Below are 144,179 nucleotides of genomic sequence, written 5' to 3'. Positions count from 1 at the left end.
TACATCTGCCCCTCTGGGTGGGTCCCCACTGGGGATCCTTTTCGTGCTATGGTTTTAATTTTGGTTTCATTTTTATTCATTTATGTCTATTTGTTTATTGTTTCTTTTTAGCTTTTCGTAGCAATAACTGGGTTATTGGCATTTCATCTGTCTCATCAATATTGGCCGGAATGGACTTCCTCCTTTAACCTCATGAGAACGTCACCATCTCATCTTGAATATACAATCGATCTTATGAGCCCAGTGTGTATCGCGGCTTATACCGCTTTAATTGGACAAACTTTTGGACCACACTGCTGGGTTGCTATATATTATTTGAACTTGTTGTTATAGATTCTCTGTGGGTCGATATTCTGGTGCCGTATCCCATGCTGTGTTTTTCCCCTTCTCTCGTAAGGTCTGGTAATGGGGCTCACAACAGTGGGAGGTTTTAGATCTTTGAGCCGGCTTATTGCGGTGGCGCGCATGCGCTGTGTCTCTCCGCCCGCCCCCTGCCGCAGCGGCGTCTCTTCTGCATCGCGCGTGCGTCCTGGGTTTTCTCCCAGGCGCCCTCGCGATGTGTGACGCTTTCTGCGACGCGGCGCGTGGTGATTGGGACGCGCGCATGCGCCGAATACTCTGCTGCCATTGGCTGGGATGTAACAGGTGACGAGTCACATGGTGGCCGGCCGGCCTTATTTAATGACGCCATACCCAGACAACGCTATCTCCCCTTGATAAAGCTATCTGATTCGTGGGCGAAACGCGCGTTGGGGGTTGCGTTTGTGGATCGCACCCGGTGCGCCTGGCTTAGGGATCTTGCACTGGTAAGCATTGCTCTATATAATTTACTTTATCTCCATGCCACTGGGTTTTGGTGATTTAATGGGATATATCCTATATTATTCATAGTAGCACTTCTTTGCTAATTAGCTGAGTGTATTGGCCCCATAGTCAGTGCGCACCGGGGGGATACCCACTCATGGTTTTTATCATCCTTGTTTATTGTATTTTCTGATACTATTTTTATGATGATGTTTACACTTCTGTAATAATATATGTGATATAATAAAGTATTGTTACTCTTTTTGATAACCTATATGCTCCTGTTGTACTCCTTTCTTCACATGCTTTATGGAGTTGGTTCTTGTGTTCGGTGAGGGGTCTTTTTGCACTATTTAGTGCCTTTAATTCTCCTCGTGTTTATATTATGTTGCCTGGTTTTGTTACCAGCTGTTTAAAGCTATTGACGTGCGGGCCCGCACGTCAATAGTTAACAGCCGCGGCGCCGCCAGCCAATCTGAGGCTGGCAGGCGCTGACATCAGCCGCAGCGTGCGTGCATGTCGCCGGCGTCTGACATCATTGTCAGTCGCCGGCGAGTGCATGCACGCTGCAGCTGCGTGGAGACTTCGCCCGCCGCAGGAGCGCGGCAGGTAAGAAGAACTTCTTTTTTTTTTTTTTTTCTTGAGAGCGGCGATCTGGGGGCCCAGGGAAGAACGCTGGACACAGGGGCAAAACGCTGGACAGAGATGGGGCAGAGTGCTGGACAGAGATGGGGCAGAGTGCTGGGAAGAGATGGGGCAGAGTGCTGGGACAGAGATGGGGCAGAGTGCTGGACAGAGATGGGGCAGAGTGCTGGGAAGAGATGGGGCAGAGTGCTGGGACAGAGATGGGGCAGAGTGCTGGGACAGAGATGGGGCAGAGTGCTGGACAGAGATGGGGCAGAGTGCTGGACAGAGATGGGGCAGAGTGCTGGGAAGAGATGGGGCAGAGTGCTGGGAAGAGATGGGGCAGAGTGCTGGGAAGAGATGGGGCAGAGTGCTGGAAGAGATGGGGCAGAGTGCTGGGCAGAGTGCTGGACAGAGATGGGGCAGAGTGCTGGACAGAGATGGGGCAGAGTGCTGGACAGAGATGGGGCAGAGTGCTGGACAGAGATGGGGCAGAGTGCTGGACAGAGATGGGGCAGAGTGCTGGACAGAGATGGGGCAGAGGGCTGGACAGAGATGGGGCAGAGGGCTGGACAGAGATGGGGCAGAGCGCTGGACAGAGATGGGGCAGAGCGCTGGACAGAGATGGGGCAGAGCGCTGGACAGAGATGGGGCAGAGCGCTGGACAGAGATGGGGCAGAGCGCTGGGAAGAGATGGGGCAGAGCGCTGGACAGAGATGGGGCAGAGCGCTGGACAGAGATGGGGCAGAGCGCTGGACAGAGATGGGGCAGAGCGCTGGACAGAGATGGGGCAGAGCGCTGGACAGAGATGGGGCAGAGCGCTGGACAGAGATGGGGCAGAGCGCTGAACAGAGATGGGGCAGAGCGCTGGACAGAGATGGGGCAGAGCGCTGGGCAGAGATGGGGCACAGCGCTGGACAGAGATGGGGCAGAGCGCTGGACAGAGATGGGGCAGAGCGCTGGACAGAGATGGGGCAGAGCGCTGGACAGAGATGGGGCAGAGCGCTGGACAGAGATGGGGCAGAGCCCTGGACAGAGATGGGGCAGAGCGCTGGACAGAGATGGGGCAGAGCGCTGGACAGAGATGGGGCAGAGCGCTGGACAGAGATGGGGCAGAGCGCTGGGAAGAGATGGGGCAGAGCGCTGGGAAGAGATGGGGCAGAGCGCTGGACAGAGATGGGGCAGAGCGCTGGACAGAGATGGGGCAGAGCGCTGGACAGAGATGGGGCAGAGCGCTGGACAGAGATGGGGCAGAGCGCTGGACAGAGATGGGGCAGAGCGCTGGACAGAGATAGGGCAGAGCGCTGGACAGAGATAGGGCAGAGCGCTGGACAGAGATGGGGCAGAGCGCTGGACAGAGATGGGGCAGAGCGCTGGACAGAGATGGGTCAGAGCGCTTGACAGAGATGGGGCAGAGCGCTGGACAGAGATGGGGCAGATATGCTGGACACAGATGGGGCAGAGTGCTGGACACAGATGGGGCAGAGTGCTGGACACAGATGGGGCAGGATTGGACACAGATGGGGCAGAGTGCTGGACACAGATGGGGCAGGATTGGACACAGATGGGGCAGAGTGCTGGACACAGATGGGGCAGGATTGGACACAGATGGGGCAGAGTGCTGGACACAGATGGGGCAGGATTGGACACAGATGGGGCAGAGTGCTGGACACAGATGGGGCAGAGTGCTGGACACAGATGGGGCAGAGTGCTGGACACAGATGGGGCAGAGTGCTTGACACAGATGGGGCAGAGTGCTGGACACAGATGGGGCAGGATTGGAAACAGATGGGGCAGAATGGAGACAGATGGGGCAGGATTGGAGACAGATGGGGCAGGATGGATACGATGGAGACAGATGGGGCAGGATGGGGAGATCATATGGGGCAGAATGGATACTCATGAGGGCAGGATGGGAGAACATATGGCTGGAGCCTGCAATGAGACACACGGGGGCTAGGATGGCGAATATTACCATAGGGGCTAATTAAGGGATATTATTATTGCAGTGATGTATTTATTTTATTTTTTGAGTATACTGTTTTAAATGGGGGGAGGTCCTGTTACTGTGCAGAGTGATACTATGTCACCTTCTTTATGTGGTGTAATGTAGAGGCTGTGAAAATTAAGTAATGTGTTCTGCAAGTGGAACTCGATATAACTGTGTTATTTCCTGCAGAGACGAGTCCTGGCTGGAAGAAATGATGGCGGTCTGTGCTGGATGAAAGATGAAGGACTTCACCTAGAGACGTCACTGGTGAGTCAGTGTTAACTATACACTGACACTATACACTGTATACTATATACAGAGCTCCTGTATATGTCACCAGTGATCACTGTATTACCTGTACACAGACACTGCTTACTAATTACAGATCTCCTGTGTATAATGGCACTGATGGTGATAGTATTGTGTTTTTTTTTTATTACTGATCAGTATTGTAGTATTCAGTCACTATGTGGTGGTAATATGCGGTCTGGTCATGGTGTTGTGGTATTTGTTCCTTGTGTTTGATATTATTCAGTCACTGTGGTGGTAATATGTCATCTGGTCATAGTGCTGTGGTATTTGTTCCTTGTATGTAGTATTGTAGGTCATTTTAAAAATTGAAAAATAAATAAAAATATACCTAAATTGTATTGCATATTTTAACAAATATTTAGTAGGTTACAGTACAGTAGGGCCCGGCCAAAAGTGTCAACTGTGTTCTGGTGGCGGCTTAAAAAATCTTTTGGCCAAAACAAAAGCTGCCGGTTATATGTGTGATCTGGTGATGGGAACTGTTAATGTGTGATAGGTGAGAAGTGGAGATTTTCCAAGAGAGAGCGGTGGGACTGTGGACAGTTCGAGGGGTGGAGCCTGGAGGCGGGGCTGGGGTGGAGCCTGGGCGGAGTCTCAAGGGGGCCCCGAAAATTTTGCCAGTATGGGGCCCCGAAATTTCTAGTGGCAGCCCTGCTGTATGGTGACCTGTTAGTGATCTGTTAGTGATCGTTCTGTCCCATCATTATTCCTCAGCTGCTGGAAAGAGGCCAGGAAACAAGTGTTGAACAACTTCAGTATTGTTGATCAAACTCATTTAGCGGCCTGAACTCAGCACTTGTAAATACAACCAAAATGCTTTTGTGTGATGTGCAATATGTTAGCATTTGGGGCTCCATTTTAAACTTTGCCTAGGGCCCCACTTTGCCTAAAACCGGCCCTGTGGCAAGTGGGCCTGTGTAACTTCAAATGCCAGGGCTGAATTTTAGTCCCAGTCCGGCCCTGGTATATATACAAGAGAAATGGTACTATGCAGTTTATACAGTACAGACCAAAAGTTTGGACACACCTTCTTATTTCAAGATTTTTCTGTATTTTCATGACTATGAAAATTGTACATTCACACTGAAGGCATCAAAACTATGAATTAATAAATTTCGAATTATATACTTAACAAAAAAGTGTGAAACTACTGAAATTATGTCTTATATTCTAGGTTCTTCAAAGTAGCCACCTTTTGCTTTGATGACTGCTTTGCACACTCTTGGCATTCTCTTGAGGAGCTTCAAGAGGTAGTCACCGGGAATGGTTTTCAATTCACAGATGTGCCCTGTCAGATTTAATAAGTGGGATTTCTTGCTTTATAAATGGGGTTGGGACCATCAGTTGTGTTGTGCATAAGTCTGGTGGATACACAGCTCATAGTCCTACTGAACAGGCTGTTAGAATTTGTATTATGGCAAGAAAAAGCAGCTAATTAAAGAAAAATGAGTGGCCATTGTTACTTTAAGAAATGAAGGTCAGTCAGTCCAAAAAATTGGGCAAACTTTGAAAGTGTCCCCAAGTACAGTGGCAAAAACCATCAAGCGCTACAAAGAAACTGGCTCACATGAGGACCGCCCCAGGAAAGGAAGACCAAGAGTCACCTCTGCTTCTGAGGATAAGTTTATCTGAGTCATCAGCCTCAGAAATCGCAGGTTAACAGCAGCTCAGATTAGAGACCAGGTCAATGCCACACAGAGTTCTAGCAGCAGACACATCTCTACAACAACTGTTAAGAGGAGACTTTGCGCAGCAGGCCTTCATGGTAAAATAGCTGCTAGGAAACCACTACTAAGGACAGGCAACAAGCAGAAGAGACTTGTTTGGGCTAAAGAACACAAGGAATGGATATTAGACCAGTAGAAATCTGTGCTTTGGCCTGATGAGTCCAAATTTTAGATCTTTGTTTCCAACCACTGTGTCTTTGTGCGACACAGAAAAGGTGAACGGATGGACTCTACATGTCTGGTTCCCACCGTGAAGCATGGAGGAGGAGGTGTGATGGTGTGGGGGCGCTTTGCTGGTGACACTGTTGGGGATTTATTCAGAATTGAAGGCATACTGAACCAGCATGGCTACCACAGCATCTTGCAGCGGCATGCTATTCCATCCGGTTTGCGTTTAGTTGGACCATCATTTATTTTTCAACAGGACAATGACCCCAAACACACGTCCAGGCTGTGTAAGGGCTATTTGAACAAGAAGAAAAGTAATGGGGTGCTACGCCAGATGACCTGGCCTCCACAGTCACCAGACCTGAACTCAAACGAGATGGTTTGGGGTGAGCTGGACCGCAGAGTGAAGGCAAAAGGGCCAACAAGTGCTAAACATCTCTGGGAACTCCTTCAAGATTGTTGGAAGACCATTCCCGGTGACTACCTCTTGAAGATCATTAAGAGAATGCCAAGAGTGTGCAAAGCAGTCATCAAAGCAAAAGGTGGCTACTTTGAAGAACCTAGAATATAAGACATAATTTCAGTTGTTTCACACTTTTTTTTAAGTATATAATTCCACATGTGTTAATTCATAGTTTTGATGCCTTCAGTGTGAATGTACAATTTTCATAGTCATGAAAATACAGAAAAATCTTTAAATTAGAAGGTGTGTCCAAACTTTTGGTCTGTACTGTATATACAGGAGAAGTGGTATTCTTTTGAAAATACTAATTAAAATACTAAACAAAAATTAATTGTGTGAAAGGGGCTTAATACAGGTACGCAGAATTCGGGTGGAATCACAGTAGCATATGGCATCGGATGTGATATGCTAATGACCCTCGGCTCTTGCTCTGCTGCGAGTGTGATCCGAGTATCAGTGCTCCGATGCTCTCGCAATAGAGAATTGTGTAAGGGGGTGAAGCACAATGAGAGTCTGGGGGCGGTTACCTTCTCGGCTCTGTGCCTGGAACCATTGAGCTGTGCTGCAGGTTCCCCAGGGGACAGACTTAGAGACTGGGTCAGGAAGAAAGCCAGGCAGAGAGCGGGAAAGGCACGCACGCAAGACTCAGAGCAGCGTGAGCAGAGATCAGAGCAGGGTGCAGCTGCGCTGCGGGAGAGAGAGAAATCTCCCGGTCAGAGGACAAGAACAGGGAGATTGCCCAGAAAGACTGCATCTTGTGAGTACCTGAAAGCGGACTCTGCTGTGACTGGTGAGGGGCGCTTTGAGACCCATGTAGAGACATTGGCCCGTATAGAGACTGCAACCCCTGGTACCCGCGGTATCAGTACAGAGACTGTAATTCCTGGTGAGAGATTTAACAGTGCAGAGCCCCTGATTCCTGGTACAGAGACTTAACAGTGCAGAGCCCCTGATTCCTGCTGTGCTGTAAAGGCTAAAGACTCAGAACTTGTGCATAACACATTAACTCCCGAAACCCCAGGCAGCAGGCTCCTAGAGACTACTCAGCCCACGGACAACAGAGGAACGACAAGTGCCGCTGTTTCCCGGCGCCTACGTTGGAGAACACGACCCTTCAAGCAAATCCTGCTTAATTCTGTTACACTGTTTGGCTCCCATATTTTTGCACTGTTTTATTGCTAGTTATTTTCCATTTCTTCCTCCCTGCGAGGAGAACCTTATTACTGTTATTAAACCCCTCAACTGTTGGTCTGTCTGTTCCATGGTGACATACTCAGTACCTGCATGCTATTACATTTGCAACACAGGTGCAGAGGACACGGAGAAACTAATTTCTCCATCTCCTCAATGGTCTGACTCACCGTGTATCAGATTGCAACAACTGCTGAGAAAAAAAAAATGACTGCACATGGATGGCAAGTGAGAAGAAAACCGTACCACTTTTCTGGATGAAATTGGAACTGATTTTTTCATACTCTTTATTGGCCCATTTGGCAGCATTTCACTTCCATATCAGAGAAATGTTCTGTTATGGATCCGAAACGTTGCCACATGGGCCAATAAAGAATCCAACATTTTTTTCACAATTAATTGGGGTGATATAGACTCGTATATACTGTATATACAGTGGGGCAAAAAAGTATTTAGTCAGTCAGCAATAGTGCAAGTTCCACCACTTAAAAAGATGAGAGTCGTCTGTAATTTACATCATAGGTAGACCTCAACTATGGGAGACAAACTGAGAAAAAAAAATCCAGAAAATCACATTGTCTGTTTTTTTAACATTTTATTTGCATATTATGGTGGAAAATAAGTATTTGGTCAGAAACAAAATTTCATCTCAATACTTTGTAATATATCCTTTGTTGGCAATGACAAAGGTCAAACGTTTTCTGTAAGTCTTCACAAGGTTGCCACACACTGTTGTTGGTATGTTGGCCCATTCCTCCATGCAGATCTCCTCTAGAGCAGTGATGTTTTTGGCTTTTCGCTTGGCAGCACGGACTTTCAACTCCCTCCAAAGGTTTTCTATAGGGTTGAGATCTGGAGACTGGCTAGGCCACTCCAGGACCTTGAAATGCTTCTTACGAAGCCACTCCTTCGTTGCCCTGGCGGTGTGCTTTGGATCATTGTCATGTTGAAAGACCCAGCCACGTTTCATCTTCAATGCCCTTGCTGATGGAAGGAGGTTTGCACTCAAAATCTCACGATACATGGCCCCATTCATTCTTTCATGTACCCGAATCAGTCGTCCTGGCCCCTTTGCAGAGAAACAGCCCCAAAGCATGATGTTTCCACCGCCATGCTTTACAGTAGGTATGGTGTTTGATGGATGCAACTCAGTATTCTTTTTCCTCCAAACACGACAAGTTGTGTTTCTACCAAACAGTTCCAGTTTGGTTTCATCAGACCATAGGACATTCTCCCAAAACTCCTCTGGATCATCCAAATGCTCTCTAGCAAACTTCAGACGGGCCCGGACATGTACTGACTTAAGCAGTAGGACACGTCTGGCACTGCAGGATCTGAGTCCATGGTGGCGTAGTGTGTTACTTATGGTAGGCCTTGTTACATTGGTCCCAGCTCTCTGCAGTTCATTCACTAGGTCCCCCCGCGTGGTTCTGGGATTTTTGCTCACCGTTCTTGTGATCATTCTGACCCCACGGGGTGGGATTTTGCGCGGAGCCCCAGATCGAGGGAGATTATCAGTGGTCTTGTATGTCTTCCATTTTCTAATTATTGCTCCCACTGTTGATTTCTTCACTCCAAGCTGGTTGGCTATTGCAGATTCAGTCTTCCCAGCCTGGTGCAGGGCTATAATTTTGTTTCTGGTGTCCTTTGACAGCTCTTTGGTCTTCACCATAGTGGAGTTTGGAGTCAGACTGTTTGAGGGTGTGCACAGGTGTCTTTTTATACTGATAACAAGTTTAAACAGGTGCCATTACTACAGGTAATGACTGGAGGAAAGAGGAGACTCTTAAAGAAGAAGTTACAGGTCTGTGAGAGCCAGAAATCTTGATTGTTTGTTTCTGACTAAATACTTATTTTCCACCATAATATGCAAATAAAATGTTAAAAAAACAGACAATGTGATTTTCTGGAATTTTTTTTCTCAGTTTGTCTCCCATAGTTGAGGTCTACCTATGATGTAAATTACAGACGCCTCTCATCTTTTTAAGTGGTGGAACTTGCACTATTGCTGACTGACTAAATACTTTTTTGCCCCACTGTATATGTACACATACATAAGAATACGGTAGATACTGAGAATTACACCATTTATACAGGACAGAAGTATACACAGCTACACAAAATATTTTAGAATCAATTATAATAATAATAATAATTTTATTTACAGTACAGACAAAAAGTTTGGACACACCTTCTCATTTAAAGATTTTTCTGTATTTTCATGACTATGAAAATTGTACATTCACACTGAAGGCATCAAAACTATGAATTAACACATGTGGAATTATATACTTAACAAAAAAGTGTGAAACAACTGAAATTCTGTCTTATATTCTAGGTTCTTCAAAGTAGCCACCTTTTGCTTTGATGACTGCTTTGCACACTCTTGGCACTCTCTTGATGAGCTTCAAGAGGTAGTCACCGGAAATGGTCTTCCAACCATCTTGAAGGAGTTCCCTGAGATGCTTAGCACTTGCTGGTCCTTTTGCCTTAACTTTGCAGTCCAGCTCACCCCAAACCATCTCGATTGGGTTCAGGTCTGGTGACTGTGGAGGCCAGGTCATCTGGCATAGCACCCCATCACTCTCCTTCTTGGTCAAATAGCCCTTACACCGCCTGGAGATGTGTTTGGGGTCATTGTCCCATTGAAAAATAAATGATGGTCCATCTAAACGCAAACCGGATGGAATAGCATGCCGCTGCAAGATGCTGTGGTAGCCATGCTGGTTCAGTATGCCTTCAATTTTGAATAAATTCCCAACAGTGTCACCAGCAAAGCACCCCCACACCATCACACCTCCTCCTCCATGCTTCACGGTGGGAACCAGGCATGTAGAGTCCATCCGATCACCTTTTCTGCGTCGCTCAAAGACACGGTGGTTGGAATCAAAGATCTAAAATTTGGACTCATCAGACCAAAGCACAGATTTCCACTGGTCTAATGTCCATTCCTTGTGTTCTTTAGCCCAAATACGTCTCTTCTGCTTGTTGTCTGTTCTTAGCAGTGGTTTCCTAGCAGCTATTTTACCATGAAGGCCTGCTGCACAAAGTCTTCTCTTAACAGTTGTTGTAGAGATGTGTCTGCTGCTAGAACTCTGTGTGGCATTGACCTGGTCTCTAATCTGAGCTGCTGTTAAACTGCGATTTCTGAGGCTGGCGACTCGGATAAACTTCTCCTCAGAAGCAGAGGTGACTCTTGGTCTTCCTTTCCTGTGGCGGTCCTCATGTGAGCCAGTTTCTTTGTAGCGCTTGATGTTTTTTGCCACTGCACTTGGGGACACTTTCAAAGTTTTCCCAATTTTTTGGACTGACTGACCTTCATTTTTTAAAGTAATGATGATCGCAAAAGGTGGCTACTTTGAAGAACCTAGAATATAAGAGATAATTTCAGTTGTTTCACACTTTTTTGTTAAGTATATACTGTAATTCCACATGTGTTAATTCAAAGTTTTGATGCCTTCAGTGTGAATGTACAATTTTCATAGTCATGAAACTACAGAAAAATCTTTAAATGAGAAGGTGTGTCCAAACTTTTGGTCTGTACTGTAGGTGCAACTGCTGTATATACATAAAAAAAAAAAAGTTTTCATCTTGGGACTCATCAAGGTCCCTGAGATGGGGGAGGATGAACAGATGAATCCGGGCCTGATTCTATCCAGTCTGACAAAACATTCTGATCCTATTCTAAGGTTTTAAGACAGGTCTTGATAAAGGAGTTTTCTGGGCATTTAATCCCAATGATCTATCCTTAGGATAGGCTATCAATATTAAATGAGTAAGGGTCCAACACCCAGCACCCTTACGGACGAGCTGTTATTAGCTCCAGATGTGGCTGAATTTAAACACTGAATGGAGCAGAGCAGTATAGCTAATTTCACTATGTATCATCTGCTGGCAAAAATTGCAGATCAAATCAAATTCTCTTAAATATGAGCTAATATACTATACTCAGCATTGGAAGCTACAGGTACTTCTCACAAAATTAGAATATCATCAAAAAGTTTATTTATTTCAGTTCTTCAATACAAAAAGTGAAACTCATATATTATACTAGATGGTGGCCCCATTCTAACGCATCGGGTATTCTAGATTATGTATGTATGTACAGTTAGGGCCAGAAATATTTGGACAGTGACACAATTTTCGCGAGTTGGGCTCTGCATGCCACCACATTGGATTTGAAATGAAACCTCTACAACAGAATTCAAGTGCAGATTGTAACGTTTAATTTGAAGGGTTGAACAAAAATATCTGATAGAAAATGTAGGAATTGTACACATTTCTTTACAAACACTCCACATTTTAGGAGGTCAAAAGTAATTGGACAAATAAACATAACCCAAACAAAATATTTTTATTTTCAATATTTTGTTGCAAATCCTTTGGAGGCAATCACTGCCTTAAGTCTGGAACCCATGGACATCACCAAACGCTGGGTTTCCTCCTTCTTAATGCTTTGCCAGGCCTTTACAGGCCTTCAGGTCTTGCTTGTTTGTGGGTCTTTCCGTCTTAAGTCTGGATTTGAGCAAGTGAAATGCATGCTCAATTGGGTTTAGATCTGGAGATTGACTTGGCCATTGCAGAATGTTCCACTTTTTGGCACTCATGAACTCCTGGGTAGCTTTGGATGTATGCTTGGGGTCATTGTCCATCTGTACTATGAAGCGCCGTCCAATCAACTTTGCAGCATTTGGCTGAATCTGGGCTGAAAGTATATCCCGGTACACTTCAGAATTCATCCGGCTACTCTTGTCTGCTCTTATGTCATCAATAAACACAAGTGACCCAGTGCCATTGAAAGCCATGCATGCCCATGCCATCACGTTGCCTCCACCATGTTTTACAGAGGATGTGGTGTGCCTTGGATCATGTGCCGTTCCCTTTCTTCTCCAAACTTTTTTCTTCCCATCATTCTGATACAGGTTGATCTTTGTCTCATCTGTCCATAGAATACTTTTCCAGAACTGAGCTGGCTTCTTGAGGTGTTTTTCTGCAAATTTAACTCTGGCCTGTCTATTTTTGGTATTGATGAATGGTTTGCATCTAGATGTGAACCCTTTGTATCTACTGTCATGGAGTCTTCTCTTTACTGTTGACTTAGAGACAGATACACCTACTTCACTGAGAGTGTTCTGGACTTCAGTTGATGTTGTGAACGGGTTCTTCTTCACCAAATTAAGTATGCGGCGATCATCCACCACTGTTGTCATCCGTGGATGCCCAGGCCTTTTTGAGTTCCCAAGCTCACCAGTCAATTCCTTTTTTCTCAGAATGTACCCAACTGTTGATTTTGCTACTCCAAGCATGTCTGCTATCTCTCTGATGGATTTTTTCTTTTTTTTCAGCCTCAGGATGTTCTGCTTCACCTCAATTGAGAGTTCCTTTGACCGCATGTTGTCTGCTCACAGCAACAGCTTCCAAATGCAAAACCACACACCTGGAATCCACCCCTGACCTTTTAACTACTTCATTGATTACAGGTTAACGAGGGAGACGCCTTCAGAGTTAATTGCAGCCCTTAGAGTCCATTGTCCAATTACTTTTGGTCCCTTGAAAAAGAGGACGCTATGCATTACAGAGCTATGATTCCTAAACCCTTTCTCCGATTTGGATGTGGAAACTATCATATTGCAGCTGGGAGTGTGCACTTTCAGCCCATATTATATATATATAATTGTATTTCTGAACATGTTTTTGTAAACAGCTAAAATAACAAAACTTGTGTCACTGTCCAAATATTTCTGGCCCTAACTGTATATAGCAGCCACATAGTATATAGCACAGGCTACGACATATTGTAGAATACCCGATGCGTTAATACAGGCCATGCAGTATATAATATTGCCCACATAGTATATAACACTGCCCATGTAGTATATAGCAGCCATGTAGTATATAACACAGCCCACGCAGTATATAACACAGCCCACATAGTATACAACACTGCCCACGTAGTATATAGCAGCCATGTAGTATATAACGCAGCCCACGCAGTATATAACACAGCCCATGTAGTATTTAGCAGTGTGTGCACCATATCCCTGTTAAAAAAAATCATTAAAATAAAAAATAGTTCTATACTCACCCTCCTTCGTGCAGCGAAGCTCTGTCGATGCGCGCGCGGCTGCTGCCAGCTTCCGTTCCCAGGATGCATTGTGAAATTACCCAGATGACGTAGCAGTCTCGCGAGACAGCTAAGTCTTCTGGGTAATTTCGTAATGCATCTCTGGGAACGGAAGCTGGCGGCAGCCACGCTCCCCTCGGCGGACGACGGAAGGTGAGAATAGCAGGTTTTTTGTTTTCTCATTATTTTTAACATTAGATCTTTTTACTATTGATGCTGCATAGGCAGCATCAATAGTAAAAAGTTGGTCACACAGTGTTAATAGCAGCGTTAACGGAGTGCGTTACACACGGTATAACGCGGTCCGTTAACGCTGTCATTAACCCTGTGCACTGACTGGAGCGGGCGCCGGGCACTGACTAGATGGGAGTAGGGAGGGACTAATTCTTGGCCGGACTGTGGCCGTCGCTGATTGGTCGCGGCAGCCAGGACAGGCAGCTGGCCACACCAATCAGCGACACGGGATTTCCGTGACGGAAGTTGCAGACAGAGAGACGGAAGTACCCCTTAGACAATTATATAGTAGATACAGTCATTACAAACATAGTGATCTATTTCAAGTGTTTATTTCTGTCAATGTTGATGATTATGGCTTATAGGCAATGAAAATCCAAACGTCATTATCTCAGTAAATTAAAATACTTCTAACCCCTTAACCCCCAAAGCTTTTTTTGGTTTTGCGTTTTTGTTTTTCACTCCCCTTCTTCCCAGAGCCATAACTTTTTTATTTTTCCATCAATATGGCCCTGTGAGGGCTTGTTTCTTGCAGGACGAGTTGTACTTTTGAACAACACCATTGGTTTTACCATGTTGTGTACTAGATAATGGAAAAAAAATTCCAAGTGCGGTGAAGTTGCAAAAAAGTGCAATCCCACATTTGTTTTTTGTTTGCTTTTTTATTAGGTTCACTAAATGCTAAAACTGACCTCATAGACACCAAACATGTCTTTTTTATCTAAGGGGTGAAAAAAATTCCAAACTTGGCTAAAAAAATTTTTTTTGATACCCGTTGTGTCTCCATTTTTCGTGATCTCGGATAAGGTGAGAGCTTATTTTTGGCATACTGAGCTGACATTTTTAATGATACCATTTTGGTGCAGATACGATCTTTTGATCGCCCGTTATTGCATTTTAATCGGCTCTGCTACATAGAGACAATGTTCAGATGTAGTAGAATTGCTGACTTGCTATGAGCGCCGACCACTGGGTGGCACTCACAGCAATCTGGGACTGACAATCTTAGAGTTCTCCAGGAGACGTTGGGTTGTCATGCCGACACACCGGTGACCCGCGATCATGTGCGCAGGTCACCAGTGTGCGTATTTCCAGCGCTATAGTTGGAAACGTCATTTAAATGCTGCTGTCAGCGTTTAACAGCGGCATTTAACTATTGCAGGCACATGTCAGCTGTTCAAAACAGTTGACATGTCCCCGGAAAAATGTGGGCTCACTGCCAGAGCCCACATCAAAGGGAGGGGTACCGACATCGGCGTACTATTATGCCCGATGTTGGTAAGGGATTAAAATCTGAAATGTTGGTCTACTGAAATGTATGTTCAGTAAATGCACTCAATACTTGGTCGAGGCTCCTTTTGCATCAATTACTGCATCAATGCGGCGTGGAATGGAGGCTATTAGCCTGTGGCACTGCTGAGGTGTTATGGAAGCCCAGGCTGTTTTGATAGCAGCCTTCAGCCAGTCTGCATTGTTGGGTCTGATGTCTCATCTTCCTCTTGACAATACCCCATAGATTCTCTATGGGGTTAAGGTCAGGAGAGTTTGCTGGCCAATCAAGAGCAGTGATACTGTTGTTTTTAAACCAGGTATTGGTACTTATGGCAGTGTGGACAGATGCCAAGTCCTGCTGGAGAATGAAATTTCTATCTCCAAAAAGCTTGTCAGCAGAGGGAAGCATGAAGTGCTCTAAAATTTCCTGATAGAAGGCTGTGCTGACTTTGGTCTTGATAAAACACAGTGGACCTACACCAGCAGATGACATGGCTGCCCAAACCATCACTGATTCACACTAAAACTCAAACTTCACACTAGACCTCAAGCAGCTTGGACTGTGTGCATCTTCATTCTTCCTCCAGACTCTGGGACCTTGATTTCCAAATGAAATGCAAAATTTACTTTCATCTGAAAACAACACCTTGGACCACTGAGCAACAGTCCAGTTCTATTTCTCCTTGGCCCAGGTAAGACGTGTCTGGCATTGTCTATTGATCATGAGCAGCTTGACATAAGGATTGCGACACTTGTAGCCCATGTCCTGGATACGTCTGTGTGTGGTGGCTTTTGAAGCAATGACTCCAGCAGCAGTCCACTCCTTTTGAATCGCCCCCAAATTTTTGAATGGCCTTTTCTTAACAATCCTTTCAAGGCTGCGGTTATCCCGTTTGCTTGTGCACCTTTTTCTACCACACTTTTTCCTTTCACTCAACTTTCCATTACTATGCTTGGATACAGCACTCTGTGAACAGCCAGCTTCTATAGCAATGACCAATTGTGGCTTACCCTCCTTGTGGAGTGTGTCAATGACTGCCTACTGGACATCAGTCAAGTCAGCAGTCTTCCTCATGATTGTGGAGCCTACTAAAACAGACTAAGGGACCTTTTCAAACACTTAGGAAACCTTTGCAGGTGTTTTTTGTTAATTATTCTAATTTACTGAGATAATGACTTTTGGGTTTTCATTGGCAGTAAGCCATAATCATCAACATTAACAGAAATAAACACTTGAAATAAATCACTCTGTTTGTACTGACTCTATACACTGTGTGCAGAATTATTAGGCAAGTTGTATTTTGATCACATGATACTTTTTATACATGTTGTCCTACTCCAAGCTGTTCAGGCTTGAGAGCCAACTACCAATTAAGAAAATCAGGTGATGTGCATCTCTGTAATGAGGAGGGGTGTTGTCTAATGACATCAAAACCCTGTATAAGGTGTGCTTAATTACTAGGCAACTTCCTTTCCTTTGGCAAAATGGGTCAAAAGAGAGATTTGACGGGCTCTTAAAAGTCCAAAATTGTCAGATGTCTTGCAGAGGGATGCAACAGTCTTGAAATTGCCAAACTTTTGAAGCGTGATCACCGAACAATCAAGCGTTTCATGGCAAATAGCCAACAGGGTCGCAAGAAGCGTGTTGGGCAAAAAAGGCGCAAAATAACTGCCCATGAATTGAGGAAAATCAAGCGTGAAGCTGCCAAGATGCCATTTGCCACCAGTTTTGCCATATTTGAGAGCTGCAAAGTTACTGGAGTAACAAAAAGCACAAGGTGTGCGATACTCATGGACATTGGCAAGGCTGAAAAAGGACCACCTTTGAACAAGAAACTTAAGATAAAACGTCACGAAATATCTTAAGACTGACTTTTCAAAGGTTTTATGGACTGATGAAATGAGAATGACTCTTGATGGGCCAGATGGATGGACCAGAGGCTTGGTCAGTAAAGGGCAGAGAGCTCCACTCTGACTCAGACACCAGCAAGGTGGAGGTGGGGTACTGGTATGGACTGGTATCATCAAAGATGAACTTGTGGGACCTTTTTGGGTTGAGGATGGAGTGAAGCTCAACTCCCAGACCTACTGCCAGTTTCTGGAAGACAACTTCTTCAAACAGTGTTACAGAAAGAAATCGGTATCGTTCAAGAAAAACATGATTTTCATGCAGGACAATGCTCCATCATATGCCTCCAACTACTCAACAGCATGGATGGCTAGTAAAGGTCTCAAAGAAGAAAAAATAATGACATGGCCCCCTTGTTCACCTGATCTGAATCCCATAAAGAGCCTGTTGTCCCTCATAAAATGTGAGATCTACAGGGAGGGAAAACAGTCCATCTCTCGGAACAGTGTCTGGGAGGCTGTGGTGGCTGCTGCACGCAATGTTGATCGTAAACAGATCAAGCAACTGACAGAATCTATGGATGGAAGGCTGTTGAGTGTCATCATAAAGAAAGGTGGCTATATTGATCACTAATTTTACTTTTTGCTGATATTCTAATTTTGTGAGAAGCACCTGTATATATTCAACAGATCTGTGTTGTTCAGCTCAGCTCACTATTAACATCCAGCCACCACCTGAGTTAACAGCCGAGAGCTAGGGAAGCCAGGCCTCGAAACCACGCTGATTTGATATTGATGAACTATCTGAAGAATAGGTCATTAATATTATATGTCTGGGCAATCACTTTCAATTCAATAACAGGGCAGCATGGTGGCTCAGTGGTTAGCACAGCAGCCTTACCGCGCTGGGGTCCCACCAGGGACAACATCTGCAAAGAGTTTGTATGTTCTCCCCGTGTTTGCATGGGTTTTCTCCGGTTTTCTCCCACACTCCAAAGACATACTGATAGGGAATCTAGATTGTGAGCCCCATCAGGGACAGTGATGATAATGTATGTAAATCACTGTGGAATAATATAGTGCTATATAAGCAAAGCATAATAAATAAATTAATAACAAATCCATCTGTAGTTAGCTCCCTCTTGTGGAAGCATAAGGAATCTAATAGGGAACATAACCCTTGGCTGCATCCCACATACTGAACATCCCTGAGCAAGTTTGCCAGCTCTGATCCTATAGTTCTCTATGAGATTATTTCTGGGATGCTGGGTCAATACTTTGGGTGGCTTTGCAGTCACGTGATTGGATTATTAGTTATTTCAGATTACCAACAGTCATACAGGTCTACCTAATAAAATTGTCAGAGGGTATAATAGACTATGTATCTAATGTACTATCATGCACAGTTAATTTAATGTACTATTGTGGTTTTTAATACTTCCTTTCTTGTGGAAAAAAAAAACCACAAAACTAACAGATAATTGCACACATGGCCTCCTCACATATTGGTGAAATTTTACTTTATTCACCGATGCCTCTACCCTGTGCCAGTCATTACACTGGCTACCCATCCACTCCAGAATCCAGTACAAAACTACTACCCTCATCCACAAAGCGCTCCATGGCTCAGCACCACCCTACATCTCCTCCCTGGTATCAGTCTACCACCCTACCCGTGCCCTCCGCTCCGCTAATGACCTCAGGTTAGCATCCTCAATAATCAGAACCTCCCACTCCCGTCTCCAAGACTTTACACGTGCTGCGCCGATTCTTTGGAATTCACTACCTAGGTTAATACGATTAATCCCCAATCCCCACAGTTTTAAGCGTACCCTAAAAACTAATTTTTCAGACTGGCCTACCGCCTCAATGCAGTAACCTAACGATCCCTGTGTGGCCTATTTATAAAAAAAAAAAAAAAAAAGGTTCCTCGCATCATGTTCTCATACACTTTATGCAGTATTAGCCCTCTGTGTCTGTACTGCTACATACTTAGGCAGGTAACTGGTTCATGCAGCTTTACATGAACACCTGAGCCTTACACTATGGCTGGTCCGAATAACTAAAGCAATTGTTATCATCCACCTCTCGTGTCTCCCCTTTTCCTCATAGTTTGTAAGCTTGCGAGCAGGGCCCTCACTCCTCCTGGTATCTGTATTGAACTATATTTCTGTTATGCTGTAATGTCTATTGTCTGTACAATTCCCGTCTATAATTTGTAAAGCGCTGCGGAATATGTTGGCGCTATATAAATAAAAATTATTATTATTTATTTTTATTTTTTGCTTAGCCACGTGCATAATGCTCAGAGTAGCTGGCATTTAGAAAAATGTGACATTTATATCCTGGCAGTGGATCGGTGTTAGCAAACAGTGCAGGGTACAAATAGCGAGCTGCCCATGCATCGCATTATATAATAATGAGTCAGAAAGATAAATAGAATGTACTTGTGTGTGCGTTGAAAGACGTATATACAGATATGAAGTGTTCTGTGTACTGCATGTTAATGGGAAAGAGAAAGATTGCACAAGATGGTTCACTTTCAGCAAAGGCTCTGAAAGCAAATTGTTACTATAATAAAGCAAACATAAAGGAGTTATATGATCATCAATCCACACAACAGTCCTGAGTGCTAAAAGGAGGTAATCCACTCAGCAGAGCAGATCATATGCAGAAACACACTTAAGACAATAAAAGCATAGTAAGCACCATAGTATAAAATTGCAACATCGCGTCTTTCCTTTACAGGGATTTAATCCTGTGCAATAAACATAACAAAGGGATCACAGAACAAATATGAACCTTGAGAGAGTGAGGTGCAACCTGCAAGTCAAGGGTCACATCAGGCTCGGACTGGCCCACCGGGGAACCGGAGGATCCTCCGGTGGGCCCTGACACTGGCATCTGCTGGCAGGGCCTCCCCCCGCTCCAGGGCCCTCCCCCCGCTCCAGGGCCCCCTCCCCCGCCGCCGCCCGCCTTGAATACTCACCCTGCTCCAGCGATGGTCTCGGCGTCTGCACTGCAGCTCGTCCTGAACGAGCGGTCACGTGACACCGCTCATTAAGATCATGAATATGCACATATTCATGATCTTAATGAACGGTGTCACATGACCGCTCAAGCAGGAAGAAGGTGCTGCGCCGGCGCCGCCGCCTGGAGTCGGGAGAGAGCGCGAGGGATGTCGGCACGGCCGTGCAGTGGGACAGGTGAGTATGAGGGCCGGGGGGACGGGGGAACGAGGGGGGGGATGAAGGAGGACATAAGCCGGCGCACCAAGCAGGAGCAGGAGCGGAGAGATAAGCCTGCATACAGGGGGGAATATGAGCCATGCAGGGGGGGATATAAGCCATGCAGGGGGGAATATGAGCCATGCAGGGGGGAATATGAGCCATGCAGGGGGGGATATAAGCCATGCAGGGGGGAATATGAGCCATGCAGGGGGGAATATGAGCCATGCAGGGGGAATATGAGCCATGCAGGGGGGAATATGAGCCATGCAGGGGGAATATGAGCCATGCAGGGGGGAATATGAGCCATGCAGGGGGGAATATGAGCCATGCAGGGGGGGATATAAGCCATGCAGGGGGGAATATGAGCCATGCAGGGGGGAATATGAGCCATGCAGGGGGGAATATGAGCCATGCAGGGGGGAATATGAGCCATGCAGGGGGGAATATGAGCCATGCAGGGGGGAATATGAGCCATGCATACAGGAGGGGTAATATGAGCTATGTATATGGGATAGGAGGGAGATGAGCCATGCATACAGGAGGGGGGTCATTATACAGTGTGGAGCATCATGTGTGGCCGTTATACAGTATGGAGCATCATTTGTGGTCATTATACAGTATTGAGCATTATGTGGGATCATTATACAGTATGGAGCATCATGTGCGGCCGTTATACAGTATGGAGCATCATTTGTGGTCATTATACAGTATTGAGCATTATGTGTGGCCATTATACAGTATGGAGAACTGTGTGGCCGTTATACACTATGGAGCATCATGTGTGGTGGCCGTTATACAGTATTGAGCATCATGTGCGGTCATTATACAGTATGGAGCATCATGTGTGGCCGTTATACAGTATTGAGCATCATGTGTGGCCATTATACAGTATGGAGCATCATGTGTGGCCGTTATACAGTATGTAGCATCATGTGTGGCCATTATACAGTATTGAGCATTATGTGTGGCCATTATACAGTATGGAGCATCATGTGTGGCCATTATACAGTATGGAGCATCATGTGTGGCTGTTATACAGTATGGAGCATTATGTGTGGCCATTATACAGTATGGAGCATCATGTGTGGCCATTATACAGTATGGAGCATCATGTGTGGCTGTTATACAGTATGGAGCATCATGTGTGGCCATTATACAGTATGGAGCATCATGTGTGGCCATTATACAGTATGGAGCATCATGTGTGGCTGTTATACAGTATGGAGCATCATGTGCGGCCATTATACAGTATGGAGCATCATGTGAGGTCATTATACAATATGGAGCATCATGTGTGGCCGTTATACAGTATTGAGCATTATGTGAGGTCATTATACAGTATGGAGCATCATGTATGGCCGTTATACAGTATTGAGCATTATGTGCGGTCATTATACAGTATGGAGCACTGTGTGGCCATATTTTTTTGTTTATAATTATTGTATATAAAACAGTGTGATCAGCAGTGCTTAATGGCTGTGGTTGGGACGTGGATATGGGTGTGACTAGTTGTGAAATGGGTCTAGTCAGAGGCGTGGCCTAAAATTTGCCGCGCCGCACTACGCGCGCCGCAAACTTTATACCTCCTTCCCTTCTTCAAAAGTTGGGAGGTATGGTACCACATTTGCCAGATCACGGCAAGTGCCGCAAATCCCATAGAGAATGACTGAGGCCGAACGCAGTGTTGCCATAAGTGATCCGTTACGCGGCAGATGCAGAAAAACTGCCCGATCTGCTGCAAAAGGCGACTTTCACATCAGCGATTCTTGCCAAAGTCACTGCCGATAGTGTCATACTCACCAAAAGGGGAGGCAGCACTAAAAGTGCCTAGGGCAGCAGAAACACTAAATACGGCCCTGGGGGGCTACATTATATTCTGTGGGGGGACTGCATTATACTCAAGGTACTACATTATATTATGGGGGGCTACATCATACTATATGAGGGGTTACAGTATACTCTATGGGGGGCTGCATTATATTCTGTGGTGGGGCTGCATTATTCTCTCAGGGGACTACATAATATGGGGGCTACATCATACTATATGAGGGGGCTACAGTATACTCTATGGGGGGCTGCATTATATTCTGTGGTGGAACTGCATTCTCTCAGGGGACTACATTATATTCTGTGCTGGGTGGCATTATACTATATGAGGGGGCTGCATTATACCCTATGGGGGTGCTACATTATATTCTATGGTGGGGACTGTGTCATACCTGAGAGGGTTGCATTATATTTTGTGGGGTGCTGCATTATATTCTATGAGAGGGGACTGCATTATATTTTATGAAGGGGCTACATTATATTCTGTGAGGGGGCTACCCCAACCCTTGCTACATTATTAAGACGTGAACTACCTTATACTATACCCTGATATTAGCGCTTTTTACCGCACAATTGGTGGTCTTGTATCTATTTCTATGTAGCTACATAGTGGGCCCCAAGAATGATTTTCTCTGGTGGGCCCAAGGTGCTCCAGTCCGACGCTGGGTCACATTTACAGCCCCTAAAAATCACAGTAAGTGCAGAAGATTCTGATAAACTTATATGTTTCTTATGCACTAATATTCAAGCACAGTGATACTGTTGTTTTTAAACCAGGTATTGGTACATTTGGCAGCGTGGACAGGTGCCAAGTCCTGCTGGAGAATTATACTTCCATCTCCAAAAATCTTGTCAGCGGAGGGAAGCATGAAGTGCTCTAAAACTTCCTGGTAGACAACTATCAGTGATGGTTTGGGGAGCCATGTCATCTGCTGGTGTAGGTCCACTGTGTTTTCTCAAGACCAAAGTCAGCGCAGCCGTCTAGCAGGAAATTTTAGAGCACTTCATGCTTCCCTCTGCCGACAAGCTTTTTGAAGATGGAAATTTCATTCTCCAGCAGGACTTGGCACCTGTCCACACTGCGAAAAGTACCAATACCTGGTTTAAAAACAGCAGTATCACTGGGCATGATTGGCCAGCAAACTCGTGTGACCTTAACCCCATAGAGAATCTATGTGGTATTGTCAAGAGGAAAATAAGAGACACCATACCCATCAATGCAGATAAGCTGAAGGCTGCTATCAAAGCAACCTGGGCTTCCATAACACCTCAGCAATGCCACAGACTGATCGCCTCCAAGTCACTCCGCATTGATGCAGTGATTGATGCAAAAGGAGCCCCGACTAAGTATTGAGTGCCTTTACTGAACATACATTTCAGTAGGCTAACATTTCAGATTTTAAAATAATTTTTTCAAGCTGGTGTTATAAAGTATTCTTACTGAGATAACGATTTTTGGGTTTTCTTTGGCTGTAAGCCATAATCATCAACATTAGCAGAAATAAACAATTGAAACAGATCACTCTGTAATGACTCTATATATGAGTTTCACTTTTTGTATTGAAGAACTGACATAAATTTACTTTTTGACGATATTCTAATTTTTTGAGATGCACCTGTACACTTTACCTTTTCTGAAAGGCCATGAAGGCTGCAGCATCATTAAGCAAGAGGCACCACTACCAAACACCATGAAGACCGAGGAGATCTCCACACAAGTCAGGGACAAAGTTGTTCAGATGTACAAGTCAGGGTTGGGTTATAAAGAATATCCCAATCTCTGATCCCCCGGAGAACCAACAAATCCATTATCAGCAAATGGAAAGAACACGGTACCACAGCAAACCTGCCAAGAGAGAGCCGCCCACCAAATCTCTAAATCTGGACAAGATTGGCATTAATCAGAGAAGCAGCACAGATACCAAAGTAACCCTGAGGGAGCTGCAGAGTTCCCAAACAGACACTGGAGTATCTGTCCATATGACCACAATAAGCCATACACTTCATAAAGGTGTTTTTTATGGAAGAATAGGCAGAAAAAAACCTTTATACACACACATACAAAGTGTAAGGCTTATTTTGAGTTTGCCAAAACACGTATGGGAGTCTCCCCAAATGTATGGAGGAAGGTGCTGTGGTCATATGAGACCAAAATTGAACTTTTAGAGCACCAAGGCAAACACTATGTCTGGCACCAAACCAACACAGCTCATCATCCCAAGAACATCATCCCTACAGTGAAATGTGGTGCCAGCATCATGCTTTGAGGATGATCATTGGCAGCAGGGACAGGGAAAATGGTCTGAGTTGAGGGGAAGATGGATGGTGCAAAATACAGGGATATTCTTGTGTAAAACTGTATTTCATACTGTCAGTTATTTGAGACTGGGAAGGAGGTTCATCTTCTAACAAGACAATGACCCAAAGCATACTGCTAAAGCAACACTAGAGTGGTTTAACCCCTTAATGACCGCCAATACGTCTTTTAACTGACCTGAGATATATGAGAATAGCCTCCCCATACAGATGACAATCCAGCATCTGTCGGCTGTACACTATAGCTGACAACTTGCTGTACCAGCCACGATCAGTGTTTGCACCATCTAAATCTGTTTAACCCCTTAGATGCTGCTGTCAATAGTGACTACATCATTATAAATGGTTAACAGAGTGTGGGGGCTTCTTCTTTGTCCCAATTGGTGCCCTCAGATCATGATTTTGTTGTCCTGATGTTTGCCATGGCAATTCATGACCAAATAGTGGCCTTAGAGTCTGACGGCTGCAGTAATCTGTTTAGAAGTTAGAGACATTTAGGTGGTAAAAATACACATTTTCATTTCTGTCATGCCACTTTGCATTAATTCCTGTAAAGCACCTGAAGGGTTAATAAACTACCTGACAGCAGTTTTCAATATGTTTAGGGGTGCTGTTTTTAAAATGGTATCACGTTTGTGGGTTTCCCAATATATGGGACCCCTAAAGTCACTTCAAACATGGGTAAGTCCCTAAAAAAATAAATTTTGTAAATTTCTTTGAAAAAATGAAAAATTGCTGCTACATTTTTAAACCTCCTAAAATGCTAGCAAAATAAAATAACATTTTACAAATTGTCCTGATGTAAAGCAGACATGTGGGAAATGTTATTTATTAATGGTTTGCTGTTGTATGACTATCTGGTTTAAAGGGATAATCATTCAAATTTAGAAAATTGCTAATTTTTTTACATTTTTCTCAAATTTTTGATATTTTTTATAAATAAACACAAAAAATGTTGAACTAAATTTACCATTATCATAAAGTATAATGTGTCACGAAAAAACAATCTCAAAATCACTGGGATTTGTTGAAGCATCGCAGAGTTATTACCACATAAAGCGACACTGGTCAGATTTCAAAAATTTGGCTCGGTCACTAAGGGGTTAAGGGGAAACATGTAAATATTTTGGTGTGGCCTAGTCAAAGCCCAGACCTTAATCCAATGTAGAATCAGTGGTCAGACTTGAAGATTGTTGTTCACCAGAGGAAACCATCTGGAGCAGTTCTGTCATGAGGAATGGGCAAAAATCGCAGTGGCAAGATGTGGAAAGCTCATAGAGACTTAGCCAGAGCGACTTGCAGCTGTAATTGTAAAATGAGGCTCTACAAAGTACTGATTTTAATCAGGAGAAAAGCTATACACACTGAAGTTTTCAGTTTATTTTGTTCTATTTGTTGTTTGCGTCACAATAAAAAAAACTAAATGTTCACAGTTGTAGCCATGTTCTTTACATGAACTGATGTAAATCCTCGAAAAAAAAAAAAAAACTGTGAAATTCCAAGGTGTGAGGTAGCAATACACAAAAAATCCTAAGGGGGTCAATACTTTCACAAGACACTGTAGCTGGCAAAAAACCTAATCACAATAATGAAGTAAACATACAAAAAAAGCAGCACCGCGTAATACTATCCAAATGACAGCAGCCAAAGATCCATAATGGTGAGTGCACACCCTGTCAGGTTACATAATTGGCTGGCACTACGTGGTATTATACACTACTCAAAAAAATAAAGGCAACACTAAAATCCCACATCCTAGATATCACTGAATGAAATATTCCAGTTTTAAATCTTTATTCATTACATAGTGGAATGTGTTGAGAATGAAACCTAAAAATTATCCACGTAAATCACAACTAATATCCCACGGAGGTCTGGAGTTAGAATGATGCTCAAAATCAAAGTGGAAAATGAAGTTACAGGCTGATCCAACTTCAGTGGAAATGCCTCAAGACAAGGAAATGATACTCAGTACTGTGTGTGGCCTCAATGTGCCTGTATGACCTCCCTAAAATGCCTGGGCATGCTCCTGATGAGGCGGTGGATGGTCTCCTGAGGGATCTCCTCCCAGACCAGAACTAAACTCCAGGACAGTGGTGCAACGTGACTTTGGTGGATGGTGCGAGACATGATGTACTAGATGTGTTCAATCAGATTCAGGTCTGGGGAACGGGCGGGCCAGTCCATAGCTTCAATGCCTTCATCTTGCAGGAACTGCTTACACACTCCAGCCACATGAGGTCTGGCATTGTCCTGCATTAGGAGGAACCCAGGGCCAACCGCACCAGCATATGGTCTCACAAGGGGTCTGAGGATCTCATCTCGGTACCTACTGTCAGTCAGGCTACCTCTGGAGAGCACATGGAGGGCTGTGCAGCCCTCCAAAGAAATGCCACCCCACACCATTACTGACCCATTGCCAAACTGGTCATGCTGAAGGATGTTGCAGGCAGCAGATAGCTCTCCACGGCGTCTCCAGACTTTGTCACTTCTGTCACATGTGCGCAGTGTGAATCTGCTTTCATCTGTGAAGAGCACAGGGCGCCAATGGCGAATTTGCCAATCCTGGTGTTCTGTGACAAATGCCAAGCATCCTGCACAGTGTTGGGCTGTGAGCACAACCCCCATATGTGGACATCGGGCACTCAAACCATCCTGATGGAATCAGTTTTTAACCATTTGTGCAGACACATGCACATTTGTGGCCTGCTTTAGTTCATTTTGCAGGGCTCTGGCAGTTCTTCTCCTTGCACAAAGGCTGAGGTAGCGGTCTTGCTGCTGGGTTGTAGCCCTCCTATGGCCCCTTCACGTCTCCTGGTAGCACCTCCAGCCTCTGGACACTACGCTGACAGACACAACAAACCTTTTTGCCACAGCTCGCATTGATGTGCCATCCTGGATGAGCTGCACTACCTGAGCCACTTGTGTGGGTTGTAGAGTCCGTCTCATGCTACCACAAGTGTGAAAGCACAACCAACATTTAAAAGTGACCAAAACATCAGCCAAAAAGCATTGGTACTGAGATGTGGTCTGTGGTCCCCACCTGCAGAACCACTCCTTTATTGAGTGTGTCTTGATAATTGCCAATAATTTCCTTCTGTTGTCTATTCCATTTGCACAACAACATGTGAAATTGTCAAACAGTGTTGCTTCCCAAGTGGACAGTTTGATTTCACAGAAGTTTCATTTACTTGGAGTTATATTCTGTTGTTTATGTGTTCCCTTTATTTTTTTTTTGAGCAGTGTATATGTATGTTATTTCACTATGTATGTCAACTTGGGAAAGACTCATTTAGAGCCAAACGTTGCTGGCAATTTTCTTTTTTTTAGATGGAATACATCAGGTTTTTGCAGTCAGGCTCAATCTGGTGTTGCGTCGGATCCGGCGTAAATTGTGAAAAACTGATGAAACGGATCCGTTTTTCCGCTGGCTCCAACTAGCGGAACCGGTAAAAAACAAATCTGTTTCATCAGTATTTCATCCGTTTCATCCGATTTTTTAATCCATTTTACGACGGATCCGGTTTTCAAAAATGCCCATGGGAGGCTCCCAAACGTGATTGGCTACTGAAAACTTATATACACAGCAGTGTTCCCCAACTCCGGTCCTCAAGAGCTACCAATAGGCCATGTTTTCAGTATTTCCTTAGTATTTCACAGGTGATAATTGCATCACCTGCACAGGCAATAATTCCATCACCTGTGCAATACTAAGGAAATGCTGAAAACATGACCTGTTGGTGGCTCTTGAGGACCAGAGTTGGGGAACACTGATATAGTGTTCCAACAGCCCTTTCTTTGACACGTTGTAGAGCAAGTGGCTGGCGAAGATGGAAGGCGTGATGTCAAACATTATGAAGATTAATGTGGATTTTACCGTTGAGGCGAATCATTTGAAAGCGATTGTTCTGGAGAAGGAGCGAGAGAGACAGCACATCGTCTGCGCCGTTTGTGGATCCATCCCATCACAGCACAGATAATGACGCGTGGGGTGCATTCTACACTATACATGAAGCTAAGAGGAAACCCGGAGAAATTTTTCTCATATGTTCGGATGCAAATGGAGAACTTTGATTTATTGGTGGAACGAATTGGACACCTCATCAGAAGTGACCCATATTGCTGCTTCTTCATTTCCCCCGCGGAGCGTCGTCATGATGGGATAGTACGTCATAGTCGATCGGCCGCGCTCACGGGGGGAGCGCGGCCGATCGCCGCCGGGTGTCAGCTGATTATTACAGCTGACATCCGGCACCATGCGCCAGGAGTGGTCACGGACCACTCCCGACACATTAACCCTCGGCATACTGCGATCAAAGATGATCGCAGCGTTCCGGCAGCACTGGGAAGCATTGTGCAGGGAGGAGGCTCCCTGCGTGCTTCCCTGAGACCCTTGGAGCAAAGCGATGTGATTGCATTGCTCCGAGGGTCTCCTACCTCCTCCTCCCTGCGGGCCCCGGATCCAAAATAGCCGCGGGGGGCCTTCCGGGTCCTGCAGGGAGGTGGCTTTCAAGCGCCTGCTCAGAGCAGGCGTCGGGAAGCCTCCCTGCAGTGCCTGTGAGATCGCTGATCTGACACAGTGCACTGCAAAGTGTCAGATCAGCGATCTGTCACTATACAGTGATGTCCCCCGTTGGGGCAATATAAAAAAGATAAAAAAAAAAAATTACATGTGTAAAAAAAAAATTCCTAAATAAAGAAAAAATATATACCGTATATTGTTCCAATAAATACATTTCTTTATCTAAATAAAAAAACAATAAAAGTACACATATTTAGTATAGCCGCGTCCGTAATGACCCGGCCTTTAAAACTGTCCCACTAGTTAACCCCTTGAGTGAACACCGTAAAAAAAAAAAAAAAAACAAGGCAAAAAACAATGCTTTATTATCATACCGCCGAACAAAAAGTGGAATAACACGCGATCAAAAAGACGGATATAAATAACCATGGTACCGCTGAAAACGTCATCTTGTCCTGCAAAAAACGAGCCACCATACAGCATCATCAGCGAAAACAATAAAAAAAGTTATAGCCCTCAGAATGAAGCGATGCAAAAATAATTATTTTATACATAAAATAGTTTTTATCGTATAAAAGCGGCAAAACATGAAAAAAATATATTTGAGGAATCGTACTGACCCAAAGAATAACACTGCTTTATCAATTTTACCAAAGTGGAACAGTATAAAGGCCCCCCCCCCCCCCCAAAAAAAAAAAAAAAAAAAAGAAATTCATGAATAGCTGGTTTTTGGTCATTCTGCCTCACAAAAATCGGAATAAAAAGAGATCGAAAAATGTCACGTGCCCAAGAATGATACCAATAAAAACGTCATCTCGTCCCGCAAAAAAGAAGACCTCACATGACTCTGCGGACCAAAATATGGCAAAATTATAGCTCTCAAAATGTGGAGACGCAAAAACTAATTTTTTGCAATAAAAAGCGTCTTTTAGTGTGTGACGGATGCCAATCATAAAATCCGTTAGAAAACCCGCTATAAAAGCAAATCAAACCCCCCTTCATCACCCCCTTAGGGAAAAATAATAACATTTAAAAAAATGTATTTATTTCCATTTTCCCATTAGGGTTAGGGGGTAGGGGCTAAAGTTAGGGTTGGGGCTAAAGTTATGGTTGGGGCTAAAGTTAGGGTTAGAGCTACAGTTAGGGTTGGGGCTACAGTTAGGGTTGGGGCTACAGTTAGGGTTAGAGTTGGGGCTAAAGTTAGGGTTGGGGCTAAAATTAGGTTTAGGGTTGGGCTAAAAAGTTAGGGTTAGGGCTAAGGTTAGGGTTGGAGCTACAGTTAGGGTTAGGGTTGGAGCTAAAGTTAGGGTTAGGGTTGGAGCTAAAGTTAGGGGATAGGGTTGGGGCTAAAGTTAGGGTTGGGGCTAAAGTTAGTGTTAGGGTTGGGGCTAAAGTAAGGGTTTGGATTACACTGCGTGCAGAATTATTAGGCAAGTTGTTTTTTTGGATCACATGATACTTTTTATACATGTTGTCCTACTCCAAGCTGTTCAGGCTTGAGAGCAAACTACCAATTAAGTAAATCAGGTGATGTGCATCTCTGTAATGAGGAGGGGTGTTGTCTAATGAGATCAAAACCCTATATAAGGTGTGCTTAAGTATTAGGCAACTTTCTTTCCTTTGGCAAAATGGGTCAGAAGAGAGATTTGATGGGCTCTGAAAAGTCCAAAATTGTGAGACGTCTTGCAGAGGGATACAGCAGTGTTGAAATTGCCAAACTTTTGAAGCGTGATCACCGAACAATCAAGCGTTTCATGGCAAATAGCCAACAGGGTCGCAAGAAGCGTGTTGGGGGAAAAAGGCGCAAAATAACTGCCCATGAATTGAGGAAAATCAAGCGTGAAGCTGCCAAGATACCATTTGCCACCAGTTTTGCCATATTTCATAGCTGCAACATTACTTGAGTATCAAAAAGTACAAGGTGTGCGATAGTCAGGGATATGGCCAAGGTAAGAAAAGCTGAAAAACGATCACCTTTGAACAAGAAACATAAGATAAAACGTCAAGACTGGGCCAAGAAATATCTTAAGACTGACTTTTCAAAGGTTTTATGGACTGATGAAATGAGAGTGACTCTGGATGGGCCAGAGGCTGGATCAGTTAAAGGCAGAGAGCTCCACTCCGACTCACATAGCAAATAGATCAATGGCTGCACTCAATTTTACTGTGCTAAAGCAAGGAAATATGCGATACATGAAATGTGAATAGCATAATGGCTTGTGAAATCTATGAAGAAACACATGAGATGCTTAGCACAAGATTTGGCCAAAAATTGTGAGCCCATCCACCAAACGTCAAGGTAATCTCAGATCGGATGGGTACCTGACCTGTCTGCCTAGTGTGAACACTTACCTCTGGCTAATAACATGATAAAGCCTGCATTTATAGGAAGGTCGGAACCAACTGTGTTTGGATGTAATTAAAATCACAGCATGGTGAAGGGCAGGGCGTTCAAGTCAGAAAAAATAGTACATAGTAAATATTGGAAAACTGACTGAACAGCAATCTAGTCTGAACTGGTGCATAACCAAAAAAGGCTTACATAGCAAATAGATCAATGGCTGCACTCAATTTTACTGTACTAAAGCACGGAAATGTGTGATACATGAAAAGTGAATAGCATAATGGCTTCTGAAATCTATGAAAAAACACATGAGATGTTTAGCACAAGATTTGGCCAAAAATTGTGAGCCCATCCACCAAACGTCAAGGTAACCTCAGATCGGATGGGTACCTGACCTGGCTAATAACATGTTAAAGCCTGCATTTATAGTAAGGTCACATTAAAATCACAGCATGGTGAAGGGCGGGGCGTTCAAGTCAGAAAAAATAGTACACAGTAAATATAGGAAAACTGACTGAACAACAATCTAGTCACCATGCTGTGATTTTAATTACATCCAAACACAGTTGGTTCCGACCTTCCTATAAATGCAGGCTTTACCATGTTATTAGCCAGAGATTTCACAGGCCATTATGCCACTCCGACTCAGACGCCAGCAAGGTGGAGGTGGGGTACTGTTATGGGCTGGTATCATCAAAGATGAACTTGTTGGACCTTTTCAGGTTGAGGATGGAGTGAAGCTCAACTTCCAGACCTACTGCCAGTTTCTGGAAGACAACTTCTTCAAGCAGTGATACGGGAAGAAGTCGGTATCGTTCAAGAAAAACATGATTTTCATGCAGGACAATGCTCCATCACATGCCTCCAACTACTCCACAGCGTGGCTGGCCAGTAAAGGTCTCAAAGAAGAAAAAATAATGACATGGCCCCCTTGTTCACCTGATCTGAGCCCCATAGAGAACCTGTGGTCCCTCATAAAATGTGAGATCTACAGGGAGGGAAAACAGTCCACCTCTCGGAACAGTGTCTGGGAGGCTGAGGTGGCTGCTGCATGCAATGTTGATCGTAAACAGATCTAGCAACTGACAGAATCTATGGATGGAAGGATGTTGAGTGTCATCATAAAGAAAGGTGGCTATATTGGTCACTAATTTTTTTGTTTTTGCATGTCAGAAATGTTTATTTCTAAATTTTGTGCAGTTATAGTGGTTTACCTGGTGAAAATAAACAAGTGAGATGGGATTATATTTGGTTTTTATTAAGTTGCCTAATAATTCTGCACACTAATAGTAACCTGCACAAACAGATATCCTCCAAAGATAGCCAAATAAAAAAAAAAACACTCCAACTTCCAAAAATATTAATCTTTGATATTTATGAGTCTTTTGGGTTGATTGAGAACATAGTTGTTGATCAATAATAAAAATAATCCTCTAAAATACAACTTGCCTAATAATTCTGCACGCAGTGTACATTTACGGTTAGAATTAGGGTTGGGATTAGGGGTGTGGTTAAGGCTATGGTTGGGATTAGGGTTAGGGGTGTGTTGGAGTTAGGGATGTGGATAGGGTTGGGATTAGGGGTGTGTTGGGGTTAGGGGTGTGTTGGGGTTAGGGGTGTGGTTGGGATTAGGGCTAGGGGCATGTTCGGGTTAGGGCTGTGGTTAGGGTTATGGTTGGGATTAGGGGTGTGTTTGGGTTAGGGTTTCAGTTAGAATTCGGGGGTTTCCACTGTTTAGGCACATCAGGGCTCTCCAAAAGTGACATGGTGTCCGATCTCAATTCCAGCCAATTCTGCGTTGAAAAAGTAAAACAGTGCTCCTTCCCTTCCGAGCTCTCCCGTGCGCCCAAACAGGGCTTTACCACAACATATAGGGTATCAGCGTACTCAGGACAAATTGGACAACAACTTCTGTGGTCCAATTTCTCCTGTTACCCTTGGAAAAATACAAAACCGGGTGCTAAAAAATAATTTTTGTGGATAAAAAAGGATTTCTTATTTTCACGGCTCTGCGTTATAAACTGTAGTGAAACACTTGGGGGTTCAAAGTTCTCACAACACATCTAGATAAGTTCATTGAGGGGTCTAGTTTCCAATATGGGGTCACTTGTGGGGGGTTTCTACTGTTTAGGTACATCAGGGGTTCTGCAAATGCAATGTGACGCCTGTAGACCAATCCATCTAAGTCTTCATTCCAAACGGCGCTCCTTCCCTTCCGATCTCTGCCATGCACCCAAACGGTGGTTCCCCCCACATATGGAGTGTCAGCGTACTCAGGACAAATTGGACAACAACATTTGGGGTCCAATTTCTCTTGTTACCCTAGGGAAAATACAAATCTGGGGGCTAAAAAATAATTTTTGTGGAAAAAAAAGATTTTTTTATTTTCATGGCTCTGCTTTATAAACTGTACTGAAACACCTGGGGGTTCACAGTTCTCACAACACATCTAGATAAGTTCCTTAGGGGGTCTACTTTCCAAAATGGTGTAATTTGTGGGAGGTTTTTAATGTTTACGCACATCAGGGGCTCTCCAAACGCGACTTGGCATCCCATCTCAATTCCATTCAATTTTGCATTGAAAAGTCAAACAGGGCTTCTTCCCTTCTGAGCTCTGTCATGCGCCCAAACAGTGGTTTACCCCCACATATGGGGTATCGGCGCACTCAGGACAAATTGCACAACAACTTTTGGGGTCCAAATTCTTCTGGTACCTTTGGGAAAATAAAAAATTGGGGACGAAAATTCATTTTTGTGAAAAAATATGATTTTTTATTTTTACAGCTCTACACTATAAACTTCTGTGAAGAACTTGGTGGGTGAAAGTGCTCACCTTACATCTAGATAAGTTCCTTAGGGGGGGGTCTACTTTCCAAAATGGTGTCACTTGTGGGGGGTTTCAATATTTAGGCACATCAGGGGCTCTCCAAACGCGACATGGCATCCGATCTCAATTCCAGTCAATTTTGCATTGAAAAGTCAAATGGTGCTCCTTCCCTTCCGAGCTCTGCCATGAGCCCAAACAGTGGTTTATCCCCACATAAGGGGTATCCGTGTACTCAGGGCAAATTCTACAACTTTGGGGTCCAATTTCTCTTGTTACCCTTGGTAAAATCACACAAATTGGAGCTGAAGTACATTTTTTGTGAAAAAAAGTTAAATGTTCATTTTTTAAAATATTCCAAAATTTCCTGTGAAACACCTGAAGGGTTAATAATCTTCTTGAATGTGGTTTTGAGCACCTTGAGGGGTGCAGTTTTTAGAATGGTGTCACGCTTGGGTATTTTTTATCATATAGATCCCTCAAAGTTACGTCAAATGTAATGTAGTCCCTAAAACAAATGGTGCTGTAAACATGAGAAATTACTGGTCAACTTTTAACCCTTATAACTCCCTAACAAAAAAAAAAAAATTTGGTTCCAAAATTGTGCTGATGTAAAGTAGACATGTGGGAAATGTTACTTATTAAGTATTTTGTGTGACATATCTCTGTGATTTAATTGCATAAAAATTCAAAGTTGGAAAATTGCGAAATTTTCAAAATTTTCGCCAAACTTCCGTTTTTTTTTTCACAAATAAACGCAGGTAATATCAAACAAATTTTACCACTATCATGAAGTACAATACTGTATGTCACGAGAAAACAATGTCAGAATCACTGGGATCCGTTGAAGCGTTCCAGAGTTATAACCTCATAAAGGGACAGTTGTCAGAATTGTAAAAAATGGCCCGGTCATTAACGTGCAAACCACCCTTGGGGGGTAAAGGGGTTAACAACTAGAATGCTGCAATACGATGCACAACCTTTTTCTATATTAATGCCAATAACTTACTGTCACTGCAGTCTTCCAATATAAGATATCCTTTTGCATGACAAGATTTTACAAAAGAGTCATAGGCTAGGTTCACATTTGCGGTGCGTCGGGCGCAACCGCGGCGACACATGCGCCCCTATATTTAACATGGGGGGCGCATGGACATGCGTTGTTGCGTTTTGTGACGCATGCGTTTTTTGGGCGCAAGCGTCAGAGCGCAGAGGACGCTGCTTGTTGCATTTTTTTGCGCTATAAAAATGAACGTATGCGTCACAAAACGCATCGCCGACGCAGCACACAACATCGCAAATGTGAACGTAGCCTTAGTTCATTTATTGTAATTTAAGTAGTTTTTTTTGCCCATGTCCTTGTAACTAAAATGTCCTGCTTCTTGCCCCTTCAAAGGAGAGACTATGTATCTGCTTTCTGATCCACTCTATAGGTGAAGATCTCCCACAGAGTAACAATTCTAAAATGTCATTTACAAATTTGCTTTCAAATTATGAATCAAACTAATAAACATTTTAATATTTCCATGGCTAATTATAACTTTGTTTTTAGCTTTGAATCTTACTAATATTTCTAAATAAAATAAATCATTTATCCTCCAAGACGTTTCCATGAAGTAATTTGCTCAAAGATCAAGATTTGTAGGATCCTAACGAACATCTGTAATCAAACTATTCGGACATGTATGAAAGCAAAATAACACGGTGATAGGAAAAATGACAGTAGGTCCACAATGTCCACCAATCACTCCAGAGAGAAGTGGTGGACAACTTAGATGGATGTAGTGGTCTTCTAAATAAAGTAAACCCAACTTTGAATTTGCTATATTCTTTTAGCTCCAGTTAGCTACAACACACCCTATTTTTTGTGAGTTTTAGGCTAATAGAATAGACCTCTCTACACACTATGCTGTCTTTAATCATAGCTTGATGGCAGCTCCATCTTAATTTTGTAGTTGTGTCTTTTAGGCTATGTGCACACGTAGGAAATGTGGTGCAGAATTTTCTGCACAAAATCTGCATCTCCTGGCAGAATCCGCAGCTGCGGATTTGCCGCGGATTTTATGCAGTTTTTGCCACTGCGGATTTCGATCATGGAGGGGTGCAGAAACGCTGCAGATCTGCACAAAAGAAGTGACATGCACTTCTTTTAAATCCGTAGCAATTCCGCACTGATTTTTCTGCACCATGTGCACAATTTTTTTTTTACATTGATTTACATGGTACTGTGCGGATCTGCAGCATTTCTGCGTGAAAAATCCACTGCGGATCCGCAGCAAATCCGCATCATGTGAACATAGCCTTAAAACGTTTTCCCCTACACAGCATAACCAAACCTTTAAAATCTTAAATGTTAGTTTAAAATCTAAAATTTTTCAAAGTCCATTGTTAAATTATGCATAATTGCCCAAAGCTTGATCCATTTGATTCCAGCCTTATAGTCTTTCCATAGACTTAGTAGCAATATAACCCAGTGTTCTTTAACTCCAGTCCTCAAGGCCCATCAACAGGTAATGCGTTCAGGATTTCCTTAGTATTGCACAGGAGAGGAGATAATTCCGTCACCTGTGCAATACCAAGGAAATCCTGAAAACATGATCTGCTAGGGGGGTAGAGGTGGGTATGTGAGGACTGGAAATGAGGAACACTGATATAACCCATGTAGCCAATGTAACTTTGTATAGTCATTAAAGATTTGTCTGTGTATGGTAAGCACTAGTTAACTAATTCTAATGAAAACAAACCAATCCTTAACGAAAACTAATTAAAATTGTTGAGTTTATTTTAGCCTTGGTTACACAGAAGACAAGGGCCTGAACACACAAACATTTCTTTTTGCAAAAGTCCATAAAGTCTATCTTTGGGAAGTGATAAAAGTACTTGCAATGGTTTGTGCTTACACGATTACTGTTTTCATAAATTGGCTTTGGTTTGTAGAACAGTTGCCACGTGATAGCCTGACAAGCATTCAAATATAGGAAATATTTAAATCCTGCTTCATGGAGGAGAGAGATGGCCATTCCCTTTAAAACTTTTCAGATTTAGTCACAGGCGTAGCTAGGGGTTCAGCTCATGGTGGGTGGGGGAGGCAAAACTTCTCAGTAGACCCTAGTTAACAATACAGTGGCGCATCCTAATTGTGGATATTGTGCGACAATTTTGGGTATAGGGGAACCTCAACAGGTGACTAGGCTGAAAATACATCTCTATAAAAAGACCAGAACTGATATTACTGCTATACAGTGACCGTATAGTGGTAGAAACTAGTCCTGCTGAGCATATACGTGGTCACAGTACATATATATGGTGACATACAGCTGACGTTCTTTCTGATGGAGTCGGTCATTTTTTGTGTCTTTTCCATCAGGCCCAGACCGTAACGACAACTACTCCAGCCAGGACTTGTCTGCAGAGATTACAACAAAGAAACAAACATTTGATTTCTCACATTTTCCAGCCCAGTGCCCATCTATTCGCAACCTGTACAAACTCTTCATCCTGTCATATGTTGCCCTGTTACTGTACCTGCTGTGTGGTGCAATAACATTGCTCCTCTAATGCCCACCACTGTGCCCTTTCCAAAGTAAAATTCCTCTTTTGTGCCTTCTAGGTGGTAAATTTGCCCCCCCCTACAAAATACTAATATCCTCTGTAAGTGCCCCACAAAATAGTGGCCACATTGAGTCCCTAGAAAGTAATAGTGCCCCTTGAAGGTCACAATATCCTGAGTGCCCCTAAAGTAACAATGCTTCTTAAGTGCCCAATTAACATTTAATAATGTCTCCAGAGTTCCTCCATCTACAGTAAAAATGTCCTCTATACACAGTATAATGGGCTAACATCTTAGGCCTCTTTCACACTAGCGTCGGAATCTCCCCGTCGCAATGCGTCGGGGAGAGATTCCGACGCTAGCGTTTAACGCATTGCACAATGGAGGCAGCGGATGCATTTCTCCGGCGCATCCGCTGCCCCATTGTAAGGTGCGGGGAGGTGGGGGCGGAGTTTTTTTGCTCCTGACGGTCCGCCAAAGCACGACGCATCCGTCGCTCGACGGATGCGACGTGTGGCAATCCGTCGCAAATGCATCGTCAATACAAGTCTATGGGGAAAAAACGCATCCTGCAAGCACTTTTGCAGGATGCGTTTTTTCTGCAAAACGACGCATTGTGACGGATTGCAGAAAACGCTAGTGTGAAAGTAGCCTTACGCCTTTGAGCTCCCGTCGAAATCTGTCAATTTTTTTAAAAAACAGGATCCAGCAAATTTTTCTGCTGGATCCTGTTTTTTCTCATAGACTTGTATTAGCGACAGATTGTGACAGATGGCCTTGTTTCATCCGTCGTGCACTGGATCCGTCGGAAAATTGCTGTCCGTCGGGCGGGGACAACCAAGAGATGTTTTTTCTGTACGTCGGAAAATCGCTCAGTGACGGGTCCTGCGCTGCCCGTCATTGGCTATAATGGAAGCCTATGGATGCAGGATCCGTCACTGACCGTCAAAAGCAGGAATCCAGTGACTGTTTCTAACTTTTGAAACAGAGCATACGCGGAAGAATTTCCAGTCAGGGAAATTCTCTCTCACTCGCTCTCTCTTTTTACTATTGATGCTGTCTATGCAGCATCAATAGTAACAAGATATGTTAAAAATAAAAAAAAATAATAAAAATTGCAATATTCTCACCTTCCGGCGTCCACGCAGCATTACCGATGCTCCCGGCAGCTGCGGTTACCAGTAATGCCTTGCGAAATAACCAGATGACGTCGCGTTCTCACGAGACAGCGACATCAGGCATTACTGGCAACGGGAACATCGGTAACACTGCGCGGGATGCCGGAAGGTAAGAATATTGCGGGTTTTTTTTTAACCTGGGTTGTGTTGTGTATGCGTTTTCGCAGCGAAGACACATACACAACAGGTGCACATAGCCTCGACGGGTCCATCAGAAAAATGGGCCCAGTGCACCCGTTTTTTTACAATCTGCACAGGATCAGTCATTTCAACATTTTGACGGATCCTGTGCAGATTGTAAAAACGGAAGTGTGAAAGGCCTTAGAATCCTGACAAGTCCACTTGCAAAGCACTGAAGCACGCAGAGGTTGTCAGAGGCCCAGCGCAGCATGTTACCGCGCTGGGAAGGACTCTGTTCTGCGCGTGTTCAATCACCCCTGGAGAGCGGTAGTGCAGGAAGAACCTGTCTACCTCCACTACTGCAAACTTTGACTTTTGACATATATATAAATGCAGCATACAGTGGGGGAAATAAGTATTTGATCCCTTGCTGATTTTGTTACTTTGCCCACTGACAAAGACATGAACTGTCTATAATTTTAAGGGTGAGTTAATTCTAACATTGAGAGATAGAATATCAAAAATAAAATTCAGAAAATCACATTGTATAAATTATATAAATTTGCATTTTGCAGTGAGAAAAGTATTTGATCCATCTAGCAAACAAGACTTAATACTTGGTGGCAAAACCCTTGCTGGCAAGCACAGCAGTCAGATGTTTTTTGTAGTTGATGAGGTTTGCGCACATGTCAGGAGAAATTTTGGTCTTTGCAGATCATCTCTAAATCATTAACATTTTGAGGCTGTCGCTTGGCAACTTAGAACTTCAACTTCCTCCATAAGTTTTCTATGGGATTAAAGGGAACCTGTTACCTGAATTTGGCGGGACCGGTTTTCGGTCATATGGGCGGAGTTTTCGGGTGTTTGATTCACTCTTTCCTTACCCGCTGGCTGCATGCTGGCCGCAATATTGGATTGAAGTTCATTCTATGTCCTCCGTAGTACACGCCTGCGCAAGGCAAGATTGCCTTGATTTACAAAATCAGCAAAGGATCAAATATTTATTTCCCCCACTGTAGCTCCAAGTGCGGGCCAGGGCATACCAGTCTCCATCTGCAATTCCAGCTATAGCTGCACAGTTCTCACAGGCATCACATTAATACGGTAACTCATTTATAAATATACACTCATAAGTCACTCGAGGGATTATCCAAATTATGCATTTATTAAATCACAATTGTTTTAGTTAAAAAATATTCCAAATAACGTTTCAGTTAATTCGGTCAGTTAGTATTTAAAGTCAGCAACAAACAGTTATAAAACACGAAAAAAATTGATTAGATTATCAAAAGTATCTTTATAAGTCATATCTGTACCAAAAGGTATAAAAACGCAGACAGATTCTACAAAAGCTTCTCTGCGGAGCTTGTCGGAGTCTTGTTATTTACACCATACTGTGCCAACGTGGACATATACATTACTACAGAAGAACCAAACAGGTTGAAGGACTTGTGGTTGGATTGAGTGGTCATCTCCTGAGAGTCTCACACTGTTCTATCATTTAGATCTGCAATTGAGAGGTTGTTAGTGCTGTAAGATGTATTCTAATTAAAATTCACAAAATCTGATGCTCTCCAGCACTGTACAGCATGGGAGGATGAAAGCTTGCCGACTAATAACTGCAAATGTGTAATTGCTTTTGTCAAAAAATTAAAACGGAGACATTGCAGCCACATTTCAAGGGGAAGAGAGAGAAACACAAATGTGTGTGCTATATATACACTATATATCATATAATATATACACAGCAGCGGGACAGAAAAGGTTTGACACCTGTTTAAAGCTAAAACTATGCTATTCGGATGCAGAGGTCATTATCCTCCTTTGTGAATGTAAACTATGTTTTTCAAAAAGTTTCAATCTTAATCTGTCTCACTTAATTGATTCTGAGCCTTCTCTAATCCTGTTGGGTGGTCATGTGCGATACAGCCATTAACAGTAATGACAAGGAAATATATACGGTATTTCACATTGGTGATCCATACTGGAGTTTAAAGCATAACCATTATTTCATAAATCAATAGTAAACATAAAATTAAGCAACTCTGCAATATATTTTATCAGATAAATGTGCCTCTTTCTCCTCCTGGATTGATCATGCATTCTCTCTTCATGGGTACAATCTGTATTCAGTTACAACAATTTCTAAGATAGGATTTAAAAAATCCCAATTGTCATTTCCTATGGACGGAGGCGTTAGCGGCAGACACAGACATTCTGCTGCAAGATCTCTTGAAACGCCAGTCACAGTTCTCAACAGAACGTCATGAACACTAATTGCCATGTCCTATCTCAGTAATGGGACAGTCTGGATTCCCCGAAGACACATTGTGTCCGTGATCTGAGAATGAATGATCAGTCCAGGAGGAGAAAGAAGCAGATTTCTCGGAGTAGATTACCAAGTTCCTTATTTTCACATATACGGTGCTATTGATTCATAGGGGAAAAATGAAGATGACTTAGGCTGGGTTCACATTGCATTAGTGTGTGTCCACTGACGGAATCCGTTACATGGCGCAATTAACGCTATGTAACGGATCCGTTAGCGCACCCATTGACCGCAATGTATCTAACGCATCGCTAACGTATGCCATTTTTGGCATGCACTAGCGATGTCCCGTTATTTTCTGACGGACCACGGGCATCTGCGCTAGCGGGATCGCTAAACGCAATCCCTTTTTGAACTTTGCGTTAGCGTATTCCGTTAGCGTATGCGCTAAATGGATTGCACTAACGCAATGTGAACCTAGCCTTATTTTTTAGCTGCTCATGAAAGTGAATAATAATTAACAAAACAAGACACTTTATCTGCAGGGATTAAGGATGGCGAATCTTGGGTTTTTCAGGTCTCTATGTTTAATATATTGTAAGTAAACTTCAGCTTCACTATTTTTTCTAAGGATGGGCTTGCCTCCTTTTGGGGTGACACAGTGGAGAGATTCCCTACTTGAGAGCCCCCACTATTAGTTGGGAGCTGTTACGTAGCACCTCATTCCCCGTCTTGTAGGGAAAATTGTCAATAAGGCGATTTTATCTCCAACGGTGACATATGTACTCCCAGCAAAGTTTCAAGCACCCGAAAAGTGGTTTAACAAAACTGAAAAAAGATTTCATGGAAATATAACAAATCCAACTACTTTTGACGACATTAGTAAACATTTTCTCATACAAATCTAAAGTAGCTTTTCAATCTTTCAACATTACAGTGCTGAAGGTGTAACGTCCCATGAACAGCGGTAGTTCTCACTATCTCTAGCACATAACATACCTAAAATACAAGTCAAATAATGACAGTGTCATTTGTAATAACAGCAAGAGTTACATAAATCTGTCTGCTTGATGGAAGGAAAGCGATCATGGCACAACTATTTATGTACAAATATATACATACAAGTACATTATAGTGCATTCTTGTTGCTGAAGAGGTTTTTCCCACAAACAAAGTACATTTTAATCAATAGATCTTGGAATAATAATAAGTTCCACAATTGGAGGTGTTTAAATAAAATGTTCCTGTGCTGAGATAATCTTATAAATGTGTTCCTGCTGTGTACTGTACAATGGCTTATTCACATGTCAGTATTTTGTATCAGTATTTGCATCTCAAAACCAAGAATGGAACTTGCAAAGAAAAGGTATAATTGAAAGATTGACAATAGTCAATAGATTCTGTTTTTGAGACACTCCTGGTTTTGGCATACAAATACTTATGAAATACTGATCAAAAATATTGAAGTGTAATTGGGGCCTAATTGCTGAGTCAGACCGTACAGAAACACGGTCTGATCTCAGCACAGCTCCTGGCGAAGGGACGACGCAAAAGAGTATACAGACAGGACAGCATGGGATCACAGCTGCTGCTTTCTGTGAGGTAAAGCTTTCGCTGCATGTTTCTAAACATGTTTTATCTCACAGAAAGCAGCATCAATGATCCCGGGCTGTAATGTCTATAAACTCTTTTTCTCCCCCCCCCCCACCCAGGAGATGTGGTAAGATCAGACCATGTTTCTGCACGGTCAGACACAGTAATTACACAGCACAAAGCACGGGTACATTTAGAAGATTATCTTAACACAGGAACATTTTTTTTTACCACATCGAAATTGTGGAAACTATTTTTATTCCAGGATCTATTGATTGAAAGGTACTTTGCTGGTGGAAAAATCACTTTAAAAAAGGGCCTGTCAACATGTCAGATATGTTTATTTGTATTCCCTAGGAAATATTAATTCAGGAGCATCTGATTTTAAAACTCTGCTTTGTGCCGTTCCGCACGCCTCAATATGCATGAATAAATTAACACTTAGTTGAAAAAATAGCACAGTTTAGATTGAGGCAAAACTCCTCCAAAACTGGAGGCTTAGTGTTCAGCCTTCTAATGACAAAAATAATAAAGCAGTACATCCAATCCGGTGAAGAACGTGTAAAGGATCCTATAGCCACCAATAACTAGGGGGGTGTCCGTACACACTGACAGCACTGATTGGATAGTGTCAGACTGCGCAGGGACATCCCTTTTTTGAGAACCGAAATAAAACTCAGTTATTAGCTGTATTTATTCATTTTTAGGAGGAAAGGCACAACAAAGTACTAAGGAAAGATGATCGAGCATTATTATTTTATTTTTTTATTGGGAATACAAGTGATTTAACAGACATGTCAGACGAGCTGGCAGGTCCTTGTATAATGTGCAATAAAACGAGAAGACAATTTACAAGTTTATTCCTTATGTATCAAAATGTAACACATTCTGCTGTAGTTTATGGATCCTGAATCGCTCATCACTCAGATGATCCAGATGGGATCTATTACCCATAATCCCCTTTTCTGTAGGAGTCTGTAGTAGTTCCTATACTGGATAATGGAGATGGCGGGCTCACTCAGTCTGCATTTTTGAAGTTAATGTGCAGCTTGCAGGGCAGACCATAGGAGCTTTGAAAGGCAGAATAGGATAGATATTACATCACTGAGTCAGTCCTGTCTGATTTTCCTTTTTTACTTATCACGAGGTACAATTTAAGAACTACACGTCCAACACCAGAGATGAAGAGGCAGAAACATAATCATCTTATATAGTGCATAGATCTTTCAAATAAGGCACAATTAAATGGAATAATAAGTATCACAATCCTCCCTCAGATTCATATATAGTAATAATAAAAAAAAATAATCTAGAAAATACTTTAGATTACATTTTGCAATGGGAAAATATGGGAAAACAAACTGTAAAACCAAGCAGAAATATTTAATTTCCATATAAAATAGAACTGTGCACAGCGCAACGGTTATGTCATGGCTCTTCTTGTGCTTCGCCTCGTATAATGTTTTCTTCACTGACAGTGTTGTCCACTTGCTCCATTATCTATATTAAGCAGAAGAAAGAAGATTTTTTTTAATAGTAAAAGTCGTCAGTTAAAAAGAAATAACAGGCCAAAAAATAACATTATAGCATTCTAAAGAAGAAGATCTACTAAGGTCATCTGTGTTAAAGGGAACCTGCCAAGCAATTCATGCTGCCCTAACCGCAGACAGCATGGTAACATTGTAGATCTAGCCGGGAATGGCACTGGACTAGTCTGGTCTCCAGCTCTGGTCCCTGGCCAGCTCTTCCCTGTGCTGCTAGAGGTGATTGACAGGTCTCTTCCCATTTACTTACGAGGGACAGAGAAAGCGCTCAATCACTTCTAGCAGCCCTGAGAAGACTCGGTCAGGGGCAGAACTGGACTAGTCTGGTCTCCAGCTCTGGTCCCTGGCCAGCTCTTTCCTGTGCTGCTAGAGGTGATTAATAAGGTCTCTGCCCATTTACTTGTAAGGTTTTTTTGGACAAAACGTTGTCAATTTAAGGAGCGCTATGGCTATAGAGCACTCTGCAATAGATTAGTGGTAAACAAACCTTTTATTGAACCCATACGTGTTTCAGCAGCGGACTGCTACCTTCCTTGGGTGGATTCCATGTTGCGGATTGGAAAAACGCACCACAAGTCAGTTTACGCAGCATAAAAAAGAAATCCACTTTGCTCGCACTGTAAATGCGGCGTTTTTTGCAGAAGCGAAAATATGCGAAAACGCTTTAGAATAAAGCTCATCGTGTGTGCACAGGCTTAAGGTCCCAATATGGATTGGATGAAAGTCGGCCAATCAGACTGAAAGGAAAGGAACAGCCACTTGAAATTTCAATGCCCGATCCTTTCATTTTTTGTATGGAAGATCTTTCTCCTCTCTCCCGGGTGAAAACAAACGAATGCTCAGTCAAGCACTTGTGTATATGGGCAATCTGAGGGATGGTGTCTTCCGTATTAGATAGCTGGTTGGCCGTGAGCCATCTCGTGTGTAGGGCCAGCATTGCAGCCCAATGGAGATAACCCAAGGGAATCCAGCAGAATGATGAAATCAGCCATTTATATGAGCATAGAAATGACCAGAAACAACTCAAAGTTATCAAAACATAAAAATAGTGAACTGTATATAGTTAAGCAAAAGTAGCAAATGTGCATAGGTCAGCAAAAGTAGCAAATGTGCATAGGTCATAGAATTCTTCTTCCTATGTTTGATATGATGGAATAAATTATTTTTTTTATTCTTTGGGAACATCTTGGCACATTTGCAATGTGCAGTAAAAGCTATAATAGATAGAAACCATTGGGAACAGAACAGTATAGTCTGTGTGTTCTTCATACACAATATTGGCAGTGTGTGCTGCCATCTGATGGCTACCGATCATAGTGCTTCCTAATAGGGATCAGTAGATCTGTGAGAAGTAGCTTTCAGGTTGCACCGACACGTGATCATTGATATAATTGTGGATGAATGACTTTTAACCTAAGGCGGGAGTTGATCCAAAACAGAAGAAATGTATGTGGTTGCTCTATACTGTTTATTAGAGAGACACTCCTTGCCTTAATTGAAAAAAAAAAACAAAAAACTATCAAATGTCGATCCTAAGGGTATGTGCACGCAATGTCAAACATATGCACAAATTGGCCAATTCACGAGAGCCCATCATCCGTGGCAAGACGTTTCCCTATGATGGGACTCTGAAGCCTAGAATTGCAGGTCAGTGGGTGGGGAGAAGCCGCTTAGGACCTGCCTGTCCGACCAGTCTGCCATGTGGACAGTGGCTGCACGATTCCAGCCATAATATGGGTTTTATTCTGAAACGGTGTGGTGTTTCTGAGATAAGCATAGTTTAATAGCAGCTGGGGACAGAGCACTGTGGGCGACACGTCGGACAGACGGATTCCCGGCAGCTTCTCCCTGTCCGTTACTCTAGAATTGTAAGCTTTCAGTCTGAAAGAGGCATACAAGTTTAGGGTCCCATCAAGGAAGTACGCCATGTCGTAATTCGCGAGAGCCTATTTGTGCACCAAGTACCTTCATTTTTAACATATTTTCTATAGCAGCAACACAGGTCCAATTTCACATATTCAATGTTTGCATATTATAGCATTCAGAGCGAAGGTGTTTTCTTGGTTATGTCAATAGTCGTGACGGCTTGCACCTGTTCGCACTTGTCTTTGTTCTGTCTGGAGGTGCTGGTCAGCCTTTTGATACTTTTAGTACACGCCTTCTGATTGAGCACTTCTCCCATTAGCCTAAGGTATTTTTAATTAAAGCTGTATCCCGCCTGCCCCTAAAATTGTAGGCTTTCAGTCCGGAAGAGGCATGTAAAAGTTTAAAGTCCCATCAAAGTGGTACACCTTGCCGTGGCTGATGGGCTCTCATGAATTGGCCAATTTGTGAGCTTCATTTTTTTAACATTTTCTACAGCAGTAATACAGTTGCATTTTTATATATTCAATATTATGACATTTCAGAGCGCAGCTGTATTTTCTCGATTGTGCTGCCCCGGAGTGACAGGCCTGTCTTTGCGTACGTGAATAGGCAGAGGCCGATCACTGAAGGGGAGCAGGTGGGGAGAAGCCGCTGTGGACACTCCTGTCCTCCGAGTCTCCTGTGAGGCTCAGTCCCCGGAAGTTATTAAACTACTCTCTTCTCTGAAACACTAACGTTTCAGAGTTAAACATATGGCTGAAATTATACAACATTGTGTGGTTTTTCAAGTAACAGTGTCAGGGAAACACTAAGAATGGCGTGATCAAGGAAAAACATCCAGCAAAAGAGAATCCTGTGGACACCTTGTTGGCAAAAGGGATGTCAAGAATCATTCTGACAACTCCTCATTTATTTACATCATTGCTTAAGGAAACCAAGGAAAATCAATTTGATTATTTTGCAGTGTTATAACACTGCCTTGGTGGGTGCATCCAAATTTCTGTTGCACCATTTTGATGGGAGGACCAGAATTTGGCACAAGCAGTATGAATCGATGAACCCTTCCTACCAACTGTTCAGTTTTCTGTATTTGGAGTAATGGTGTAGGGGATAATTTCAGTGTTTTCATAGCACACCATGGGTCTTACGGTACGGCTTACCCAGGCATTGTGGCTGCAGGTGAACCCATGGCAGAGCACACATTCAGTAGGACAATGCACCATGTCACAGGGGTCATATACTCATGGATTAGCTCCAGGAACATGGCAGCGCGTTTTCATCACTTCCCAGTCTTTTCTCTGTCTGGGATAGGCTTTTCATAGCAGGTCAGTACCCATCTAATGTGCGGTAACTGCGAGATGCGGTCTTGGTCGCATGGAGGAAACTTCTTGCAAAACTATTTGAACTCGTAGTGGGATCTCTGGCTTTCAGTAGTTGTGGCACAGGAGGTCCAGCGTTCACTAGATGGATGTCCGCGAGTAAAGTGACCATTCAGTGTATAGAGCTGGAATACAGATACCACTGAATGTTCTCTCTACAAGTGCTGGCGTATAAGATTTGCTTTCCTCCCGACAGTGACTGGATGGGCTCTAGACACTAAAGGTACCTTCACACATAACGATATTGTTAACGATATCGTTGCTATTTGTGACGTAGCAACGATATCGTTAATGAAATCGTTATGTGTGACAGCGACCAACGATCAGGCCCCTGCTGGGAGATCGTTGGTCGCTGAATAAAGTCCAGAACTTTATTTCGTCGCTGGATCTCCCGCGGACATCGCTGGATCGGCGTGTGTGACACCGATCCAGCGATGTCTTCACTGGTAACCAGGGTAAACATCGGGTAACTAAGCGCAGGGCCGCGCTTAGTAACCTGATGTTTACCCTGGTTACCATGCTAAAAGTAAAAAAAAACAAACACTACATACTTACCTACAGCTGTCTGTCCTCCAGCGCTGCGCTCTGCACTCCTCCTGTACTGGCTGTGAGCCGGAAAGCAGAGCGGTGACGTCACCGCTCTGCTTTCCGGCTCCCAGACAGTACAGGAGGAGAGCAGAGAAGCAGAGCCCAGCGCTGGAGGACAGACAGCGGTAGGTAAGTATGTACTGTTTGTTTTTTTTTACTTTTAGCATGGTAACCAGGGTAAACATCGGGTTACTAAGCGCGGCCCTGCGCTTAGTTACCCGATGTTTACCCTGGTTACCGGCATCGTTGGTCGCTGGAGAGCGGTCTGTGTGACAGCTCTCCAGCGACCAAACAGCGACGCTGCAGCGATCCGGATCGTTGTCGGTATCGCTGCAGCGTCGCTAAATGTGAAGGGGCCTTAAGGGTAATAGTAGAAATATGTCTTTTTGAAGATCCAGGACAAAATCCCATCTTCCCTCAAGGACAGCAGACCATCATGGTGGGAGTTGTACAGGTTTGAGACCGCTGGTCACTGACAATATCACCGGGGTCTTACAATGTGATGGACTGCTTTCCATGAAGAATTTCTCCTAATGAAATATTAGGAACCTGAAAATCCCCTGGGTATTTACTGCCGCCATTAGGTACGGCTCATGAATAATGCACCACGGAGGCGGCACTGAACTATTAGGGCTAATACCTCATAGCAGCCGCCATTCCAGAACTTTTTCATTTCCTTTCTTCTCCAGGCAACGACAGAGCTGGTGAGAAGTGTGCAAGGCACTAGATACAGCAGGGCCGGCTGCCCCATACTGAGCACAATCAGGACAACTAACGTCAAAATCATCCCCACAGCGTAACCTGCAAGAGGATAGCAATGTTAGCAGGAGGCACACTAAAGGCAACATATACAGTACTGAAAATTACCAATTAAATGGACAAATTATCTAAATCCTACCACCCAGAACACAAGTGACATTATCTGACACATCAGGGGCCACACTGTACAATATGGTCCACACTCATCATTTCAATTTTTTGTCTTAGTATTAGTTGACGATTTTGGCGCCAAATTCATCTAAATGGCGCACAGCTAAAGGGGTATTCCCATCTCCTAGATCCTATCCCAATATGTAGAAGGTGTAATAATAATAATATTAGCAAATACCTCCAATTAGAAATGTAGTATATCTTTTCTGATTCGCTATGTCTTTTACCTCATGTGCAGGCATTGCAGGACTGCAGGTATCCATGGCTATGACCACTAAAATAGAGACAGTTAACTAGTTGCTTGTGGTCGTAACCATGGATACCTAATGTCCTGCAATGCCTGCACATGAGAAAAGCGAAGTGGCAAATCAGAAAAACTATAATACATTTCTAATAAGAGGTGGACAAGGAGAGCAAAGGAGTATATGGGTGTAAAATATACAATTTTATTAACAGCATACCAAAATTACTATAATATCAATAAAGTGCATAGGCTGACAATAATAAAAGATACCCAAGGATAGGAATGAGGCCTCCTCTTGAGAAAGCAAGTATACTACGAAGCGAAACGCGCGTCGGGGGTTTCTTTGGAACCCAGTAACTGTTGCCCGCTGTTTTTACTGGTAAGCGCTGTTCCTTACATGTTAACCGTGTTATGTGGGGACGTTCAACTTCAGTTTTGGTATTGGCATTATATGGAGCAGTTCTCTGCCTATGCATTTACCCGCACAGCCGGCAAGGCACACTGGGGTTTCTTCCCTCATTCCTATCCTTGGGTATCTTATTATTGTCAGCCTGTACACTTTATTGATATTATAGTAATTTTGATATGCTGTTAATAAAATTGTATATTTTACACCCATATACTCCTTTGTTCTCCTTGTCCACATGTAATATAGAGTTGGTGTTTTCCCAGGCTTTGCACTATTTAGTGCTATAGTCTTTGTGATTAACATGTTACCTGGTAATGTTATTATTTCTAATTGGAGGTATTTGCTAATACTATTACACCTACTACATATTGGCATTGGATCTTTGAGATGGGAATATCCTATTAATGAAGTTGATGCAAAGTCAACAATACACTTTCGTCTTTCTTAAAAAATTTTTGATGTACAATAACAAATTGTATTGCGGTGCTGTGTTAGCCAGAAAAAAACATGTGAATACTTTTGTGCCCAATGATGACAGAAGTATTCTAGGAGTGATACCTTTATTGGCTAACCTGAAAATATTTTCTGGTTAGCCAATAAAGGTATCACTCCTAGAATACTTCTGTCATCATTGGGCACAAAAGTATTCACATCGTTACATTTTTTTTTTGCAACTCTTCGTGACACAGTCGCATGAGGATGCCAAAAGATAATTGCGCCAAAATACTGCCAGTGTCAAAAATACACCAGGGAGGGCTGGACTGAAGTTGCACCAAAGTTTGTGACTTTTTTAAAGAGTCACAATTGATGAATCTGGAATTGCTAGACTCCAAACTGCACAGCGTAACAAAATAAATGATATATTTATTTGAAAGACATATAAAATTGATTTCAAAACAAAGAGCAAATAGGATAAGGAATTGGGTGCAAAAAAAAAAAAAAAAAAAAAGCACAAATCCAACAAAACTAGACAAAAAAAGGGGCAAAGGCAATAATGAATGGGAGCCAGTAGACCCACTAGTGGATGAATACACTGTGTAACCATACCAGTCATCAGGTCCCTTATAGGACGAGGTACCAGGTGCTACACGTACCTATAGTGCAGGATATGTAATATGTACTGGAGGAGGTAAAGCGCACGTCAAATCTTCTGCAGTATGCCACCAGCAGGCCTACAAAGCAAACACAAAGCCGGGCTTTAATTACAGTGTACATGGATTATCCATTGTCCTCTACGGTAAATCCTTCTACAAACATTGATTTACATGACTGTGTTAAAGAATAAGGAATTTTAATATTTCAGCACAAGCCCATGTCTACCTGCTCTGAGTTTCTATCCAGTAACTCAAAGACTACGTATACCTTTACACCCATTTTATTGCTCCAATGTATCATCTTCTTTTAAAAAATATCCCGTTTTGTGTCTACAGCTCCCAGGCAGATCTATGTGTCTCCATGGTAACAAACACAAATCCTGTGTAGTTAATGCTACAGTCACATCACCTGCCACCTTAATTCAAAGTTGTATATTGGTAAAAAGTAGAGGAACTTAAAGGGGTGTCTGCCATCTCCTGAATGCTTAGAGTGTGTGGACCGCGCACTGCCAGGATTCTCCAACTCTGGCAGCAAAAACAGGCGGCCACGTGACTAAAGGTATGTGGTTTTCATAATTTTGAGAACATTCTGACTAGATGTTACATTGTTCCATAGGTTGAAAAAAAGACACAGGTCCATCAAGATCAACCTTTTCCCACAAGTTATACATTCGCTATCGCAATTCATTATCACCCACAATGCCTTCTTGCTTTGTTGAGAGAATAGCACCCAGGCCTTTTTTTATATGCTGTTCTAGTGTCGGCCATTACTAGCTCTTGTGGTCGGCATTTCACAGTCTGACTGCTCTAACTGTAAAGAACCCTTTCCTATTTAGCAGCAGGAATCGCCGTCCCTCCACACATCATGGTTCTTTGTAAGATCTTTGTCATGTGCCAGTCCTTTGTATTGATCACACATGTATTCATACATATAAATGAGATCTATTCTCAGGCATTTTGTTTCTAAGATAAAGAAACCACACTTTCCAGTCTTTCATCATCGGAGAGGCCTTCAATTCCTTGTAATAATCTAGCTTAAGTGAACTGAGCAATGCCGAGCACGGCACGACTAGTCTGCAAGTGACCGCTTGTATGAAAGCACATATTTGTGGGATCGGGACCACTAATCTCGCCGCCTGACAGTAGTTTCATGCTGCCCGAACCACAAGCAGCCTAAATCAGACACGAACTTAGTTATTGCCGCCATGTATGTCTTACTCTAAAATGCGCTTACTTTTCAGACAACACAAACGTTGAAAAGCCAGCCAGGGATTTTGTGACTAGTCCAAGACAGGTCCTTGGTGGTTTATCCCCAGCCTGCTCTATAGGTGTGTGCATAGTGAGACACCGGTCCGCCGCAGGAAGAAGCCATCAGATCTATACGTTATATCAATATGTGCCACCAACATCTCAGGACAATGGACGTGATCAATTCAGATCTTTACAAAGGTGGCGATCTGTACGAGTTACTGCAAGCCGGCCATAACACAGAGGGCAAATGAAATGTGTTAGAAGACAATGGGGACTAAAAAAAAGTAATGGCACATGATTACGACATCAGTCGAAACGCGTCGGACAAACGCTGCTAAATGTGCGTAATGGTGTAAGATATTACTATTTTTAAGTGGTTTATCATAGAAAGTCAAAGAATTTTTTAAAATAGAGAAACAAATATACAAATTTTAATCTACATTCCTGCTGGATTGATCGTATTTTTATGTGGACTGATTGCTCAACCTTTCCGCGCAGGAACAGGTGAGCAATAGCCGATATTCAGGTGAGCTGACTATTCATATGTGTTTTTGGACTAAAAAAATAACTCCTAGGGAATGTTGGTTCTCCCAAGAATGTATTTTTATTAATACTAGAGAATGACACGTTTATGGCTTCTTATAACCTGAATTGGAATTCTATACATAGGAGGCGACAATGGGCACATAAGAGATTTACAAGCAACATAGGTGTGTAGTGTGGGACACTATCAAGTTTATTAGGAGAATGAGCAAACTTATTTTTGCAGCTGATTTCTCAAAAAAAAAAAAAAAACTCAAACATTATTATACATTGACTTTTTATTCTTTACTTACCGGGTACAATGATATCTCCAAAGCCCAACAATGAAAAAGGCATCACACATAATTTTACAGCAGAATACTCCAGCCTAGGCACCCTAATAACTACAGGTAACTGGAAGACAAGAAAAGGACAGGCATATTTCAAAGTGCGATATTAAAGCTGGCCAAAGACATAAAGATCGCCAACAGGTAATCAGAACACATCATTAGTGTGCATAAATCATCTTATAGGGGATCTGAGCTCCAGAAGATACTGAGAATAGTTATACACTATCCAGAACATTCAAATTGCAATTACAAGAAAAAGAAAGGAAATTATGGAAAACATAAGATTGATAAACATTTTCATGATATGCAAATGATTAAGAAATGGAAACAGAATAATGAATAAATCGAGATGTTTTGAAAATGAAGTATTAACGCCAAGCACAGAAATATGATTTTTGGTACTCTCCTTCTCAGTTGCTTCATTGGGGGACACAGGAACTATGGGATTATGTGCTGCCACCTGGAGGCGGACACCAAGAATACATTTTACAAAAAAGCTGACTCCTCCCTATCAGGCTACACCCGGGAAGCAGACACCCAGTTATTCAGTAGAGAAGCAAAATCAAGACCACACCCAAAAAGGTAGGGTGTTGTATCCCAAATGAAGCCTGTGAGAAAAAGATTTTATGGCAAGTGCTCAAAATCCTTATATCTTGTTTGCTTCATTGAGGAACATAGGAACCACGGGAGGTCCTGAACCTCTCCCTGGGGTGGGAACGCCAATACCAGTACTGCACAAGAAGGAATAGCAATCCCTCAGGTTACTACTCAAGCTGCAGCTTGTAGTATCCTTCTGATAAGGCTTGCATCCCTAGACGCAAAGATAAGAGCCTTATAAAGATGTGGACAGAAGACAAAGTAAGGGCTCAATGGACTAGAAGAGCAGAAGACTCAGGAGACTTCTACCCTGCGGGGGAATAAAGCCATGTCCTGGCTTCTGATGGGTCCTACTCTACTGTACATGCCACTTTTGGGCCACCAGCCTACAACTCTGGACAAAACATGTCACTCTGGGCTAAACCTACAATTTATGGGCAGGTAGAGTTGATTACCGCCACCTGCAAGGTCAATGGGAGGAGTGCAAGATCAGTCTGGATGCAGCCGCATCCATACATCAAATAGATCTCTAAGAATCTTCATTTCATCTATAACTAAGTTTTATGAAAAAAAAAAATTTTTGCAATTTTTTTTATGAAAAAATATTTTTGAGAAGTATAATTCGTATTGAATATTTGTCTGTGTTTTCACATGGCCTAGATTCATGTACATGTGCTGCTGTGTTCTTTATCTATATGATGCAGCTTGCACGTGTTCACATTAGGAGAGCTGGTTGTTTTTTTTCTTTCTCTATTTGATGTATGGATGCGGCTGCATCCATCCTGATCTTGCACTCCTCCCATTGACCTTGCAGGTGGCGGTAATCAACTCTACCTGCCCATATATTGTAGGTTTAGCCCAGAGTGACATGTTTTGTCCAGAGTTGTAGGCTGGTGGCCCAAAAGTGGCATGTATGGTAGAGTAGGACCCATCAGAAGGAGATCACCTTGCCGTGGTTGATGGGCACACATGAATTGGCCAATTTATGCGCTAAGAATCTTCATTTCATCTATAACTGTAAGTTTTATGAAAAAACATTTTTTGAAATTTTTTTTATGGAAAAATATTTTTGAGAAGTATAATTCGCATTGAATATTTGTCTGTGTTTTCACATGGCCTAGATTCATGTACATGTGCTGCTGTGTTCTTCTTATCTATATGATGCAGCTTGCACGGTTTCTCTCTCTCTCGCTATGCGTCGGGCCGACGCACCTTGTGCACGACGTGGGCAGCGGATGCAGTTTTTCAACGCACCCGCTGCCCAGTCTAAAGTCCGGGGATGAGGGGGCGGAGTTTCAACAGCGCATGCGCGGTAGAAAATGGCGGATGCAACGGACAAAAAAACGTTCACTTGAACGTTTTTTCGTGCCGACGGTCCGCCAAAACACGACGGATCCGTTGCAGGACGGACGTGACGTGTAGCCAAGCCATCCGTCGCTAATACAAGTCTATGGGAAAAAAAACGCATCCTGCGTGCACATTTGCAGGATCCGTTTTTTTCCCAAAACGACGGATAGGGACGGATTGCAAAAAACGCAAGTGTGAAAGTAGCCTATGTTCCTGTATGGATACAACTGCAAACTGTCTGTAAAAGCAAGCAACTTTGCAATTTAGTGGTTAATAAAAATCCTCTCCATTCCCCAGAACAGAAAGATTTTGAATTTAAATGTTTATGGCTTAATTATGCATAGAATCAGCCACCGCTGCAGTCACACCAGTGGTGGTCGAACATGTTCCCTATGCAGCTTGTAAGCACTACTCTGAAGCTGGTCAGGATAGTTAGAGCATGTTGTACAGCTCCTGATCTGGACAGCGTCAGTGCTTCTGCAGTCCTGCAGAGCTTCATGTAGCAGCAGCAGACAGCAGTTTGGGACACCCCCTTTAATGATAGAAAATGGACCAGAGTCAGGGAATCCAGAAAGTGACTCCAGGAACGAGTTATTCTTAGCTAACGCATTATTCCAGCCATAAAATTAGGTCTGTGTGAACTGACACATGAAAACATAATGGGGTTTATGTAGTAAAAAAGGGGGAAATAATCAGCACTATAGGTTATTCCATGCCGAGTGGTAACCGGAGCACGCTACAGCTGAACATTGTCCTCCACACGCAAAGGGAATGGTTTTTGCTAAGCAATCTCATACATAATGACATAGGGGCTGAGACCCTGATTCCAGCGGTGTCACTAACTGGTCTGCATACTGTCGTTTTGATGCAATCATTGTTTTCTCTGAAGTAGATCTAGCAGTGCTCAGAATGCTGGGCCCTGTATTACCCCACCCACATCACTGACTGGCAGCTTTCTGAGTGCACTGTGCATATACAGAATGCTTCCAATCAGTGGTGGGGGACGTGTTTATATAGCACAGAAGGACTACATGACAAGACTTCTAGTCCTCTAGTGATAATCTCCTGCTGATAAAACCCTGAATTTAACGAAACCACATTACACAGCCCGATAAGTGACACATCACGTATATTGGGTTCTCACCCCCTACATTATGCTGATCTCAGATTACATAGCAAAACCTGCTGACAGATTCCCTTTAATACATGAGCCCACTGCTACCTAGTCAAGGTTACAAATTACTAATATGTATAGCCCATAGCAGCTGATAAATCTCAGCACATAACCAATACATCATAGAAAACAGGTATATAATAAAAACTAGAATGACAATAAGTTGTTTTATGGTTTTGGTTATTATGTACACAATACGGAGAGATATTCTGTCTTAAGCCGTTATTGGGGAGATTTCTTAGGGGTAGATATGTATATATACACAGTGACAGTGGTCTCTTTCATTTTTTGGGGATTAAGTGCTTTGTGTCATATATGCTTTAGAATATTTCCCCTCATTACCTATGAGGAATCATAGATTTGGTGGATATTAGATAGTAATGTTATAATCAAGATGATTATTGTATGCTCCTTGATGTAAAAGGTGTCGTATCATAATCTAGGTTACTCTCCCCTCTTTGGGTGCAATGGTCAGTTCTGCAGCGGTATGTGGGCATGTCCCTCTGCTTCCCTGGGCGTGGTCTCGTGACGCTGCGGGTCTATAGCGGAGTCACATGCGCACTCGCATGTTTGAGCTGTCCGTTTGCATCAAGGTGGGTTGGGTTTGACGTACTGCTAGGGTTCCGATCACATGATATGTAGTTAGCTTGAGGTTGCCTTGACTACGCCTGTGGGTCTATCTTTTACTTCACTTATGGATGGGCTAATGGTAGTCCGTGATACTGATGGTGCTATTGTCACTTATACAGAGATTCAATAGGAGGCACTAATGTTCATTTTCCCTTGCCTTATTAAGTAACCATGGATTTGGTAGGTAAATCATATGTAATGGGGACACTATGGATTTTGAGCAGGATCAGGGTGATTATTGTATGATCTGTGGCTTATAAACTTTATACCATAGTTTTGGGACATTTTTTCCTCCGGTGAGACTATAACCAGCTTTGTTGCGATATGTGGGCGTGTCCTTTTGCTCTCCTGGGCGTGGCTTTGTGACACCGTGGGTTACAGCAGGGGGACATGCGCACTCGCTTATCTTAGGCTACTTTCACACTGGCGTTTTTTGCCAGACGTCGCAATGCGTCGTTTGTGGCAAAAAACGCATCCTGCAAAGTTGTTTGCAGGATGCGTTTTTGCCCCATAGATTAACATTGGCGACGCATTGCGACGCTTTGCCACACATCGCAACCGTCGTGCGACGGTTGCGCCGTGTTGTTGCGGACCGCCGGGAGCAAAAAACATTAAATGTAACGCTTTTTGCTCCTGACGGACCGCTTTTCCCGACCGCGCATGCGCGGCCGGAACTCCGCCCCCACCTCCCCGCACCTCACAATGGGGCAGCGGATGCGCCGGAGAAATGCATCCGCTGCACCCGTTGTGCAGTGCGTCAAACGCTAGCGTCGGAATCTCTGCCCGTCGCTAGTGTGAAAGTAGCCTTAGCTAGAGATGCATGTCGGAGTGTGTTTGTTTTGCATCGGATGTGACGTATCGCTGGGGCTCCGTTCAGGTGAGGTAAGATTAGCGCAGAGTTGCTTGATTTGCGCCTGCGTGTTCTACCTTTTGCTCTATCCTATGAGCCAATGACAGTCCGCTATGAGGACTGTGTGATTGTTATCTATGCAGTGACTCGTTGAGAGGCTGCGATGTGTAATAGGTGCGAACTGATCATGGGATCTCAGCTTACTACGAGATACCACATTGGTGGTGAGAAGGGGTTTGGAGAAAGAAACGAGATGATTGGGGCGGTCATGACAACGCGCCTTTATTTATTTACTTCTGATATCTACCATGTGCCAACATGAACACTTGCGGCTATTATTATAGGTATTTCTCTGTATAGATAGGAAATTATACACTTGTTTGGTGTGGTATGTTATATTTTGTGTTATAATTGTATAGCGGTTATTTTATTATATGTTTGTATGTTAATTTATGTGGGTGGATCACTATGTAGGGATTGGTGTGAACCATAGCCAATTCCTATTTAAAGCTGCCATTTTAACTGTTTTAACGTCGCATTTGGCACAATAAAAGAAGCGTATTTTCACCTGGATTGGATGGTGTCCTTCATTTCTTTTGGGCATAGCAGCTGATAAATCTCAGCACATAACCAATACATCATAGAAAACAGGAATATAATAAAATCTAGAATGACAATAAGCGCAGTAGGGTCTTATCCAGATTACAAAGGAAAAACTGGATTTGCTCACCTGGTGAGGTTGTGATAGAAGCTACCAAAAGGAGTTGTGACTATCAAAATGGCTGCTGCAGATCCACCAAAATTAGGGTACAAACTTGGAAGTACAATGGATGTAATCCACACTGCTGAGGACCCAGTATACGACAAGATACCAGACACGATATGGATGCGGTTTTATTGGTCAATGCATTTCAAGAGGACAAATCACAAAGATCATTGTAGTATGTCCTGATGAAGAGGCATGATTACCTGGAAACGCATTGACAAATAAATCCGCATCCATACTGGATCTGGTCTCCTACTGTATATTGGACCCTCGGCAGTACAGCTCTACATCCACTTTACCTCCAAATCATCGAAGACAGCATTATCATGGAAGCTTTGACTTTGGCACAAGGCTTGTGACCACTCTCCAGGATGTTATATGGTAATAAATAGCACCACAAGCATATCAGCGTGGACTAGATTGGCTAATTCCAGTTTAAAACACAATAATGAGCAAAAGGTTTTTCTTTATGGCTGTATCCTCAAATAGGGGGGTCCCGGATGCTAAATTCTTGGGTATCCTGTTGCCTGAGAGTAATTAACACCATGTACTGTTCTGCCAGGTGGAATTTCCTGTGACCTTTTCTGTGGCCAAATGCAATCAAACTGTAGTCACCCACAAGCGTTGCCAAGTGGCCCCTAGAGATACCAGAATTTACTCACAAGCGCGCCCAGAATAGAAACGGAGTCTGCAAATGTATGGCATAATAATGTCAAGAGTTGGAGGAAAATGAGGAGGCGACGATATATCATTAAATACAGAATTCTGGTTCCTGTGATAACCCCTTTATGTGAACACGCTTTACTCTCTTGATCCGTTTTGGCCCATAACTGGACTTCACATATGCACAGCCTGAATGTTGCATACTTTTATGAACTGCCTTAAGATGCTATGAATCAGGAACGGATATTACAAGAGAAATGTACAATTAATGCTTTCTTTAGGTATCTACAACTATGCCGTGCTCTAAATACCCAGTTCCCAGACATTGGAAATTCTCTCATATCCCCTGATTGGGATTCTGAGGAGCCAGTGACCCAGGGGGTGACCTTTTATTACACCCACGTACTAAGCAGGAGATGCTCCTCAGGGCTCGTTTCCATTTCCGAGAAACACGTCCGTGTCTCTCATGTGAGAACCAAGCTCTGGCGCTGGCACTTGGGAGCGGAGCGTGCAGCCGCATAGCAACACATGGAACTGCACGCTCCGCTCCCAAGTGCCGGCGCCAGAGCTTGGTTCTCACATGCGAGACACGGACGTGTTTCTCGCAAATGGAAACGAGCCCTCACAGTCATTGTTGGTTGAGGCCAAATGGAGGACAGTAATAACCTCCTTATCAATGGAGGATCAGAGCGAGGCCTTTACCTACCCACAATATATTTCACCGACAAAAAACAAACAAGCAAGCTAGACCCTCCTCACCAATTCTTTCCCCCGACCATAGAGTAATGACACTCCTGCAGGTCTCTCTGTTTTTGTTTACATATGGCCGGCAAGAGACCATGGAAACCAATCAGAAGCTGCCATTGTCATGTGACTGAATGGCGGTGTCAGTAGTACAGCATATGACTGCTGCGGACATAGATTGGCTGCAGCGGTTGCTTGCTGATCGCATGTAAACAAAGGGAGAATCACAAGTGGGTCCGAGCTGGATCATTAAGTAAAAAAATAGGGGAAAATAGCTTGGGTTCTATCTCTTTGCCAGCATATTTGAGGCCAATTTGGTACATAGGGAGGTGAATCACTAGAATTGGGTCCATCCATTAGGTACACCTTGTCATTGGTGGATGGCTTATACACTTTTTGATCAAAAACACATTTTTACATTTATATATTCATTAACTGAACTGTGCTGATACATTTTTGTAGTATATATGTTTGTACATTGGCCATGGCGTACATTCACCTGTGCATTAATTTGCTTTTTTTCTTATTGCATTGGCAGCTGTTTATAGAAAAAAGGTAAAAGCTGAATAATAAAATCACCATTTATATTTCATAAAAAATATCATTTGTTAATTTTTCTGATTAAATAGTGACTGAGAGTCATATAGCATGACAGCAACAGATTAGATGAAAATGCTATGTAAAAAAAAACAAAACACGAAGTCAACATGATAATGAGCATGTATCTCATGTAGGGAATAAACATTAAGATCTTAAAAGTGTGATTAAAAAAAAAAAAAAAAAAAGTCCATTGCAGACAATGGAAAGACAATCCTTACTTTCTCGAAGGTGGCTTGAGAGTCAGGAGGGACCTCCACATAGTTCTCACCATTCTAGGATCAAATCCAAGTCAAAGACATTTAATATCCAAAATGGATCAGCCAAACACAGGCCAGATTGTTATAGCTATGTATTTGTATCTCTTAAGTCTAAAGGTACCGTTACACTAAACGACTTACCAACGATCACGACCAGCGATACGACCTGGCCGTGATCGTTGGTAAGTCGTTGTGTGGTCGCAGGGGAGCTGTCACACAGACAGCTCTCTCCAGCGACCAACGATCAGGGGAAAGACTTCGGCATCGTTGAAACTGTCTTCAACGATGCCGAAGTTCCCCGGGTAACCAGGGTAAACATTGGGTTACTAAGTGCAGGGCCGCGCTTAGTAACCCGATATTTATCCTGGTTACCATTGTAAAAGTAAAAAAAAAAAAAAAAAAAACACTACATACTCACATTCCGATGTCTGTCACGTCCCCCGGCGTCAGCTTCCCGCACGGACTGTGTCAGCGCCGGCCGTAAAGCAGAGCACAGTGGTGACATCACCGCTGTGCTCTGCTTTACGGCCGGCGCTGGCAGTCAGAGCAGGGAAGCTGACGGCGGGGGACGTGACAGACATCGGAATGTGAGTATGTACTGTTTTTTTTTTTTTACTTCTACAATGGTAACCAGGGTAAATATCGGGTTACTAAGCGCGGCCCTGCGCTTAGTAACCCGATATTTACCCTGGTTACAAGTGAACACATCGCTGGATCGGCGTCACACACGCCAATCCAGTGATGACAGCGGGTGATCAGTGACCAAAAAAAAGGTCCTGATCATTCCTCAACGACCAACGATCTCCCAACAGGGGCCTGATCGTTGGTCGCTGTCACACATAACGAGATAGTTAGCGGGATCGTTGCTACGTCACAAAAAGCGTGACGTTGCAACGATATCGTTAACGATCTCGTTATGTGTGAAGGTACCTTAAAGCTTATGGTATAGAGCAATCACAGGATGGACCACTGACCACTTCATGTGTTCTGCCTTTAGGTCTTCTTATAAAAACATAAAGCACAATGAACATTTCTAAGCAAACCGATACAGGCCTGATCTCAATGTAACGTGATGCTCTGCTAAAATTATTTCTGGCAGTGGTCTCTTGTCTGTGGCGTTCCTTTGCTCAGAGCAGCAAATGCCGCAGATTTGGCAGTATTTGGTATGCGCTGCTGCAGGAAGTGGATTCACATGGTGGCTAATGTCTGCGTGGTGTCTGTATCATCCTGCCTGCACATGGATCAAAGTGGAATTTACTTTGCAGAAGAGTTGGGGATATAAAATGTGTATGCATTTTTTAGCGAAGCATGGCAGCCTTGTAATCGCGCTATGCCATCATGTCATCCCTGAATTAATAAACAATGTATGGGATTAGAAAAGCATAGTGGTAGTCCATCATCTGCAGTAGTTGCAGAATATTTGTTGTATAAACACAAATCTTCTACAAGAAAATCCCAAGAAAGCTTTTCAAGAGTAAAGATGAACATATATTTCATTTAGAAGGTGTTGGAAATCCTTTCTATCTAATTTAACTAACATCTAAGGCAGATAGAATATCAGAATTGCTATACTTATTCTGTACAGAGGGAATTCTACGTGAATTTTTCAGCTCTGAATTACTAGACCAAAACAAAAAGCTACTTTAAATATAAATATATTGACATATTTATTTATTTCTTTGGTTGAGCACATACCTTTTCTGTACTTCCTGATGGTCCAGCGGCCACTTCAATCATGATGCTCTGGCCATTCTAAAATGATCATAAAAACAGAAAAAAAACTCAGGAGAATAAAAAAATTATTATATATTTCATACATACAAGAATACTGACCAGTCTTTAGAAGGATATGTACACGCAACGTCTTTTTAAGACCAATTCTGCCTAAATCCCCCTCTGAAAAAGCGCTCAGTAAACGCTAAAAACAACAGACAGCAATCTCAAAACGACTGGGCCATTTGTTCCATCTTTTGTAACTTCTTCTAACCATGTCAGGCATCAAAAGTTGAAAAGCAGCTAAAATAGGTGACCGCTCCATTATTCTGGTGGCTTGGAAGCCACCACTGTTATATACAAAATATTGAAAAAAAAAGCAGCAGAAGAGACGTCAGAAACGCTTCCTCAGAAAAAACACCTCTGGAGTTTCCATTAAGTGACATTTGTTTAAAAAACAATTAAGGCACACTAGCGTCACAAGACGTTGTGTGCACGTACCCTGTTCACCAGAGTATAGCAGCCCCAGACTCCCCTGTCACCAGTATATAGCAGCACCAGACTCCCCTGTCACCAGTATATAGCAGCAGCCTCCCCTGTTCACCAGTATACAGCCCAGCCTCCCGTCACCAGTCTCCCCTGTTCACCAGTATACAGCACAGCCTCTCTCTTTCACCAGCCACCCGTCACCAGCCTCCCCTGTTCACCAGTATACAGCACAGCCTCCCTTGTCACCATCCTCCCCTGTTCACCAGTAGACAGCACAGCCTCTCCTGTCACCAGCCTCCCCTGTTCACCAGTATACAGCACCGCCTCCCGTGTCAGCAGCCTCCCCTGTTCACCAGTAGACAGCACAACCTCTCCTGCAACTAGCCTCCCCTGTTCACAAGTTTTCAGCACAGCCTCCCTTTTTCACCAGCCTCCCCTGTTCACCAGTATACAGCACAGCAGCCTCCCTTTTTCAGCAGCCTCCTCTGTTCACCAGCTTTCAGCACAGCCTCCCCTTTTCACCATCCTCCCCTGTTCACCAGTATACAGCACAGACTCTCCTGTCACCAGCCTCCCCTGTTCACCAGTATACAGCAACGCCTCCCGTGTCACCAGCCTCCCCTGTTCACCAGTAGACAGCACAGCCTCTCCTGCAACTAGCCTCCCCTGTTCACAAGTTTTCAGCACAGCCTCCCTTTTTCACCAGCCTCCCCTGTTCACCAGTATACAGCACAGCAGCCTCCCTTTTTCACCAGCCTCCTCTGTTCACCAGCTTTCAGCACAGCCTCCCCTTTTCACCATCCTCCCCTGTTCACCAGTATACAGCACAGCCTGCCCTGTCACCCTCCTCCCATGTTCACAAGTATACACCACAGCCTGCCCTGTCACCGTCCTCCCCTGTTCACCAGTATACACCACAGCCTGCCCTGTCACCAGTCTCCCCTGTTCAACAGCCTCCCCCCATCTTCAGCTCTATGAGCTCTAACCTGCTCGTGTCCTCCCATGTTCTCTTCTTCGTCAGCTGTGATGTCTGCAGTGACAGATGATCTCATCATCCTCACATGCACAGACGCTGCAGCAGCACCTCGGATTCAGGGACCTCTCTGACCCAGGAAGTTGTGGCGCCACTACTTCCTGGGTCAGTCAAGTCAACTCCCTGCATCGAGGTGAATATGGAGGAGCGCCCCAGACTGACCCACCTAAAAAGACAACGTATTTCCAGGATTGTCTAACGGAGGAGAGGGGAGGTTAAAAAAAAAAAAAAAAAATGTCTTCCCTGTCTTGGGGCTGCCCCCTGCAGCCCGGCGCCCCTAGGCACGTGCCCTCCAGTGCCTAGTGGCAAATACAGCCCTGTGTGTTGGGATAATTGAATAACATGAATCCAGCATTAACTGTTTCTACATACATTTCTGAAAGTCAACTTTAATATATCCATTTGTAAAGCAGTTTTATTACATACCTTTGTGATGAATGGAGTTATGAAGACAAAGAATACATCATAGAGAAGCAAGAGGCCGAGGAGAATGACACATGCCTGTAGTCAGAAAAAGAGGCACAATTGAAATAAATATGTTTTTTGAAAACTATAAAAGCAATATACAGGGTAGGAAGGCAGAAAAAATACAATCGGAATCCATAAAAACACAGATGATATTTATCAGTCCAATTACGGAAGAAAAAAAACAAACGTTGAACCCTTCCACGCCCCTCCTTAGCATAACAGGTATCTTTGTTGATACCCCCAGAAGAAGCCACAGGGTGAAACTCACATTGGGGTCTGAGGTGGAGACTTGTTCATGTTTGCTATTCTTTGGCCTGTAGCTCAGTACTGGTTACCAGATAACTTTTCTTTCCAGTGTTACTTTTCCCAATGTGGTATTACTGTTATATCTTTTCTATCTCTTGATTCTGAGACCGGTACATTATATACAGTTAGGTCCAGAAATATTTGGATAGTGACCGCATCTTGGTGGTTTAGGCTCTGCATGCCTCTAGGATTTGAAATGAAACAACTGAGATGCAATTGAAGTGTAGACTTTCAGGTTTAATAAAAAGGGGTAGAATAAGGCTACGTGCACACGTTCAGGAAAAAACGCGATAAAACTGATACATTAAGCATCCTATTATTAGAATGCATTCCGCAATTTTTGTGCACATGCTGCGTTTTTTTCCGCGGCGGAATCGCATTCCGGAAAAAACGCAGCATGTTCATTCTTTGTGCGGAATCGCGGGGATTCCGCACACATAGGAATGCATTGATCCGCTTACTTTCCGTATGTGGCTATGCCCACCATGCGGGAAGTAAGCGGATCATGTTCGGTTGGTGCCCAGGGTGGAGGAGAGGAGACTCTCCTCCAGGCCCTGGGAACCATATAATTGTTAAAAAAAAGAATTAAAATAAAAAATCATGATATTCTCAGCTTCCGGTGTCCCCGGCAGTCTTCCCGCTCCTCGCGATGCTTCCGTTACCAATAATAATTCTCGCCGAAAGATGAGAATATCATGATTTTTTATTTTTTTTTATTATTTTTAACGGTCTTTCCTTTTTCTATTGATGCTGCATAAGCAGCATCAATAGTAAAAAGTTGGTCACACTTGTCAAACACTATGTTTGACAAGTGTGACCAACCTGTCAATCAGTTTTCCAAGCGATGCTACAGATCGTTTGGAAAACGCTAGCATTCTGCAAGCTAATTACGCTTGTAAAACGCTAGTGTTTAGCGGGAAAACGCATGCCAATTCCCCATGCGTTTTACCACGGCACAGTTGCGGAATTGCTGCAGAAATTTCCGCAGCAATTCCGGACGTGTGCACATAGCCTAACTGTTTAGGAATTGCAACCATTTTTCTACAAAGCCTCCTCATTTCTGGGGCTCAAAAGTAATTGGACAAATAAAATCTACCGTAAATAAGATGTTCATTTTTAATACTTTGTAGAGAATACTTTGCAGACAGTGACTGAAGTATGGAAGCCATGGACGTAAGCAAACACTCGATTTCCTACTTTATGATACTTTGCCGGCCTTTACTGCAGCGGACTACAGTTGTTGCTTGTTTGTGGGTTACTCTGTTTTAAGTTTGGTCTTAAGCATGTGAAATGCTGCTCAATGGGGTTGAAGATCTGTGATTGACTCGGTCAGGGCAGAATATTCCACTTCTTTGCCTTAATCCCTTTCCGACATCGGGCGTAATAGTACGCGGATGTCAGACTTCCTCCCTTTGATGTGGGCTCCGGCGGTGAGCCCACATCTTTCCCGGCACATGTCAGCTATTTTGAACAGATGACAGGCTCCCGGAATAGCTGCGGGTGGAATCGCGATCCACCCGCAGCTATTAAGACGTTAAATGCCGCTGTCAAACGCTGGCAACGGCATTTAACTCACGGTTCCGGCCATCGGGCGGGAAACCTGTACACCGGTGATCGCGGGTCACCGGTTCATTGGCACGACAACCAGAGGTCTCCTGGAGACCTCTATGGTTATCACTGCCGGATTGCTATGAGCGTCACCCGGTGGTCGGCGCTCGTAGCAAGTCAGCAATTCTGCTACATACAGGCGATCTGATCTTCGCCTCCATATAGCAGAGCCGATCGGGCTGTGGCAGTTTCTAGTCTCCCAAGGACACTATTGAAGCATGTCGAAAGTTTAAAAAAAAAAAAAAAGTTTTTAAGAATATAAAAAAAATGTAAAAAATATAAAAGTTCAAATCACCCCCTTTCGCCCCATTCAAAATAAAACAATAATAATAATTGAAAAAAAACATACATACACATATCTGGTATCATCGCGTTCAGAATCGCCCAATCAATAAAAAAAATATTAACCTGATCATTAAACGGCGTAGTGAGAAAAAAGTCAAAACGTCAGAGTTACGTTTTTTTTTTGTCACCGAGACATTGCATTAAAATGCAATAATAGGCGATCGAAAGAACATATCTGCCAAAAAAATTGTATTGTTAAAACCATAAGCTCGGCACGCAAAAGATAAGCCCTCACCCAACCCGAGATCACGAAAAATGAAAACGCTACGGGCATTGGAAAATGGCACATTTTTTTTTTTAAACAAAGTTTGGAATTTTTTTTTCACCACTTAGATTAAAAAGAAACTAGACATGTTTGGTGTCTGAACTCGTAATGACCTGGAGAATGATAAGGGCAGGTCAGTTTTAGGATTAAGTGAACCTTGCAAAAAAGCAAAACATAAAACGAGTGTGGGAGTGCACTTTTTTTGCAATTTCACCGCAATTGGAATTTTTTTCCCCATTTTCTAGTACACGACATGGTAAAACCAATGGTGTTGTTCAAAAGTACAGCTCGTCCCGCAAAAAACAAGCCCTCACATGGCCATATTGACGGAAAAATAAAAAAGTTATGGCTCTGGAAAGAAGGGGAGCGAAAAACGAAAGCGCACAACCGAAGACACCTCCGGGGGTTAATGAACGCCCCTCGTATTTCCAATTACTTTTGGTCCCTTTAAAAAGAGGCAGCTACATATTAAAGAGCTATAATTTCTAAACACGTTCTCCAATTAGCATGTGAATACCCTCAAATTAAAGCGGAGAGTCTACACTTTTAGTCTATATTGATTATATAACTGTATCTTGAAAATGATTTGGTGAATAGCTAACATGCCCACTTGTGTCAATGTCCAAATATACCTGACCCTAACTGTACATTACGGTAAGCCATAGTAATAGCCTAGACTTGGTTTGAATAGTCATCCTGTGTTGAGAGATAGGAGGGGACACAAGTGACCAAGGGTGGATGGGGCATGGGGTACCAGGGAACACAGACAATTAGTGGACATGAGTGGGGGTTCGGATTACAAATACTTAGCATAACCTTTAAATGTTCTCTGCCATCAGTCTGATCTGACTGGATAAGTTTCAGGGGGAGGTAGCTGGTACAAACAGCCGTAAACCTGCTATTAGAGGGTTAAATGAGCGAGGCAGCTCAAGTGTGCAGCCTTGGCACATCTCCCCGTCCACATGGCAGCTCACCGCTTCTAGGTCAGGAGTTAGGTGCTGGTTACAAGCTCCCGTTTGCCGCTATATATTTGGTAGGAGAAGGTTCAAGCAACATTGTACATTCTGTCTGGTGCAGGTCGGTACAAGCCCCTAATTGGTGGTCGGTTCATGGCTCAGAGAGACCATCCAACCACAACTCTAAGCACATGGAATGATTGTTAATGTTATCGTTCTGTGAGAATAAAATGTCACGTTGTCCTCTTTACACAGGACGATGTGCTGCAAATAATGATGAATTTCTATACAAGCTTAAAAATCCTCGCACTTGACAGGTGAGAGTTTTGCTTGTCGAGTGTTTGCCGACCTCTTTAAATGGCCAGGAATGATCCTTTGTCACCATCTTCCGACAAATAATAATAAAAAATGAAAATGTATTCAGGTTTGTTTGTTTTTTTCTCACCTTGAAATTTGGCATTCTTAAAGTTTTAATAAAGTTAAGGCAGAATGCAATCCCCAGAATATCCTGAAGTATCCAAATCCACCTAAATGAACAAAAACAATTATAAAATATGAATCACAAGGGAGTTTAATTTCAACAGCAATAAATGTAAAGAGCACATTAACCCCTTCATGACCAGGCCTGAAAAGTAAGGCCTGCAAGACTGGCCGACTTCTTGTATTTTTGGACTCTCCACATTTCAGCTGTACAAGGTGTTTTATGCAGTGGAATTTTTTTTTTTGGCACTGTTTGGGGTTGTGTCATTTTATATAATTTTCTTTTTTCGTGACAACATAGAAAAAAGTTGTTTTTGACAATTTTTTTATGCTAAAGTATTTCACACTAAACAACCTATTGAATTGCAGGATTTTCCAGACTATAAGCATCTCGTAGCCGAGATGCAGCTTCCTCTGTGACTGAGAGGAGCGCCGATATAGCATCCTTCTGGATCACAGAGAACAATGCAGTGGCAGAGTGCTCACTCCTCCTGCCCCACACTGATCGATCTGATGATTGCAGGGCAGAAGAAAAACCATGGGACCTGCACAGTCCTCGCCATACTGCAAGTGCTGAAAAAACATCACAGGAAACTAGAGCTGAAGAGCCCCCAATGATCAGATATATACTACTCAAGATGAAAACTGATGTAGGACCCCAGCAGCTGAGGTGTGTGTCAGAGTTGAGTGGATGCATATATACAGCAGATATGGGTGCATTTGCTGCTTGCCCAGCAGAGCTGTGTGTGGCCATTTACCTTACCGGCTACTACCACCTGATAGCTTCCAATAGCGCTCCTAAGAACACTTTTTATCGATCCCTTGGAATATTGCCCCTCCCCCACTTATTTATTCACATTAGGAAGTTTTAATTAGTAGAAAATACATTTTTTTTATTTTCTGATGTCTAAAATAGGTATTTCTAGTAAAGTGCATCCTATAGTCCAAAACATATGGTAATTCTTAGGTTTATTAAAATCATGTGGATACTATATGTATACAGAGAGCCCTATAGAGACTTACTAGCAGAGTGGACCTGGGTGAACTCCGATCCAAAAGCTATGGAATGCTTGTTAAACATTGTTAATGCTTAAATTCACTACGTAGCAATCATTAAATGGAAATCTGTCAGCACATATTTTCTATGTAATCAGAGAGCAGCATAAAGTAGGGGAAGAGAGCCTGATTTCAGTGATGTATCACTTACTGGGCTGTGTGTTCATGTTTCAATATGTAATCAAAATCAGTGCTTTATTAGCAGGAAACTAGTATATTACGCCTCCTGCTCTGTGTACCCCACCTCCAGCACTGATTAGCAGCTTTCTGCCTATGCACAGTATACACAGAAAGCTGCCAATCAGTGGTGTGGGGGGAGTTATACAGAGCAAAGCATTCAACCACTGCTTAACACCTGGAAGGTCCAGAAGCCAAGTGTGGTGCACACCCTAATGGGGTCTGCCATTCCTATCCTAGCATGCATATGTCATTAATCTATCATTATTGAATAACTAATTCAATATGTATTTTTCTGATTATATATAATCGGGCAGCTTAGTAACACTACTAACCTACAGACTAACCCTATATCTGCAGGTTAATAGCATTTTTTCTCATGATCGGTTCCCTTTAAAGGGAACGTTCCGTCAAATAATTATCATTTTATTTATTCATATACCACTGTATCACTATTATTTGAATTTTCTAAATCTTGCCATTTTCATACTGGCCAATAGGCCTAATACTAAACTCATCCTTCATGTTCTATAAAGTTCATTAATTCAGTAGTCTCATTACTATCACAGAAACGATTACAAAGAAAAGTAGCAGTTTATGACACAGAGTTCACTATTCACAATCGGTGATGGCCACAGCTCGCCTCCTCCCCCTCTATGGCCAGAAATCTCTGCCGTAGAAGACAAGTCAGAGCCAGTCTATTGCAGCCTATGTCCATGTGGCTACTGTAAAAACAGGAGGCAGGTGTCTAGTAGAATGCACAGTGCCAGTGTGAAAAATTGCAAGGTTTCTGAATTTCATTTATAAATATAGATTGTGGTATGAAAAAGTAAAAAAATTACCTTTAAACAATAGGTCCCTTTCTGATGACACATTCCCTTTGTCTCGGGAGCACACTAACTATGCACAGTATGTGCCCACTTCACACAGGCATGCATTTACCCGCTTATCTCCACTGACAGCTGAACCCGCACCACTATTAATAGGATCAGTTTGTATCACACTCAGTACCTGTCTTCGTTCCGAAATACTGCCCAAGTCACAGACACGGCTGCACAAAAGACCGCCAGGAAGACCAGACGCACTTCTGCACTTTTACTAAAGCATGAAATTCTGGAAAATAAATATCAAACATGTGTTAAACATATATTATGTAAGAGAAGCCTTGATAAAAAAACAAAACAAATTATACAGACCTGCATCTTCCGTATGGGATGTATTGGATCAGAGCAGAGAGACAATTGAACGTGCTCATTGCAGACGCCAAGCAAAACACAGAGATGATAACATACACTGGAAACAAAGGAGAAACGTGCAGAATTAATAGATGCACTATGGGAAATCTAATATGGAATTATGAAGAGGGTTTTTTAAGTGTCATATTTCTTGGTGACTGTAAGAAAAATAATGCAAATGAACCCGCTAGACAAAAAAATAGGCCCTCCTAGGGTATGTGCCTACGATCAGGAACTGCTGCAGGTTTGACGCTACATATTTAGGCCAGATGTTACAGCATAGTGGATGGGATTTCAAGAAATCTCACAACCACTGTGGCTCCATAGTCGCGTGCGGATCACCTGCAGAGACTTTGGACGCAGCATGTGTTAAACTGCTGGGAGAGAGGAGGTAAAGAATAGGGCAGCATGGTGGCTCAGTGGTTAGCACAGCAGCCTTGCAGCGCTGGGGTCCAGGGTTCAAATCCCACCAAGGGCAAGATCTTCAAGGAGTTTTGTATGTTCTCCCCGTGTTTGCGTGGGTTTCCTCCCACATTCCAAAGACATACTGATGGGGAATCTAGATTGTGAGCCCCAATGGGGACAGTGATGATAATGTGTGTAAAGCGCTGTGGAATTAATATATATAAGTGAGTAAAATAAATAAATAAATAAATAGCCACACTAAGCCATATGGACAAATTAGCAAAGCGTTTCCGGCTGCTCTCCTGACATCGCATCACTATTGGAAAAGATGTCACCACGACCATATGGTATTAAGTTAGGGTGACAAATCACCGCGACCTAGTACTCTCTGGAGTGTTTTCAACTTTAAAGGTAAACTTGTTATTTCTAGCGAGTTGTAGGAGAGCTGTTCAGCCAATCCTTAAAGAGAACTCGGCAAGTTGGCAAACGCTATTAACCTGTAGATATAGGATCATTCTGCAGGCTAATAGCGGTAAAGCGGTGTGACCGTCATACTGAAAGCCCGGCTACCGGGAGAAAAAAAAAAACTTTATTCCTCCAGTTTCCAGCATTTAGTCATAGAAGTACGGCTTCAGTCACTGCTGAGTACATGGCGAGCGGTGGCTGTAACCACGACTCAATCCAAACTGAAGAAAAGGACAGTGCCACACCGGATAGTGAAAAGCAGCTCACATATTTATTCTGCCTCCTGCGGCAACGTTTCGGTCCGAAGACCTTTGTCAGGCTTGACAAAGGTCTTCGGACCGAAACGTTGCCGCAGGAGGCAGAATATGTGAGCTGCTTTTCACTATCCGGTGTGGTGCTGTCCTTTTCTTCACTTTGGATTTGGATGTTCTGTCTGGGATGGACCCCCTGGTGAGGACGTGCGCCCCGATGTCCACAGAGACTATATAATTATAGGGTGCGGCTTTACTGTTTTCTTTGAAACTTGTAAACACGACCCGGCACGGACTGACAGCCAGCTCTGTACTAATGCATTGCAGGGCGAGCTGTCAGTCAGTGTAGGGGCATGGTTACAGCTGCCACTCACTGTATACGGAGCAGTGACTGAAGCCACACTGACGGCACCTCTATGACAAAGCCTGAGGCTGCTGGGAAGAATAAAGTGAATTTTCTCCCTGCAGCCGATGTTTCAGTGCGACAGCTGCACAGTTTCAGAAAACTATTAACCTGAAGAACAACTCCATATCTGCAGTTTAATAGCATCTGGGAACATGACAGGTTCCTTTTAATACAGGATTTTAATAAAAAATGGAGGATGTGGGAGAATGGGATGGTGGTTGTGTTCCCTTGTTCACATCAAACTGAGGTATGATACAGGTATTTTCCATTGTAGTCTATGGGATATAAAGAAGTAGCCAAGCTCTCTTGAGAGTCCAGAAGGCCTTGCCACCAAGTTTTCAATATAATGGAAAAGGTAACAAAAAGTGTCCACAAATGGAGAACCTTTTTGTCCTACACCTCTTTAAATTAGACATGGAAAAACCAGAAGTCCTTTATATGTTCTACCTTTTCAAATGGAGGCTCTTGTTTTAGCAGATGTATTGGTGTAGTCAACATACATTTTGGCCCAGATTCAATTTTGAGCCTTTTTTGTTGTTGTTTGCGCCCAATTCATTATACTACTCGCACTCTTTTTGAAGTCTATTTTATTATGTGCCGATTCCAGATGATTTCGGCTAATTCATCAATTGCCTCCTTTTAAAAAGTTGCAAAACCTGGCGCAACTTTACTCTGGATTCCCTCACCACCCACGATGTGGTTTTATGCATTCCTTTTTCAAAAAGTCGCATGTTTTGCAACATTTGAAAAAGATACAACGCTTTGCTTAAAAAGACGCAAAGTAGTTAATGAAAGGAAAACAGACTATTTTTGACTTTGCGCCTAATGTATGAACCAAATGTACAACTTGGATGAATTTGGCAAAACAAACATCAGCGAATACCAGAAGACAAATTTCCTCTCCATGTTCAGCTTGTCCAAAGTCGGAGACAGGGACACCAGCGCTGATTGTGCGCCGGGCATCACGTGTCATTCCACTGCATCACAGCCCTAGGACCGGGAGAGCAGACATCGCTGGAATGGAGCCGGCATGGGAGGGGACTATAAGCTTTATTATTTTATCGGGGCCGAACGTTTACTTTAAGAAGAGGTTGTCCTAGTAGTGGACAACCCCTTTAAAGAAAAGGCAAATGATGAATTAAAGTAAAAAAACTAACATAAAAACCATGAGAACAAACCTGAGCTAAACAATACTTACCCAACCACTTATAGAAGAAGTAAAGCAGGAGTAACATGACGCAACATATAACTACAAACAGGATGACCGTGAAAGGGGTGAATGTCACATTATCATCTTTCTTCTTCCCGCCTTCATTTTCCCCTGTATTTTGGGAGGGTCTTAAGTCTTCCCTGAAATAAAAAGTTGATATTTGACCGATTTCTTTTTTGTCTGCATTGTAAAATTTTTGATTGAGTTTGATGTTTACTCACTACGATACATTTTCCTAAATTATCTACAAGAATTAGGCATTTTCTCTAAACTACCAACTAAATAACAAATACGTTCCTCTCTCATGATCTGTACATAAAATAGCTTTTGGGCAGCTGTACATGCACGTGTACCCCTGAAACGCTGGCCAACGTGTTTATGACACTGCAAGAGTTGATCTTTTGGGGGAACCAACGATCAGGCATGTTAACAACCCAACAGGCCCATCCTTTGTTGGCCACGCAAGCAAACATCATATTTGGAAAGCCGCATACACACTAGCTTATTGGCAGCTTTCTATTCCTAGCTTTACTCCTTTGTGAATGGGATTTCTCTTGCAATATGCACATTACTGGAGCAGAAGAGGAAAAGTAAAACCAAATGATTTTAAGCGATTGAGATACTGGGCTGTGGTTTCGGAAGTTGTTATGGCTATGTGGTGCAGCCATATAGTATATACCAGGAGTCTCAAACACATGGCCATCAAGAAGCATGTGGCCTGATGCTCCGTTGTGCAGCACTTGGGTCCCTGAGACAATCGTGTCCAGCGAGCCAGGGGTCCGCAAACATCATCGCTTCTTTTCAACTGAATGCAGCTCTCTGCACCAAATTACCAAGAGCAACCACTGGCCAAATTACAGGCCAGCAACGGACTTCGGCGTCCCGCCTGTGGAGGAGGAAGAGGACTCTGTGCGCCGAGGAAGCGAGGACAGGTTAAAATGTTCTTTTTATGTGTATGTAAGGAGCAACAGAATGGTAGGACATTGTTAATAGACTGGGACAAGGATGGGGACATTACTATTAGATGGGACCAGGATGGGGACATTATTACAGGACAGGAGACATCATTACAGAACAAAGGATATCATTACAGATCAGAGGGAATTATTACAGGACAGGGGACATTATTACAGGATGGGGCTAATTGTAAAACTATATTCTTGTATGCGGATGATTGGGGGTCAAAAAAAAGGAAAACATAAAAAAAAAATGGAATAATATTTGGCCACTCAAAATGACATTTTATGTAAAAAATGGTATCTCTGAAAACGTCATCTTCTCCAGCAAAGAATGCTATTCATATTCATTTTTTTTCTATGTGCGGACTATATACCCGGCTGAGTTTGAGACCCCTGATATATACAACCAGACTGCCAGTTGTTTAGTAGACTGTGTAGACAGGCTGACAAACGATGTATGCGCACAGAATGAATGCTGAGACAATGGTTTTGTGCCCATAGAATATTATGTTCGTGGAAGAGCATCACCTGATTATACAGGGAGATGTTGCTGCCAATAATAATTGTTTAAGACGACTTACAAGTCATTGCATTTTGCTTGTTCATCAGGCGGGTGCTGTCCTTTTTAAAAGGGACAATAGTCAGGAACTATGCTTCCTATGAATGCTCACTCCCAGATTATTGGCTTGTGTAGATGGGTTGTAAGAGGAGCGTGAGACTATATAGACACATTCCAGACATATGGCACTGTGCAGCGCTATAGACATACCCTAGACCAGGGGCAGAGACTACCACCTGCATGGCAGGAAGAACTGTGCATTATGAGGAGCTATTGGTCAGTAAAGGGCCCATCTACTATATAAAGCTGAATGTGTGTGTGTGTGTGTGTGTGTGTATGTCCGGGATTGGCATCTGCACCGTCGCAGCTACAGCCACAAAATTTTGCACAGTCACACGTCTGGACCTCGAGAGCGTCACAGGCTATATTGTGAGGCGAAATTTTAACCCCGCGCGTTCCAATTCACCAAACAATTTTGCCCCTATCTACATAATGGGGAAAAAAGTGAAAGGAAAAGTGTTGGAAGCGTCGCAGCTACAGCAACAAAATTTTGCACAGTCACACGTCTGGACCCTGAGAGCGTCATAGGCTATATTGTGAGGCGAAATTTTAACCCCGCGCGTTCCAATTCACCAAACAATTTTGCCCCTATCTACATAATGGTGAAAAAAGTGAAAGGAAAAGTGTTGGAAGCGTCGCAGCTACAGCAACAAAATTTTGCACAGTCACACGTCTGGACCCCGAGAGCGTCATAGGCTATGTTGTGAGGTGAAATTTTAACCCCGCGCGTTCCAATTCACCAAACAATTTTGCCCCTATCTACATAATGGGAAAAAATGAAAGGAAAAGTGTTGGAGGCAAATTGACAGCTGCCAGATGTGAACAAGGGGGACTTAAAGAATGAGAGCGATGGCGCCAAAGAGTATATACCGTACAGTTGCTAAGGTGGGGCCACGACATGGGATACTCACCACACACGGGGATATGAACACACACAAAATGCGCCACACACTACCACGTGCTTGAACACATATTACCCTCAGCACACATTTCACCACAAATACACCAACCTCGCCACATAAAAGTCAAAACACAAAAGTCGCCACTCAAAACTCGCCACGCGCAGAACTTGCCACATGCAAAAACTAGGCTCTTGCAAAACTCGCCACAAGTGCAAAATTCTCCTCATGAAAAACTCGCCACACGCAAAACTTGCACACGCGGAAAAATTGCCACATGCACAAAAGTTGCAACACATGCAAAAGTTGCCTCACACAAAACTTGCACATACTCAAAAGGCACCACACATAATACTCGCAACACGCAAAACTCGCCATGCGCAAAACTTGCTGCACACAACTTGCTACACTAACCTGTCACATGTAACTCGACACACAAAAAGTTGCTACACGCATGTTGCTACACAAAACTCATCTCACAAAAGTCGCTACATGCATGTCGCCACACGCAACTCAACACACACAACTTGACAAACGAAACTCGCCCTAAAACACACACAAGTCTGGTATTATCCTTCAAAAATAAAAATCTGATTAATAAGCAGACAAACTACAACAATTGCACCATATAGGAAATACGGCAGCTGTCAGTCACATGACCTGTCTATTATGTGTATGTGTGAGCTAATATATACTGCCAGGGGGAGGGCTTCCTGTTGGCTGGGGATTTATCAGGCTGCCAATTTAGCTTACAAATACTGAGGTAAAAATACTGAGCAAATAACGTGTGAACGAGGTCTAATACAGGAGGAGATGACACACAGGTATATACTATATACAGGGGAGATGACACACAGATATATACTATATACAGGAGAGATGACACACAGGTATATACTATATAGAGGAGGAGATGACATATAGGTACATATATATATACAGGAGGAGATGACATACAGGTATATACTATATACAGGAGGAGATGACATACAGGTATATGCTATATATAGAAGATGACATGCAGGTATATACTATATGCAGGAGGAGATGACACTCAGATATATACTATATACAGGGGAGATGACACACAGGTATATACTTTATACAGGAGGAGATGACATACAGGTATATGCTATATATAGAAGATGACATGCAGGTATATACTATATGCAGGAGGAGATGACACTCAGATATATACTATATACAGGGGAGATGACACACAGGTATATACTATATACAGGAGGAGATGACATACAGGTATATACTATATATAGAAGGAGATGACATTCATGTATATACTATATATAGGGGAGATGACACACAGCAGGTATATACTATATACAGGGGAGATGACATACAGGTATATACTATATACAGGAGATGACATACAGATGTATACTATATATAAGGGAGATGACAAACATGTATATACTGAGGTGATGAGGTGAAAATGAGAGGTGTGAGGTGAAAATGAAAAGGTGTGAGTGCAAAATGAGAGGAGTGAGGAAAAATAGTGGAGTGATCAGAAAATGACAGATGTGAGGTTGAAATGACAAGTGTTAGGGGGGAATGAGAGGAGTGAGGGAGAAAATGAGAGGTGTGAGGGAGAAAATGAGAGATGTGAGGGGGAAAATGAAAGATGTGATTGGGAAAATGAGAGGCGTGATGGGAAAATAAGAGAAGTGAGGTGCTATAACTAACCTCTGATATTTACTATGCCCAGGCAACGCCGGGCTCTTCAGCTAGTATATATATATATATATCTTACACGGGGGCCTCTTCTGTCTGTGTCAGTCAGTGCCCTGGATCTCTAGTGTTGTGTGAGGCCACATACAGATATTCTAAATATTCACACTCTCTCATCGAACCATCCCGAATCTCTTCCTATTCGATTTGCTTATGTCACATACAGGTGCTTCTCACTAAATTAGAATATCATCAAAAGTATATTCATTTCAGTTCTTCAATACAAAAAGTGAAACTCATATATTATATAGAGTCATTACAAACAGAGTGATCTATTTCAAGTGTTTATTTCTGTTAATGTTGATGATTATGGATTACAGCCAATGAAAACCCAAAAGTCATTATCTCAGTAAATTAGAATACTTTACAATACCAGCTTGAAAAATTATTTTAAAATCTGAAATGTTGGCCTACTGAAATGTATGTTCAGTAAGGCCGGCGTCACACTAGCGAGTTTTACGGACGTATGAGCGCATAAAATACGTCTGTAAAACACGCCTAACAAACGTCCCAATTATTCTCTATGCCCCTGCTCCTATCTGCCGTATTTTACTGATCAGTATTATACGGCTTTCTACGGCCATAGAAAATCGCAACATGCTGCGTTTGTCACCGTATTGCGCAAAAAAAAAGCCAATGAAAGTCTATGGAAGCCCCAAAAATTCGGATTACACACGGACCAGCAGTGTGACTTGCGAGAAATACGCAGCGGTGTTAGAGAGAAAAGCCGGCAATTCAGTGCGGTGTACAGTAAAATCACACTGACAGCTTACATTAGAATAGGTAGAATAAATGTGTACACATAGAATAGATAGAGATATATATATAGATGATATATATATATATATATATATATATATATATATGTGTCATTGAGACACATATATGTATATATATCATTACTTCATACAGCGCTAGATAGCTTTAAAGCCGGTAATTCAATTACCGGCTTTTGCTCTCTCCTTCCTAAACCCGACATGATATGAGACATGGTTTACATACAGTAAACCATGTCATATCCCCATTTTTTTTGGCATATTCCACACTACTAATGTTAGTAGTGTGTATATGCAAAATTTGGCCGTTCTAGCTATTAAAGGGTTAAATGGCGGAAAAAATTGGCGTGGGCTCCCGCGCAATTTTCTCCGCCAGAGTAGTAAAGCCAGTGACTGAGGGCAGATATTAATAGCCTGGAGAGGGTCCACGGTTATTGGCCCCCCCTGGCTAAAAACATCTGCCCCCAGCCACCCCAGAAAAGGCACATCTGGAAGATGCGCCTATTCTGGCACTTGGCCACTCTCTTCCCATTCCCGTGTAGCGGTGGGATATGAGGTAATGAAGGGTTAATGCCACCTTGCTATTGTAAGGTGACATTAAGCCAAATTAATAATGGAGAGGTGTCAATTATGACACCTATCCATTATTAATCCAATACTAGTAAAGGGTTAAAAAAAAACACAAACATTATTAAAAATTATTTTAATGAAATAAAAACAAAGGTTGTTGTAATAATTTATTCTACGCTCAATCCTTCTGAAGACCCTCGCTCTGTAACAAAGTAAAAATAATAAACCAACAATATACATACCTTCCGAAGATCTGTAAGGTCCCACGATGTAAATCCATCTGAAGGGGTTAAAATATTTTGCAGCCACGAGCTCTGCTAATGCAGCGTTGTTCGTGGCAGCAAAACCCCGGGGAATGAAGGTAAAGTAGGTCAATGACCTATATTTACCTTCATTTGCGGCGAGGCGCCCTCTGCTGGTTGTTCCTAGATCGTGGGAACTTTCGTAGAAAGCTCCCAGGCTCGAGTTCATAAGAGGCGCCCTCTGCTGGTTGTCCTCATATGAACTCGAGCCTGGGAGCTTTCTAGGAAAGTTCCCACGATCTAGGAACAACCAGCAGAGGGCGCCTCACCGCAAATGAAGGTAAATATAGGTCATTGACCTACTTTACCTTCATTCCCTGGGGTTTTGCTGCCACGAACAACTCTGCATTAGCAGAGCTCGTGGCTGCAAAATATTTTAACCCCTTCAGATGGATTTACATCGTGGGACTTTACAGATCTTCGGAAGATATGTATATTGTTGGTTTATTTTTTTATTTTTTGTTACAGATCGAGGGTCTTCAGTGAGTGGATTGAGCGTAGAATAAAATATTACAACAACCTTTGTGATTTTTTCATTAAAATACTTTTTAATAATGTGTTTGTGTATTTTTTAACCCTTTACTACTATTGGATTAATAATGGATAGGTGTCATAATTGACGCCTCTCCATTATTAATTTGGCTTAATGTCACCTTACAATAGCAAGGTGGCATTAACCCTTCATTACCCCATATCCCGCCGCTACACGGGAATGGGAAGAGAGTGGCCAAGTGCCAGAATAGGCGCATCTTCCAGATGTGCCTTTTCTGGGGTGGCTGGGGGCAGATGTTTTTAGCCAGGGGGGGCCAATAACCATGGACCCTCTCCAGGCTATTAATATCTGCCCTCAGTCACTGGCTTTACTACTCTGGCGGAGAAAATTGCGCGGGAGCCCACGCCAATTTTTTCCGCCATTTAACCCTTTAATTTAATAGCTAGAACGGCCAATTTTTGCATATACACACTACTAACATTAGTAGTGTGGAATATGCAAAAAAAATGGGGATATGACATGGTGTAAACCAGGTCTCATATCATGTCGGGTTTTAGGAAGGAGATAGCAAAAGCCGGCAATTGAATTACCGGCTTTAAAGCTATCTAGCGCTGTATGAAGCAATAATATATATACATATATGTGTCTACTGACATATATATAATATAATATATATATATATATATATATATATATATATATATATATATATATATATATATATATATATATATATATATATATATATATATATATATATATACATATATACACACACACAGTATATATGTTTTTTTGGTTATTTTTTTTTACACATGGATCCCTTGTATAGCGTATGTCGGTTTTGCAAGCCTGCGAGAAAAACACGCAGTACGGATGCCATACGGATTACATACGGAAGATGCCATGCGCAAAAAACGCTGAAACACCCTGCCTACGGAGGAGCTACGGACCACTATTTTGGGGACTTTTCAGCGTATTACGGCCGTAATATACGGACCGTATTGTCTTACGCTGAGTGTGACGCCGGCCTAAATGCTCTCATTACTTGGTCGAGGCTCCTTTTGCATCAATTACTGCATCAATGTGGCGTGGTATGAAGGCGATCAGAATGTGGCACTGCTGAGGTGTTATGGAAGCCCAGGTTGCTTTGATAGCAGCCTTCAGCTCGTCTGCATTGTTGGGTCTGATGTCTCATCTTCCTCTTGACAATACCCCATAGATTCTCAATGAACAAGAAGAAGAAATCCAGTGTATTCACAGGTAATTAATAAAAGTCCAGTATTTATTGAAAAAACAATTCTTAAAAAAAACATGTTGACATGCGGCTTTGGCCATGGCGTGAACAACTGATGCGTTTCAGCTCAACGAAGCATTAATCATGGTTGTGGTTCAATGTGAATGGAGCTGTATATACCCAGAAGTACTACTGAACCCCAATAACACGCTGCTCACAAGGGCCAATCGAATCATTCAAAGTGAAATCACTTGTTGAAGTGTTAATACACGGATTGCCCTGAGTGTATAAGCGGGAATACTAACAAACAAGCTGTGTGAATAAAAACAACAAGTACAATACGTGCAAAGGACAAAGAATAAACACACAAAAAAGCACCTAAACATGGAAATGTAAATATATTCAATGTTGAACATATGTAAAATCATGTCGAGATTATGGAAACCAAAAAAAGAAAAAAATTCAAAGAAATTTTTGAAAAAAAAAAAAAAAACTAATTACAGCAAGCTACGAATATTGCAAAATGAGATCATGTCTTATATTTAATACAAATGGTTGTCTTGTTGCTAAAATTAAAATCCAAAAGGACTCACGATTCTGAATTTTTCTCTTAGGGTATGTTTCCACGTTCAGGAAACGCTGCGTTTTTTACGCTGCGTTTTTCCGCAGCGTCCAGATGTTACAGCATAGTGGAGGGGATTTAATGAAATCCCGTCTCCACTATGCAGGAAAAAACGCATGCGTTTTTGCCGCGAAAACGCACATGCGGCACGTTTTTTCAGAACGCAGCATGTTGCTACAATGAGCAAAACACGCAAGAACACCGCAGGTGACCTGCCAGTGACCTCAGGTGCAGTTTTGGTCAGGATTTTACCTACATAAAATCCTGACCAAAGCCTGAAGCAAGCCTGAACGTGGACACATACCCTTAAAGTTACCCCCCTGACTGGGTTGTGAAAGCTCGAAGGCTTTGAATCTGAAAGATGCTCTGTCTCCTGCATGTACCAACAAAAAATGTCTGGATGCCGCTGATCTGTTCTCTGCTGTTGCGTTTGCCGCATCTGAAAGATGTCTATGTATGCGTCTTTTTAATTCTCCGGTCGTGCTGCCTACATATTGCATGCTATAAGGCGTGCAATCAATGAGGTACATCACACCTCCGCTATTGCAGTTTATCAAGCCTTTGATATTGTATGTTTTGCTTGTGACTGATGAGGTAAATGTTTTAGTTTTTATGTACGTATTTGCATGAAAGACATCTAGTATTGCCACATGTAAAAAAGCCTTGCAGTGTGATATGACATGTGTCTGCAATAGTGGCGGGTGGAATCGTGATCCACCCGCTGCTATTAACTAGTTAAATGCCGCTGTCAAATGCTAATGGTTGTTGATGCCGGCTTGCTGTGATCGCCACCCTGTGGTCGGCGCTCATAGCAAGCCTGTAATTCTGCTACATAGGAGCGATCTGAGCTTCGCTCCTACATAGCAGAGCCGATCAGGCTATGCCAGCTTCTAGCCTCCCATGGAGGCTATTGAAGCATGGCAAATGTAAAAAAAAAAAAACGTTTTGAAAAAATAAAAATAAAAAAATATAAAAGTATAAATCACCCCCCTTTCGCCCCATTCACAATAAAACAATTTAAAAAAATCAAATATACACATATTTGGTATCGCCACGTTCAGAATCGTCCGATCTATCATTAAAAAAAAAGGATTAACCCAATCGCTAAACGGCGTAGCGAGAAAAAAAATTACAAACCCCAGAATTACATTTTTTTGATTGCCACGACATTGCATTTAAATGCAATAACGGGCAATCAAAAGAACGCATCTGCACCAAAATGGTATAATTAAAAATGACGGCTTGGCACGCAAAAAATAAGCCCTCAACCAACCCCAGATCACAAAAAATGGAGACGCTGTGGGTATCGGAAAAATGCGCAAATTTTTTTTAATTTTTTTTTTTAGCAAAGTTTGGAATTTTTTTTTACCACTTAGATAAAAAAGAACGTAGACATGTTTGGTGTCTATGAACTCGTAATGGCCTGGAAAATCATAATGGCAGGCCAGTTTTAGCATTTAGTGAACCTAGCAAAAAAGTCAAACAAAAAACAAGGGTGGGATTGCACTTTTCTTTGCAATTTCACTGCACTTGGAATGTTTCCCGTTTTCTAGTACACAACATGCTAAAACCAATTATCACGTTCAAAAGTACAACTTGTCCAGCAAAAAATAAGCCCTCACATGGCCATATTGACAGAAAAATAAAGAAGTCATGGCTCTGGGAAGGTGGGGAGCAAAAAATGAAAACGCAAAACCGAAAAAAGCTCCAGTCATGAAGGGGTTAAGAAAAAATTCTGAATCGCGAGCTCTTTTGAATTTTCATTTTAGCAACAAGATAACCATTTGGATTAAATATAAGACATGATCTCATTTTGCAATAATAATTAATAGCTTGTTGTAATTAGTTGTTTTTTTATGGTTTCCATAATCTCTTCATGGTTTTACGTACGTTCAACATTGAATGCACTTACATTTCCATGTTTAAGTTCTTTTTTGTGTGTTTATTCTTTGTCCTTTGCATTTATCTATATATATAATTGTCTAAGGGTTTTTCCGTCTGTCTGTCCTGGAAATCTCACGTCTCTGATTGGCCGAGGCCGCCAGGCCTCGACCAATCAGCGACGGGCACAGCATGGCGACGATGATGTCATAAAGGTTGCCTCGACCAATCAGCGACGGGCACAGTCTGCCGCGAATTTGCCTCGACCAATCAGCGACAGGCATAGTATCGACGTAGATGTCATAATGGTTGCCATGGCGACGATGATGTCATAAAGGTTGCCTCGACCAATCAGCCACGGGCACAGTCTGCCACGAATTCTGGAATCATCATTGTCCATATACTATGGGGACATGCATATTATAGAATACCCGATGCGTTAGAATCGGGCCACAATCTAGTATATGATATTTGTTGTTTTTATTCACACACTTTGTTTTTTAGTATTCCCCTTTATATATACACAGGGCAATCCATGGGTTAACACTTCAACAAGTGATTTCACTTGGAATGATTTGATTGGCCTTTGTGAGCAGCGTGTCATTGTGGTTCAGTAGGATTTGTGCATTTGCCAAAGCTGCATGTCAACATGTTTTTTAAGAATTGTTTTTTCACTAAATACTGGACTTTTATTACTTACCTGTTAACACGCTGGATTTCTTCTCCCTGTGCATTCCTCCAGCTGGAACCTGGACTTTGCTGCAACAGGTGGTGAGCTGACTCTCCCTTCCCCGTCTTCCATTGTTTACCATAGATTCTCTATAGGATTAAGGTCAGGCGGGTTTGCTGCCAATCAAGCACAGTGATACTGCTGTTTATAAACCAGGTATTGATACTTTTGGCAGTGTGGACAGGTGCCAAGTCCTGCTGGAGAATGACATTTCCATCTCCAAAAAGCTTGTCGGCAGAGGGAAGCATGAAATGCTCTAAAATTTCCTGGTAGAAGGCTGCGCTGACTTTGGTCTTGATAAAACACAGTGGACCTACACCAGCAGATGACATGGCTCCCCAAACCATCACTGAGTGTGGAAACTTCACACTAGACATCAAGCAGCTTGGATTGTCTGTCTCTCCACTCTTCCTTCAGACTCTGGGACCTTGATTTCCAAATGAAATGCAAAATTTACTTTAATATAAAAACAACACCTTGGACCACTGAGCAACAATCCAGTTCTTTTTCTCCTTGGCCCAGGTAAGACGCTTCTGGCGTTGTCTATTGGTCATGAGTGGCTTGACACAAGGAATGCGACGCTTGTAGCCCATGTCCGGGATACATCTGTGTGTGGTGGCTCTTGAAGCAATGACTCCAGCAGCAGTCCACTCCTTGTGAATCTCCCCAAAAAATTTTAATGGCCTTTTCTTAACAATCCTTTCAAGGCTGCGGTTATCCGGGTTGCTTGTGCACCTTTTTCTACCACACTTTTTCCTTCCACTCAACTTTCCATTAATATGCTTGGATACAGCACTCTGTGAACAGCCAGCTTCTTTAGCAATGACAAAAGTAGCTTATCCTCCATGTGGATTGTGTCAATGACTGCCTTCTGGACATCGGTCAGGTCAGCAGTCTTCCCCATGATTGTGGAGCCTAATGAAACCGACTAAGGGACCTTTTTAAACACTAAGGAAGCATTTGCAGGTGGTTTTTGTTAATTATTCTAATTTACTGAGATAATGACTCTTTATATGAGTTTCACTTTTTGTATTGAAGAATTGAAATAAAAATTAACTTTTTGAAGATAATCTAATTTAGTAAGAAGCACCTGTGTATTCCACCATTACATAGTGGGAGACTTTGTTATTTGGGGAACTGTGTGAACTGAAGTCCTCTCTATAGTTCTAGATATCTGAGTGTTAGTCCTTGTACGATTAGTGAAAGCTAGAGCTTGTAATAGGTCAGATTCCAATAGCCGTCACATACAAAGCTATTGTTCTTTATGTCATGCCACAATAAATAGGTTTAGATAAGCTGAGCAGTTTACAAAGGTGACCGTACACTGCCAAGTGTGTGACACAGGCACTATAGGAGCAGGATCCCTTCCCTCCTCCAGATGTGACGTGGCATTTGAGCAGACAATCTCCATCCTTCACACTTACAGCTCTGATACTCCACTCCAGTAGCCACCGAGTGCCACAGTGAACACGGAGATAAGAAATATGACCAACATGCTGTAATCGAACAATGGAGGCGATGGGGAATACATTGTCACATTAATATGCTTTCCAACATCCTAAGAAGAGAAGAGAAAAATAAACAAGTTGTTGGTTACTCACCTTCTGGTTTTAGTTTTACCAAATGCACACATGGAAGCATAGTATATAAAGGGCACATACCTGCTCCATGCCACGGATATCTCCATATTTCACATACGCAATAGGTATTGTAAGGCTTTCATATCCACTTCTGTTGTCTGTTGGACGAGGCTGTAATAGATGGGACTGTATTAATAACATTAATGCTGTAATTATATAAATTCACAAGGCCTGGCGATCACACCGAGCTCCGGAAACATCGTGTCCTCCAGACTAATACAGCACATATGGGAAAACCGGCAATGCAATCCTAGGACTGTAAGAATTGCTGACCGTTACTACTTGGGCAAAATTTATAGATTTTGCCCAAATATTACTCTTGTTCTTTACACGGGCCATGGGCATCATTTACGAAAAAGGGAGAAACACCGTCCTTGTTGGACACCGCAACTGTCACTCCAGCATTCACGTATCCAGGGCTCATATAATAAAAGTCTATACACATTCATTGCCATACAGGGCCACATTGAGAGGGCTAGATGACAGAGGTACGTCACTTACAACAAGGCAGGTCTTGTGGTGTATTAATGGTATGCAGTGCTTAGTTCCGACCAAAAGTAGTCAGAGTAGGGACAACCTGTCAATAAGTGACCTTGGATGCCAAAGGCTCAATGATAGGGAGTGAAGGCTAGCCTGTCAGACCAGCTACCCAAAATGCTGAAGAAGTTAATGCCAACTATGACAGAAAGGTGTCAGAAGACACAGTGCATCACAGAGTACTGTCCACAGGGCTGTGTAACCACAGAACAGTCATTGATCCCAAGATGATTACTGTCCACCAATGAAAGTGTCTACAATGAACATATGAGGATCAGAACTAGGCTAAGAAGTAATGGAAGAAGGTGGCCTGAAAAAGCCAACCGTGCATCTGTTGCCAATTTCCTGGGCATCTTCAGAGGTCTTGTGGAGTCCATGCCTCAACAGGTCAGAACTGCTCTGTCAGCATAATGGGGCCTCCTGTTGTGGATTCTGTTTTTGGGCTCCCTCTGGTGGTTACAGATGGTACTGGGTGACTTGTGTTCTCTGCGGTCTCTGGTGTCCACCTGTTCTATCAGGATATGGGAGTTTCCTATTTAACCTGGCTTTCTTGTCATTTCTTCGCCGGCTATCAATGTAATCAGTGTGTCTTGTTACCTCTGCTTCCCGCTTCTGTATTCTTCAGGACAAGCTAAGTTTTTGATTTTCCTGTTCCACGTTTTGCTTAATTTTTGTCTTAGTCCAGCTTGCAGATATGTGATTCCTTTTTGCTGGTTGCTCTAGTGGGCTGATATTACTCCTCATGTTCCATGAGTTGGAACATGAGTTCAAGTAATTTCAGGATGGTTTTTTGTAGGGTTTTTCGCTGACCGCGCAGTTCACTTTTGTATCCTCTGCTATCTAGCTTTAGCGGGCCTCATTTTGCTGAATCTGTTTTCATAACTACGCATGTGCTTTCCTCTCATTTCACCGTCATTACATGTGGGGGGCTGCTATTTCTGTGGGGTGTTTCTCTGGAGGCAAGAGAGGTCTGTGTTTCTTCTAATAGGGAAAGTTAGTCCTTCGGCTGGCACGAGACGTCTAGGAATCATCGTAGGCACGTTCCCTGGCTACAGCTAGTTGTGTGTTTAGGTTCAGGATCGCGGTCAGCTCAGTTTCCATCACCCTAGAGCTTGTTTTGTTTTTTGTGCTTGTCCTTTTGTGATCCCCTGCCATTGGGATCATGACAGTCTCCACAATATTAGTGATGTTAATGTTATGGCTGATCAGTATATACTTTATTGGGTGACATTACTCTATGTTCCTTAAATTGAGAACAGTCCTTTACCTGTGCGACCTGAGTAGTATCACAGGGTGCTGAAAATGGTGCCAAAGGTGGCTCAGCACCCATTGTTTGTGGCCATCAACACTTTTTACATTTTTTGTACACTATTATTTAACCTCTGTAGATCACTACGAATGGCGCTGCTATCTGTTCACTATTTGGTGGGATTTACATGAGTGGCACTGCTACAATAGTGGCACTGTACATTGGATATTTTTTTCACTGTTTGGCAATGAAAAGCAGAGTTATTTATGACACCAACTACTGTTAAAAAAGTTGCCCCCATATTCACTTCTCCACTGATTACTTTCCCTTCTAATGGAGGAAATAAACTTTTAGAGCAGTTTCCAAGATACCAATAATGGAGAGCCTGATGTTTAGCTGGATGGCATCAGACTCACATACAGTAGCCCAGCCATGTTTTCCCTCACTGTCTTTATATATATCTACTTATTTAGTCATTGCTAACAGTTATCCATCCTGCAGTTTCTTCATGGGCATTAACCAAGTGGAATCGTACAGCGAATATAAAAAATAGTGAAGATTATTATTAGTGACTAGATGGTGGCTCGATTCTAACGCATCGGGTATTCTAGAATATGCATGTCCACGTAGTATTTTGCACAGCCCACGTAGTATATTGCCCAGTCACGTAGTATATTGCCAAGCCACGTAGTATATTGCCCAACCACATAGTATATTGCCCAGCCACGTAGTATATTGCCCAGCCACGTAGCATATTGCCCAGCCACGTAGCATATTGCCCAGCCACGTAGCATATTGCCCAGCCACGTAGTATATTGCCCAGCCACGTAGTATATTGCCCAGCCACGTAGTATATTGCCCAGCCACGTAGTATATTGCCAAGCCACGTAGTATATTGCCAAGCCACGTAGTATATTGCCAAGCCACGTAGTATATTGCCAAGCCACGTAGTATATTGCCAAGCCACGTAGTATATTGCCAAGCCACGTAGTATATTGCCAAGCCACGTAGTATATTGCCCAACCACGTAGTATATTGCCCAACCACGTAGTATATTGCCCAGGCACGTAGTATATTGGCCAGCCACGTAGTATATTGCCCAGCCACGTAGTATATTGCCCAGCCATGTAATATATTGCCCAGCCATGTAATATATTGCCCAGCCATGTAATATATTGCCCAGCCATGTAGTATATTGCCCAGTCATGTAGTATATTGTCCAGCCATGTAGTATATTGACCAGCCATGTAGTATATTGCCCAGTTACGTAGTATACAGCACAGAGCCATGTAGTATATTGCCCAGCCACGTAGTATATTGCCCAGTGACGTAGTATACAGCATAGAGCCACGTAGTATATTGCACAGCGACGTAGTATACAGCACAGAGCCATATAGTATATTGCCCAGCCACGTATTTCACAGGTTAAAAAATAAAAAATAAACATATACTCACCTTCCGAGGGAGCCCTTGTAGTCATGTCGCCTGTGTGCGGTGCACTCGGCAGCTTCCGGTCCCAGGGTTGGTAGCGTGGGACCCGTGATGACGTCGCAGTCACATGACCGTGATGTCATGGCAGGTCCTTCTTGCGCAGGAGCTGTGATGAGGTCACGGTCACATGACCGTGACGTCATAGCAGGTCCTTTTCGCATACCATCCTTGCCACCGGAACCTGCCGCTTGCATGGAGCGGTTACCGGAGCGTCGCGAGGAGCGGGAAAAGCAGCGCAAGGTGAGTATATGATTTTTTATTATTTTTAGCATTAGATCCTTTTACTATTGACGCTGTATAGGCAGCATCAATAGTAAAAAGTTGGGGACACAGAGTGAGTTACCCGCGGCATAATACGGTCCGTTACCGCTGGCATTAACCCTGTGTGAGCGGTGACTGCGGGCCAGGCACTGACTGCAGGGGAGTAGGGAGGGACTAATCGGACTGTGGCCGTCGCTGATTGGTCGCGGCAGCCATGACAGGCAGCTGGCGAGACCAATCAGCGACTTGGATTCCATGACAGACAGAGGCCGCGACCAATGAATATCCGTGACAGACAGAAGGACAGAAAGACGGAAGTGACCCTTAGACAATTATATAGTAGATGAGCGAGTATACTCGCTGTTCGGGTGATCTCCGAGTATTTGTTATTGCTCGGAGATGTAGTTTTCATCGCCTCAGTTGCATGATTTACGGCTTCCAGATACGCTGAATACATGTGAAAAATGCCTGTTTGTTAGGGAATTCCCACATGTATTCAACGTATCTGGAAGCAGGAAATCATGCAACTGAGGCGATGAAAACTACATCTCCGAGCAATAACAAATACTCGGCGATCACCCGAACAGCGAGTATACTCGCTCATCACTAATTATTATTATTATTATAATAATCTTTATTTTTTATAATAATCTTTATTTTTTATATAGCGCATACATATTCCGCAGTGCTTTACATTTTGCACACATTATCATCACTGTCCCCGATGGGGCTCACAATCTAAATTCCCTATCAGTATGTCTTTGGAATGTTAGAATATTACCGTATTATTATTAATCTGAATCAGTCTGACTGCAAATTAGGATTTTAACATGAAACTCTTTCAGCAGTGAAATCCAGACACCTACCAGACCATCCTTACTGGCCACAAGTAACATTTTTGCATGGCTTTTCTGAGCAATCCGAGCTTTGTCCAAAATGGAGCAATTGCCCACCATCACCACCACGGCTTTATCCTTCAGACTTGTGGTGGGTACTTCGGTCTCACTGCACAGCCAGACAGTAGTTATATTTTCTAGCGTGTAGTACATCTAAAAGAAAAGATAATCAATGTTATTTAATTAAAAAACTGTCACGTCATTCTTACTTAGCTTCTGCTATGGAACTTGTGCTGTGAGTAGTCCATGAGGATTACAGTGCTGTCTCTTCAAGGGGTTGCCTGACACTAAATGTATTAAGGGGATTTCTCAGAAAAAGTATACATATCTATTGTGTGATAACTTACCGCATTGGTGTAAGATGTTGGGAGTGTTGTCCATGTTGAATTGTACGTTATGCAGTAATCTTTTTCAGAATTCGGCCCCCTGTCACCGTCTGCATGTAAAATGCCGTGAGTGGCACGTATCTGTAAAGTAAATACAGCTTTGTTAGGGAACACATGGAGCAAATATACACTGGGTTATTTGACAATGGAAAGACAAATTCCGATACTTACTCTGTCACCAACAAATACACGGAAAAGCAAAGGATAATGACTCGCTCTCTACAACACATTCAAGTATTACCAGATATAAGGAGAAGGTGGCAATACATTTTCATAAAAACTAAAACCTACCGGAGTGCACAGCTCCTCTACCTAATGTGAAGGAAAGATGGAAGTCAGAAAAATGTTTCTGCTCCCAATGTAAATTATGTACTTGTCACATGCTTCTTTTATCCACCCGCATGAGAAATCGCTTCTCTACCTATTGGTTTATTAGTTAATGAGGGATTACCGTATTTTTCGGACTATAAGACGCACTTTTCAAATGTGGTAGGAAAATGGGGGGTGTGTCTTATAGTCTGAACACAGGCTTACTGGGGGATTGCGGCAGCAGTGTAGCAGCGTCCCTTTCTCAGGGAACCGACAGCGGCAGAAGTGTGGCGATGCTGAAGCTCGGTGTCGGCAGTGAGCAGTGCAGAGTGCATCATTTATTTCCATGTTCCTGAAGCCGTGGGCCGCCGGAGGCGGCGAGCGTGCTGATTGAGATCTCGGCTGACCTCTCTCACTCCATTTTCCTGAGGATGTGGGCTTGAGATCTCGACGGCCCTCGGCTTCAGGAAAATGGCCACCAAAGGCCGCGCGTGCGCAGATTGAGATCTGGGCGGCCATTTTCCTGAAGTCGAGAGCTGCAGAGATCTCAATCTGTGCACGTGCGGCCTCAGGAAAATGGCCGCCGAAAAACCAATGATGCATTCGGCTCTGTTCACCGTGGCCAACAGGCCGCAGCATCGCCACATTTCTGCCGGCGGCATCCTGAGGAAGGGAACCTGCTCCCCGCAACGCACTCTGCTCTGCCTCACCACCGACACCGGACCCACAGCATTGCACTGCTAGGATACCCCGGGACTGCATCACTGCCCCACTTCTGCTGCCGCCGGCTTCCTGTGGAAGGGACCCTGACTCCTGTGAACCCGCTCCACCACCACCGGCCCTCAGGCAAGATACCTTAAATAAGACAAACCTCCATCTAATAAAAATCTTTTTTTGTGCTATTTTCCACCCCAAAATTTGAGGTGCATCTTATAGTCCGAAAAATACAGTAGATACAAACCTCCCTGTCTGCTAATAGCGATCACCCAACAGTTATTCCACCCAACGTCCCTCATTAACATGCAGGGACAAACATGCTCATTTTTAGGGTATGTGCACACGTTCAGGATTTCTTGCAGAAATTTCCTGACCAAAACTGGACATTTCTGCCAGAAATAAGCATGCAGTTGTTTTGCGGTTTTTCCCCAATGCATTAAATAGTGGGAAAAACGCGAAAAATCCACAAAATTAATGAACATGCTGCGTTTTTACCGCGATGCATTTTTTTTTTCACGGAAAAAAAACGCATCATGTGCACAAAAATTGCAGAATGCATTATAACTGGCAGGATGCATATATATGCGGTTTTTTATGCGTTTTTATAGCGAAAAAACGCAACGTGTGCACACAGCCAAATTGCTTAACACTTTTTTTCTTCAATCTTTTTATTAATTTTAATAATAAAAGGGAAAATAGGAAAAGGGAAAAGAAAAATATGACACCAGGACTTCTCCCGTACCTGAATGACCAGAATACATTAAGATTACACAAACATTCCAATTTACATAGATAAGGCTACTTTCACACTAGCGTCGTGCACTGCATGTCGCAATGCGACGTTGCGGCGCACAGACGCATACTGCGGAAGCGCCGGACAACGGGGCCAGCGGATGCTGTTTTTCAACGCATCCGCTGCCCCATTGTGAGTTGCGGGGAGGTGGGGGCGGAGTTCCGGCCGCACATGCGCAGACAGAAATGGTGGACACAACGCAGCAAAAAACGTTACATGTAACGTTTTTTGCTGCCGACGGTCCACCACAACACAACCGTCGCACGACGGTTGCGACGTGTGGCAAGGCGTCGCAATGCGTCGCTAATGTTAGTCAATGGAGAAAAAACGCATCCTGCAAGCAATTTTGCAGGATGCGTTTTTTCTCCTAAACGACGCATTGCGAAGTGCAGTGCACGACGCAAGTGTGAAAGTAGCCTAAGATGGTCCTTCATAACAACTTTTAGGCTATGTGCCCACATTTAGGAATGTGTGCAGAATTTTCCTGAGCAAATTCAGACTACTTTTGCAGGAAATCAGCACCCGTATTTTTTTGCAGGTTTTTTTGCGTTTTTTTCCGGAGCTTCCCAATGCAATAATATAGCGGCAAAACCGTAAAAAATCTGCAAAATTAATGAGCATGCTGTCTTTTTTCCACGATGCGTTTTTATTGCGGAAAAAACGCAACATGTGCACAAAAATTGCAGCATGCATTAAAAATGATAGGATGCGTAATGTAAGAGGTTTTTAAGCGTTTTTGCAGTGGAAAACCACCGAACAAACGTGAAAAATCCGGATCGTGTGCACATAGCCTTACATAGGATTTTGTTTACCAATACTGGATTCGCTGAACATTATAAAAAAACTTTCCACACATGCATTGATTCCCCTTTAAATTTGGTATGGAAGGAATTACAATATCCTCTCTCGAACAGACTGTCTGCTAATACCATATCTTCTAAAGAACAAGATTTTGACCTTTTTAGTTACTTCTCTCTAAATGCTGTTATCCGAAGGATTACAATATCCCCCAAATGGAATGCAATTACAACAACGCTTAATTTTATATGACTAAAATCACCTCATGTATGAACTTTTAAATATGACTTTTAATTAACAATGTTTTTTTTAAATGAGGAAACAACAGTAAGTTACTACCACAGGATTGTGCCTACTGAAATACATGGCAAATTCTACTAGCCCTGACATCTTCTATGTAGGGAGTTAGAATACCCCACTTACGTTACATAGTTGGCCGAATGTGCAGAAACTGGTGGGTTTTTTTACAACAGTCATCCACAGTGTATAGCCATCTGTGAGATTTATGTTGTTTTCTTTCATTAGATACAAGTGCTTTTCACTAAATTAGAATATCAACAAAAAAGTTAATTTCAGCTCTTCAATTCAAAAGGTGAAACTCATTATATAGAGCCATTACACACAGATTGATCTATTTCAAGTGTTTATTTCTGTTGATGTTGAGGATTACGGCTTACAGCCAATGAAAACCCAACCCAAAAGTCATTGTCTCAGTAAATTAGAATAATTAACAAAAAATACCTGCAAAGGCTTCCTAAGGGTTTAAAAAGGTCCCTTAGTCTGTTTTAGTAGGCTCCATAATCATGGGGAAGACTGCTGACTTGACAGATGTCCAGAAGACAGTCATTGACACACTCCACAAAGAGGGTAAGCCACAAAAGGTCATTGCTAAAGAAGCTGGCTGTTCACAGAGTGCTGTATCCAAGCATATTAATGGAAAGTTGAGTGGAAGGAAAAAATGTGGTAGAAAAAGGTGCACAAGCAAATGGGATAACAGCAGCCTTGAAAGGATTGTTAAGAAAAGGCCATTCAAAAATTTGGGGGAGATTCACAAGAAGTGGACTGCTACTGCAGTCATTGCTTCAAGAGCCACCACACCCAGACATATCCAAGACATGGGCTACAAGTGTCGCATTCCTTGTGTCCAGCCACTCATGACCAAAAGACAACGCTAGAAGCATGTTACCTGGGCCAAAGAGAAAAAAAAGCTGGACTGTTGCTCAGTGGTCCAAGATGTTGATTTCCAAATGAAATTCAAAATTTACTTTCATCTGAAATCAAGGTCCCAGAGTCTGGCGGAAGAGTGGAGAGACAGACAATCCAAGCGGCTTGAGGTCTAGTGTGACGTTTCCACAATCCGTTATGGTTTGGGGAGCCATGTCATCTGCTGGTGTTGGTCCACTGTGTTTTATCAACACCAAAGTCAGCGCAGCCGTCTACCAGGAAAATTTTAGAGCACTTCATGCTTCCCTCTGCAGACAAGCTTTTTGGAGATGGAAATTTCATTCTCCAGCAGGACTTGGCACCTGTCCACACTGCCAAAAGTATCAATACCTGGTTTATAAACAGCAGTATCACTGTGCTTGATTGGCCAGCAAACTCTCCTGACCTTAACCCCATAAAGAATCTATGGGGTATTGTGAAGAGGAAGATGAGAGACACCAGACCCAACAATGCAGAAGAGCTGAAGGATGCTATCAAAGCAACCTGGGCTTCCATAACACCTCAGAAGGGCCACAGGCTGATCGCCTCCATGCCACGCCGCATTGATGCAATAATTGATGCAAAACGAGCCCTGACCAAGTATTGACTGCATTTACTGAACATACATTTCAGTAGGCCAACATTTCAGATTTTAAAATCATTTTTCAACCTGGTGTTATAAATAGCAAGCAAGCTATAGTGCTTACCGAAGAAACTGCATCGGGAACCTGGATACATGGAGCACTCCCAATCAGTTGTTCGGCGCCGCAGCTGCATGTGTCTCGGCTGTGTGACAGTGACAACACATGCATGGAGATATTTCCAAGATTTCTATTATATTTTAATATACACACATATATATACAGTACAGACCAAAAGTTTGGTCACACCTTCTCGTTTAAAGATTTTTCTGTATTTTCATGACTATGAAAATTGTACATTCACACTGAACGCATCAAAACTATGAATTAACACATGTGGAATTATATACCGTACTTAACAAAAAAAGTGTGAAACAACTCAAATTATGTCTTATCTTCTAGGTTCTTCAAAGTAGCCACCTTTTGCTTTGATCACTGCTTTGCACACTCTTGGCATTATCTTGATGAGCTTAGCATAGCAATACCTGCAGCCGAACACACCGCTGCTGAGTGACGGCGGCAATGCCGGGTATTAACATGCGAGACTCGGCCATATTTCTCGCATGTGTGATCCCGGCCTAACTCCAACCTACATATAAACATTCGGTCATGTGTTTTCGATAGGGAGAGAGGGGAAAGCTGCCCCCAGACACCACTGTCAGCATCTAACCTCCCTGAGAACAGAAGGATGGGGTGTTTATATCCTAACCGTCCAATCCTTCTCTCCCCCAACCTCAACTATCTGGTGGGAGTCAGGAGGCCCAATACACAGCAAATGACCGCCTTCTCCTACCCAAATTGCTATGTTTCAGAGACTTTAACCTGATGTGCCTACAGGTTTTGACTCTCAGGGTGCTTTGAAATTGCGCTCCGGTGCCCCAATCGGGGCTCACATCTGAACCCCCACAAAACGGTATTCAGACGGACACGCCGACGGGCCATAGACATAATGGTGACGGCAGTGTGAACGTGCAATGTGCAGTCACCGTGCATGATTTTCAGGCGTGCACGCCTCCTGGAAATTGTGCACACGTTGCAGATTTTGATACATTTCCGCAGCGTTTTTGGAAGCGCAGAATTGCATCAAATCCGCAGTGTAGTACAGTAACAATGATAGTCAATGGGAATTTGAGAATTGCTGTGCACATGCTGCGGAAAACTCCAAGCGGATTCGCTACGTTTTTTTTTCCACAGCATGTCAATTCTTTGTGTGGAAACGCAGCGTTTCTGCACCCATTGACTATACTTTCAGTAAGGCAAATCCGCACATCAAAAAACACATGACAATCCGCAACAAATCAGCAAGTAATCTGCAAGAAATTCGCATCAATTCCGCAACCATTCTGGCCGGTGTTGTCGGCCAAGAGATGCAGATTCTGTGCGAAAAATTCAGCAGGCCAATCCGCAACATGTGCACGTACCCTTACACCCAGATGCAGTCTACTACATCTGAGTATAAACATAAGGATGAACGACCTCGGAGAGATCAAAACATCCAACACCGCGGAGACACCATCACGTGTTTCTCAACGCAGTGATCTAGAACACTGCCCCCATCCCTTATGGGAAATATGCAAACATAAACAGCTGTCTGTGGATGGATACCATGTTTTGGCATAGGTGGTTTTCCTTTTTGGATGCTGCCCTTCCCGTGGTTGTTCCTTCCCGGTGAAAGACCTGGCTATTTATTGCTTGCGTTGAGAAACACGTGATGGTGTCTCCGCTGCTTTTCTACATACTACATCTGAGTGTCCGCCTCCAGTAGGTGTATACACCGGAAAATGATGCACGACAGAGAGCACGTTCGCTCTGCCAGAATCATAATAGTCTATTGCCCCCATCCATGTATGTGTCCAAACCCCCTTTTGCGGGGGTTTCAGACATAAGCCCCAACGAGGCAACCGAACAGATGCCAGAACCCAATGTGAGGGCACCCTTAGGCTACATTCAAACATCTTTTTGTCATGGTCCAAGCAAGAAACAAGATGCACAGAGCGACCAGGAGTGTCCTGACCCAAACTCAGCAGATTCATATATGGCTATAAGACTGCGGAGTTTGTGTCTGGAGATCTGCTGCCTCTCCAAGCATTATGGACGTGTGAATCTAGCCTTACTATGGAGAACTCTGTGTGACCATGTATGAAATTGAGCATTGTGGCTTCTTTTGGAAAGAGAGATAGTCCTCAATGAAAATCACCTCACCCCCCCCCCAAAAAAAAAAAAAAAAAATCAACTGCCCCTTTAAGTATTACTGAATGTTAGGACAAGGGATGTAATATCAGTACATAATCCAGTAATGGATGACTCTTGATGCCTGGACTTGTTAATTCTGACACTGCATAAATTAAACCCTCGTGTGTACATTGGTCCGTAGCTAAGCCAAAATCCTCTTACATGTAATACAGATGGCACGCCGGTGTTCCTATAATGACCAGTGCAGATTATCCAGGAGATCCGCCACGATACTACCAGAATAACCACATCAAAAATTGTAGCTTTCCATTTCATTCCGACAGAAACACAAAAAATCTGTACTTAGGTTAGGTTCACATTAGCGTTTGTGTGCAGCGTATGATCTCCATGCACAAACGCATGCCAAAACGCATGCAAAAGCATGCTTACGCCTGCGCATCATCTTGAGCATGACGCAAACAAAAATGCTGTGTGTGCATGCGTTTAAATGCGTTTTGCCATGCATTTGCATTTTTTTATGCGCATGGTGGGGGCGGTGACATTTTCTGGACATGCGCAGTGTAAAGTACTGTAGCATGGCTAAAGGGTGTGTAGTCGACGGGAGGTATGTGCCACATAAGTGCCTTGTTGCTGTAATGTAGCCCGGAATATTGCGTTGTTTTATATAACCATATATTTGTGTTTCAGGACCTGTGGTGATGTCAGACCACATGGCTAATCATGTGATAGATTACTGGGTGTGGTTAGTCCTATATAAGACAGGCTAATCCTTTACACAGCAGATATGTGTGGAGGTGGAACCCTCCTGAGTGTGTTCGGCTTCAGGACTGAGCCGGATGAACTGGACACTTGTTTCCCTTTGCCTGAACTAAAGGCTATTTTGCTTTCTGTTGTTTTGCCACATGGTTTATGAAGCAATAAACCCAGTGAACTTTAAAGGAACACGTCTCCTGAGTGTCAGCCGTCGCAGCTGAGTGAGTGAAATCGCTACAATTGGTGGAGACCTGCGAGCAGCGTTCCCAGCGGAGACGTGAGTTTATTTTTGAATGTCCTGGGTCAAGGCTGTTGCAAGCCAGCAAGCATTGCCGGAGAAAATGGAGGACCTGCTGAAACACTTGGTCCAGCAGGAGCAAAGGCAGCAAGAGACCAACAGGCTGTTGATGCAGCAGATACAACAGAGCCAGCAGCAGATACAACAGAGCCAGCAGGAGCAACGGCAGCAGTTACAACAGAGCCAGCAGCAGATGCAGCAAAGCCAGCAGGAGCAACGGCAGCAGTTACAACAGAGCCAGCAGGAGCATCAGCAGCAGATGCAGCTTCTGGCAACCGCCATCCAGGGCAAGGCGAGCGCCCCAACCCCAGGTTTGGCTGATGACACCCACGTCCGGAAGACGGTAAGACGCGCATTGCAGAAAATGACTCCCGGGGATGATGTTGAGGCCTTCCTGACGGTGTTTGAGAGGGTCGCTGAGAGGGAAAAACTTCCGCCAGAGCAGTGGGCAGAGGTACTTGCGCCATACCTGACGGGAGAACCCCAGAAGGCGTACTATGATTTGACCTTGCAGGATGCCAAAGAGTATCACAAATTGAAAGCCGAGATTCTCGCACGTCTGGGGGTGACACTGACTGTCAGGGCACAGCGAGTTCACTCCTGGGGCTATCACCGGGACAAACCACCTCGTTCCCAAATGTTTGATCTGTTGCACCTGGTCCAGAAATGGCTGCAGCCAGAGACCTCTGCGCCTGCACAGATGGTAGAACGGGTGATGATGGATCGGTTTGTCCATTCCCTCCCGAGGCCTATACAGTCTTGGGTTGCCCAGGGTGATCCCCAGAATGCCGACGAGCTGATCGGACTGGTTGAGAGATACCAAGGGTTGGAAGGCTCCTTCGGGAGGCAGCCCATGCCGTACTGGGGGTCCCAGAGGGCAGCTGTGTCCCAAAAAGGGGTGGTGCGTCCAAGGTCACAAAGGGCGGGGGAGGTGGTGCCCAAGGTCCCCACGGGTGATGTTATTTGTTGGAGGTGCCACAAGCCAGGACATATAGCTGCCCGTTGTTCCCAAGCCACTGAGCAGATGGACTGCAGCATGGGACGCCGTTGTTCATACTATGCGTATCCAGTCTGTAGTGTGAACTCTCCATCCAACGAGGGACCTCAAGCATGTCCCGTAAAGGTGAACGGTCAAGCAGTAACGGCACTGTTAGACTCGGGGAGCCTAGTGACCCTGGTGAGGGCCACTTTTCCTCTTCACCTGCTCCCAGGAAAGAAGGTCGGAGTGCGGTGCATACATGGTGATGCAAAGGACTACCCTATGGCCAGGGTGGACATTGAAACGGCATGTGGCACTGAATCCCACATGGTCGGCGTAGTTCAGGACTTGTTGCACCCTATAATCATTGGCCGGGATTTCTGTTTGTTTTGGGATTTGTGGGGAAAGGGTTCTGAGCTCCCTGGCAGGGAACCAGTGAACCCTGGAACGGTATCGCCACACCCAGAGGCAGACAGCTTTCCTTTTTGTGTTCTGGTTGGGGATGAGGAGGAAGTATCCCCTACATCTGACATTCTGGAGTTAGAGGTTACCGGTGAAAATTTTGGGACTGCCCAACATAGGGACCCCACTCTGAGGGAAGCCTTTAATAATGTCACAGTTATTGACGGGGTGGTACAGGAGCCGGGGGCAGACAAAAGATTTCCCCATTTTCTGTTGAGGGGGGAATTGTTGTACCGGGTCACGAAAATAAGGGAGGAGTTGGTAGAGCAGTTGATAGTGCCGGGTCCGTATAGACGGAAAGTGTTGGACATGGCCCATTCACACATCTTGGGTGGACACCTAGGGGTGGAAAAAACGCAGGAACGGGTTGTGCAGAGGTTCTATTGGCCTGGGTGTCACCGGGAAATAGTGAACTATTGCAGGTCCTGCCCTACATGTCAGCTAACTGCTCCTACTCCTCATTTCCGGAACCCCCTTGTGCCACTGCCCATTATTGAGGTACCGTTCGAGAGAATTGCCATGGACTTGGTCGGTCCCTTAGTTAAATCAGCTCGGGGCCATCAGTATATATTAGTCATCCTGGACTATGCCACACGCTATCCTGAGGCAATTCCCTTGAGGAATTCTTCCTCAAAGAGCATAGCCCGCGAGTTGGTCCATGTCTTTTCCCGGACAGGTCTGCCAAAGGAGATCCTGACTGACCAGGGTACACCTTTCATGAGCAAGGTGATGAGGGAGTTATGCAAAGCCCTGAAGATCTCCCAGTTGAGGACCTCGGTGTACCATCCCCAGTCAGATGGTCTTGTTGAGAGGTTTAACAAGACTCTAAAGAGCATGCTGAGAAAAGCTATAGAGAAAGACGGTAGAGACTGGGATTGTCTCTTACCCTATCTGATGTTTTCCATTCGTGAAGTTCCACAGGCCTCCACAGGGTTCTCACCGTTTGAGCTTCTATATGGCCGACATCCACGAGGACTCCTGGATATAGCCAAGGAAACCTGGGAAGCCGAAGTCACGCCCCACAGAAGCGTCATTGAGCATGTGGCCCTGATGCAGCAGAGGATTGCAAAGGTGATGCCTATCGTGAAAGAACACCTTCTCCAAGCACAAGAAGCTCAAGCCAGGGTCTACAACCGGTCTGCAAGAGTGAGGCAGTTCAATCCGGGAGACCGAGTTCTGGTGTTAGTTCCAACGGTGGAAAGCAAGTTCTTGGCCAAATGGCAAGGGCCATATGAGGTTGTCGAGAAACTTGGTGAGGTAAATTATAAAATTCACCAACCAGGAAGACGGAAACCATTCCAAGTTTACCATGTCAACCTCATCAAGCCATGGCAAGATAGAGAGCCGACAGTAACTCCGTCATTATTAAGCAACCCAGAAGGTGAGGTTGGAGCGGTTACTATAGCAGAGACGCTATCGAAAACCCAGAAACAGCAGTGCCGGGAGTTACTCCAGAAAAACAGGGACCTGTTTTCAGAATTGCCAGGATACACGAAGGTCATAGAGCACGAGGTCCTAACAGAGCCCCATGTGCGGGTGAATGTGAAACCTTATCGTATTCCTGAGGCTCGTCGAGAAGTTATCTCCAAGGAAGTGGAGCGTATGTTGAGGCTTGGAGTCATTGAGGAATCCAAGAGCGGTTGGTCAAGCCCAATTGTCCTGGTCCCAAAACCTGATGGAGAGTGGAGGTTTTGCAACGACTATCGGAAGTTGAATGAGGTCTCCAAGTTCGACGCTTATCCCATGCCCCGTGTTGATGAGCTCATCGAAAGGCTTGGGCACGCCAGATATATATCCACCTTGGATCTGACAAAGGGGTATTGGCAGATCCCCATGGCGCAGGAAGCCAAGGAGAAGACAGCCTTTTCGACACCTGATGGATGCTTCCAGTATGCCCGGATGCCGTTTGGCCTACAGGGAGCTCCGGCGACCTTCCAGAGGGCTATGGATAGAGTCCTTGCACCCCATAAGGCCTACGCTGCTGCGTACCTGGATGATATCGTCATCTTTAGCCCGGACTGGGAGAGTCATCTGGAGAAAGTCCAAGCGGTGTTGGATGCTATAAGAGAGGCCGGGTTTACTATAAACCCGAAGAAGTGTGCCTTGGGTAAAGAAGAAGCTAAGTACCTTGGATACATAGTGGGTCACGGAGAAATAAAACCCCAAATCAGTAAAGTGGAGGCAATTCAAACGTGGCCAAAACCAGTTTCCAAGAAGCAAGTTAAAGCCTTCCTGGGAATCGTGGGATATTACAGGAGGTTCATCCCAAACTTCGCCACGATGGCTGCGCCTCTGACTGACCTGCTAAAAGGGACAAAACCAGTAATGGTTAAGTGGTCCGAAGAAACAGAGTCAGCCTTCCAAGAAATGAAAAACGCTTTGTGTAAGCAACCCGTTCTGATGGCCCCAAACTTCAAGAAAGAGTTTATTCTTCAGACAGATGCCTCAGATGTTGGGGTGGGAGCAGTCCTTTCCCAAGAACTACATGGAGAGGAGCATCCTGTTCTCTATCTGAGTAGGAAGCTGTCCTCATCTGAAAAGAACTACTCAGTCGTTGAGAAGGAGTGCTTGGCCATAAAATGGGCAGTGGACACATTACGGTACTATCTGCTGGGACGTAAATTTAGACTGATATCCGACCATGCCCCACTTAGGTGGATGAGGGAAACGAAGGGTAGAAATGCTAGGGTCACCCGTTGGTTCTTATCCCTGCAGGACTTCAGTTTCCATGTGGAACATCGGGCCGGAAAGCTGCACGGTAATGCGGATGCCCTATCAAGAATCCCTTGTTTAGTGGGGGAAAGTGCCAAGCCCCACGGCTTTAGGCAGAGGGGGGAGGTATGTAGCATGGCTAAAGGGTGTGTAGTCGACGGGAGGTATGTGCCACATAAGTGCCTTGTTGCTGTAATGTAGCCCGGAATATTGCGTTGTTTTATATAACCATATATTTGTGTTTCAGGACCTGTGGTGATGTCAGACCACATGGCTAATCATGTGATAGATTACTGGGTGTGGTTAGTCCTATATAAGACAGGCTAATCCTTTACACAGCAGATATGTGTGGAGGTGGAACCCTCCTGAGTGTGTTCGGCTTCAGGACTGAGCCGGATGAACTGGACACTTGTTTCCCTTTGCCTGAACTAAAGGCTATTTTGCTTTCTGTTGTTTTGCCACATGGTTTATGAAGCAATAAACCCAGTGAACTTTAAAGGAACACGTCTCCTGAGTGTCAGCCGTCGCAGCTGAGTGAGTGAAATCGCTACAGTACGCATACTTATCGAACGCATGCGTACGCATGTCCTTGCGTACCAATGCGCTCCCATAGACAGTAATGCGTTTTTTTACGCCTCAAAAAAATGCAACATGTTGCGTTCGCCGGACATTGTGAAACAACGCATGTCTCTGCGTACACAATGTTAAAGATATGCACGCATGCGGATGTATGCGGATCATACGCTGCGCACAGAAACACTAATGTGAACCCGGCCTAAGTCCCCCCAGGAAACCTTACAGGGGATGTCCGAGATACATTTTCATTCCTTCATAGGCTCATAGATATATCAAATGACAAATGCAACGGATACTCCCTTTTGTTTACAGGCTGCAGCAGTGATGTCATAACTACAGAGCATGTGACCGCTGCAGCCAATCACTGACCTCAGCGGTGATGTTAGCATTTCAGTAGATAACTGCTGAGGCCAGTGGCTGCCTGCAACAGTGACATCCAAGTTGACACTACTATATCTACTCACCATTTTTGTTTTATTTTAGGTTTGCACAAGCTGTACATGGGTCTGCTGATTGGCCAGATTCATTTTTGCTTTGCATTATATCTGGCATCTGATATTTTTTGCCTATTTTTCATTTGGGCCTAATTCTTCCATTTCTTTGCACTTTTTTAATCTCTATTTTATCTGTGCACCATTCTAGGAGGAGTTTAGGGTTTTCAGAAGTTTTAGGTTGACTCAAGTTTCTCCTGGAGTTTTTTATTTTTTTTTTACGCCAGATACTTTGCACAATTTTTGCGTCATTTTTATAAACGTGCAACTTTTTTTGCCCTAAAAAAAGTAGCAAAACAGGTTGAAAAAAAAAAAAATAAGTAGCATTTTTTCTCTTTTTGAAAAATCTGAGAACTGTGTGCTCCATTTTTAAAAATTTGATGCAACCAATACAAGACGAAAAAGAAAAGTGACTTCATGAATGTAAATGCTGAATCGGGGCCATAGCGGTTAAGATTTTCTATACAGCCGAGCATCACTATTCACAACTACAGACGTCAGAACACATCTATTTCCAGTATAACAAGTCAAACCAGGAACAAAAGCAGCCAACGTATGACAATATTCCCATGTTAGCTATAGAATGAAACAATATGGCATAGCCTTCAGACCAACAACTCCTTATCTACACATCACCCCTACTCTGGAACTCTCTACCACAACATATCAGACTCTCACCTACCATCGAAACCTTCAAAAAGAACCTGAAGACCCACCTCCTCCGACAAGCCTACAACCTGCAGTAACCACCGATCGACCAAACCGCTGAACGACCAGCTCTACCCTCATCTACTGTATTCTCACCCATCCCTTGTAGATTGTGAGCCCTCGCGGGCAGGATCCTCTCTCCTCCTGTACCAGTTGTGACTTGTATTGTTCAAGATTATTGTACTTGTTTTTATTACGTATACCCCTCCTCACATGTAAAGCGCCATTGAATAAATGGCGATATAATAATAAATAATAATAATGTACGTATTGACAATTAACCAGGACATTTCATAATTGAAATTAGGCTATGTTCACACATGGCATTTTTGCAACTTTTTTTTCCTGAAAACTGCTTTTTACAGTACCAGCAAAAGCTGAGATTTCAGATATCTTATGCACACGCTTGTTTTTCTTCATGAGCAGTGCAGTGTTTTTGAAAATCTGCAGCAAAGCAATTCTTTTAGCGTTTTTAGCAGTATAAAAACAAAGCAAAATGTAGAAGCAAGAACAAAGCAAATAGATGTATTCTGTACACAGCGGTTTTTACTGCTAAGGCCGGGGTCACACTTGGGAGTGTGATGCGAGAAACTTGCGCGAGTCTCTCGCATCAATACCCGGCACTCGGACAGAAGCGTGCGGCTGCATAGAAATACAGTATTGATGCGAGTTTCTCACATAACACTCACAAGTGTGACCCCAGCCTACGAGTGAAAGATCTGGCTGCAGAAACAAACACCATGTTGATCCCTTAAGGCTCACAGCCTATTCTTCTCATAGCATTCGTTCTTCGATGTTGTACCCTAACTAATAATGGGGGGTCTCCAATAAACTGAAGACCCCCAAGAGCTACTTTTCAGGAGAATTGATCTTTGATCTAATTAGCGGTGAGCCAGAGAAAGCTTAAATGGGTGGTTTTCTTGTTAGAAATTAGGACACCATAAACCAAATACCGGAACAAGAAGAAAAAACAACTTGTGGTTGGCTGACAACACACACAGCATTCCCATGGCAGCTCAGCTGTATTTTCACATCACACCCACAACTAAGAAGTACGGTAAAACTAGGAAGATGAAATTCTTAGTGAGAAGTTAGGTCATTTCTTAAGGTACATTCACTGGTCTCCTTGGCTTGAGTTGGATTGAGGAGTATAGTCGTCGAGTTTCCTAAGACCTGGATGAGGATAAATTACACGAGGCAGAGAAGGCCTCAGTGGGGTGAAGATTGAGACTGAGCTGTCGTAGGGGGGAGGGGGGTAGTTGGGGTAATGTTGGGGTTTATTAAAACAAGAAAATGTGTATGTGATATAATGCAATGTAAATGGCATTCTGATATTCTTCTTTATATTGTTAATAAAAATCTATTTAAATAAAAAAAAAAAGGTACATTCACACATAACGCTTTTGGTGACGTAGCAACGATCCCGCTAACGATTTCGTTATGTGTGACAGCGACCAACGATCAGGCCCCTGCTGGGAGATCGTTGGTCGTTGGGGAATGATCAGGATCTTTTTTTGGTTGCTGATCACCCGCTGTCATCGTTGGATCAGCGTGTGTGACGCCGATCCAGCGATGTGTTCACTTGTAACCAGGGTAAATATCGGGTTACTAAGCGCAGGGCCGCGCTTAGTAACCCAATATTTACCCTGGTTACCATTGTAAAAGTTAAACAAAAAACAAAAAACAAAAAAAACACTACATACTCACATTCCAATGTCTGTCACGTCCCCCGCCGTCAGCTTCCCTGCACTGACTCTCAGCGCCGGCCGTAAAGCAGAGCACAGCAGGAACACTCTGCTTTACGGCCGGCGCTGACACAGTCAGTGCGGGAAGCTGACGGCAGAGGACGTGACAGACATCGGAATGTGAGTATGTAGTGGTTTTTTTTTTTTACTTTTACAATGGTAACCAGGATAACTAACGGGTTACTAAGGCCCTGCACTTAGTAACCCGATGTTTACCCTGGTTACCCGGGGACTTCGGCATCGTTGAAGACAGTTTCAACGATGCCGAAGTCGTTCCCCGGATCGTTGGTCGCTGGAGAGAGCTGTCTGTGTGACAGCTCCCCAGCGACCACACAACGACTTACCAATGATCACGGCCAGGTCGTATCGCTGGTCGTGATCGTTGGTAAGTCGTTTAGTGTAACGGTACCTTTAGTGTATTTAAGAAGTAGTAGGAACAGAATTCCCACCAGTGCACACATGGAGCTTGTTAGTAAATAGACCAACGCTGATAACAACCCATTTAAAGGGACTGTCAGCACAGAATGACTGTTCAAACCAAGTATAGGAACTTGGTGCTTCACAGCGGGGCCAATCATTTACATACACTTCCTTGCATCTCCAGTCCCCTCTTCTTTGATTGACAACACTGGCATCATTGCACCAGAGAAGGGTGGAAATAGATGGAAGACAAGCAATTAGGAAGGTGTATATATATGACTAGATTGTGGCCCGATTCTAACGCATCGGGTATTCTAGAATATGCATGTCCCTGTAATATATGGACAATGATGATTCCAGAATTCGCGGCAGACTGTGCCCGTCGCTGATTGGTCGAGGCAACCTTTATGACGTCATTGTCGCCATGGCAACCATTATGATATCTACGTCGATACTGTGCCCGTCGCTGAATCAGAAACGTGAGATGTCTACGTCCTTTATGACATCATCGTCGCTGTGCCCGTTGCTGATTGGTCGAGGCCTGGCGGCCTCGACCAATCAGACGCGGGATGTCTACGTCCTTTATGACATCATCGTCGCTGTGCCCGTTGCTGATTGGTCGAGGCCGCAATCAGAGACGCGGGATTTCTACGTCGATGCTGTGCCGGTCTCTGATTGGTCGAGGCCTGACGGCCTCGACCAATCAGAGAGCCGAGATTTCCAGGACAGACAGACAGACAGACAGACGGAAAAACCCTTAGACAATTATATATATAGATTGGTCCAGCTGTGAAGCACCGAGCGCCTGTACTTGGTTTGAACAGTCATTCTGTGCTCGAACCATACCGTTATATGGCCAGTCCATTGCTCCGTTACTGAGGAATCAATATTTGAATTGATATGCAAATGAGGTTGAAGAGCTATGGTAGATCTGACGCCTCTGTCACTCCTGCTCTATTCCCTGCCATCACCACCTCTTCCTGCTTGACTAGCAACTCCCAACACAGCATAGAGGTGGTCAGTCAAGCAGGAGGAGATGGTGCTCGCAGGAAATAGAACTGGGGTGACAGAGGCTTCAGATCTAGATTAGTTCTTCAAACTCATTTGCATATCAATTGAAACGTTGATTTCTCAATGACAGATGGATAGATTGGACATATAAAGGTATGGCTGGACTTGCCTTTGAAAGAGCTACTTGGGCACGCACATAGTGTGTGTGTGTGTGAGTGTGTTTGTGAGTGCACATAATTTGGGGGGTGAAGCTGACAGATTCCCATACAGGTAATTTAGAGTTAGGCACTTCCCTAACGGGTAAAATTGCAAAGTGCTTGTAAAAACAAGCAACTGCAATTTATTTGGTATTAAAAATCCCCCCCAAGAACAGATAGATTTTTACATTTTATTGTTCATGGCTTGTTGCCTAGGTAACAAGCCACCGCAATCTATTACAATGGCAGTAAATGCACAGGCTTACAAGCTGTTTTGGAAAACTTATGCTCTGAAACTGGCCAGGATTGCAGGATAGCCGGAGCTTTTGTTGAGCTCCCGATCCACGATCCAACCAGTTTCAATGCAACTGTGCCCCTCTGACACTGCAGCAGCAAAGTTGCCTCATAGCAGCATTGGCAGCCCACAGTTCTGGCAAGAGCTGCAACAATGTTGCTGCTCCAAACTGTCAATCAAGCAGAAATGCCCAACCCTCCAGCAAGTGGGAAACCTGGGGACCGCTGAAGTCCTGTGGAAGAGGAGACAATCCCTTTAAACAGATTTTTCATTAAGCATGTGCATCTTCCTGCATAATCTGTGAGCTAAAATGGAGAGAGGCTGAAGACAGTGGATCCCACCCCATCAGACAGACAGAGCCATATATCGCTAATACATCTGCAGAGAAATGAGCAATCACACAGCGTCCATTGGTGATTGTTGACAATCAGAGACGCTGGACCTGCGGCGTTTGAAGCAGCTTCATCCTGTAAATGGGATGCCAACACAAAACAACTCTGCTAACAGATGTGAAAACATACAATGCACTGTGATACGGGGACATGTAATTTAATAGGACATTACTAATGGCACGCAGGAATTCCAGACTCTCAGCAATCAGCAGTGAAATAAGCAATTTTCAGGCCCCTAGAAATGACAGGAGGATATTCTGGCTAGTAATTTATCCGGGGGTGTCCTTTCCTTACAAGTACCTTCTGTATACTTTAAGTTTATAGATATTTAACTCACTTTTGCATGTCCTTACTCAGAGAGATCACATAACTGTTTCAAAGCAGTTTATGATCCATGTAGACCTGGACATTTGTTTATCTGATCACTACATTTATTGTGTCCTGTTGTCTCAACTGAGTTAGATTGATTGCTAACGAGCTTTAACCCAAAAAAAAAAAAAAGAGAGAGATCTAAGGGCTAGCCTTCTATAAATGTAGACTTAGCTTGGGGATGCATTCGTGCAGGGGTGCATTCGTGCACTATTATTCTTGTTTTTTTTATTCAAAGTACTTTTTTTTTTCTAAGTACTCGGCAGTTATAACATGGCAGTAAGACAGGGCAGGAGACAGGTAAGACAATCTAAATCTATTCCCTGTTCATTTAGAACAGAACAAATATTCACCATATGTATTTGTATATTCTATATCCTGGCTGCTGCATTCACTCACATTCACCGCCCTTGCATTAACTCTTTACACTCCATCCATATCGGCCCCTCTGTCCTTGCCTCTCCTATGTATAGCACTCATGCTCTATTCACATTGCTTAACAGCACAGATCCATTCAGTCCCACCATCCAACACAAGAGACGCTCTCACAAATCACTTAACCATCTGCTCACTCTTTCGATCCTCCTTCTCCTAGTCGCTGGAGACATATCTCCAAACCCCGGCCCCCCATGTTATAGCCAGTCAAACCTCCCAATTGCTACACCCAGAAACCCCTCTAACCTTATTAATATTCCCTGCATGCCTTCTGTCTCTTTGAATTGTGCCCTTTGGAATTCTCGCTCTGTGTGTAATAAACTCTCCTTCATTCATGACTTCTTCCTTTCTAATTCTCTTAATCTCCTGGCTCTTACTGAAACCTGGATCCAGCAGTCAGACACCACCGCTGCTGCTGCTCTTTCATATGGTGGACTACACTTTTCTCATACCCCAAGATCAGACAACAGAGCAGGTGGAGGCGTTGGTCTGCTCCTTTCACCCAAATGTACTTTCCAAGTTATCCCCCAAGTACCCTCACTTGTCTTCCCTTCCTTTGAGGTCCATGTGGTCAGACTCTACGTCCCCTTCTCCATGCAAGTGGCGGTGGTGTATCGTCCTCTCGGCCCCTCTCATCAGTTTCTTGATCACTTTGCCACCTGGCTTCCACACTTTCTCTCCTGTGACACCCCCACCCTTATCATGGGTGATTTCAACATCCCCATTGCCTCTCCCCTCTCCCCATCTGCTTCTCACCTTTTATCGCTATCCTCCTCTTTCGGCCTCTCGCAGCATACTAACTCTCCAACACATGAAGATGGAAACTCCCTTGACTTGGTCTTCTCCCGGCTTTGCTCAGTGGATGATTTCACAAACTCCCCTCTCCCGCTCTCTGACCACAACCTTCTTTCATTCTCTATCAAGAACTGCCATCCCGCTCAGGTCACCCCCACTTTCCACACTTATAGAAACATACAGGCCATTAACACCCAGAAACTTATGAAGAACTTGCAGTCCTCATTGGCCCCAATCTTCTCCATCTCATGTCCTGATTCTGCTCTGAAGCATTACAATGAAACCCTGCAAAGTGCTCTGGATGAAGCTGCTCCTCCTATACATAAAACAACTCGGCACAGACGGCAACAACCATGGCACACGCTGCAAACACGTTTCCTGCAGCGGTGCTCCAGGTGCGCAGAACGTCTGTGGAGAAAATCTAATCTACCTGAAGATTTCATCCATTATAAGTTCATGCTAAAGACATACAATTCTGCCCTTCACCTCTCCAAACAAACCTACTTCAACACCCTCATCACCTCCCTGTCCAATAACCCTAAACGTCTCTTTGACACGTTCCAGTCCCTACTCAACCCAAGAGAGCAGGACCCAACCACGGATCTCCGTGCTGACGATCTGGCCAATTACTTCAAAGAAAAAATTGACCACATTCGACAGGAAATCATCTCCCAATCTCTTCATACCATGCACTGTCCTCCCTCCCCCACTGCATCTAGTTCACTCTCTGACTTTGAAGCAGTTACAGAAGAAGAAGTAAGCAGGCTCCTTGCATCTTCTCGCCCGACCACTTGCACCAGTGACCCCATTCCGTCACATCTCCTCCAGTCCCTTTCCCCGGCTGTCACCTCTCACCTAACAAAAATATTCAACCTTTCCCTCACTTCCGGTATATTTCCCTCCTCATTTAAGCATGCCATCATACATCCATTACTTAAAAAACCATCCCTCGATCAAAACTGTGCCGCTAATTATAGACCTGTCTCTAATCTTCCCTTCATCTCTAAACTCCTCGAACGCCTGGTCCACTCCCGTCTTACCCGCTATCTCTCAGATAACTCTTCTCGACCCTCTTCAATCTGGCTTCCGCTCTTTACACTCTACTGAAACTGCCCTCACTAAAGTCTCTAATGACCTACTAACAGCTAAATCTAATGGTCACTACTCCATGCTAATTCTCTTGGATCTCTCTGCAGCATTCGATACTGTGGATCATCAGCTCCTCCTCACTATGCTCCGCTCCATCGGCCTCAAGGACACCGTTCTCTCCTGGTTCTCCTCCTATCTCTCTGACCGATCCTTCACTGTATGTTTTGCTGGTTCCTCCTCCTCTCACCTTCCCCTTACTGTTGGGGTTCCTCAAGGATCAGTCCTAGGCCCCCTCCTCTTCTCGTTGTATACTGCCCCTATTGGACAAACAATCAGTAGATTTGGTTTCCAGTACCATCTCTATGCTGACGACACCCAATTATACACTTCTTCTCCTGATATCACACCGACCTTTTTAGAAAACACCAGTGATTGTCTTACCGCTGTCTCTAACATCATGTCCTCCCTCTATCTGAAACTTAACCTGTCAAAAACTGAACTCCTCGTGTTCTCTCCCTCTACTAACCTACCTTTGCCTGACATTGCCATCTCCGTGTGCGGTTCCACCATTACTCCAAAGCAACATGCCCGCTGCCTTGGGGTCATCCTTGATTCTGACCTTTCATTCACCCCCCACATCCGATCACTGGCTCGCTCTTCTTACCTGCATCTCAAAAACATTTCTAGAATTCGCCCTTTTCTTACTTTCGACTCTGCAAAAACTCTTACGGTTTCACTTATTCATTCTCGTCCGGACTATTGTAACTCTCTACTAATCGGCCTCCCTCTTTCCCCGCTCCAATCTGTCCTGAATGCTGCTGCCAGGATCATATTCCTCACCAACCGTTACACCGATGCCTCTACCTTGTGCCAGTCATTACACTGGCTACCCATCCACTCCAGAATCCAGTACAAAACTACTACCCTCATCCACAAAGCACTCCATGGCTCAGCACCACCCTACATCTCCTCCCTGGTATCAGTCTACCACCCTACCCGTGCCCTCCGCTCCGCTAATGACCTCAGGTTAGCATCCTCAATAATCAGAACCTCCCACTCCCGTCTCCAAGACTTTACACGTGTTGCGCCGATTCTTTGGAATGCACTACCTAGGTTAATACGATTAATCCCCAATCCCCACAGTTTTACGTGTACCCTAAAAACTCATTTGTTCAGACTGGCCTACCGCCTCAATGCATTAACCTAACGATCCCTGTGTGGCCTATTTATAAAAAAAAAAAAAACAATCAGGTTCCTCGCATCATGTTCTCATTCACTTTATGCAGTTAATAGCCCTCTGTGTCTATACTGCTACATACTTAGGCAGTTAACTGGTTCATGCAGCTTTACATGAACACCCGAGCCTTACACTATGGCCGGTCCGAATAACTAAAGCAATTGTTACCATCCACCTCTCGTGTCTCCCCTTTTCCTCATAGTTTGTAAGCTTGCGAGCAGGGTCCTCATTCCTCCTGGTATCTGTTTTGAACTGTATTTCTGTTATGCTGTAATGTCTATTGTCTGTACAAGTCCCCTCTATAATTTGTAAAGCGCTGCGGAATATGTTGGCGCTATATAAATAAAAATTATTATTATTATTATACTTTGGTACCACTATGTGGTAACCCACATTCAGTAATCCAGGATCTCTAGAGTTAAGGTACCGTCACACTGTGGGATAGTAATGTGAAGTGTGGCTTATACGAATGGTTGAGGGATTAGATACTCTATTGTTTTAATATGGCAGTAATTAACAAGATGAGCTGCTTTGTGGGGTGGGGGTGGGGGGCTTTGGGATCGAAGGGGGCTGTTTGAAGGGGGAGGGGGGGGAAATACTCTATATTGAAAATGTAAATGTAACATGTTAATTGCCTTGTTATTCTTAATAAAAATTTATTAAAAATTTATTTATTTATTGTACCGTCACACTGAACAACATTACAACGATAACGATAGCGATCCGTGACGTTGCAGCGTCCTGGATAGCGATATCGTGTTTGACACGCAGCAGCGATCTGGATCCTGCTGTGACATCGCTGGTCGGATGCTAGAAGGCCAGAACTCTATTTTGTCGCTGGATCACCCGCTGACATCGCTGAATTGGCGTGTGTGACGCCGATCAAGCGATGTGTTCACTGGTAACCAGGGTAAATATCGGTTTACTAAGGGCCGCGCTTAGTAACCCGATGTTTACCCTGGTTACCATTGTAAATGTTAAAAAAAAAAAAAAACACATACTTACATTCCGGTGCCTGTCACGTCCCCAGCGTCCGCTTCCCTGCACTCCTCCTGCATCCTGTGTCAGCGCCGGCCAGCTGTAAAGCAGAGCACAGCGGTGACGTCACCGCTTTGCTTTACGGCCGGCGCTTACACAGGATGCAGGAGGAGTGCAGGGAAGCGGACGCCGGGGACGTGACAGGCAACGGAATGTAAGTATGTGGTTTGTTTTTTTTACATTTACAATGGTAACCAGGGTAAACATCGGGTTACTAAGCGCGGCCCTGCGCTTAGTAACCCGATGTTTACCCTGGTTACCCGGGGACTTCGGCATCGTTGGTCGCTGGAGAGCTGCCTGTGTGACAGCTCCCCAGCGACCACTCAACGACTTTCCAACGATCACGGCCAGGTCGTATCGCTGGTCGTGATCGTTGGAAAGTTGCTGAGTGTGACGGTACCTTTACTTGTGGACCAGGAATCACATTACCTTCAGGAACGCAGCACTCATCAGGTGTGTAATCATCACACTGGGGAGGCCCAACCGGAACAGACAGAACATATGTCCATCAATGGTAATGACAGAGAAACTGGATGCTGATTGGTTCTGTCATCAATGCGGATCACACAAGGTTGTGGTCTATAGCTCTTCTCGTGTCTGTCAATAAAACATTTCATCCAAAATCCTTCCTCAGTTATAAACCTAGGTTTATCCCAGAGAGGACCTGGTGAGGGTTAAAAATGCATTTTAATTGACACAAAATTTTAAGAACATTAAACTCCAAACTTATTAGTCCACAACTGATGACAGAACTTCTCTGCTATTGCCCAAAATTTCTGCCTGCACGTGGTCTATACAATCCTGGTTCTGGTGGGGGAGGTCAGTGCCTTGGGACCGGCCAGAGACAGTGGATCAGGGCAGCGGTCCAGGCAGGCTGGTGAGCTGAGCAAGTTCAGAGTCCTGGGACTGGCAGGAGAAGTGGATGAGGGCAGTACCGTGGGATAGGCCAAAGGATTGAGTGAGGGCTGTGTTCTGGGTAAGGAGGACGGTATAGGACTGAATGGTGCACTGGGTGAGGGCAGTGCTGAGGGACAAAAAGCGAATAAAAGCTGCAAAATGGCCGGAAGTGGTGATTGAGGGCTATGTCCTGGGCAAAGGGGATGGTTTAGGACTGAAGGGAGCACTGGGCGAGGGTAGTGGCCTAGGACTGTAGGGAGCACTGGGCGAGGGTAGTGGCCTAGGACTGTAGGGAGCACTGGGCGAGGGCAGTGGCCTAGGACTGAAGGGAGAACTGGGCGATGGCAGTGGCCTAGGACTGAAGGGAGCACTGGGCGAGGGCAGTGGCCTAGGACTGAAGGGAGCACTATGCGAGGGCAGTGGCCTAGGACTGAAGGGAGCACTGGGCGAGGGCAGTGGCCTAGGACTGAAGGGAGCACTGGGCGAGGGCAGTGGCCTGCCTATGACTGGAAGGAGCATCGGGCGAGGCCGATGGCCTAGGACTGCAAAGAGAGCAGGGTGAGGGCGGTGGACTAAGACTGCAGAGAGCGCTGGGCGAGAGCGGTCGACTAGGACTGGATTGAGCACTGGGCGAGGGGGGTGGCCTAGGACTGCAGGGAGCACTGGGCGAGGGTGGTGGACTAGGACTGCAGGGAGCACTGGGCAAGGGTGGTGGACTAGGACTGCAGGGAGCACTGGGCGAGGGTGGTGGACTAGGACTGCAGGGAGCACTGGGCTAGGGAGGTGGACTAGGACTGGAGGGAGCACTTGGTGAGGGCAGTAGCCTAGAACTGGAGGGAGGCACTGGGCGAGGGCGGTGGCCTAGGACTGGAGGGAGGCACTGGGCGAGGGCGGTGGCCTAGGACTGGAGGGAGGCACTGGGTGAAAGCGGTGGCCTAGGACTGGAGGGAGGCACTGGGCGAAAGCGGTGGCCTAGGACTGGAGGGAGGCACTGGGCGAGAGCGGTGGCCTAGGACTGGAGGGAGGCACTGGGCGAGAGCGGTGGCCTAGGACTGGAGGGAGGCACTGGGCGAGAGCGGTGGCCTAGGACTGGAGGGAGGCACTGGGCGAGAGCGGTGGCCTAGGACTGGAGGGAGGCACTGGGCGAGAGCGGTGGCCTAGGACTGGAGGGAGGCACTAGGCGAGAGCGGTGGCCTAGGACTGGAGGGAGCATTGGGTGAGGGAAGAACTGTGGGACAAAAAAGTGAATGAGAGCTGCAAAATGGCCAGAAAGGTTTAGTAAGGGCATCACCCTGGAAAAAGTTAAAAGTGGTGATGGGGGCATCGCCATTAAACAGGCCAGAAGGTTTGAGTAGGGGGCATCACCCTCAGACAGGCCAGCAGGGGTGAGTGACGGCATCATCGCCCTGGGACAGGTCAGTGAGGTGGGTGAGGGCATCATCGCCCTGGGACAGGTCAGTGAGGTGGGTGAGGGCATTATCACCCTGGGACAGGTCAGTGAGGTGGGTGAGGGCATTATCGCCCTGGGACAGGTCAGTGAGGTGGGTGAGGGCATTATCGCCCTGGGACAGGTCAGTGAGGTGGGTGAGGGCATTATCGCCCTGGGACAGGTCAGTGAGGTGGGTGAGGGCATTATCGCCCTGGGACAGGTCAGTGAGGTGAGTGAGGGCATTATCGCCCTGGGACAGGTCAGTGAGGTGGGTGAGGGCATTATCGCCCTGGGACAGGTCAGTGAGGTGGGTGAGGGCATTATCGCCCTGGGACAGGTCAGTGAGGTGGGTGAGGGCATTATCGCCCTGGGACAGGTCAGTGAGGTGGGTGAGGGCATCGCCCTGGGACAGGTCAGTGAGGTGGGTGAGGGCATCGCCCTGGGACAGGTCAGTGAGGTGGGTGAGGGCATTATCGCCCTGGGACAGGTCAGTGAGGGCATCAGCGCCCTGGGACAGGTCAGTGCCAGGGACTGCCTTGAGGGTGACAGGGTTTGTGACACAGTTTTTGTTCTGTAAAACACCTTTAGTCAGATGTTGCAGCATACATAGTTCCCTAATTTGACCCCCGCTGCCCATTACTGCCATAGACGTGATTTATTATGTGGACTACAAGTTCCAGCACAGCTCTTACGCTCTGGTATTGTACACCCTACGTATAGAGTACACGGGTCAGTACGTTACCTGCGGTAGGTGCAGCAGCAGTATAAGGCCCAGCAGAGCGGACAGCTCCATTTCAGCTGTCAATCACGACAGTCAGACAGGCGGCCGGCCCGGGGTTTCATGTAGGCAAAGCCGCACTAATGTGTCAGCAATAAGAATGGCTTCTTTCCGGGAACTTCACTTCCTGTCTGTCGATGACTCCCCGTGAATAAGCGGAGGGCAGGCCGGCAGCTACCGGATCCCCGTATGACACCGATCTGCCCGGGGCAAGGAAAGCGCAGGAACCGGAGGAGTCAGACCTGTTCCCGGAGCCTCCTACCGGGATCTGCGTAGCAACAAGTGACGCTGCGCAGCGGACGCTGGGGTGGATTTCGGCGCTTGCGCAGATGTATGACATAGAATTCCCTGGTTTTGGCCGTTGCACTTTCGGTCACGAGATATTAATTTTCGCGTCGGTGATAAGTTGTGTCAGAGTAGGAGGACACATCATGAGGATATTAGTCCGAATTGACACAAGTTTTTTTTTCTATTCAAAGACCAGTTATATACGTAATATAAAATACATTTGTGTGGAGAGATTTTGAAGCTGTTCATCCAGCAGCTGGAGCCAGAATTACAGCTGAAAATGAAATGTCAAAAGTTTGTAGCAATGAGAAGGTGCGCAAAACATTTTCGATTTTTGGCCTATATAGGCCCTGTTCACACTATCCGTATTTGGTCAGTATTTTACCTCAGTATTTGTAAGCTAAAACCAGGAGTGGGTGATAAATACAAAGTGGCGACGTGTTTCTATTATACTTTTCCTCTCCCGGTTTTGGCTTACAAATACTGAGGTGAAATATTGACCGTGTGAATGAGGCCTTGCTCCAGTCCAGCTCCTACTGCTTTTTGAAAAGTGGGCAGCACTTAGGCAGCCTGGTTGTGGTAAATCTAGAGTTGTGCTCAAAAGTTTACATACCCCAGAAGAATTTTTGCTTTCCTGGCCTTTTTTCAGAGATTATAGATGTCACCAAAACTTTTTCTCCACTCATGGTTAGTGGTTGGGTGAAGCCATTTATTGCCAAACTACTATGTTTTGTCTTTTTAAATCATAATGACAACCCAAAACATCGAAATTACCCTGATCAAAAGTTCATATACCCCGTTTATTAATACCGTGTATTGCCTCCTCTAACATCAATGACAGCTTGAAGTCTTTTGTGGTAGTTATGGATGAGGTTCTTTATTTTCTCAGATGTGCAGCTGATTCGGCGGTCTGATCTTTAGTTGGGGTTACCACAGCAAACTTGGTGAAGTGGTCGAGCATCACCAGACAATGTCCGTAGCCAAGATGCGCTGGTCCTATGGTCAGGTAGTCAATCTTCAAGACTTCCAAAGGGGCGGAGGTCACAATGATCTGTGTTGGGGCCTGCTGTTCTGGGGACTTAGGCAGCTCACAGCTTCTGCATTGTTGGCACGCAGTCGTGGATGATACACCAATCTCTAGTCACTGGAATGTTTTCTCTTCACCAAAGTGAGCCCATCGCTCAGGAGTCTTGGTGGCCTCCATCTTGGTCGATTTTTCCAGGAGCACTACTTGCCAAGTGACTCCCTTTTCTCACAACAGCTGCACTTTCCGATAGAACAATCCATCTCTCAAGCAGAGTCTTTCACATTGTCTCAGAATCCGCTGGGCGCCAGAGGACAGCACATTCCTCTCCCTCGGACTAGGGAGTTGTTTCAATGCCACCCACTGTCGCAGCTGAGCAGTCTCTTTGTCCACCTGTTGGAGTTGGATCCAGTCATCTCGGGACTGCCCTAGGACCCGATCTTCAGTCTCCTCCTCGATCTGTCCATGCATTGCCACCGAGGTAGACGGGTTTTGGAATCCGGGATTCTCCTTCTGCCTCAAACTCCTCATCTCGATCACAGCCAGGACATAAGTGTGTTAACCTTGAGAGGGCATCTGCATGAGTATTCTCGGGCTTGGCCCGGTAGACAATCTTGTACCAATACTTCACCATGCGGGCCACCCATCGTTGCTCCAGGGCCCTTAGCTTTGCATTCTCGTGGTGGGCTAAGGGGTTGTTGTCTGGAATCACCCGAACCTCTGATCCGGATAAGTACTCTGCGAACTTCTCAGTCATGACCCATACCAGGACCAGAAGCTCCAACTTGAAAGCGCTATAATGTCCGGATTTTGCTCTGAATCATGCAGGGACTGGCTTGCATAAGCTATCACCCATTCTTTTTCTCCTTGTACCTGCGATAGGACTGCTCCCAGGCCATGTAGACTCCCGTCAATGTGAAGGATGAATGGCTGTGAAAAATCAGCACAAGAAAGTATGGGGGCCTCGGTGAGGGCCACTTTCAAGGCTCGAAAGGCTTCCTCTTGCCGGTCTCACCGCTGGATGGTTCGGTTCTTCGAGCCGGCTGATACTCCCTTCAGCAGTTCCAGCAAGTGGTTCGCTATACGGGTGAAGTTTTTCACAAATCGCCGGTAAGCCCTATGAAAGCCTATACATCTTTTACTGTCGTAGGAGTGGATGCAGTGAAGGACAAGAGACAGAGCAAGGGTTAACAAATTTACTGAACACAGGGATACTCCATGCAGGGAGGTGAACAGTTAAATGGGGGAAAAATAGACAGTTCAAATGTAAAGAGGATATAGTTGGGGTAATAGTTCTGATAGGGTTAACTTATCCAGTCCATATGTTTTCAGGCTGTGGAGGTTGTAAGGCAAGCAGCTGGCGCTGGGTTGGTCCAGTGATGTTCTGGAGATACGCTGATCCGTCTTCTGGCGGCAGCGGTTACTTTCTGTTACCCTGCGCTAAGCTCCTAGTCCATATACTGATGCGGTAGATAGGGTACGGGCCACAGTAGTGTTTGAGCTTAACATGGCTCGGCAAATATACACCGGGAGTTCAGGGCGCAGATAACAGTCACACATCCGGTCTCTGTCAGGCGGCCCATGTACAGTACTCGCGGGCACGAAGTGTTCGGCACTTTGTCTGGGTCGGTGGGCACACTGCACGTTTCTGTGCAGTGTCTCTGTGGAGGGCAGCGGAAATGCTCAGGCGCGGGCTTGCGTTGTGGCCGTGCTCGAGGGACAGACCACTCACTTCTCCCTGCTGCACGCTGTCTGTTCCCGCCAAGTCTGACCGCTTCCGCGCGCGCTGTGGTTTTTTTTTAGCTTCTGGATGCAAGTCTAGGTCCTGTCCCGTAAGCTTTCCCCCGGACAAAAGAGGTGACAGCCCCAACAGGTCCAGACCCGGTGCAAAGCAAGTACCTACGGCCCGGTGCTCCTTACACTCACCCTCTCCTTTTACTCGCCATTGCATGAGCGAAAGTTCTTGTAGCAAGTGTTGACACTCCTCCATCTCTTGAATAATTCGCTGCCAAATAAATTGGTCTTCTTCATATTGATTGGGTGGTATTCCATCTGTCATCCGTTCGGTGCGGCGTAAGCTAGATTGATGAAACCAAGGAGAACAAAAGGAGTATAACGGGTATGCAAATTTATTAAATATACAAGGTGTAAATACACATATGGTAAGAACAATACATAACTAGAATATAATAATAATAATAATAATAATAGAATAACTATATTCTAGTTATGTATTGTTCTTACCATATGTGTATTTCCACCTTGTATATTTAATAAATTTGCATACCCGTTATACTCCTTTTGTTCTCCTTGGTTTCATCACTAGTATGGAGTGGGTAGCCTCTGGTGCAGGCTTGGGGTCTCTCACCACTATTGCGTGTTAGTTAGTCCCCTCCTTTCTCTTCAAAACATGTGCTCTGGTTTTGTTGTAGTAAGCTAGATTGAGTAGTTGAATCAAGTTGGGTAGTGGAGTCAGGTTGAGTAGTGGAGTCAGGTTGAATGGGTGAGGGCAGGGACGTGCCCAAGTTCAATGGAGCAGCCATTTCGGGGGGATTCAAGCTCCTGTTCCTCTTCTGGATCAATGGGTGGCGAGTCAGAGAATTCTTCCTCGTCATATTTGCAGGCTGCAGGAGGGGGTGGCTCAGGAGAAACTTGTATCCTGTCTGGTTGATCGATGTCTCGTGACAAGCAAGGATGTAGCATGTTCCGATGTACTACTTGAGTGGGAGCGCCTTCTTCGCCTTCAGGTTGGATTTCGTAAACAGGACCTTTGGTTCTGATCTGGCATTTCATCCGATGCGGGGTCTTTTCCCACCCATACTCCCAACTTTCCTTGAGGTCATTTGACTCGGACCAACACGTGGTCCCCGGCCTTAAGAGCTGTTCCTCGCAGGGGAACTATCTCAGGATGTTCGAGCTCCCGGAACTTGGTCTGCACCAGTCAATGTAAGGTCTGCAACCAGTGTCGATGTTCACGGACCCAGGTGGACACCCCCGTCCGCGGGTAGTCCTCCTCTGGATCCAATTCCAGCTCAGTGATCTCTCGCTCCTGTCGGCCAAACAGCAGAGCTTATAGGGTGTATCCAGTGGTGCGATGTACTCAGTTATTGTACACCCAAACTAATTCAGCCACAAACTCAGGCCAGTGAACTTTCATGTCTTCCTCTAATGTCTTCAGCATCTTAATCAATGTTTGATTGAAATGTTCACAGGCCCCATTTCCTTGGGGACGGTAAGGTGTCATCCGGGATTTATAAATCTGATACAGGCGATACTGTTCTTCCATCACTCTTCCCTGAAAGTAGGTGCCTTGGTCAGACTGAATTCTCTTTGGACAGCCGTATACTTGAATGAAGTCTCTGCAAATGCCCTGCGCTACCGACTCATTACTCTGGTCCTGGGTCGGAGTCACCACAGTGATCGGTCATCACCGGACATTGTTCATATCCAAGGTGAGCCAGGCCTATAGTCAAGTAATCAATCATCAACAACTCTAGGGGAGCAGAAGTCACGATAGTCTGCGTAGGGGCCCTCTGTTCCGGAGGTTTAGCTAGCTCACAGCTTTTGCACTGTTGACAGGCTTCATCTACTGCAGCTTTCAGCCGAGGATTATAGACTAACTTCTGCAGCCACTGGAAAGTTTTCTCCGGGCCAAAGTGGGCCTCTCTTTCGTGAGCCTCTGTGGCCACCTTGAGAAACAGTGCTTTGGGGAGCACCACTTGCCAGGTGACTCCCAATTCTCGGGTATAATGGATTTTTTGATACAATAGACCATCTTTCAGTTGGATTTTTTTCCCACTGCTGAAAGATCTGCAGAGTTCCCAGAGACAGGGCGTCCCTCTCTCTTTCGGTGGGAAGTTATTTTAGAGCCACCCATTGCCTCATCCGAGCGAGTTCTCCATCTTCCTGCTGATGTCATACCCAGTCGTCTTGGGACCATCCCAGGGTGCATCCTGTAGGAACCTCCTCGATCTGTCCCTGCGTGGCACCCACTGTCCTGGCGGAATTACGAAATTCAGGGATCTCTTCAGTCTCCAGTTCTTCATCTCGATTAGGTCCCGGTCGCTCGTGCGTCACTCTGGATAAAGCGTCGGCGTGTGTGTTCTCTGTTCCTCTCTGATAGGTTATCTTATATTGGTACTTAGCCTTGCGGGCCACCCATCGCTGCTCCATAAAAGCTCGCTCTATCTGGATTTCGATTCCTTCGAGAGGGTACAGGCTCAGATAGGCAGAGTGAGCGCAGTTTGACCTGGTCTCTTGGCCCTGGGCCACCCGGATCAACTGCTGGAACACTTTCCTCTGGGGGTACGAAGACTCAATCGATTCAGAAACACATTGGCTGACTCGTTGACCAGGATGTTCCTGAGTTCTTTCAGTACGTTCATTCCTAAAGTCACAGTGGGGCCATTTCCAGGGTCCCCAGCGGCCAACATGACTCCTTTCTGGCCTACATTTTTGCCACACACAGTGATTTACATCTAGACCACCCCATGTGACTGGGACGGGCTACTGATTAGCAGCTGTCAACTTCATCTCGGGGCCCCATTCAGGTCGCATCGACGGAGGGAAATGAAGTCTGAAGTAGGTCTCAGGCATAGTGGTTACTTGAGAACAGGTATCAGCTAGGCAGCAGACAGCCCGACCATCCATTTTGAGCCAACCAAGAGGACTCAGGCAAATTACATTTCTGGGACTTCTGGCTGTCCTTCTTGAATGCTCAGGCTCCGGGTGGCATCCCCCAGCCACAAAGCCTCTTGTTTACCAAACGGTGGTGGATGAGTCTTCCTCGTCACCTCCCCGAGCAAAATGTCAGGTGTCCCCACAGTTATAACAGGTCGGCTGCTCTTCTATGCGAGGCGTTCTTGTTTCTCGGCAAGGCTCGGGGTCCGTTCTGCCTCCGGAGGGGTTCAGGAGTGCTGAAGATTTCTTCCTCAAATTGGACCATTGCTCTGGCATATCCTGGATCTCTTTCCGGAGCTGTCACACCCAACTTGGTTCGGCAGCCAGTGAAACATATACCTCCCCACTCCGGACCTTCCCGTCGGGACTGTCACCCCCTGCTTTTGCTCACATGCGTGCACTTTGGCCCTAACTTCTAAAAAGACGTGGATTTACCTGCAAGCGCTCTTGCAAGGCTTACTTAAACAGCGCATCTCTAAAGCCTGCCACTAGCTGATCTCAGAGAACTTTATCAGGTGGTCCTACACCTACGCCATCTCGTTTAGCAATCGCAGCATGGATCTCCTGCAGCGCATTCATGTATCGTATTTTCCAGTGTATAAGACGACTGGGCATATAAGACGACACCCCCAGCTTTTCCAGTTAAAATATAAAGTCTTCTTAAAAGTCGGGGGTCTTCTTATACGCCGTGTGATTAATAAAACACACTAATGTACATAGGGTAAAAATAGCTAAAACATATATATATTGATATTATTATATAAATTAGTAAATAAAATACCCTAAGGACACCCAGTGTGCAAGTGCTGTAGTATAACACTACATACAATGAAGGGGAAAATTCAAGCAACCCGCATAGAAAGAAATCCCATAAAAGCAATCAGAGCAAGGATATAATTATAAAAATGCTTTATTTATTAAATAACAAAATAGACTATACCATACAAACGAGCAACAAATTGCATATATATATTATACGCCGTGTGTCATCTTACAGGACGGGTGCAGACCAATCTGTATATTGTGGGGGGGAGTACTCCCGATGACGAAGGGAGGGGGCTTCTCACAGGGAAGGTGTAAGTGGAGTATCCCCCTATTACCTCATTGTGGCAGCGATGCTCTCTGCGGGTCTCTGTGCTGGGGGGCGCTGGCTCCTCTTTCAGCAGAGGGGGGCTCTGTGCTGGGGGGCCGCGATGGCTCTTTGTGCAGTGTCAGGGCTCTGCCAGCATTTCCTCAAAGTCCGGAGGTCCCAGCAGCTCCATTTTTGCGATGCGGTGGCCTCCGGGAAAATGGCCGCTGGGGGCGACGCATGCTCAGTTTCAGATCTTGTCTCCCGAGATGAGTTCTGAATCAGAGCATGCGCCTCCCCCAGCGGCCATTTTCCCAGAGGCCACCGCATTGCAGCAATGGAGCTGCTGGGGACTCCGGGCTTTGAGGAAATGCTGGCGGAGCCCCGACGCTGCCCAAAGAGTCGCCTCTGCCCCCCATCACAGAGCCCCCACGCTGCACAAAGATGAGCCGCCGCCCCCAGCACAGAGACCCGCAGAGAGCATCACTGCCACAATGAGGTAATAGGGGGATACTCCACTTACACCTTTCCTGTGAGACGCCCCCTCTCTTCGTCATCGGGACCACTCCCTTCCACCATATGCACATTGGTCCGCACCCGCCCTATAAGACGACACCCAACTTCTTTTAAGAAGATTTTCAAATGTTAAAAGCACGTCTTATACGCTGGAATATACGGTAGTGTGTCACTGACTCGCCCTCCCTTTGGACATGGCTAAACAAGCACACTGTTATGACTGCACATACTTACCTGTCTTCTTCTGTCCCTCGACGCGCTCCCGGCTCTGCTCCGTGCTACTCTGCATCTCCCTTCTCTCGGTCGCGGCGTTCTGTTCTTCCGCGCATGCGCAGTCGCGTCTCCTGCGCCGCACTGCCTTCTGGGAGGTCGCGACCCGATGGCTCTACCCCAATATGGCGGCGCCCATCGAGTATTTCTTCCCGGCGTCTTCTGTTATGGTCTGGTGATCAAGGAGCAACATGCGACTAGCTCTGAGCAGGTGGTAACTATACTGACCGCAGTCCCTAAGCTCGACACAACACTAGAAGTAGCCGTGGAATGCTCCTAACTCTGCTTAGGCATGTCGTCACAGCCTAAGAGCTAACTACCCCTAAAGATAGAAGCAGAAAAACTATCTTGCCTCAGATAAAATCCCCAAAGGATAGATTAGCCCCCTACAAGTAATGACTGTGAGAGGAGAAGGAAATGACATACGTAGTATGAAACAAGATTAAGCACAGGAGGCCACTTCTAGCTAGATAGAAATAGTACAGGACAGAACGCTGTGCGGTCAGTAATAAAAACTAGAAAAAGTCCACCGCAGAGCAATTACTCCAGGCAGGAACAATTGACAACTGGCATTGAATGAGGGATAAGGCCAGACTAATATAGCCGAGCCAGAAAGACGATCAGTGAAAACAGCTGCTGAAGCTAAATCCAAGAAGCAGCCATACCACTCAATTCCACAGGAGGGAGCCCAAGAGCAGAACTCACAAAAATGCTACTTACAACCACCGGAGGGAGCCCAAGAGCGGAATTCACAACAGTACCCCCCCTTTAAGGAGGGGTCACCGAACCCTCACCAGAGCCCCAGGCCGATCAGGACGAGCCAAATGAAAAGCACGAACCAAATCGGCGGCATGAACATCGGAGGCAACAACCCAAGAATTATCCTCCTAGTCATAACCCTTCCACTTGACAAGATACTGAAGCTTCCGCCTCGAAAAACGAGAATCCAAAATTTTCTCAACCACATATTCCAACTCCCCCTCAACCAACACCGGGGCAGGAGGATCAACAGATGGAACAACGGGCACCACATATCTCCGCAACAAAGATCTATGGAAAACATTGTGGATGGCAAAAGAGGCTGGAAGGGCCAAACGAAAAGACACAGGATTGATAATCTCAGAAATCTTATAAGGACCAATAAACCGAGGCTTGAACTTAGGGGAAGAAACCTTCATAGTAACATGACGAGAGGACAACCATACCAAATCCCCCACACGAAGCCGAGGACCAACACACCGACGGCGGTTAGCAAAACGCTGAGCCTTTTCCTGGGACAACGTCAAATTGTCCACCACATGAGTCCAAATCTGCTGCAACCTGTCCATCACAGAATCTACACCAGGACAATCAGAAGGCTCAACCTGCCCTGAAGAAAAACGAGGATGGAAACCAAAATTACAAAAGAAAGGCGAAACCAAAGTAGCCGAACTGGCCCGATTATTAAGGGCAAACTCGGCCAACGGCAAGAAAGTCACCCAAACATCCTGATCAGCAGACACAAAGCATCTCAAATAGGTCTCCAAGGTTTGATTAGTTCGCTCAGCTTGACCATTTGTCTGAAGATGGAACGCCGAAGAAAAAGACAAATCAAAACCCATCCTAGCACAAAAGACCCGCCAAAACCTGGAAACAAACTGGGAACCTCTGTCAGACACAAAATTCTCCGGAATGCCATGCAAACGAACCACATGTTGAAAAAACAATGGATCCAAATCAGAGGAGGAAGGCAATTTAGGCAAAGGTACCAAATGTACCATTTTAGAGAACCGGTCACAAACCACCCAGATAACAGACATCCTCTGGGACACAGGAAGATCCGAAATAAAATCCATGGAAATATGCGTCCAAGGCCTCTCCGGGACGGGCAAAGGCAAAAGCAACCCACTAGCGCGGGAACAGCAAGGCTTAGCCCGGGCACAAGTCCCACAGGACTGCACAAAAGAACGCACATCCCGCGACATGAAAGGCCACCAAAAGGACCTAGCAACCAAATCTCTGGTACCAAAAATCCCAGGATGACCGGCCAACACAGAACAATGGACCTCAGAAATTACCTTACTTGTCCATCTATCAGGAACAAACAGCTTCCCCACAGGACAGCGGTCAGGTTTATCAGCCTGAAACTCCCGAAGCGCCCGCCACAAATCAGGGTCAATGGCAGACAGAATCACCCCTTCCCTAAGAATGCCAACCGGCTCAAGGACTCCAGGAGAATCCGGCAAAAAACTCCTAGAGAGGGCATCCGCTTTAACATTCTTAGATCCTGGAAGATACGAGACCACAAAATCAAAATGGGAGAAAAACAGGGACCACCGAGCCTGTCTAGGGTTCAGCCGCTTGGCCGACTCAAGGTAAATCAGATTCTTATGATCGGTCAAGACCACAATGCGATGCTTGGCTCCCTCAAGCCAATGTCGCCACTCCTCAAATGCCCACTTCATAGCCAACAACTCCCGATTGCCAACATCATAATTGCGTTCCGCAGGCGAAAACTTTCAGGAAAAGAAGGCACGGAACCATCAGGATTCATCACGGAACCATCAGAATTCCTCTGTGACAAAACGGCCCCTGCCCCAATCTCAGAAGCGTCAACCTCAACCTGAAAGGGAAGAGAAACATCCGGCTGACGCAAGACAGGGGCAGAAGTAAATCGGCGTTTAAGCTCCTGAAAGGCCTCAACAGCCTCAGAGGACCAATTAGTCACATCAGCGCCTTTCTTCGTCAAATCGGTCAGGGGTTTAACCACACTAGAGAAGTTGGCAATGAAACGGCGATAAAAATTAGCAAAGCCCAAAAATTTCTGAAGGCTCTTCACAGATGTGGGTTGAATCCAGTCATGAATGGCTTGGACCTTAACAGGATGCATTTCTATAGACGAAGGGGAAAAAATAAACCCCAAAAAAGAGACCTTCTGAACTCAAAATAGGCACTTACACCCCTTCACAAATAGAGCATTATCACAAAGGATCTGGAATACATGGGCGGACATACCGCCGGTTCAACCGGTGCAGCTGCACCGGGGCCCGGAGGCTCTGGGGGGCCCCTGCAGGGCGGCCAGGGACGCTGCTACCATTAGGCGATTTGACTATCAGGCGGCAGAAGAGAGGGCGGCAGACTCTATAGTAAGTGAATTTGCGCTGCTAGTTTTTTTTTTTTTTTTTTCTAAAACTCCGGGGTCAAGTGCCCGCCCCCCCTCCTCCATCCCTCCTTCCCGCCCCCCTCCCTGAAGACGTAATACTCACCTTCCTCCAGCGGTGGCTGCAACTGCGTCCCAGCGCCGGCAGCGCGTCCTGTCTTCAGCGGTCACATGGTACCGCTAATTTAAGGTCATGAATATGCGCATATTCATGACCTTAATTAGCGCTATCATGTGACCGCTGAAGACAGGAAGGAAGACGCTGCAGAAGAGATGCCAGGAAGGAAGTTCTGTTCTGTGCTGCGCGGTGAGAGGTAAGTATGACAGGGAAAAAGGATTTGGAGCCATGCACGCAGGGAAAAAGGATGTGGAGCCATGCACGCAGGGAAAAAGGATGTGGAGCCATGCACGCAGGGAAAAAGGATGTGGAGCCATGCACGCAGGGAAAAAGGATGTGGAGCCATGCACGCAGGGAAAAAGGATGTGGAGCCATGCACGCAGGGAAAAAGGATGTGGAGCCATGCACGCAGGGAAAAAGGATGTGGAGCCATGCACGCAGGGAAAAAGGATGGGGAGCCATGCACGCAGGGAAAAAGGATGGGGAGCCATGCACGCAGGGAAAAAGGATGTGGAGCCATGCACGCAGGGAAAAAGGATGTGGAGCCATGCACGCAGGGAAAAAGGATGTGGAGCCATGCACGCAGGGAAAAAGGATGTGGAGCCATGCACGCAGGGAAAAAGGATGTGGAGCCATGCACACAGGGGAGAAGAATGGGGGAGCCATGCACGCAGGGTGGGAGGATAGGGGAGGCATGCACGCAGGGGAGAAGGATGGGGGAGCCGTGAACGCAGGGGAGAAGAATGGGGGAGCCGTGAACGCAGGGGAGAAGGATGGGGGAGCTGTGAACACAGGGGAGAAGGATGGGGGAGCCCAGCACGCAGGGGAGAAGGATGGGGGAGCCGTGAACGCAGGGGAGAAGGATGGGGGAGCCCAGCACGCAGGGGAGAAGGATGGGGGAGCCGTGAACGCAGGGGAGAAGGATGGGGGAGCCGTGAACGCAGGGGAGAAGGATGGCGGAGCCGTGAACGCAGGGGAGAAGGAATTACGGGAGCCGTGAACGCAGGGGAGAAGGATGGGGGAGCCGTGAACGCAGGGGAGAAGGATGGGGGAGCCCAGCACGCAGGGGAGAAGGATGGGGGAGCCGTGAACGCAGGGGAGAAGGATGGGGGAGCCGTGAACGCAGGGGAGAAGGATGGCGGAGCCGTGAACGCAGGGGAGAAGGAATTACGGGAGCCCAGCACGCAGGGGAGAAGGATGGGGGAGCCGTGAACGCAGGGGAGAAGGATGGGGGAGCCCAGCACGCAGGGGAGAAGGATGGGGGAGCCGTGAACACAGGGGAGAAGGATGGGGGAGCCGTGAACGCAGGGGAGAAGGATGGCGGAGCCGTGAACGCAGGGGAGAAGGAATTACGGGAGCCGTGAACGCAGGGGAGAAGGATGGGGGAGCCGTGAACGCAGGGGAGAAGGATAGCGGAGCCGTGAACGCAGGGGAGAAGGAATTACGGGAGCCGTGAACGCAGGGGAGAAGGATGGGGGAGCCATGCACACAGGGTGGGAGGATGGAGTATAAATATGGAGTATAAATATTGGGCCCTATAGGGGGGACACAGTGTGAGTGGACAGTGTGAAGAGGGGGCCGGTATAGAAAGGAGAGGTCAGTGTGAAGAGCATGTACCATAAGAGGGACAGTGTGGGGGTCATATTTTGTGTAGACAATATAGTGAGGGGCAATTTTTTATTCCAGAGCATTATAATGACACTTGTATCTTTAAGGGCATCTTGTGGAGACTTTTTGCAAAAGAGCGGAAAAGATGGAAGTCTGCAGAGACGGCTGTGGATGAGAAAACTCATCATGGGATCTGGACAAGATGAAGAAAAGAAGAACAGCTCCAGAGACGACGTTATCTATAAGGTACCTGGATGTAAATGTTATTTGTGATACTAACTAATTCTCATGTTTTTATTTATGTTAGGAGCCATTTTTCCGTTCGCCTCAGGCAGCAGAGAGGCTAGGTTCACCCCTGAGGGCGGCTAATATAGAGGGCAATCTGGCCAGTCTATCCGGCCCCGAGGCTCCGGGGGCCCCCTGGCCAGATTGCCCTCATGTGCGGCAGGCATGGAGCAATCCCTGCAGCTCCGCTGCCTGCAAGAGAAAATGGCAACGGATCTGCAGGGAATGGATGCTTCCTGCTTCCTTTCTCACACAGACAGCAGCGGCTCAGCTGAATGACATCATCATTCCGCGCTGCGGCTGTGCGAGACAGGAAGCTGCCGCACACTGGCTTCTGCACACTCATGCCTGGAAGGAAGCTGCAGCTGTGCAGGACCTCAATCACCCCCTGAACAGGAGGTAAAGAACGGCCTGAATGTGACGGATTGTTTGCAGAGTAAAGAGGGGAGACAGGGGCAGCAGTCAGAGACTAGAAGCAGTGATTTACTGACTGTGACCCCCGGAGCTTTGTGTTCTCTGGTCAGTGCAGGATTTTCATCCACACACAGCAGGGACCAGAGAGTTCAGAGCTCAGGAACACAGTCACTAAATCACTGGGTCTATTCTCTGACGGGACTCCAGTCATCACTGCAGTATCAGATCCAGGCTGGGACTGACCCCTGAGCCCATCCCCCAGTGAAGACTTTTTCACATATACTGTATCTGTTGCATTAAACACACATATAAGGGTATGTTTCCACTGTCAGTAAACTCTGCGGATTGGACGCTGTGTACATCCGCAGCATCCAGTCCGCAGCTCCTGATGTTACAGCATAGTGCATGAGATTTCAAGGAATCCAATGTCCACTATGTATGCAGCGGCACCCGCAGCTTCCCTGCAGAGACGGACATGCGGCACATCTTTCTAGACCGTAGCATGTCTATTTATCTTGCGGAGACGCTCAGTCTCCACAAGATAAATATCACAGTCCAATGTATAGGATGCGGTGATTCCGCATGTGTTCAATGAACACATGCGGAAGCATCACTCGTACAAAAGCCGGCAGCGCTTTGGACCGAGCGGACATGTGCTGCATCCAAAGCGCTGCCGATTCCTGACCGTGGAACCATACCCTTATACATTAATGTATACTATGTCACATATGCAGTAGACACAGGTGTTTATTATACATGGGCATATTCTACAGTATATATATATATATATATATATAATTTATTAGCTTTGTCGCCTTTAAAGAAGGGGGGGGCCCAAACACATTTCCTGCACAGGGGCCCCAAGCTGTCTGTGTCCGCCCCTGCTGGAATACCATCCTGACCTGCTTCACATGAGACTCCCAATCATTGGAAAAAATCAAAATATCATCCAAATACACAATCAAGAATTTGTCAAGATAATTGCGGAAAATATCATGCATAAAGGACTGAAATACAGAAGGAGCATTAAAAAGCCCGAAAGGCATCACCAGGTATTCAAAATGGCCTTCGGGCGTATTAAATGCAGTTTTCCATTTGTCACCCTGTTTAATACGAACAAGATTATATGCCCCTCGAAGGTCAATCTTGGTAAACCAACTAGCCCCCTTAATCCTAGCAAACAAATCAGAGAGCAAAGGTAAAGGGTATTGGAATTTGACCGTGATCTTATTAAGAAGGCGATAATCAATACAGGGTCTTAAAGGGAACCTGTCACCCCGTTTTTTCAGTAGGAGATAAAAATACCGTTAAATAGGGCCTGAGCTGTGCTTTACAATAGGGTATTTTTTGTCCCCTGATTCCCTATCTATGCTGCCGAAATACCTTACAAAAGTGTCCTTTTTCGCCTGTCAATCATGCTGGTCAGAGCGCTGTTTCTCCACCACATCTTGCTTATGTTCCCGTTGGTGGCGTAGTGCTTCTTGCATGCGCAAGTGCCGAATGCACTGCGCAGCTGTAGAAAAAGAGCGCACTCGCCGCTATTCAGCGGTTTCTCGGTGGGCGCAGCCATCTTCCTGAGGCCGCGCGTGCGCAGATGGAGTCTCCTGCATCCCGGGGCTTCAGGAAAATGGCCGCGGGATGCCGCGCGTGCGCAGATGGACATTGCGGCGGCCATTTTCCTGAAGCCGAGATTCGAACTCTGCTTCAGGAAAATGGCCGCCGCGATGTCCATCTGCGCACGCGCGGCATCCCGCGGCCATTTTCCTGAAGCCCCGGGAAGCAGGAGACTCCATCTGCGCATGCGCGGCCTCAGGAAGATGGCCGCGCCCACTGAGAAACCGCTGAATAGCGGCGAGCACGCTCTTTTTCTACAGCTGCGCAGTGCATTCGGCACTTGCGCATGCGAGAAGCACTACGCCACCAATGGGAACATAAGCAAGATGTGGGGGAGAAACAGCGCTGTGACCACGCCCATCTGACCTGACCAGCCTGATTGACAGGCGAAAAAGGCCACTTTTGTAAGGTATTTCGGCAGCATAGGTAGGGAATCAGGGGACAAAAAATACCCTATTGTAAAGCACAGCTCAGGCCCTATTTAACGGTATTTTTATCTCCTACTGAAAAAACGGGGTGACAGGTTACCTTTAAGGAGCCATCCTTCTTGGCAACAAAAAATAATCCCACTCCCAATGGTGACGAAGACGGCCGAATATGCCCCTTCTCTAAAGACTCCTTAACATAGCTCCGCATGGCGGCATGCTCTGGCACAGACAGATTGAAAAGTCGGCCCTTAGGGAACCTACAGCCAGGAATCAAGTCAATAGCACAATCACAGTCCCTATGTGGAGGAAGGGAACTGGACTTGGGCTCATCGAATACATCCTGGAAATCTGACAAAAATTCAGGAACATCAGAAGAGGGGGAAGAGGAAATTGACATCAAAGGAACGTCACTATGTACCCCTTGACAACCCCAACTAGTCACAGACATAGATTTCCAATCCAGCACTGGATTGTGTACTTGTAACCATGAAAAACCCAGTACAACAACATCATGTAAATTATGCAACACCAGAAAACGGCAATCTTCCTGATGTGCAGGAGCCATGCACATAGTCAGCTGAGTCCAATACTGAGGTTTATTCTTGGCCAATGGTGTAGCATCAATACCCCTCAAGGGTATGGGACTCTGCAAAGGCTGCAAAGAAAAACCACAGCGCCTAGCGAATTCTAAGTCCATTAAGTTCAGAGCAGCGCCCGAATCCACAAATGCCATGACAGAAAAAGATGACAATGAGCAAATCAGGGTCACAGACAGGAGAAACTTAGGCTGCACAGTACTAATGGTAACAGATCTAGCGACCCTCTTAATACGCTTAGGGCAATCAGAAATAGCATGAGCAGAATCACCACAGTAAAAACACAGCCCATTCTGACGTCTGTATCCCCTCTGTTCTGCTCTAGTCAAAATCCTATCACATTGCATGGCCTCAGGACTCTGCTCAGAGGACACTGCCATATGGTGCACCACTTTGCGTTCGTGCAGGCGCCGATCAATCTGAATGGCCAGAGACATAGATTCGCTCAAACCAACAGGCGTGGGAAAACCCACCATAACATCTTTAAGGGCTTCAGAAAGACCCTTTCTGAAAATTGCTGCCAGAGCGTCCTCATTCCATTTAGTGAGCACAGACCATTTTCTAAATTTCTGGCAGTATAATTCTGCCGCTTCCTGACCCTGACACAGGGCCAATAGTGTTTTCTCAGCATGCTCTACAGAGTTAGGTTCGTCATACAATAATCCGAGCGATTGAAAGAATGCATCTATATTGAGCAATGCCGGATCCCCTGACTCAAGAGAGAATGCCCAGTCCTGAGGGTCACCACGCAGCAGAGAAATAACTATCTTTACTTGCTGAACGGGGTCACCAGAGGAACGGGGTTTGAGAGCAAAAAACAATTTGCAGTTATTTTTAAAGTTTAAAAACTTAGATCTATCCCCGTAAAACAAATCCGGAGTAGGAATTCTAGGCTCTAAGGCCGGAGTCTGAACAACATAATCTTGAATACTCTGTACTCTTGCAGCAAGCTGATCCACACGAGAAAACAACCCCTGAACATCCATGCCTGCATCCAAATCCTGAATCACCCAGAGATAAGAGGAAGGAAAAAGACAAAACAAACTAAAGAAAAAAAAAAATGGCTCAGAACTCTTTTTCTTTTCCTTCTTTTGAGATGCATTCAGCTCATTTGTGGCCAGTTGTACTGTTATGGTCTGGTGATTAAGGAACGACAAAATGCGACTAGCTCTGAGCAGGTGTTAACTATACTGACCGCAGTCCCTAAGCTCGACACAACACTAGAAGTAGCCGTGGAATGCTCCTAACTCTGCCTAGGCATCTCGTCACAGCCTAAGAGCTAACTACCCCTAAAGATAGAAGCATACGTAGTATGAAACAAGATTAAGCACAGGAGGCCACTTCTAGCTAGATAGAAATAGTACAGGACAGAACGCTGTGCGGTCAGTAATAAAAACTAGAAAAAGTCCACCGCAGAGGAATGCAAAAATCTCCACACCTGACTAAAGGTGTGGAGGGCAAACTCTGCTGCCCAGAGCTTCCAGCCTAGCTGAATAGATCTATACTGATAAGCTGGACAAATGAACAAAACATAAATAGTGCTGAACAACAAAGTCCACAACAAGTGAACTGCAAAAGGACAAGCAAGGACTTAGCTTTTGCTGAACTGGTCAGAGTGTCAGGAAAATCCTAAGAGCAATGACTCCAGGCAGGAACAATTGACAACTGGCATTGAATGAGGGATAAGGCCAGACTAATATAGCCGAGCCAGAAAGACGATCAGTGAAAACAGCTGCTGAAGCTAAATCCAAGAAGCAGCCATACCACTCAAAACCACAGGAGGGAGCCCAAGAGCAGAACTCACAAAAATGCTACTTACAACCACCGGAGCCCAAGAGCGGAATTCACAACAGTCTTCCTAGGTAAGACGCCTTTACTTTGTAGGTTTCACTGTACTTCCTGTCAGTGTACCTATGTCCTAGGCTCTCCGGTCTCTGTACCTTTGTCTCCGCTGTGCCTGCTGTTGTGAATTCTGTGGTCAATGTTATGATAAGGTAATTCAGTACCACAATGGACATAGAGGTCAGAGCACATACAGTGACCTGACAATAACCCAAAAACATAGAACGAGCTCTGAGACGTGGGAACTCTGCTGACCGCAATCCCTAATCCTCTCCAACCACACTAGAGGCAGCCGTGGATTGCGCCTAACGCTCCCTATGCAGCTCGGCACAGCCTGAGAAACTAGCTAGCCTGAAGATAGAAAATAAGCCTACCTTGCCTCAGAGAAATACCCCAAAGGAAAAGGCAGCCCCCACATGTAATGACTGTGAGTTAAGATGAAATGACAAACGTAGAGATGAAATAGATTTAGCAAAGTGAGGCCCGACTTTCTGAACAGAGCGAGGATAGGAAAGGTAACTTTGCGGCCAACACAAAACCCTACAAAAACCACAAAAAGGGGGCAAAAAGACCCTCCGTACCGAACTAACGGCACGGAGGTACACCCTCTGCGTCCCAGAGCTTCCAGCAAGCAGAAAAAAACAAATAGACAAGCTGGACAGAAAAAAACAGCAAACAAAATAGCAAAGCAGAACTTAGCTATGCAGAGCAGCAGGCCACAGGAACGATCCAGGAGGAAACTGGTCCAATACTAGAACATTGACTGGAGGCCAGGATCAAGGCACTAGGTGGAGTTAAATAGAGCAGCACCTAACGACTTCACCACATCACCTGAGGAAGGAAACTCAGAAGCCGCAGTACCACTTTCCTCCACCAACGGAAGCTCACAGAGAGAATCAGCCGAAGTACCACTTGTGACCACAGGAGGGAGCTCTGCCACAGAATTCACAACAGTACCCCCCCCCCTTGAGTAGGGGTCACCGAACCCTCACCAGAGCCCCCAGGACGACCAGGATGAGCCACATGAAAGGCACGAACAAGATCAGGGGCATGGACATCAGAGGCAAAGACCCAGGAATTATCTTCCTGAACATAACCCTTCCACTTAACCAGATACTGGAGTTTCCGTCTTGAAACACGAGAATCCAAAATCTTCTCCACAATATACTCCAACTCCCCCTCCACCAAAACCGGGGCAGGAGGATCAGCAGATGGAACCATAGGTGCCACGTATCTCCGCAACAATGACCTATGGAATACGTTATGTATGGAAAAAGAATCTGGAAGGGTCAGACGAAAAGACACAGGATTAAGAACCTCAGAAATCCTATACGGACCAATGAAACGAGGTTTAAACTTAGGAGAGGAAACCTTCATAGGAATATGACGAGAAGATAACCAAACCAAATCCCCAACACGAAGTCGGGGACCCACACAGCGTCTGCAATTAGCGAAACGTTGTGCCTTCTCCTGGGACAAGGTCAAATTGTCCACTACATGAGTCCAAATCTGCTGCAACCTGTCCACCACAGTATCCACACCAGGACATTCCGAATACTCAACCTGCCCTGAAGAGAAACGAGGATGGAACCCAGAGTTGCAGAAAAACGGCGAAACCAAGGCCCGATTATTAAGGGCGAACTCAGCCAAAGGCAAAAAGGACACCCAGTCATCCTGATCAGCAGAAACAAAGCATCTCAGATATGTTTCCAAGGTCTGATTGGTTCGTTCGGTCTGGCCATTAGTCTGAGGATGGAAAGCCGAGGAAAAAGACAAGTCAATGCCCATCCTACCACAAAAGGCTCGCCAAAACCTCGAAACAAACTGGGAACCTCTGTCAGAAACGATATTCTCTGGAATGCCATGCAAACGAACCACATGCTGGAAGAACAATGGCACCAAATCAGAGGAGGAAGGTAACTTAGACAAGGGCACCAAATGGACCATCTTAGAGAAGCGATCACAGACCACCCAAATGACTGACATCTTTTGAGAGACGGGAAGATCTGAAATAAAATCCATAGAGATATGTGTCCAAGGCCTCTTCGGGACCGGCAAGGGCAAAAGCAACCCACTGGCACGAGAACAGCAGGGCTTAGCCCGAGCACAAATCCCACAGGACTGCACAAAAGAACGCACATCCCGCGACAGAGATGGCCACCAAAAGGATCTAGCCACTAACTCTCTGGTACCAAAGATTCCAGGATGACCAGCCAACACCGAACAATGAGCCTCAGAGATAACTTTATTCGTCCACCTATCAGGGACAAACAGCTTCTCTGCTGGGCAACGATCAGGTTTATTAAACTGAAATTTTTGCAGCACCCGCCGCAAATCAGGGGAGATGGCAGACACAATTACTCCCTCTTTGAGGATACCCGCCGGCTCAGATAAACCCGGAGAGTCGGGCACAAAACTCCTAGACAGAGCATCCGCCTTCACATTTTTAGAGCCCGGAAGGTACGAAATCACAAAGTCAAAACGGGCAAAAAACAGCGACCAACGAGCCTGTCTAGGATTTAACCGCTTGGCAGACTCGAGATAAGTCAAGTTCTTATGATCAGTCAAGACCACCACGCGATGCTTAGCTCCTTCAAGCCAATGACGCCACTCCTCGAATGCCCACTTCATGGCCAGCAATTCTCGATTGCCCACATCATAATTTCGCTCAGCAGGCGAAAACTTCCTGGAAAAGAAGGCGCATGGTTTCATCACCGAGCAATCAGAACTTCTCTGCGACAAAACAGCCCATGCTCCAATCTCAGAAGCATCAACCTCGACCTGGAATGGAAGCGAAACATCTGGTTGACACAAAACAGGGGCAGAAGAAAAACGACGCTTCAACTCTTGAAAAGCTTCCACAGCAGCAGAAGACCAATTGACCACATCAGCACCCTTCTTGGTCAAATCGGTCAATGGTTTAGCAATACTAGAAAAATTGCAGATGAAGCAACGATAAAAATTAGCAAAGCCCAGGAACTTTTGCAGACTTTTCAGAGATGTCGGCTGAGTCCAATCATGGATGGCTTGGACCTTAACAGGGTCCATCTCGATAGTAGAAGGGGAAAAGATGAACCCCAAAAATGAAACCTTCTGAACACCAAAGAGACACTTTGATCCCTTCACAAACAAAGAATTAGCACGCAGGACCTGAAACACCGTTCTGACCTGCTTCACATGAGACTCCCAATCATCCGAGAAGATCAAAATGTCATCCAAGTACACAATCGGGAATTTATCCAGGTACTCTCGGAAGATGTCATGCATAAAGGACTGAAACACTGATGGAGCATTGGCAAGTCCGAATGGCATTACTAGATACTCAAAATGGCCCTCGGGCGTATTAAATGCAGTTTTCCATTCATCGCCTCGCTTAATACGCACAAGATTATACGCACCACGAAGATCTATCTTGGTGAACCAACTAGCCTCCTTAATCCGAGCAAACAAATCAGATAACAACGGCAAGGGGTACTGAAATTTAACCGTGATCTTATTTAGAAGGCGGTAATCTATACAAGGCCTCAGCGAACCATCTTTCTTGGCTACAAAAAAGAACCCTGCTCCCAATGGCGACGATGACGGGCGAATATGCCCCTTCTCCAAGGACTCCTTCACATAACTCCGCATAGCGGCGTGCTCAGGCACAGACAAATTAAACAGTCGACCTTTTGGGAATTTACTACCAGGAATCAAATCGATAGCACAATCACAATCCCTATGCGGAGGTAGGGTATCGGACTTGGGCTCATCAAATACATCCCGGTAATCAGACAAGAACTCTGGAACCTCAGAAGGGGTGGATGACGAAATAGTCAGAAATGGGACATCACCATGTACCCCCTGACAACCCCAGCTTGACACAGACATGGATTTCCAATCTAATACTGGATTATGGACTTGTAGCCATGGCAACCCCAACACGACCACATCATGCAGATTATGCAACACCAGAAAGCGAATAACCTCCTGATGTGCAGGAGCCATGCACATGGTCAGCTGGGTCCAGTACTGAGGCTTATTCTTGGCCAAAGGCGTAGCATCAATTCCTCTCAATGGAATAGGACACTGCAAGGGCTCCAAGAAAAACCCACAACGCCTAGCATACTCCAAGTCCATCAAATTCAGGGCAGCGCCTGAATCCACAAATGCCATGACAGAATACGATGACAAAGAGCAGATCAAGGTAACGGACAGAAGAAATTTTGACTGTACCGTACCAATGGTGGCAGACCTAGCGAACCGCTTAGTGCGCTTAGGACAGTCAGAGATAGCATGAGTGGAATCACCACAGTAGAAACACAGCCCATTCAGACGTCTGTGTTCTTGCCGTTCAACTCTGGTCAAAGTCCTATTGCACTGCATAGGCTCAGGTTTAAGCTCAGGTAATACCGCCAAATGGTGCACAGATTTACGCTCACGCAAGCGTCGACCGATCTGAATGGCCAAAGACATAGACTCATTCAGACCAGCAGGCATAGGAAATCCCACCATAATAATAATAATAATTTTATTTATATAGCGCCAACATATTCCGCAGCGCTTTACAAATTATAGAGGGGACTTGTACAGACAATAGACATTACAGCATAACAGAAATACAGTTCAAAACAGATACCAGGAGGAGTGAGGGCCCTGCTCGCAAGCTTACAAACTATGGGGAAAAGGGGAGACACGAGAGGTGGATGGTAACAATTGCTTTAGTTATTCGGACCAGCTATAGTGTAAGGCTCAGGTGTTCATGTAAAGCTGCATGAACCAGTTACCTGCCTAAGTATGTAGCAGTACAGACACAGAGGGCTAATACACTTTATGCAGTATGAGAACATGATGCGAGGAACTTTTTTTTTTTTTTTTTTATTATAAATAGGCCACACAGGGATCGTTAGGTTAATGCATTGAGGCGGTAGGCCAGTCTGACACCATGACATCCTTAAGGGCTTCAGAGAGACCCTTTCTGAAAATAGCTGCGAGCGCACCTTCATTCCATTGAGTGAGTACTGACCACTTTCTAAATTTCTGACAATATACCTCTATCTCATCCTGACCCTGACACAGAGCCAGCAAATTTTTCTCTGCCTGATCCACTGAATTAGGTTCATCGTACAGCAATCCGAGAGCCAGGAAAAACGCATCGATATTACTTAATACAGGATCTCCTGACGCAAGAGAAAATGCCCAGTCCTGAGGGTCGCCACGTAAAAAAGAAATAATGATCCTAACTTGTTGAACTGGGTCACCAGAGGAGCGAGGTTTCAAAGCTAGAAATAGTTTACAATTATTTTTGAAACTCAGAAATTTAGTTCTATCTCCAAAAAACAAATCAGGAATAGGAATTCTCGGTTCTAACATAGAATTCTGAACCACAAAGTCTTGAATATTTTGTACTCTTGCCATGAGCTGATCCACACATGAAGACAGACCTTTAATGTCCATCGCTACATCTGTGTCCTGAACCACCTAAATGTCTAGGGGAAAAAAAAGGCAAAACACAGTGCAGAGAAAAAAAAATGGTCTCAGAACTTCTTTTTTCCCTCTATTGAGAATCATTAGCACTTTTGGCCTCCAGTACTGTTATGATAAGGTAATTCAGTACCACAATGGACATAGAGGTCAGAGCACATACAGTGACCTGACAATAACCCAAAAACATAGAACGAGCTCTGACATGTGGGAACTCTGCTGACCGCAATCCCTAATCCTCTCCAACCACACTAGAGGCAGCCGTGGATTGCGCCTAACGCTCCCTATGCAACTCGGCACAGCCTGAGAAACTAGCTAGCCTGAAGATAGAAAATAAGCCTACCTTGCCTCAGAGAAATACCCCAAAGGAAAAGGCAGCCCCCACATGTAATGACTGTGAGTTAAGATGAAAAGACAAACGTAGAGATGAAATAGATTTAGCAAAGTGAGGCCTGACTTTCTGAACAGAGCGAGGATAGGAAAGGTAACTTTGCGGTCAACACAAAACCCTACAAAAACCACGCAAAGGGGGCAAAAAGACCCTCCGTACCGAACTAATGGCACGGAGGTACACCCTCTGCGTCCCAGAGCTTCCAGCAAGCAGAAAAAAACAATTAGACAAGCTGGACAGAAAAAAACAGCAATCAAAATAGCAAAGCAGAACTTAGCTATGCAGAGCAGCAGGCCACAGGAACGATCCAGGAGGAAACTGGTCCAATACTAGAACATTGACTGGAGGCCAGGATCAAGGCACTAGGTGGAGTTAAATAGAGCAGCACCTAACGACTTCACCACATCACCTGAGGAAGGAAACTCAGAAGCCGCAGTACCACTTTCCTCCACCAACGGAAGCTCACAGAGAGAATCAGCCGAAGTACCACTTGTGACCACAGGAGGGAGCTCTGCCACAGAATTCACAACAGGTCAAGCTCCCTCCTGTGGTCATGAGTGGTACTTCGGCTGGTTCTGTCCTTGAGCTTCCTCTGGTGGATGTGAGTGGGGCTGCGGCTTCTGAGTTTCCTTCCTCAGGTGACGAGGTTAAGTCGTTAGGTGCTGCTCTATTTAACTCCACCTAGTTCTTTGTTCCTGGCCTCCAGTCAATGTTCCAGTATTGGTCTTGCTCTCTCCTGGATCGTTCCTGTGGCCTGTCTGCCCTGCATAAGCTAAGTTCTGCTTGTGTTACTTTTGTTTGCTATTTTTTCTGTCCAGCTTGCTATATTGGTTTGTCTTGCTTGCTGGAAGCTCTGGGACGCAGAGGGAGCACCTCCATACCGTTAGTCGGTGCGGAGGGTCTTTTTGCGCCCTCTGCGTGGTTGTTTGTAGGTTTTTGTGCTGACCGCAAAGCTATCTTCCCTATCCTCGGTCTATTCAGTAAGTCGGGCCTCACTTTGCTAAAATCTATTTCATCTCTCTGTTTGTATTTTCATCTTTACTCACAGTCATTATATGTGGGGGCTGCCTTTTCCTTTGGGGAATTTCTCTGAGGCAAGGTAGGCTTATTTTTCTACCTTCAGGGCTAGCTAGTTTCTCAGGCTGTGCCCGAGGCGCCTAGGTCTGGTCAGGAGCGTTCCACGGCTACCTCTCGTGTGGTGTGATAGGATTAGGGATTGCGGTCAGCAGAGTTCCCACGTCTCAGAGCTCGTCCTATGTTATTAGTAACTATCAGGTCACTTTGGGTGCTCTTAACCACCAGGTCCATTGTGATTCTGAATCACCAGTTCATAACAGTACTGGAGGCCCAAAGTACTAATGCTTCTCAATAGAGGGAAAAGAGAAGTTCTGAGACCATTTTTTTTCTCTGCACTGTGTTTTGTCTTTCTTTTCCCCTAGACATTTGGTTGGTTCAGGACACAGGTGTAGTGATGGACATTAAAGATCTGTCTTCTTGTGTGGATCATCTTACTGCAAGAGTACAAAATATTCAAGACTTTGTGGTTCAGAATTCTATGTTAGAACCTAGAATTCCTATTCATAGTAACATAGTTAGTAAGGCCGAAAAAAGACATTTGTCCATCCAGTTCAGCCTATATTCCATCATAATAAATCCCCAGATCTACGTCCTTCTACAGAACCTAATAATTGTATGATACAATATTGTTCTGCTCCAGGAAGACATCCAGGCCTCTCTTGAACCCCTCGACTGAGTTCGCCATCACCACCTCCTCAGGCAAGCAATTCCAGATTCTCACTGCCCTAACAGTAAAGAATCCTCTTCTATGTTGGTGGAAAAACCTTCTCTCCTCCAGACGCAAAGAATGCCCCCTTGTGCCCGTCACCTTCCTTGGTATAAACAGATCCTCAGCGAGATATTTGTATTGTCCCCTTATATACTTATACATGGTTATTAGATCGCCCCTCAGTCGTCTTTTTTCTAGACTAAATAATCCTAATTTCGCTAATCTATCTGGGTATTGTAGTTCTCCCATCCCCTTTATTAATTTTGTTGCCCTCCTTTGTACTCTCTCTAGTTCCATTATATCCTTCCTGAGCACCGGTGCCCAAAACTGGACACAGTACTCCATGTGCGGTCTAACTAGGGATTTGTACAGAGGCAGTATAATGCTCTCATCATGTGTATCCAGACCTCTTTTAATGCACCCCATTATCCTGTTTGCCTTGGCAGCTGCTGCCTGGCACTGGCTGCTCCATGTAAGTTTATCATTAACTAGGATCCCCAAGTCCTTCTCCCTGTCAGATTTACCCAGTGGTTTCCCATTCAGTGTGTAATGGTGATATTGATTCCTTCTTCCCATGTGTATAAACTTACATTTATCATTGTTAAACCTCATCTGCCACCTGATTTGTTTTCTGGAGATAGAGCTAAGTTTCTGAGTTTTAAAAATAATTGTAAACTATTTCTTGCTTTGAAACCCCGCTCCTCTGGTGACCCAGTTCAACAAGTTAAGATCATTATTTCTTTATTACGTGGCGACCCTCAAGACTGGGCATTTTCCCTTGCGCCAGGAGATCCTGCATTATGTAATATTGATGCGTTTTTTCTGGCGCTCGGATTGCTTTATGATGAACCTAATTCAGTGGATCAGGCAGAGAAAAATTTGCTGGCTCTGTGTCAGGGTCAGGATGAGGTAGAGATATATTGTCAGAAGATTAGGAAGTGGTCTGTGCTCACTCAATGGAATGAATGTGCGCTGGCAGCAATTTTCAGAAAGGGTCTCTCTGAAGCCCTTAAGGATGTCATGGTGGGATTTCCTATGCCTGCTGGTCTGAATGAGTCTATGTCTTTGGCCATTCAGATCGATCGACGCTTACGTGAGCGTAAAACTGTGCACCATTTGGCGGTATTATCTGAACATAAACCTGAGCCTATGCAATGTGATAGGACTTTGACCAGAGCTGAACGGCAAGAACACAGATGTCGGAATGGGCTGTGTTTTTACTGTGGTGATTCCACTCATGCTATTTCCGATTGTCCTAAGCGCACTAAGCGGTTCGCTAGGTCTGCCACCATTGGTACGGTACAGTCGAAATTTCTTTTGTCCGTTACTTTGATCTGCTCTTTGTCGTCCTATTCTGTCATGGCATTTGTGGATTCAGGCGCTGCCCTGAATTTGATGGACTTGGAGTTTGCTAGGCGCTGTGGGTTTTTCTTGGAGCCCTTGCAGTATCCTATTCCACTGAGAGGAATTGATGCTACGCCTTTGGCCAAGAATAAGCCTCAGTACTGGACCCAACTGACCATGTGCATGGCTCCTGCGCACCAGGAGGATATTCGCTTTTTGGTGTTGCATAATCTGCATGATGTGGTCGTGTTGGGGTTGCCATGGCTACAAGTCCATAACCCAGTATTGAATTGGAAATCTATGTCTGTGTCCAGCTGGGGTTGTCAGGGGGTGCATGGTGATGTTCCATTTCTGTCTGTTTCGTCATCCACCCCTTCTGAGGTCCCAGAGTTCTTGTCGGATTACCGGGATGTATTTGATGAGCCCAAGTCCAGTGCCCTACCTCCGCATAGGGATTGCGATTGTGCTATCGATTTGATTCCTGGTAGTAAGTTTCCTAAAGGTCGATTGTTTAATTTGTCTGTGCCTGAGCACGCCGCTATGCGGAGTTACGTAAAGGAATCCTTGGAGAAGGGTCATATTCGCCCGTCGTCGTCACCATTGGGAGCAGGGTTCTTTTTTGTGGCCAAGAAGGATGGTTCGCTGAGACCTTGTATTGATTACCGCCTTCTAAATAAAATCACAGTCAAATTTCAGTACCCCTTGCCGCTGCTGTCTGATTTGTTTGCTCGGATTAAGGGGGCTAGTTGGTTCACCAAGATAGATCTTCGTGGTGCGTATAATCTTGTGCGTATTAAACAGGGCGATGAATGGAAAACAGCATTTAATACGCCCGAGGGCCATTTTGAGTACCTGGTTATGCCATTCGGGCTTTCCAATGCTCCATCAGTATTTCAGTCCTTTATGCATGACATCTTCCGAGAGTACCTGGATAAATTCCTGATTGTATACTTGGATGATATTTTGGTCTTCTCGGATGATTGGGAGTCTCACGTGAAGCAGGTTAGAATGGTGTTCCAGGTCCTGCGTGCTAATTCTTTGTTTCTG

General features: G+C 44.8%; 1 protein-coding gene across 2 annotated transcripts; it reads right to left on the bottom strand.

Annotated features, from left to right (window-relative positions):
• Positions 1–39,814: 39,814 nt before the first annotated feature.
• SPPL2A (signal peptide peptidase like 2A) lies at positions 39,815–116,554 on the bottom strand. 2 transcript variants are annotated; one of them, XM_069766066.1, is made up of 16 exons: positions 116,222–116,544; positions 90,459–90,578; positions 90,082–90,264; positions 85,699–85,788; positions 85,462–85,595; positions 73,192–73,343; positions 70,428–70,524; positions 70,243–70,344; positions 67,964–68,045; positions 63,997–64,071; positions 62,031–62,087; positions 60,297–60,350; positions 52,672–52,771; positions 50,585–50,662; positions 48,548–48,708; positions 39,815–44,030 (listed from the first exon to the last, which is right to left on the bottom strand). In XM_069766066.1, the coding sequence occupies exons 1-16, from the start codon at positions 116,270–116,272 to the stop codon at positions 43,959–43,961; spliced, it is 1,608 nt and encodes a 535-aa protein (XP_069622167.1). In that variant the 5' UTR covers positions 116,273–116,544; the 3' UTR covers positions 39,815–43,958. The 2 variants fall into 2 exon arrangements, with proteins under 2 accessions (XP_069622167.1, XP_069622168.1); XM_069766067.1 differs by lacking the exon at positions 60,297–60,350 and having other exon boundaries at positions 43,268–44,030; positions 116,222–116,554.
• Positions 116,555–144,179: the final 27,625 nt, after the last annotated feature.

This window comes from Ranitomeya imitator, chromosome 4 (assembly GCF_032444005.1).
Source record: "Ranitomeya imitator isolate aRanImi1 chromosome 4, aRanImi1.pri, whole genome shotgun sequence".
NCBI classification, from domain to species: Eukaryota; Metazoa; Chordata; class Amphibia; order Anura; family Dendrobatidae; genus Ranitomeya; species Ranitomeya imitator.
The sequence above is the reverse complement of the archived record's forward strand: the minus strand, read 5'-3'. Positions and strand labels throughout refer to the sequence as shown.

Excerpts from the sequence above, each read along its gene's own strand:
- SPPL2A (XM_069766066.1), bottom strand. The coding sequence starts at position 116,272 with ATGGAGCTGTCCGCTCTGCTGGGCCTTATACTGCTGCTGCACCTACCG. Across the intron at positions 85,789-90,081 it reads TGGCCAGTAAGGATGGTCTG|CCTCGTCCAACAGACAACAG; the intron begins GTAGGTGTCTGG and ends CATCTATTACAG. Across the intron at positions 50,663-52,671 it reads TGGAGATATCATTGTACCCG|GCCTGCTGGTGGCATACTGC; the intron begins GTAAGTAAAGAA and ends TTTGCTTTGTAG.